This window comes from Camelus ferus, chromosome 9 (assembly GCF_009834535.1).
Source record: "Camelus ferus isolate YT-003-E chromosome 9, BCGSAC_Cfer_1.0, whole genome shotgun sequence".
In the NCBI taxonomy this organism is placed as follows: Eukaryota; Metazoa; Chordata; class Mammalia; order Artiodactyla; family Camelidae; genus Camelus; species Camelus ferus.
This window is the reverse complement of record NC_045704.1, coordinates 34963292-35104079: the sequence shown is the minus strand read 5'-3', so window position 1 is coordinate 35104079 and position 140788 is coordinate 34963292. Positions and strand designations below refer to the sequence as shown.

The window sequence follows — 140788 nt, the reverse complement described above, 5'->3', positions numbered from 1 at the left end:
GTCTGGCCCCAGAAATTTAGAGTCAGTGGATCTGCAGTGGGGACCAAGAATCTGAATGTATATGGCATGTTTAATGCCTTTTAAAATATGTATATAAATAATTCCAGTATTATATGACTCATAACCATGGTCCCAGGTTGAGAATGGCTGAAGTGATTTCCACTGTCATTGCCCCACCTGAGAGCCTTCTTTCCCTATCACTTGGGGCTTCTTCCTTTTGCTCTGGATACACTTAGCAAAAAACACACAGCCACTTCCTGGCTGAGCTGTCTTCTCCCTGGGAGGGGTGAACGGGTGCCCTCTAGGGCACAGAAGGGAGAAAAGCCGCTTCCTGCTCATTGTCTAAGGGACCGTTGCAGAGTTACCAGGAGCAGCAGTAAGGTAACTTAGCAGAGCAGATATGTGGGATGGGCAAGGGGACGGAGGTGGGGACTGCATCCTCATCAAGCTGATCTCCATGAGGCCACAACATGGGGTTGTCCACAATGAAGCCAAGGGCTGTGGGATCTGCCCCCAGTCTGGGCTGGTCCTGCTCTGCCCTTGTGCCCAGGAACCTGCATTTAATAAGCCACTTAGTGATGGCAGCGCAGGCGAGACCACACACAGAGAACACCTGCCCAAAGCACATCCTTACAAAGCCTGCCTCTTCCTAGGACTGTACCCTTGACCCCCAAGATGAAAGCTGAGTAGTTCTAGGGCAGAGTCAGGGGAACTATGGAGCAAGGCTCAGGGTAGTGATTTTCTGTCCTTCTTTATGGTAAACACTGTTACCAAGTCCAAACTCTGCTCACTGCAGGACAGGCCAATAAGAGGTGTTGGAGCAAGGAATGCCAGCTGTCCACGTAGGTCAGGTCATGGTGTTCCTGTAAACGTCCAACAAGGCAAATGTTATTCTCTGTTCTGTAACTTTTTTGTCTCTATACCAATGGGAAAGTGTTATACTCTTAAAGGTCAGAACCTTCAGAATGGGCTATCCTGTATATTTCAGGCTATCTACAACATTCTTTTATAAAAGGTGCAGAACCAGTATGACTGCTCATAGGAAACAGAGCACAGGGTTAGAGCTAAAGGAACAGATCTAATATGGAGTCAGACTTGTTCTTCCCTAGAACAACACCATCACCCTCCCCTCTTAGTTTCTCAGGAGATCCCTGCCCCTTGGCCTCCTTTCCTTTCACAGGCGGGCATAGTGGCACTCAACTTTCATACCAACTACTTGGAGCATCATATCCTGGCTCTGTGGTTTATTAGCTGTGTCCACCTGGGCTGCTCTGTGCCTCGGTTTTCTCTTCTGTACAATGGGGCTCATCATAGCACTTCTCTCATAGGGTAGCTGTAAAGCTTAAATGCATCATGGTTGTGAAACTCTTCATGTTGGGCACGTACTAAATAGACAATAGGTATTTACTGTACTTTGGCAGTCTTCCTAGTCATTAAGCATCTATTGGTTCTAGGTACTATGCTAAGTATTATTTCATATAATACTCACAATTATTATTCCTATTTTACAGATTAAAGAATTAATGGTGAACATGGTTAAATGCCTTGCCTAGGGTCACATGGGTAGGATGGGACAGAAGGTGGGATTTGAACAGATCTAGGCTGGTTCTAGGGTACATGCTCTTAACCACTGTTCCATCCTGGTAGCTCAGGACCAAAGCCCAGAAACACACCCTGCTGGAAGTCAGACCCCAGCTCACCAGGGCACAGGAGGGGGCTTAAAGGGCTGTGTTGGGGATGGAAGAGGCCGCCCTCCCAAGCGTGAGTGCCCAGCTCCCAGAGGCTTCTAGACTGAGCCCCCGAAACATGAGAACAAATCACACAGTGGGGATTGCTTGCCTGACAGTCTCCCAGGCACTCGTGAGGCTGGGGGAGGGAGGGGGTCATGGGAGTAAGCGGGCTCTAATCATTTCACTAATAACCCCTCCTTTTTTTCCTCCCTGTTCCCCAACCCACTTAGAAGCCAGGATGTCTAGAGCTTAGAGGGACCTCGCTGCCTCTTTCTGAAATAGGGCGACACAGTGGGTTATGAGATGCTGACAGTTTAGGGTCACACAGGCATTGCTTTATGTGACTTTGAGTCATAGAAAAAGAAAGTCCAACCCCCAGCCATGTCCTTTTAACCCTGACTATTGAAGGAGTGCCTCACTCACTCACTGATCCCCATTTCAACAGAGGGAAGCCAGGCTCGGGGTCAGAGCCTTCTAGCCCAGGGTCAAAAAGTACAATTGAATAACAGTGTTTTCTTCTCCTTGCATATGTATTGTTAAGCTTACCATCTATTTATAGCATGTGGTAGTGGTTTTTGATTTCTGATAGTGATATAAAGTTTCTATCATTATTTACTAGTCTAACTTAATGATTTTAAACTTATCTCAGGCTTACATAATAATATAGACAATTTTATAAGAAACAACTAGCTAGCTTAAGAAACAAAAACGTTAGAAATATGGTTGAAATCCCTGTGTATCTCTCCCCAGTTATATTCCTCTCCCTCCCACCTCCCCTGACTGGACAGCATCTTTATATAATGTTGATTATTGCCAAGCACTTATCTATGCTTTCACTAGATGGATGACAGGTAGAGGGAGAGACGGATAGATGGAAGGATAAAGACAGAGACAGACATAGGGATAAATAACTAGAATTACATGTGTGTGTTCCTAAAATCATCTTATATATAAGCATGTGTGTCTATGAGGCTTAACACACAAGGAAAAAGTACAGAAACGTGTAATAATTGTAAGTGCACTTTTTACGTAGTAAATACACCCATATTTACACAACTCAGGCTATCAAAAAAGTGATCAGAACCCCAGCATTTCCCCTTGTACCCGTCTCCCAGCCAACATCTCCTCCCTGCTCCTGAGGTAACACTATCTTGCCCTCTAAGGGCATAGATTAGTTTTGTCTGTCTAAACAATAGAAAGCATTGTCTTGCACATGTTTAAAGTTTATACAAATGGCATCACTCTGCATGAATCTTTCTGCAAATGTTCTTGAGATTTTTCCATGTTGATACTTGAGCTTCCTTTTGAAAACAAATGTATTTAGTTTAGAAGAGTGAGTTGATTTAAAGGAAACCATCAAGTGCACACTAGGACAAGTTGGACACGGACTGCCAGAGAAACTCCACTGCCATCCCCCTTTAGAGTTGTGAAAACTGAGGCCCCAGAGAGTAAAAGCCATACCTCTGGGTCACTTTGCAAATTCCTGGCACAGCTGGGATGAGGGCCCCAGCCCGAAATGGCCAAGGCCAGAGATCTTTTCTACTATGTCATGTTGGCAAGAAATGTTTCTCTCCACCCCACCCACAGCAACAGATGTCAACGCTATTTCCTAGCCAGGGTTAGTTCTTAACCTTGAACCACACAAAGTAAACTGTTTTTTCGAGTTGATTGTTTCAGAATTAAGCCCGGGAGTGGGGCGGTGTGGTGCTGAGGGGAACAAGACAGCGGTCCAGCCTTCAAAGTTATGACAAGCCTTCCACTTGGCAGCCCACCTTGGTGACCTATATTTTAATACGGGCTATTAGATTATTGCTAATGAGACATCTTAGGGATAAAAGAATTATGCTCGCTGCCGGGCTGTGGTAAAAGTACAATTGAATTAAGGGCTGAAATCGTTTAGGACTCTGCTAGACAACCTGTCCCCCAGGCTGGGCCTGAATGGAGATATTAAGCTTTGGAAATTACACAGGGAAAATAAGTATAATTGATCTAAGGGAACTTCACTCGTCTAAATTAAATAATGTGATTGTTACAGGCAGAAAGGATCGGGAGGAGGAGCCGGACAGAAAAGGCTGGCTATCTGCAAACAAAGTTAAAAGTCAAAGCCTTGGGGAATTGACTTTCCCCTAATGAGCCGAGCACCCTCCTGTTGGCTCTGAGAGTCGTCGGGCACCAGTGGGAAATGGACCCAGTCTGAGCATCACAGAATCTGTGATGTGGCAGGGACCCCCGACCTTCCTCTTCATCATCCCTGATCTGGTACCTGAGCACTTCTGGCTCCCAGTGTGGGCACTCATGCCCACTGCAGCTCCCCCAGGCAGGCTGTCCAGCATCCGTACTCTTGGTTAGAAGAGATTTCCCTGCTGGTGGCCAGTTAGAAGCTTTAGCGTAGCACGGGTCCACCCACATAAGTCCTGCCCGTTGGAACGCCAAAGGTCCGTGCAATGCCACTTCCCCAGAACAAGATCCCACCGCCTCCTGAGCCACCCTCCATCGCTGCTCAGTTGTGTGCGCAGGGCCCACCTGAGGCCAGGTCTTGAGTAGACAGACTGCATTTGCACAACTGTGAAGCCCAGGCCCTGTCTCTAAGGAACTCACGGGCTGAAGGAGGGAAGTTATGTTCCTCGCTCTGACCTAAATGTTTGCATTCCACCAGCTCTGTCATTGATTCTAGGTTATTTGGGGGCAAGGCTAGTCCTAATGCTGTTTATACAATGGCAGATGCCTCCAGCCCAAGCCAGCCAGGCAGGGCAGGTCCTGTGCATCTGTGAGGGCGGAGACGCCTCACATCCTCCATCTACCCCATCCATCCCGCGCGCCCCACCGGCAGCCCCCTTCACCTCCCAGCTCCTGTCTATCATACCCCTAGGCCACATAGCTGGTTATTTGGAAGGTGAGACTGGAGTCTCCCCATCCCTAAATATTGCTGCTTCTAATGCCTTAAAGCCCAGAGTTAATCCTGTTGTTTTAACTATTACCCTCTTCAGGCTAAAAACCAACTAGACTGTGTAGGTACAAGTGACTTCCTCCCTTTATCCTTTCTCTTTTTCTTCTCTGTCTCCCTCTCTCCCTCCCCTACCCCCGTTTCCTTCTTTCCCACAAGAGTTTTCTGAGCAACTATTACGTATCAGGAACAGTTCTATGAGCCAGACTGTAATAGTAAAGACAGATGAGGTCTCTGCGTAAACTCAAGCAGGGAGAAGTCTAGAAACAAATAAACAGGCAAATAAATCAGCTGTCACAAGATACTGACAAAGTCTTGCAGACAATACCAGAGCAGTGGGTTAACTTAGAAAGCCTGGGAAGGGCCGGGAGTTGGGTGCTCAGGGAAGCCCTCTCCAAGGCCTCCCCAGCTGAGAGACCAAAAGATGAGAAGGACCCAGGTCGGCAGAGGACAGGGAGGGGTGACTCGGGCAGATAAAGCACTGGTGTGGGTTGGAGGCAGCGGAACAGCAAGACAAGATGGGCATGACCCCCAGCTGTGAGTAAGGACAGAGGGCGGGGGAGGAAGTGAGAGGTGGGCGGTGACCTGATTTTAAGCTGCCTCTTGGCTGCTCTGAACAGGACGGTGTTACCCCAATGCGATGAGAAAGCCATCGAGGGCTTTATACAGTGAGCAGCACTTTCCAGCTTGTATTTAAAGGGTCTGTCCAGCCCTATGTTCAGAGAGGCAGGCAGGGGTGGAGCAGAGACCTGGCAGGAGTCCTGGAGTCACCGGGAGAGAAGAGGGGGCGGTGAGGAAGGAGGGTTGAGGCAGAAGGAGGAGGATGGGCAGGAGCTAACGGTGGTTGTAGTGATGAGTTTAAATTGCACCCCAAAAACCAGTCTGGGGACACTTTCTGTTCCTGAAAAAAGCGAAAGAAATACTGAGAGAGCAAATGGACGTGCTGTGTCTAGATCCTTACACATGGGACTGCCCTGCCCAGTCCTGCTGGCAACTCATCTTCAGACCTTTCTCTCTCTTTCAAAGTGGGACAACCGGGCTGCCTCTCCCTGGACCCCACCCAGGGATGGGCCTGCTCCCTGGACGGGTCTGTGAACGGGGCAGAGCACGGAGTCTGACGGTTCTAAAGTACATCCCCAAACCTCACCCTGTCAACAAAGAGGTGACTGTTAGTGTGTGGTTGGGAGATGTCTCTATTCCGCAAAAGCCAGCTACTGAGTTGGAGAGACGCCCATGTTAATCTCCAGAGATGATGTTTCTGAAAGCAGAAGCAGGAGCTCTAACGTTTGTGGTAGGAGCTCCTTTTTCTATTAATTGAGGGGAGAAAATGAATTGGCTCTTGCTGACCTCCATCTTCCCTGTCACGCTTGGCACAGGCTCCACCCTTTGGGCCTCAGCTTTCCATTCTGAATAATGGGTGGAGCGATTCCCAACGTTCGCTTCTCTTCTGACCTTCTATGTCCTTACGAAGAGAGAGTGATGAAATAGTGGGTTGATGGGCACTATAACTGGGGGTGAAGGAGATTGCTTTGAGCAAATGGTGAGCCCCCTGGCTGTCTAATTGTGTCCTGCGTGGGGTGGGGCAATGCTATTGGCTAGGAAGGAATCCAATGGGAGGGGAGGGCCAGGGGCAGGATGGTCTGGCTGCTGCAAAGGACTCAACTATATAGTGTGTAATTAAATTTTCCTGACTTCCCTATTTGTTTTGGTCACCTGGGGTCTTTGCAGAGCCTTCATTTCTTTCCAACTGCCTGATTTTCTTATTCCCTTTTCTTTTTTTCCTGTTACCTTCAGACTTTGAAATTATCTCAGTGACTCAGCCAGTTGACTTCTTATTAATTCCAGGCTCCCATGTCCTATCTGCCCATTTTCCTTCCTATTTCTCAGAAGCCTGGCTTGTACTTGAACTCTTCCTGGCAGCCACCAATTAAGGCACTATCAGCGACTCCCTGTTCCCTTCGCCTCCAAAGTCCTGTGGTCCTGGGTCACCTTCTACTCATCATAGTTCCTCGCTGGGAGTTCTAAGCCCCATTTCTAGAGTGGAAAGAGAATTAGAAGTTTCTGCATATTTTCTAAAACAAAACAAAACCCCAAACAAATAAAACAAGACCCCAAATTAAAGAGGTCAGTTGAACATCACAACTGTGACAAATAAGATAAATCACAAAACTTCTAGGAGGGAAGAGACTCCAGAGTTTGTCCAAAGCGGTGCTTCTCTCCACCATGTCGTCCCCAGACAGTGGCCACTGAACATGTGCTTGGATGCCTCCCACGACAGAAGGCTTACTTCTTCCAAAGGGAGCGAACTCCACTTTTAGACCTCTCAGATTGTTAGGGAGCTGTCTCCCTAGAGCTTCCTCCCGCCGGCCGTGGGTTTAGCCCCTGGTTCCACGTGGAAGAAGCGAATTCCTTCCGTCTGTAACAACCCCCCAGATATTTGAGGACAGGGATAACTGCTCCCTCTCCCACCTCGTCACCACTCCTACCCACCTTGGGTTTTCTCACCTCTGGGCCAGGCATCCAGCCCCCATGCCTTTAAGTGTGTCTTAAGAGACAGATTCCAAATCATAGCTCCTGGAATTGCCTTTGGAATTCAGCAGCCGCCAGGGACATCAATGCTAATTGCTTAAGAAGCCACAGGGACACATTTCGTCCTCTCCCCAGCCCTTGACTTTCTCATGTTTACTTGATCTTTCCAGCATGGACCCCGCCTGCATCTGGGGCCTCCACACTTAAGGGGCCCAGCATGACCTGGGGTGTAACATGGAGTATAAGCCTCCTGAAGGCCAAGACCAGATCTTGTTTATCTTACACCCCGGCTGCTAATACAGTGCCGGCACCAACCACTTTGTTGAGAGACTGGCTTGGCGTTTGGGCCCGACTGGGCGTTCTGAACAGGCAGGAGGGATGGGGAGGGAGCCATGTGCTGCCAGGCTCGTCTGAGTGTGAATTAGCCAGGCGCCCTGAGACAATCCGGTCGCTTGTTTCTCAGGGGGAGGCCTGGCAATGCAGAGGGCCGCCGCTGCAGCTTGTTCAGCACCATCTTTGGAAATAGTACATTTACCAAAAGGGACTATGAATTTCCTAGGGCTGCTGGCACAAAGTGCCACAAACTGGTGGCTTTAAACAAGTTACTGTCTCGCAGTTCTGCAGGCTGGAAGTCTCAAATCGAGGTGTCAGCAGGGTCTTGCTCCCTCTGAAGGCTCTAGCAAAGAATCTCCTTGTCTTTTTCAGTATCTAATATTTGAAGGCGATCCCTGAGGTTCCTTGGCTTGGAGCTGCATAGCTCCAGTCTCTGCCTTCCACATCACATGGTTGTCTTCTCCCTGTGTGTGTCTGCGTCCATGTTTTTCTCTTTCTATAAGGACACAAGTCATATCGGATGGGCCCTCACCCTAATGACTTCATCTTAAATTAACTAATTACATCCCAAAGACCTTTTTTTCCAAATAACTTCACATTCTGAGCACTTGGGGTTAGGACTTCAACATCTCTTCTTTAGGGGGACACAATTCAAGCCACATCAAGTACCAAGATCTCTTTTACTCTTAGCCATTGCTGTCTCCAAGCTGATGGCCAAAGGATGACCTCAATGGCAAAGTAATTGAAAGGTTGCCGTGAATGACCCAAGACTAACAGTGCCGTTCAGCCGACTCTGGTCCACCCCCAGAGGTCCAAGAAGGGGCAGATGTGGGTGGTGTCTGCAGTATTTCCTAATCTCATTTAATCTGTATGATGCTACTCTGGCCAGGATGTCCGCACATGCCCTGTGCTAGGCGACACACCAGCCTATCTGTCAGTACATGGTTGGGTTCTAAAGCTCAGGACCCTGAGGGTTGTCATTTACCTTTTCTTTCCTAAAGAAGAGTAAATATTATGAGTTGCTCCAGACAGAGGCTGAAAGCTTTCTGGTAGCTTCTTCTGATCAGGCTCAGATTGGGGACCTTGGACCTCTGGTGGTGTCTGAACTGGAGGATGATCTTATGTGACACAGCCTCAGAGCAAATGTATTCAGTTCAGATGATATAATGATATTTGGATTTTTTTCCCCTAGTACACTAGTTATAAAGAAAAATTAAAAATTGATTCCTACGGGAATGGATTTATTAGCAGATGTTGGGGATAAGCAGGAAGCCACAACTTAACTTTCCTTTATAATTCAAGGGGAAAAAAATGACTGATCTGATTCAAGCTTTAGAAAATAAGCTTGATTTTTTTTTTCCAGTTTAAAGTTCTGGTTCACATCATTGGACAAGACTGAAAAGCATGCTTGTTCTGAGGAAGGCAGTTTATAGTCATCAGAAGTTGTCAACAGGACGTTGGTACCCAGCACATAGTAAGCACTCCATACACCTCCACTTCTTCCACCCCCATCCCCCATCCCTAGCATGTGACTGCACCTGGGACAAATCGAAGAGCATCCCTTCCTTCTACTCCTCGGCTGCTGTGTGGAGGTGGTTGGGAGAATGAGCACCCATCTCTCCCATTCTCCCTGGTCCTACCTCTGCCTCTCTCTATACCTCTGCAAAATGGGTTGCCCAGGACAATCCAGGCAAGTTCACTGCTGAGCTCTGAGATCCTCTGGGGGAAGAAATATTAGATTATATCCACCTGAGTCTCCAGATTTCCCAAAGCTCAGACAGTAATGTTAGCTTTTAAGGAAACACTTTACATTTGCCAGGATGTTACAGTTTGCAGGGTTTTCTCTCACTCTCACTCTCTCGGTCTCTCTGTCTTTGTCTTTCTCTATTTCTGTTTCTCTCTCGCATGCCCATTCATGCTCTCTCTCTCACACACACTCACACACACTCACACTCGCACACACACACACACACACACACACATATTTGGTCTGAACTGGCCCAAAATCTCAGTGGCAGGATGTAAAGGAAGTAATATCTCCACTTTACAGATGAGGAAACTGAGTCCCAGGGAAGGTGAGGGATGTGACAATAAGTCAGAGGATGAACACAGGGATCGGAACCAAAGTTTCCTTACCCAGGCGCTCTTTCCCCTACATTACGGGGATGCTTAGAGCTGAGGCGAAAGTGGAAGTGAGGTGAGGTGCGCTGAGGCAAAAGTGGAGAGTGGGATGGGGAAGCCTTGAGCTCTAGGACGGGAACCTCCTGATTCTTTCCAGGCGGCTGCCGTCTGCAGTCTCTTTGGCAACGTGCAGAAGTCCCCACATCCCCCGTCCTGCTCAAATTTGCCCCAAGCCTGATCAAGGACAATAAACAGGGAATAAACAAGGCTTTTCCTCCCACCCCAGGTCCCTCAGTCTCCCCTCTCCGTGCTGACCCCACCCCAGGGTCGATGCCTCATTGCTGTCGGTGCACTGGGGCTGGGTGACCTCTGTAAGCACTCGTCTGTAAACTGCACAGACCATGGTTGAGGAAGTATGGGCCTCTGACGTGGCTCAAGGGCTGCCATGTGAGGGATCAGAACGAAGGGGGCCTCTGTTCAAGGTCATATGACCACTTCTACCCTCAGGTGTGACTTCACGAGGGTCCTAAGCCCTCTCCCACCATGTCTTATCAGCTTTCTCCAAAGGCCCTACATGGTAGACAAAGCCATGGTGATGATTTCCTTTTAGAGAGGCAGGAACGGTGGCTCGGAGAGATGGAAGAGGCTCTGTGGGGGGGGGGGGGGTCAGAGCTAACAGATGAGTTCGGGGATTCGGAAAATCAAGCCAGCTCTGCCCCCAGAACTGTGGGAACTGTCTGCCCCCAGAGCCGGACCCGCAGTGACTTGGCCTCACGGGCTCTCAGCTTCCTCATTTGTAAAAGAGGCCAATTGCTTCTTTGGAGACACTACAATGGTCCAAAGAGGTAACTACTTTTTTATTTACCTTGAGAATCATTAAAAAAAAAAGAAAACATTTTTGGCTCCATCTTACAAATGCCCTACTGAGTCAATGAATGAATGGAGATAAAACTGAGGTATACATGTGACTATTATGAGTAAGCTCAAGGCAGAAAACAAAGTCATTTCCCAAAGACATCCTCTGAAGGCCAGAGAGCTGCGGAACGTACCACGGGACCAATGATCTGGTTCCTTCACTTCTGAGCCATTTATGGTTCACGTCTGAATGTTCCCTCAACCATCCAGCATTTGCCAAACTAGTTAGTCATGCCCATGACGCAGGCAGTGCAGGGTGATGATGGGGAAAGAGGTGGTTTTGGCAGATTTAAAGGCAGCTTACCCGCAGGTTGGGTTTCTGTTGACACACAATTTAAACAAAGAGCCAAACTGTCATTGGAGGAAGTAACAGTGCTTCTCTTTCAGGATTTATCTCTTTTGTTTCTTTGCCAAGAAACTCTGAAGTAGAGAGTACTCACTTACCAATTTGTCCAGAAATATCATGGCAGAGTTGAGGGGGTAACGCAAGGTCTACACACGTGGCAGGATTTGGATGGAGAGACCGGATACATTGTGATCAGGCTGGGGGACTACTGAACCAATGCTGGGTTTTACTGCACATTGAATCTATTTTCTGAGAAAACACCTGTGTTCAAAATAAATCTGCTGGATCAGAAATCCCTGTTTGCTCCCTAAACTTTCCCGTTCATTTTATTTGACAAATCCTTTGTTCTCCAGCCTATGAGTCTGAAAGGAAAGTCACTCTGAACGGAGTGAAGGTGATTTCAGTAGCCCATTAACACAGTTCACAAAGCCTGTGTTTACCTTTCAAGAGAAATTGTTTTTTCTTAACAATTGGGCCAAGTGCTAAGATTTTGCTTCAATGATCTCAATTTGTGGCATCTTCTACTTTAATATACTGACAAGCAGGTGATTGAATCCAAGAAATCTGGAACAATCTGCACGTTTATCTTGTGAATGTTTTTCACTGAAGAAAACTTGGTGTATGTGTGTGCAAAATAAGCTTAGGGGAAACTTCTGGCATTTCTGCTATAGAGATGTGAATTACAATTCAGTAATGCTAACACAAACCACCATTCTGGAAGGGATTCTATCCTTCCTCCAATTCCAGCTCCCCAAGTTATCACTCACCTGAACAGAGGAATTTAATAGTGAATACAAATTTCACTGGAAATGCATCTTTTAATAAAATGGAAAGATTTCGAATGAGTTCGTGTATCTGCTCACACTTATTGCTTAAAGAATTAATCCTTTGTCATCAATACTACACCCATTTTTATTTTTATAGATGTTAGCCCTGAAAAAAATTATTTACATATAAGAGGTAATAATAAACATTTTTGTACAGGCCTTTGTGGGAACATAAGCTTGATTTCTCTGGGATAAATGCCCAGAAGTGCAGTTGCTGGGTCATAGAATGTGGCATCTTTCTTCTTTCAAGAAACAATCAAACTATTCTCCCCAGCAGTGGTACCATTTTACATCTCACATGGGCAATGTATGACCAATCAAGTTTCCCCATGTCCTTGCCAGTAGGTGCTGCTGTCAGTTTCTTTTTTTTTTTTTTTTTTATTCTGACAGGTGTGCAATGAGTAGTTCATTGTGATTTTAATTTGCATTTCCCTAATGACTAACAATGTTGAACATCTTTCCATGTGCTTGTTTACCAACTGTATATCCTCTGTCGTGAAATGTTCGGTCATGTCTTTTGCCCATATTCTAACTGGATCATTTTATTTTGCTTTTACTGTTGGGTGTTGAGAGTTCTTTATAAATTCTAAATATGTCTTTGTTAGATATGTGATTTGCACATATTTGCTCCCAACGTGTAGCTTGTGTTTTCACTTTCTTAATAGGGTCTTTCACAGAGAAAAAGAGTTTAATTTTGATGACCTCCAATTGATCAGTTTTTGCTTTATGAAATTATGCTTTTGGTGTCAACCCTAAAAACTCTTTACCTACCTACAGGGCCTAAAGATTTTCTCATACATTTTTCTCTGAAAGTTTTATAGTTATGCACATTACATTTAAATCTGTGATCATTTTGAGTTATTTTTTTGTATACGCTGTGAAGTTCATGTGATGGTCAGCAAGTAAATTAGCTGCCCAGCAGAACAAAACTCAACACTCTATTAAGGATAATAAAGTGGCATCCCTAACATACAGGAAATATTACAAAGTTATTTGTATAAATAATTTATACACATTTGCGTACAAAATAATTTGGATAAAGACATGTGAGAAGAAAAATATGATCCATTATAAACAGACCCAGCGATGACAGAGATGATGAGACAGGAAACATGGACATTAAAAACTACTAGTATAAATATATTCCAGAATGTTCAGGAATCTGTGAACATAATGAGGGAATAAGGATTTCTCATTAGTCAAACAGGAACTAAGAAATGAACCAAACAAAAATTCTCGGGTGGAGAGAAGGTATATAGCTCAAGTGGCAGAGCCCATGCTTAGCATGCATGAGGTCCTAGGTTCAATCCCCAGTACCTCCTCCAAATATAAATGAATAAACCCAATTACCTCCCCCTCATAAAAAGAAGAAAAAAAATTTTTTTAAAAATTTAAAAATTTTCAAAGCAGAAGTTGCAGTATCTGAAACAAAACACTTCCATTGTGTGGTTTAGACACTGCAAGAGACAATCAGGAACTTGAAGAGCAACAGGAACGATCAAAACTGAAGGACACCAAGAAAGAAAGAGCGGAAAAAACAGAAAAAGTCCCACTGCTTGAGGTCCCGCTCAGTGGCCAGTGGGGTAACCCAAGCAGTTTAACTAACACAGGTGTAATTAGAGGAGAGAAAAGAGAAATGTGAGGGGCAGAAACAGTAGTTGAAAAAATAATATACAAAAAATTTCCAAATTTGATGAAAACTCTAGACCTACAAATCCAAGAAGTTCAATAAACTCCAAGAGGATAAACACCAAGGCAAGTCATAACAAAATTTCTCAAAATTAGTAGTAAAGAAAAAATGTTAAAAGTAGCCCAATGATAAAAAAGTACATTATATCCAAGAGAGCTATGAAAAGAAATATTTCTAACTTCTTATCAGAGACAAGAAAAGGAAGAAGACAATGGAATCTTTGAAGTACTGGAAGATAAAAAAAAAAATAGTTAACCTAGAATTCTGTATCCAACAAAATTATTCTTTAAAAATAAAGGCACAAAAACAAACAAACAAACAAAAACAAAGCGTAAATACAGGCAGAAATAGACTCACAGACAGAGAATACAGACTTGTGGTTACCAGGAGGGTGGAGGGTGGAGGGTGGGAAGGGATAGACTGGGATTTCAAAATTGTAGAATAGATAAACAAGATTACACTGTATAGCACAGGGAAATATACACAAAACGTTATGATAACTCACAGAGAAAAAAATGTGCCATATGTCCATGAATGACTGAAAAATTGTGCTGAACACTGGAATTTGACACAACATTGTAAAATGATTATAAATCAATAAAAAATGTTAAAAAATAAAAATAAAGGCAAAATAAAGACATATTTAAATTAAAAAAAAAGCTGAGAGAATTTACTGTCATGAGATGTGCACTATAGGAATTGTGTAAGGACATTCTTCAGGCTAAGGAAAAACGATGGAAAGATGGAATTACACAGAGAAATTAAGGGTGCAGGAGACAGTAAATATGTAGATAAACAGACCTTTTTTCCCCTCAAATTTTTACCTGACTATTTAGAACAAAAATGATGAAAGTGTCTTGTGAGGTTTAAAACACATAGAAAATATATTATAATAGCATAAACAATGGGATGGGGTAAATTAAAAGTATATCATTGTGTTAGTCCCAAACTCCCAATCCATCCCTCCACCCCCTCCCTCTCCCCGCTTTCCTCTCTGATGACAACAGTTTGGGATTAACAGATACACACTACTATATATAATATAGATAAACAACAAGGACCTACTATAGAGCACAGGGAACTACAGTCAATTTCTTGTAATGAGCTGCAATGGAAAAGAAACTGGAAATAAAATATGTATGTAAGTATATGTATAACTGAATTGCCTTGCTGTACACCTGAAACTAACATTGTAAGTCAACTACACTTCCATAAAAAATAAGAATTAAAAAAAGAAAAACCCAAAACCTACAAAAAAACAGTATATCATTAAAAGGTTCCTATAAGTGAAAAAAGTATACTACTATTTGAAAGTAAACTATATTAAGTTAAAGATAAATATTGTATGCTCTGGAGCATCCATTAAAAATAAATATGTATAGCTAACAAGCCAAAAGAAACTATACAATGATAAAATACGAAAAAAAATTTGATTAATCCAAAAAAAAAAAAAAAAGTCAGGAAAGGAGGAGAAAAGCTCAAAGATCAAAGGTCAGACAGGATAAAAAAGACCCAAATGGACCACAAAACACTCATTTAAGAGATGCACAGTAAATGTAAAGACACAGACAGGTCAAAAGTAAAAGGATGAAAAAGAGGATGGAAAATACTAATCGTAAGAAGCTTGTTGTGGTTGGAGTGGCTACGTTAATAAACCAACAAAGCATATTTTACTGGAATTAAAGCAGAGTATCTATTATGTTAAAAGGGTCAGATTGTCAAGATGACGTAGTGATCAAAAATGACTATGAGCCCAACGGCAAAACTTCAAGCAAACTGACAGTTGATAAAACCACAATTATAGTTGGAGATTTCAACAGCCCTCTTTCAATAATTAATAGAACAAGTAGACAAAAAAAATTAGTAAGAATATAGAGGACTTACACAGCACTGCCAGCTCGCTGGATCTAACTTACATTTATAGAACATTACACCCAACAGCTGCAGAATACACATGTATACATTGGACATTCACCAGAACATACCACAGGCTGAGCCTTGAGTCTCAAAACACTTAGAATAGAAATTTTCAAAGTTATCAGAGGAGGATTTTTTTCCCCCAACCTAGAACCCAGGCCAGGGCAGAAAAATTTCCTCCTAGTCTTCCTCTACCAGATGAATTTGCCCAGTTCTTTCTTTTACTGAGAGTGTAGCCCTTCAAAATGTTTTCTTTATTTCCTGAGATCTGTTCCAATCCCCCACATCATATAAAAACCTTGTCTTCTGTCTCCCACAGCCACAAAATACCAGTCTCTCTGTTACTGAGACTGACAAATGTTCGCAGGTCAACTAGAACATTTATGCCTTAATGCAGTGCTGGGTGCCAGCTCCCTTTTCATTCTTGGCCTTGGAGGATTTCCCTCAGTATCATGTAAGCTCAGCTACGCATTTCAAATAAGTTTGTGACATTTTGTTCAACATTCCAGGGGTTTTGTGGCCAGAGCATTCTCAGATGATCTAGTTTCCGTATTTCTGGAACCTGAGGCCTGTCATATCATTTTTTTACTTATTTAATGGGTTCAAGTTTCTTGGCCTAATCAAAAATCCCCTCATTTCGAGCCAGGCAGCCTTGGGTTTGAATTCCAGGCCTTGTACCCACCAGTTATGTAACTCTAAGCCTTATTTTCTTTATGAGTTTTAGGGGTCATGATCCTAGGTTTTCAAGTTTGCTGTAAAAATGACCTCTCTTCTAATACCATGACAAGGTACAAGTCAAAAATAATGTTATCATTATTCATTCTTCAAATGTTGAGTGTTTACTACGTGTCACGTATCCCTTCCTAAGTAGGAGGAATAACAGGCAATAAACAGGTGAACATTATATACATAAATTTTTATATATAATTATAAAATAAATACATACTTCTTATGTATATAACAACTACAGAAATCCCAGAAGTTTAAGTGCAATAATAAAAGGGGTAATGGGGTTGAGAATGTCTGTAGAGACAGTTTTTTTTTAGGTGTTGTGGGTTTCCTATTTGATGATGTGACATTTGATTTAAAATCTGAATGAAGAATAAAAAATTTAGATGGATGTAATGGTTGTACAATTCTGTGAATATGCTTAAAAAAACGCTGAAGTGTACACCTTACGTGGGGGAACTGTATGGTGTGTCAGTCATACCTTGATGAAACTGTTTTTAAGACTGAAGGAAGAAGAGAAAGCGAGGTGAAAGTCTTTGGGAAAGAGCATTCCAGCCAGAGGGAACAGCAGTACGGAGACCCTGAGGCTGGAAGGGGCTTTCATCCATTGGAGGAAAAGAAGGATTGGGTGGTGGGAGTTTAGTGAGGGAGGAGATTGGAGACAGTGAACTACATTGTGGTAGGGGCCAGACCATGCAGGGCCTTGCAGGCCATGTTGAATATTTTGGATTTTCTCCAAATTACAATGGGTGGTAGCCTTTGAAAACATTTCACTGGAGAAGTGACATCTAGTTTATGCTTTGAAACAGTCCCTGTGCTTTCTGTATGGCAAGAGGATTTATAGGAGGGCAAGAATCTAAGCAAGGAGACCAGCTAAGGGATGCTTCACGACAGTTAGAATGAAGGTCCCAGATATTCCAATTCTGGCTTTGTCCTCAGTCCCTCAAACTCTGCTTTACTGATCAGATACTTTAGTCTGAGAGCAGAGGTGTGACTGAAAAGACCACCACAGCAGAGGGGCCCATGAAAAGTAGAGACTTCACGCTCCACCACTCCCCACAAAGGAGAAGGGTTACTGTGGCGTCAACATTCACCTCGTCTTTGGTTTACAGTATCTTGGGCTAGTCCTGCAGGAAGGTTTCAGGGCTTCCAGCTGACCTATCCTGGGCCACAAGGGAGAGAGGCAGGAGGGTTCACCAATCTTCTCCCCCATGTCATCCACTGCTTGGAATCATTTTGAACCATCTCTTTCTTCCATTTAAGAACTAAGTCAAAATTTGATACGAGACCCCACAAGTAGGAAAATACATGGCAGATGTGAAATCTATAAATTTTATGCATCAGGCAACTGTGCTGCTTTTTATAAATGATTACAAGCCTGTCCTTTGGAATCAGACCAAATTAGGTTTAATTCCAAGCTCTGCCACTTAATGAGTGACTTTGGGAATTGTTCTAAATTTTGTTTAGTAAAACTAGGGGCAACAATACCTGTGCTTCATTGAGTGTTGAAACATGTTCATGCCTATAAAGCACTTAGCACAGTGCCTGATGGATAATAAGGAAATTGGTAGTTATTATTATTACTTATTGTAAAAACTAGTAAGTCTGTTACTTTTACAAAGGGAAAAATACTATTAAAAAGATGAAGTCTACTTACCTTTAAAAGACACGAACCTGTCACCTACTACATGAAGTTAAAATTACTTTACTCTATGGAATCAAATTTTTTGGTCCTGTAATAAAATTAGCTTAAAATAAAGTTTAATAATTATAAAATCTTTAGTAAAGTTTTTCATTTTGGAATTCAGAAAGTATTAATAAGCCCCTTAGCAATCTATTCATAATTATGAACTATTAATGGAGCATGGAAGTTGATTATTTTTAATAGTTCCAAAATGAAAATCAAACTCACAGTTTCAATATTTGAAGAATGATCACACATTATATTACAGCTACATGAAGGAATAGCAGGTATACTTTGAAAAAAATTGTATTTCCACATAATTGTAATGATACTGGAAAATGTTATATTGCAAGTAGGATTTAAATACCATATACACTGTTATCTTGAGAACCTAAGAATATCTAGGAAAAAGGGTAAAATAAAATATGTTAAAAATTAGTAATAGTTGACTTGGGTGGTGAAAGTAAACATGATTTTTTTGTTTATTCTTTTCCAATGTGCATAGATTCTTTTATAAGAATGATAAGGAAAGGATACAGTTGACATGTTAGAGAAAACAGCAAGCTGGGTCAACACATAATGGAGACAATTTGGTAGAACATGCTGGGCCTTACAAAGACACTTGAGAAATTTGTTGCAAGAGAATGATTACCTAGAAACAAGAGTTACATTAAACGGCATTAATAAAAGGGCAAAAGCTCTTCAGGTTATTGTTCTAAGTAGAAACCAGTTTGTGATACATATATAGGATGTTTGTCAAGAACTTTGTGAGGAACTTCCTCTCCATCAACTCATAGCATTGACAGAATAATCTGGTATAATAATTTAACCAAAAAACGGAAAAGTTCATCCAAATGCACAGAAAAGAAAAGAAAAGAATTATAAATATGTCTGCTTTTCTAGAGAATGGCTTCTTCCTAGTATCTTTTTATTCTCTTGAGTGACTCCTTTATAGTCAGTGGCCCTCTCAAGAGTATAAATTAACTACCATCAATTCGCCACCGTGCATTTGTAACAGCCCGGAGAGGAGAGTTCCTGAGTCTGGGAACTGGATATCTGCACTGCTGTGCCTCATGCAGACAGCAGACCCCGCATCTTCTAAAAGGGGCTCTTTTAAATATGCATTAGAGGTAGCACTACCAGCGGTCACACTCAGCCTTCCAAAACTCTAAAAGCAGCAGCAGAGGAGAATTAAATATGCATAATACAAGCACTTTGTTCTGTAAGTATTCAGTCCATCATTATCCTTCAACAGAACTGTTCTGATTGAAGATTTTTATGGTTTACCGGTCTTAGGATCTAATATTTCTCATTTTAAAGAGGAACCTCATTTTTTTCAAACTGTTATGTAAAACTACAATGCATTTAACTGACTTAATGAAATTTAATTCCTTACTTTAAATTCTAAGAGGAGAAAAGCCCCTTTGAAGGAAATCCCTGTTTAGATGGCATAAAGGTAGAGGCCTAACTGGTAGTAATAGTGATGGTCATGACTTACTACATACACCCCACTAGCCAAAAGTCAACTTCTTTAGGAATACTAACTATTGCTGCTTTGGCTAAAATTGGGTCTTTCATTAGAGTAAAATTATGTCTGACATTTCATAAGGCTTAAATGTAAACAAAAATGATTAATCACATTCATAAATATGCAAACTTATATCCAAACCACAATATTAAAAAGGTATATTACATTTGAGACACGATGGCAAAACCAGAATTTTTAATTGCCAAGAATTTTATGTAGCAAGTTTTTTATTCAGTTACATGATAAAATAGGAATATTACATTGGCAGAGGTGAAATTAAAGAGCATAAAATACTATTTTAAAACAGGAAAACAACAGGATCACTTTCCAGAGCCTCATAGAAAGCTTTTCATTTAAAATGCTACTTTTTCATGATTCATGGAGTTAATATGTGGCTTTTCTATGATTAAAAAATCATGGTACCTGAGTATTGCATACATTCAGTTGCATGTGACAGACAGTAGTATAAAGATGTACTTTCGTAATTACTTAAGCAGTTGTTCTCAGCTCATTCCATGCTTTGTCTAAACAGCTTTAAGACATGTAAAAAGCAAACAATTATACGCCTGCACTTAAGGATGAAACTTTTTAAGCAAGCATCCGTGACATCAATAAAATGGCACTTGAGGGCAATTCTTGCTTAACCTAAAGGCAAAAATATCAGCGTTAAATTCCTGCCTGGGGGTTAAATTGTGGTCCTGCGTTAATAATGTAGCTTTTTGGATTCCTTAGCTTTTGTTGATAATTTGGACCCTTTTATATTTTCCCTCTAGGTCTTTCAGGCAAGCTCTAAAATTTGAGAGAACACTTAATAAAATTAAAACTCCCACTGAGATCGTAAAATATATTAATTATAATATTATATAAATAAAGTAAATCTGGTTCATTGACTGGGTAAGCGCTACATTCTAAACCACCCAACTCAAATTCAACTAAACTCTGTGGCAAACAATTCATTTTCTCATTAGGCAATTAATGTTACCTTCAATAAGGCAATTCCCGCATAGCCTTTGGCCATAGTGTCGTCTTTAAAACAAAATTCTAAATCTGCAGACCATGCAAATGGTATGATTTCCTTAGCAGGTGGTTAAAGAAATGTACAATAGGGATGCATGCTCGAGAGAATATGAGTTTTTAAGAAGTCTTATCACCCTTCCAATTCCCCCCAGAGTCAGTGATCCAAGAAACTGAAATGCAAATGAAAAATAAAATGAATCTGTGAAGTTCAAGGTATAAAATTCTGCAATGTTCCTCAGACTCTTCATTCTTATTTCCAGAACGGGAAGGGATTAGTGATAACAGAATATAATTTTCTCTAGAGGAAGGTAGATTAAAAAGGGTTTAAACTTTAAAAATTTTTTACAGTGCTGATTAATGCCCATCAGTAAGTAAAGGAGACCATTTCATTCATTTGGATATGCAAATTTAACTAGAAAATCCATAAAAACGTATTTATCACCAGTAAAGCAAAATAGAATGCAAAAGAGAAGGAATATTACTTGATCTATACATGTGAATAAAAGCATTTCAGTAAGAAAAACCTATCATTTTTAATAAAACAGCTTTCCATTTTAAACACCATTACGCAACAATCACAAATAAAATACCATCAATAAGTGCCTTTACAATTTCAGGTAAAAACCACTGCATTTTGCTTGTTAGGAACATTTGCTTTCAGTCGTCTTTTTTGTCTGAGGTACTCTCTTCGTGACTTTCAGGACTGACTTTATTACTTGCAACCGAGGGAGATGCTTGGATGTCTTTTGGTGAAAACACATGGCTCGTCTGGAGGTCTAAGTAGGTTGTAAATATCTTAGCATATTCTGGATGCTTTAGGGCAAAACTTTTAAATTCCTCTAAAAGAGGAGAAAAAAAAATCCAATAAATTGAGGTGAATCTTCCTTTGGTGTGATGCAGATTAACATATGATCTTAATAATACTATTATTGCAAAATTCTTTTACTCAACCCTCATAAATTGTACAGCTGCTTTGGAAGATAGTTTTTTCCATTACTTCATCAAGCTGAAGGCATGCATACTCTATTCCAAGGTAGAGAAATTTGTGCATATGTGTATGAGCATGTTCAGAGCAACATCATTCATAATAGGTAAGAAATGAGAGCAATTCAAATGACAGTCAACAGTTGAAATGGATAAATAAATCATGGCATATTCACGGAACATAACGCTATACAGCAATGAAAATGAATGAACAGCTGTGTTGTAACCATGTGGATGAATCTTAAAACCATAATGTTGAATGAAAAAAGCCAGACACAAAAGAACATGTTGTTTGAGTCCAGTATGTAAAGTTCGAAAACTTAGGCAAAACTAAAATACATTTAAAGATGTGTGCTTCTGACGTGACATCTTTAAAGCAAGGTAGAGATTCCTTTTTAAGTCAGCATTTCCCTCCTTTAAGACAGAGGAAGGGGTTGTAGATGAGAAGGGGCACATGGAAGTTTCTCAAGTTCTTGAAAAGCTCTATTTCTTGACCTGGGTAGTAGGTGTACAAGTGTTCACTTTGTAAAACTTTATTATGCTATATGTTTATGTTTTGTTCATTTTTAGTGTATTTTTGTTATTTTTTATAAGAAAAAAATGTTTAAAAAATTTTATGACCCAGGACATTCTATTACTGGCTTTTAAAACTATTTTAACCTTTAACTCTGGTATAGAAATATACCGTCTTGAAAGCTGAGGTCTGACTTATGATCAATAAGGACAAGGAGAGTGTACAATATGCAACAGTCACGTCACAAGACCCCTGAGTAGTGGTCTCTTTTTACCTTAGATGATTTAGATTTGGGAACTGAGGCAGAGTTTAGAAGGCTTATTAAATTAACCATCAGAATCTGACCCTCAAGCCTCCAATAACCTGGAGTTTCTAAAATATGACGCTACCCTCAACTTTGAAATTTCTCTCTCCTGTTTGGATGGAGAAGCCTTTATTGAGCTTATATAGCAAAGGGAGCCTGGTCTTTGAATTAGCTCACCATTTGACTCTATAATAAAAGGCTTTTCACCAAATATCCTATTTCTATCTATTCATTAATCTCTGATAACCAAGTGTCTACTTCAAGGCACACTAGACTACCTAACAACTCCTGAAGATAAAAACAGGTCTCAGTGATGAGGAAGTCACTGGATTGTACACAGATCATTCTTTGCAATTACATTATTTTGCATTAATAGAGCACTTTATATTCCCAAATCAGGTAATCTAGTAATTGTTCTTTCTTAACATCCAAGATAAAGGTTTATCTGCACGAGTCTGTATCAATGATGGAGACACAGAGAATGTAAATAAGTCCTTTAAAGTGGGCCTGAGAACTGATTTACTGGAACCATGAGTTTCAGGTTTAAGATTTGTGCTCTGCTCAAAAGATCAAGGTTTCTGTTCTCTTTGGGGATGCCAGTGACATTAAAGAGTAACTCATTTCTAAAAGTGCTGTGAGATGGCAAAAAGCAGAATTTGCGCATCAGTTTGCCTAATGGAAAAACAAGAAGGAAAACAATTTAAATAATCATATTTAAATAACGTTAATGGTCACATTCATGATACATTTCTTTACCTATTATTTTATAAAATCACACTTAAATACCTCATTCTTGTAAAAAAAAAAAGGGCTTGTGTAATATTGGAAAAAGAGAGATAGTCTGTGTATTCCAAAAAGAAAAAGGTTGAACTCCAAAAAACAAAGCAGATTTCCCTAAAAATATATTAAAATTCACAGGTAAAAATATGACAGGACTATCTACAAATAATTTTTAGTATTAGCTGCCATTGAAATAGTTACTCCAGTTTTTCAAAATTTGGTAGTTTGCCGTAAGAGAGAATCTTAATTACGCAAGGAAAATGTTCAGAGAGTTAGTACACATGGGGTTTATGACTCTTAAGTTTTATATCAGTATATACTTCTCATTTTATCCTTTCTATCTTTTTTTTAATGAACAAAATAGCGTAAGTGCCCTAGGCACTTCATTATCTAAAATAGAATAAAGGGCAGCCAAAATGAGAGTAATCAAAAACAGAGAGTAAGAGAAGTACGTGCTCTAACTCCCCCATCCTATGAAAGCTATCAGGCTGCAAACTCTTTGAGCCCCAGAAAGAAAAAGGCATTCAAGAGGAATCGCCCACCAGCCCGCAGGAGAAGACTAGGGAAGACAAGCCACGCTGACATTTACGACCACATCAAAGCCAAGGCAGGGACACCCTCACCCAGGCCTCGCCACTGGGGTGCGTTTCCCAACCACTGCACTGTGCAATCAGTGGAAACTGACGAACCATGCCTTCAGCCCTCAGGGGACTTGTTTTGATGTGCCGTCAGGAGAAGGTTGGTCACTGCTGGATGGACCTGTCGCTTGGCCACCAGGTCTTCCTCTGTGACAGGCCATACCTCACAGGGGTGCCATCAACATGACGCGAGATAATGAACATGAAAGCTCTCCTGAGCCACGAACAGGAAACACCAATAGATGGTTTAGCTAATGTTAGGGCTGTTGGTCCCTCAGCCCGTGTCCCTCTGCTGTGATTCTAACCCGGCTGGGCTATCTTGCTCAGTTTTGCCTGGCCACACTGACAGCAGAAAAGAAAAGCTCCGTAAGGCGGGGCAGCCAATACGAGAGGCACTACGGTGTGGAGGTCAGTGGTGCAGGCTCGAAAGCCACACTGCCTTGCTTTTGGAAACTTGGCTCTGACATTCTCTAGTGGTGATCTCAGGTAAGTCAGTTAAATTCTCTGCATCTCTTTTTTCTTCCCCAGTAACATAAGAATAATGAAGAGTACTGATTTAATAGGCTTGCTGTAAAGAATCAATAAACTAATATATATAAAAAGTTTAAAGAGTGCTTGGCATTTGGTAAGTCTGAAGGAGAAGTAACAAGATGGCAGCGCTTAGGCTAACTAATTCCTGACCTTATACCTGTCGTTTGCTTTTAAAACAGTCAGCAAATCTGACTGACCGGACACCGCCCCCAGCCCCAGGCCCATTGTTACAATTAGAGTTAGAGTTCTTAATTTTCCTGTTTGTTTTACCTCACTCTGGCAATTGAAATTTACAATCATGTTTGGATTCTGAGTCATTCCCCTAGAAAGGGAGTCACCGGAGAGTAACCAGACCCTCTGAAGTCCCTCCTGGCGCCTAATGAGTCTGATCAGATAAAGAAGGTCACAGGCTGATAACCCTCCAGATCCCGGGACGGTCCCCTGCTGCCGGACAGACTCGCCAGGATTTAGGAGGAAGCTTCACCATTCATTGACTCTTGCTGATTGACAGCCTCTTTTACTCTCCAATTTGTTCACTATATAATCACTAAGCCCCAACCCTAAGACAGGTTCCCAGTTTTGAAGGCACTAGCCTGCTGTGAGTCCCCTTTGCCTGGCAAAGTAATAAAGCTGCCTCTCTTCTTCTAAGCTCCAAGACCCGGTCTCTGAATTCTTTGGCTAGTCAGGGATGAGCAGCCGATCTTTCAGCAACAAGTCCTCAATAATTAGCCTCTACCATTACACCACTACTACTATTGTTACCATCACCATCATTCTGACTATTATTTCTAGTGCTGATATATTAGGGGAAGGAAACACACTCTTGTAGAGGGTCGGTCACCGTCTGGATGCCCTCCTCGTACGCTGAATCAGGAGCCAAACTGCCTACTCACCATAGGAGACAGAATCCCCATGGGCTATTTCCTTGAAGAGACCAGAAACATCGAGGTCAGGCACCCCAAGGGAAGCCTGCAGAATGGTGGAGAACTCTTCCTCCGTTATGAAGCCATCCTCATCAACGTCAAAGAGCTGAAGGGAAAAGAAAAGAAGAATTAGCTCTCCCAGAGCAGTGGTGGTCTGCAATAACCCTGGAAAGTAAACTCTTTAGTAGTTTAAGCATTCATTGCGCCAGGGGCTAGGGATAGAGGCCCAAAAGAAGGGATGGTCTCTGCTTTCTTCACTATACTTGTGGTTTAGTGGTAGAAAGAGACAGAACTAAAATAGGGGCGATGACAATATTAAGTACAAAAGCACAGGGGAGTTCCATGGAGGACAAGATGAGTCCCACCCAGAGAGGTCAGGGAAGGCTTTATGACATTTGAGTTGGGTCTTAGAACAGGAAGAGAGAGTCCCAGAATATACAAGGCGTGGGAGATGAATGCCTGGGGCTCAAGTCAGGAGACAGACAAACAGGAGTCAAATCGTGAGGGATATTTGAGGCCTCACCTAACCTTGCAGGATTACAATGGGGAGGCCTGTGGTGTGATCGTATGTGAATTGAGGGAACTCTCTGAGGCAGACTGTGGAGGACAGGGATGAGGGCAGAAGGTTGAAAAGACTAAAGGCAGGAAAAACAATTAAGAGTCTGAGGTGGAGAAGCAGGAAGGGCGGGGAGGGACAGAATTTATCAGGAAGCAAAGCCAGGCCTTGCCTACCAATTAGAGGTCTGCAGTGATGGAAAAGACGGCACCAACGATGGCTGAGGTGTTCCAGCTTTGGCAAGTGGGTGAACGTGGGTTATGTTACCAAGAGTGGGAGAACAGGTAACCAGTGAGGTCAAGGGATAGACCAGAAGAGGTTAAATTTGAGTAAGAGGCACCAGAAGGAAGTAAGATTCAACACATCAGCTGAGGAGAGTGATAAGGCTCTAGATAGGAAATCAGGTAAGAAACTCCAAGCATGTTTGAGCTTATCTGTGGAAAATGCAGAGTCAGGCAGAGCCCTGGGAACAGCAAGAGCTGAGGTGTGTGCAGGGAAGAGGAACTTCTTTCTTGCAAACAAACAAATAAAACTTGGAAGCAGTCAAGGAGATGGAGAACCGGAGGCACGTGCATCTTGGAAGCTAGAGAAGGCTTTTAGGAAAGAGGAAGAAACTCCAACCATAGTAATGGCCAGCACAGTAAAATGCCATAGGGAGGCCAAGCAAAAAGCAGGAAGTTTTGCTGGATTTGGCGATTAGGAGATCCTGATGACGGATGGAGGTGAGACTCAAGGAATGAATGGAGGAGAGGATTGGAGGTCACAGGCATGGACTCTTCTCAAGAAATTATGAGAATACCACTATGCTGTACACCAGAAACTGACACAACATTGAAAACTGACTATATTTCAATTATAAAAAAAGTAAGAAGTTATGGAATAAAGGGCAGGAAATAAATGGGGTAGCAGCCATGCATAAATGTAGACTGCTTTCAGGAAGGGAGAGACTGAATATGTTGATGGGTAGAGGGGAAAAGGCAGAAGGGTGGGATCAACTGAAAGCTGAGCAGAACACCAAGGTAACTGACAGATAATTAATATCCATAATTAAAATCCTCTCCAGGGTATTAATATTTTTTAATGATATTAGCACTGACTCTTTGTAGGCACTGATCAAATGTGTTCGAATCACTCTGTAAGTATTAACTAATTTAACCCCAAAAAGTCTTACGTAAGGGAGTGTCGTTATTAACCCTATCTCACAGATGAGAAAGCTGAGGGACAAGGAAGTCGGGTAACTTCCCCAAGGTCACCCAACTTGGAAGTGGTTGAGCTGGCATCCAAATGCAGGCAGGCAATATCTAGAGTTCCTGCTGTTAGGTATTCACTTCCGACCAAATACGTGATCAAAAACAGGCATTGGATAAGGTGTGATAACCATGAAAAGACAAAGCAAATATTGAAGAGTGTTGTGACTGCCCATTAGGGTGGGAGGAGGAGACTCTAATTTGAAGTTGTGACCTGCTGCCTCCAGATGAGAAAGCACAGACTTCCAGTCCGCTGGCTGCCACCCAGCCCCTGGAGAGGGCACAAGACAGCTGGAAAGTGAAAAGTGAATTAGCATTTGTTTCCACAAACGGTAGCCCCAGGGCTCTTTATGGGCCCTGGACTTTAGACAGTAACTGCCAGGCTTCAATCCCAGCCCCTCTTCTCACAAACTCTAGGTTTTCTTTAAAACTCCTCCATTCCTAAACAATTCTCATCAACTCATCTAATGGTCTACATTCCTGTCACACTTGGTGCCTTGGTGGCTCTCACTCACTTCTGTGTAAGTTCCCTTCACACATGCATCCTGGGGACTTTTACTTCCTCTCCACCTGTCCTTCGTCACAACTACCCCAGGTTGTTCCCCTCACCAAAACCCCTCAATTGCTCTCAATTATTCATCACTCTTGGGGGCCTCCCTGCCACAAAGTTCCCAGATCTAAGGTAAATCCCATGCTCCGGGCTCTGGTTGAAGGTTTAACACCCCGGTTTCCTTTGAGAATGGGGAAGTGATAGCTCCCCAATGCAGAGTGCTGGGGGACTCTGAATCAAAAGATCCTGTCTTTCTCAGCAAGCACGTGGTCCACGATCATATGGACCTTCCCTGGAATATGAACGATGAACAGGGCTGGAGTTTGCTCTCTCTAAACGCAGTGCCCAAGGAAAGTGGAGAGCAGCCTGGAGAGCAGCTCCTGTGGCTGGGGCCTCTGGAGCTGCCTGCTTTTGAGTCTCCCCTGGAGCCTACTCGCTGTCCTCACAGCTGATTCCCCAGCCAGAGTCTACGCCTACCGCTTACAACTGAAGAACGCTAATATTCTGCCTCTAAAGGTCACTGAGATGATGAAATAAGATCAAAGATGGGAAGTTAACTTCCCATGTGAAGTGATGATGTGACGTGCTACCCAAATAAAAGGATGTGAATGGACTGTATATGTATATATATATATACGTACATATATATGTGTGTGCATGTATGCGTATATATACACATATACATGGATACTACTAAATAAAAAACAGAAGCATGCCAAAATATTTTCAAAAACATCAAACACACGTGAGAAGGTTAAAAAAAAATGTAAAGCATGACTGTTGCCTTACTGAAAAAAGAGCTAATTATAGTTTTAGGTCCTCCTTTCTTCCTTTCTCCCCTCCTAAAAAACCCCCAAGGTCTAGACTGCAGAAAAATCTCAGGACTTCTCTAAAAACAATAATTACTATGATTAAGGGCCAAATTTTCCATCAGGCCTTTCATTGGTAAATTCAAACTGACCACTTGTCCAGCTGAACGTCTAATTACACAGACAATCCCAAAACAGAAACAGGAATATCTGGATCGGAATAAGTTAGCTCTGTGTATAATTTTAGGTTTTATGATGAATAAGTCTGCAAAAGCCAAAAGTTTTCAGCTTGGAAAAAGTTCTGGCCCTTGTCTTGTGACCATCTGCTAAGCATCAACCTCTTAGGTTCTTTATAGGTCTGGCAGTTAACTCCGTTTAGACCAATCTGAAATAACCAGTCAGCTGGGGGACTCCTCTTGAAGTGGGAGGAAAGGCGTCAGGGCACAACCACTGAAGGGGTGACACAGCCATGGAGGACAGGACAAACTGGGCAGAACCAAGATGGCAGAAGACTCGACTTCCGGTAGACCTTGAGCCTCACGGCACACCCACTGGCACCATGACAGCTCCCCGGCTGACCATAAAAGGTCAAAAAGTGGGCAGGGGGAACGCTTCCTGGAAATCCTCGCCCCTTTCACAAAGTAGTTGGAATAACCCTCCCACTTATTAGCATATGAAATTACCGAGCCCATAAAACCTAACAACGCCACACCTCGTGGTTGCTCTCGCTCTGTCCCTCTCACCTTCTGAGACGGCCCGCACTCTGTCTTTGAAGCGTGTATCTACTTTTACTCTAAACGGCCCCACCTCTTGGTCTCTCTCCCTCTCCCCTTTCTGAGATGGCCCACATTCTGCCCATGGAGTGTGTATCTCCTAAACCGTTTTCCCTTCAGAGTGAGACAGACCGCACTCTGTCCTCAGAGTGTATATCTCTCTAAATACGCTTCCTTTCACTTTACCATGCCTTGCTCTTGAATTCTTCCCTGCGCAAGGCAAGAACCTAGTCCCCCCCAACACTCTGTCAGTGAGAGAACACGTGGAAATTCTGAGGCCATTCCTGGTGGCCTCTAAGATGTGAGAAAGGGCTCTGAGAGAAAAGAGAGTCTTTCTAGGTGACAGAGGGGTAAAAACTTGTGGAGGACACAGGGGGATCTTCTCAGAGAAAATTAGAAGAAACAAGAGTAGAAACAGGCCTGGAGAGGGTCCTCAGCTGTCACAGTGGATGAAGCAGAGACGCAAGTGGCCAGGTGATAAGAGGCAACACACCCCGCTTGGGGAGACAAGCAGGGAGCTCGAGTTTTTGTTTCATTTGAGAGCAGACCACGTGAGATTAGAATTCTGGAGGGAACGTCCCATTTAAACACCAGTTAGACGAAGCACCTTTCATCTCAGAAGAACCAAAAATGCACTCTGGGGATGTACTCTTCTCTTTGCACAGATAAGTAATACATGGAATCTGAGTTTTTCATCATTTGAACCTCCATGAAGTCCTATTGGGGTCTGGGGCCAGGGATTTTAGTCGTCTGCCCTCCCACCCCCAACACTGCTGCGACCATATATGTGATACTACAGGAAAACACACAGGGTGGAAACGTGAGACGTTTCTGATGGTGTTCCCCTGACACCACCAGCACAAAATAAACTCCATCAGGAAAAGACCACCTCCAATATCTTCGACATACAGAATGAGAAAATCAGGATGGATGAGAACTTTCTGCATGCTGAATTTGGATGACCAGTGACAGACAGGTGGTGTCTATTTACAACCTTACCTTGGGGCTTCAAAGGAGGGAGGCTGAAAAGAAACCATTTTTAAGCTAATTAATTAAATCATCTGCTCTTCGATCTTGATGCTGTTAACTAGGCTGCTTCCAAAGACTTTTTTTTTTTTTTTTTTTTGCTTAAATGATGCTTGTGTTTTCTTCATTCTCAGTAGCAACTGTCTTAATCACATTACCCTCCTGTACATGTCATCACGGATCTATAAACACTTGTAATAGATGCACTGATTTTCAAATAATACACTTAGCGTCAACACTTGTTTACGAGACAGACTACGATGCTTTCAGTGGGGCTGACAGTACCTTAAATGCCACCTGGATGATTTCCTCTGTGTTGGCAGGGTTGCACAGGACAGCCAGGCCAATTACATACTCTCGGAAGTCAATACTGCCATCATGGTTCTGTGAAAGGATGGGAGAAATCAATTAGCAGGGCCACTGGTCGAATTACCATTAATCACAGCCCGCAGGGTAAAATTCAGGCATGCCATGCAGCTCAACATCATTGTGCACTGAGATGGAACAGCTAGAAGCGGCCCCGCCCATTCCCAATTCAGAAGGAGGAGAAATATATTTCTGTTCAGCCACAAATATAGACATTTTATCACTGAGGCTCTTTGGGAGCAGCTCTATGGTTCTCAGCGTGTGTCCCGGAGCTCCGCCTTGATGGGAGCCTCTCTGGGAAGCAGGATGGAGGATTTCATCCCAGTTGGGACTGAAGCCTTCCTTCCTCTGTGGTTGGTACCCTGCCATGATGGCCAATACCAGTGGGTCACTAAGAGACCCTCTACATGTAGGAGATAGAAGGAAAAGAAGGCCAAACTAAGGCAATGATCACAGCTGCAGCTTTTCTTCTTTCCAGGCTGAATTTGCCATAAAGCAGGAGAACAGAGTAAACCTGAGCAACCTCAATGGCCCCTTGGTGACATGAGGCCCCAGAAGATCCTGCACTTGTAAACCTCTGGAAACTGAACCTCATGAGTATGATGCTAATGTCTACACCCTCAGGAGGTGTTTCATGATGACAACAGAAAGAAGGGGTTGGTCATTCTGATCCATGCTAAGTGCAGCGTTTTCCCCACACATGAACTACTCACCTAGACAGGACACCGCGAGGATGAAATGGGGAGAAAGGAGAGAGAGCCTAAGGAAGGGAGGGGGCAGGAAATGGGAGGATGGGAACGAACAAGAAGGGAAGGGGAAGAGGAGAAAGGAAAAGTGAGATGGAGAGTGGAAGAGAAAGTTGGAGGAGAGAGAAGGAGGGAGAAAGAGAAGAGTCAATGAGCACGAGGATTACGATCCAGGTGTGGAACCACTGTGGCAGCAAGATCTTCCAGTGGTGGATTCCCAGATAAACTCTGAACTAGTAACAACAAAGCTAGTGCGGTACTTGGTAGGTGAGCAAATAATGCTTGGCACCGAAAAGAATGTAATCTTTAACGGTGACTAAGTGTCTACATTTCAAACATCAAGGGTTCCCCCAGGGCGGGGACTGCCTTCCCTGTGTGCAGTCCGTATCTACAACATTGTCACCACCCCAGAAGTTTCAGAGAAGGCAGAGTTTTAAGGGACATAATTTTCCCTGTTGTGTCACTACCATTTACTTTTCCCATGCACTATGTTCATTAGGCCTCGGAGACTGAACAGCTTATTGAACTGTGGCTATGTGCTCAATAAAGGTTCTTCTGCCATCAGTTTTCTCCACTAAGCAACACAGACAGCTTGAACAGATGTTCTGAAGAATGGATAGAAGAATGATCTATGGACACTGAAGACACAGTCACAGATAGTATGATTGGAAATCCTCCTTTGAATTTCTGTTGTATCTGTATTGTGAAGCATCTGACTTTTATCTATACCACAGAACCCTATGTATAACATAGGTCAGGCCTCATGACTTACTTTTCAGATGGAGAAACAGAAATATAAAGGAACTTTAATATTACTGCTAGTCACACAACAAGGTAAAACCCTGGACCCCTGATTTTCAGTAATAGTCTCATGTGAGAGGCTTTGGCAAAAGAATGTTAAAGTTGACTCTTCATAACCAATCACATGGGAAATGCTATGTAAGTTTTCATCCTCATAATGTGAAGGAGAAAAGGCAGCTTGGAAATTATTCTGAGAGGTTTTATTATTGGACTAATAAAATGATGCACTGTTAAGTTTCCAAATTCAGAATAATAAAATTTAGAACCAGAAGGAATCTTAGAAATCATCCATTCAACTTCTATATTTTCCCTAAAGAAAAAAAATCAAAACATAAGTTTTACTTGAAGTCACAAAACTCACTGGTTATTGCCATAACTACAATTAAAATTTAGGTAATCTGACTCCCAATCTTTCAAATTAAAGCAAGTAACTTGATAAAATATATTCAAAAACAGATCATAAAGTATACAAGCAAAGGATAATAAAGGATACTCTTTCAATTTCAAATCAGTTTCATGCTAAAAAGTTATTCCTCAAATTTGCGGTTCTTTCCTTTAAAAACCAATTGAACTCCTCATGAGGAGGAGGAGTATTCAAATTCTGTAAATTCCAGTTACCCAGGAGATTCAGGGAAGAGGTATTCTGTTTACCTCAAAATTCTTATTAAGAGGATATTTCTACCCACCTACATAATTGTATGACCAATTTTCTAGGAATTAAATGGTTTTAATCCACTTAGCAGTAAAAATAAGACATTAAAAAAAAGTAATTCTGAAAGCACTTCAAGATCCATAGGTACATTAGGGGTTTGGAATTAATAGGTACACACTATATATAAAATAGATACACAATGGGGACCTACTGTATAGCACAGGGAACTGTATTCAATTTCTTGTAATGAGCTGTAATGGAAAAGAATCTGAAAATATACACACACATATGTATGTGCATAACTGAACTGCTTTGCTGTACACCTGAAACTAATGTTGCAAATTGACTACACTTCAATAAAAAATAAGAATTAAAAAAACCTATAGGTACATTAGATAATCAGTGCCCTGCGGGTGCCTCCTTAAATATTTTTTTAAGGCCCTGCTGTGGGTTAGTTGTGAAACATTACTGATGAAATTTCTGATCGAGGTTAATCTATGAATCAACTTTTAAAAACACATGCCCTACTACTCAAAAAATATTTTCAAAGTGTCCTTTAAGATGACATACAAATTCTGAATATTTTTTGGCATTTGCTGTTTTTTAGGTACAGAACACAAATTTTCTCGTTGCTATCGGTTATAGAATTCAGTGGACTGCGTCAAGATTAAGGTGTTTTTCAAAATTATATGGGTTATTTTGAAATTTTAAAATGTAGACGTATAATGTCACATTTAAGCAAAATCATTATTTTCAACTTACTATACAGATTGTATTGCTTTTATAAATTTAAGAATAATGAGGTGGAGGTCTATGAATCAAAGTCCTTCATCTTAGGCTATAAGTAGTCTTCCACGTAGAAAAGGCAAAATTTTAAAGCAATTATCAGGTAAAAACTCCCTCTTACATTGAAAATGTGCCTTTAAAAACATCAAGTTAAAAAAAAAACCCATTGGATGGAAACTAAGAAATTCAATCACTTGTTAAGCTATTGGTGGCATATAATGCCAAAGGTCTGGTTATTGGAAAAATCCAGGCTTTGGACTAAATTTTATGGGATGTGCTCTAGTGCCTGAGGTTACCTGTACAACTTTTACACAAATTCAGAAGAGAACAAAAGAGAAACTTATGTAACTTCGGGATGTCTTGCCCTGTGTATGCAGGAAAAGCATCCTAAAAACAGGTAATCCCTTAACTAATACCACCCCTAGTGTGAGATAATTGTCTGAACTTTCATAAAACATTTAAAATGAAGTGAAGGGAGCAAAGTCAGCTACATTTTCTTTTCCCCAACCATTATATGGAAAGGTTACATTATAAACTTAATACTCTGAGACCTTAAAAGGCATCTTGGCAGCCTTCCCCTTTTCTGGCTATATTACTACTACGCCCATGCCTAACATGTTAGCGGGCTTACTCCAAAATAGGGATCCTGGTATTAATGTGTGGTTGCTGGCAGCTGCCTCACTGTTATATAACCACACCTGGTTTAAGCAGCTCATCAGACCAAGCTTAAATTACAATTCCCCTGAGGAAGGTGGACGTGATCTCTGTGCGTGGCTCAACTCAGAATTATATGCACATGGTGTTTCATAAATATTATATGACGGTGATGATGGTGAACGCAGAGGCCAAATACCAACCTCTCCTAGTTTCGCTGGGGATTTCTAACAGGCAGCTGAGGGCTCTTAACAGGTCAGTTATATCATTTTCATCGTTATAATTTTCTTCTAAATGAGTCAAAAGAGGAAGGATTTCAGCAATCTTACTCCTGGACAAATATTTAGAGAAAACTCTAATTCAAAAAGCTACATGCACCCCAGTGTTCATAGCAGCACCACTGACAATAGCCAAGACATGGAAGCAACCTAAATGTCCACTGATAGAGGACTGGGTAAAGAAGATGTGATATACATATGCAATGGAATACTATTCAGCCATAAAAAAGAATGAAATAATACCATTCGCAGAATCATGGATGGACCCAGAAATTATTGTACAAAGTGATGTAAGTCAGAAAAAGAAATATGATATGATATCACTTATATGTGGAATCTAAAACATGACACAAAGGAACTTATTTATGAAACAGACTCACAGACATAAAAAACAAATTTATGGTTACCAAAAGGGAAAGGGGGTAGGGGGAGGGATAAATTAGGAGTTCGAGATTAGCAGATACAAAGTATTATATATAAAATAGATAAACAACAAGGTCTTACTGTATAGCACAGGGAACTATACTCAATATCCTGTAATAAACCATAACGGAAAAGAAAAAAAAAAAGAGTAAGGCTTTATCTTCAACCTCAGGATGATCCTCAAAAGTAGACTGGGAGAGAGGGAATGCATTAAAAATCAGAAAAGCAGGAGGGATGGAAACCAATTAGTGGGCAGGTGAACAGAGCCCTGGCGAATGCAACCGCTTTAGCTGGGGCTACTGGCGGGGGACTCTGAATTGTGTGCCCCGCTGTCACCACCTGAATCAGAATGAAAAAGCCAAACCAGGGGCCATTCACAAGAAAGGCACAACTACCCTGGCTTCTGGGCGGCAGTTTCTTCATACTCCTACTTCCTTCTTTTGGGTGCTGTCAACACTGACTCCTGCCAGGTCTCACTTTTCTGTTGAGATTGAATCGAAAAACGGTCTTACCTTGAAGTACAGGCTGTCAACCTCGGTTACGCATCAGAATCACCGATGGACCTTTAAAAATACTCATCTCTGGGCCCCACCTCTAAGGAGTCTTATTAACTCACTTAGAGTGGGACTCAGCTCTCAGGATTCCCAAAGAGCTTTCCCAGTGATTCTAAGTTGCAGCCAGGGCTGCGAACCACTGCATCAAGAGTCAGCAAGATTTATATACATTCATGTATCTATTGCTTTTAATACCAAATAACTGGTTATGACTTATGTACGTTTTCTTTTTGTCTGTCTGCTTTTTTCCTGACTGCAGTTTTCAAAGAGGAATGAAAGAATATTCCTTGCTCCGAGGCAGGGCAAGACATGACAAGAGCTGGCTAACATAGCTGATGTGCCTGGGTTTGTCTGAAGTGCATGTTAAGCGTGATCATTTTGATTCATTAAGGCAGCCAGAGATATTTTGACTACAAGTACACTCTTTTATTTCCCAATGCCCTGACCCTCGCTACAAATATATCAAAACAAAATTGGGAGGCGGGGAGTTATAGCTCAACTGGTAGAGTACATGCTTAGCATGCATGAGGTCCTGGATTCAATCCCCAGTACCTCCCTTAAAAATAAATAAACCTAATTATCTCCCCTCCCTGCCAAAATAAAACGATGAAATAATACAATAATAAGTAAATAAAATATTTTTTTAAATTGTTACATGTTTATTTTACTAGAGAAACAGGACTTCTAGAATTTTAGATAGTAGCTCCATCATTAAAAAAAAAATTCTGCCCTTATATGAAATTGCTTAATTTCACATTTGTGAACCTGTTTCTATACAGTTAAATGGGTTTCCAGGAAAAGACTTTACTTTTTTTTTTAATGCAAGGGAAAGACCAGATATGAAATTAAGACAAAAACAGATTTTGAACTTCCCTCCTCATCTTTTTAAAGAGAAACTAAATCTCCTGAGTGCTTTCTTAATTTACTCCAGGATTTTTTTTCAAAAGCTCATTCTTAACAATAACACATTTCCTGCTCTTTGGAAGTCAAACAGGCAATGACCTATTGAAATCTATTCCATTAGAGCCCACCCTGCACCACCCCCCATCACATATATAAGTCCCTAAAAATCCTATATCTCAAATAGCTGATATACAAACCACTCAGAACATTTTTCATGAAAAATCTGTTTTAATTAAGCAGGAGAGGCAGCACAAGTTCAGAAACAGGGAGGGCTCAGCAGGGAGTGACAGCTTTGGATGGCGTCTCCGCAACTGTGCACAGAGCACGGCGGGGACCCCAGTGGTCCTGTCCTGCAGGGGCGACCTGACTTCTCAGTGCCCACTTCAGGAATACATGGTCAGCTGCAGCCATTCTTGAATAGACACCTGAACCAGGCCATCCGCATCTCCATCCAGGGATCTGAAGGCTCGAAACATGGCATCCAGGCGGACCAGGCAGCTGATGAAGTTGTTAAAATCCATACTTCCATCCTCATCGGCATATCGGCGGACAATCATTTGGTAAAGCTGCTCATTTAGCTGGAAGCCTGCTGCCTGCAGCGCTCCCCGCAGCTGAGAACTTCCCAGAGACCCAGACTGGTCCCTGTCATATTGCTTAAAAACACACTGCCATTTCTTGATGTTGTTCCAGAGATACTTAAATTCTTCAAAGCCCAGCTTCCCAGTCGTATCACTGTCCATGACGGACACGATGCTCCGGCAGGTGTCAAGACTAAAGCCGTCGGACTTCAGGTCCTTGTGCTTAGAAAGGACTTTGTTGAGAATATTCATTAGGTCAGTGGCACCCACCTCCATGTCCGGTCCAGCCAGCTGTGCAAATTGTTGCCGAAACCGCCTAACTTCCTCACTCTCGTTGGCCTCCACATAGGTGAAATGCTGCTGGGTGGGAGGCGGTTCCGGGGTATACTGAGCTGCTGCAGCCTTGCTGATGAAATTCACAATCCCACCAACTATCCCTCCAATATTTCCTCCTCCTCCTCTTCTCTGGCCGCCTCCTCCAAGAAGGCCTCCAAGAGCATGGCCAAGACCTTGATCTGCTCCTTCCAAAAGAGCCTTTGCCAGAAACATACTTTCGGTTTACCAAGCAAGTGTAAAAGCTGCTGAATTCTTGGAGGTGGTATCAGATGAAATGGAGTCTAAGTGGCTTACAAGTGGGAGAACTGGCTTTTCTGAACCTGTTTACATTGTACCACACCCTGGGGTGTGACAGTTCACCTTCTAATGAAGTTGCCCGAATTCCACTAGGTCCTAGCACCTGCCATTTATCAGAGGACCTCAATAAAATATCCCTAACTTATACTGTGTCTGACACATTAGAAGAAATCATATTTTTAAATATAATATATTAAACAATACATTTCTATATGCTGCTAATTTTAGTTCTTTCTTAGCACCTGAAAGGTGATATGGATTTTCCTAACAAGAGAAAGTAAATGACTCCAGGATATCAAGAATTTCTTTTCTAAGGAATATTTATTGTTAGAGTATGATTGAAGAATTCTTGGGCATTGCTAAAATATTTACCTAGTTCCCTTCCTTTAGCAAAGATTCCCAGCATTCGATGTTCTTAAAAAAAAATTGGAAGGGGGATTTTTAAAACACAGGGTCTCCTGGTTCCATCCCTCAGAGATTCTGACTCTGTAGCCTGTTGTGGTGTTTGTTAGCTACATTTCTGGAGTCCTTCTGAAGTGCAATATTTTATAGAAAACTGTACACATCACAAATGTATAGCTCAAAGAATTTCACAACCTGTATATCCCAATGTCATAACAGCCAGATCAAGAAAAATCACCAGGACCCCCCAGAAGCCTCTTCATGCCTGTTTCCAGTTACCTTCCTCTCCCAAGGGTAGCCACTATCCTGACATCTAACATCACTGATTCATTTTTGAGCCTTAAATAAATGGAATCATACAGCATATACTTTTTTGTATCTTGTTTTTGAATTTTTAATTAAAAATGTTTAAAATTCTGGTAAAATACATGTAACATAAAATTTACCATCTAAACCATTTTTAAGTGTACAGTTCAGGGGCACTAGGCACATTCACGTTGTTGTGCAACCATCATCACCATCCATCTGCAGAAATTTTTTCATCTTGTAAAACTGAAATTCTGTGCCTATTAAACATTCCCTCTTCCCACTAGGCTCTGGCCACCACCATTCTACTTGTCTGTATGAATCTGACTGTTGTAGGTAATTCATATAAGTGGAATCATACGGTATTTGTCCTTTTGTGAATGGCTAATTTTATTTAGCACAGTGTCTTTAAGCTCCTCCATGCTGTAGCATGTGTCAGAACTTATTGCCTTCTCAAATCTAAATAATATTCCATTGTATGTACAAAAATTTTATGTATCCATTCTTCCATTGTGGATGCTTGGATTGCTTCTACTTTTTGGCTTTTGTGAACAATGCTGCTACGAACGTGGGTGTACCAATATTTCTTCAAGTCCCTGCTTTCAGATCTTTTGGCTATAGTCCCAGAAGTAGAATTCCTGGATCAAACAGTAATTCTGTTTTTAATTTTTTGAAGAGCCACCATATTATTTTCTTCAGTGGCTGTATTATTTTATATTCCCACCAACACTGCACAAGGGTTCCAGTTTCTCCACAGTCTGGCTGATAATTGTTATTTTCTGGGTTGTTTGTTTTTTTTTTTTTTTCCTTTTTCTCTCTCTCTCTCTCTCTTTTTTTTTTTTTTTTGGTAATAGCCATCCTAATGGGTGTGACATATCTCACTGTGGTTTTAATTTGCATTCCCCTAATGATTAGTGATGTTGAGCATCTTTCCATATACCTGTTGATCACTTGTATATCTTCTTTGGAGAAATGTCTGTTCAAGTCCTTTGCCCACTTTTTGATTGGGTTGTTTGCTTTTGATGTTGTGCTGCAGTTCTTTCTATATTCTGGATATTAACTCCATATCAGTTATATAATTAGCAAATATTTTCTTCCATTCCATGAGCTGCCTTTCTGCTCTGTTGACAAGTGTCCTTCAGTGTGCAAAAGTTTTAAATTTCAATGTAGTTCAATTTATCTAATTTTTCTTTTATTGTTTGTGCTTTTGGTGTCATATCCAAAAAAATCAACAAAAAAATCCAGTATCACAAAGCTTTTCCCCTATGTTTTTGTCTAAGATAAAACATGATAGTTATAAGCTCTTATGTTTAGGTCTCTGATCCATTTTGAGTTAATTTTTTATATGGCATCAGGTAAGAGTCCACTTCATCTTTTTTGCATGTGGGTATCCACTTTTCTCAGCACAATTTTGTTGAAAAGATTGTTCATTCCCCATTGAATGGTCTTGGCACCCTTGTTGAAAATCATCTGTATCCACACCCACAGGTTTATTTCTGGGCCCTCTATTCTATTCCATTGCTTTATACTTCTTCCTTTATGCCAGCACCACACTATTTGGATTACTGTAGCTTTGTAGTTAAGTTTGAAGTCAGGAAGTATAGGACTTTCAACTTGGCTCTTTTGCAAGATGACTTTGGCTATTCAGGGTCCTTTGAGATTCTGTATGAATTTTAGGATGGATTTTCCTACTTTTGTAAAAAAAAAAAAAAAAAGGAGTTGGGATTTTGATAGGAATTGAATCGACTCTGTAAGACCACTTTGGGTTAGTATTGACATCATAACAATACTAAGTCTTCCAATCCATGAGTACAGAATGTCTTTCCACTTATTTATGTCTTCCTTAACGTCTTTCAACACTTTGTAGTTTCTGATGTACAAATCTTCCACCTCCTTGGTTAAGTTTATTCCTAAGTATTTTATTCTTTTTAATGCTGTTATAAATAGAGTGGCTTTTTAAAATTTCCTTTTTAGTTTACTGTTGGTGTATAGAAACACAACTAAGTTTTGTGTGTTGATTTGTATCCTCCAACTCTTCTGAATTAGTTTATTAGTTCTAACTGTGTATGTGTGTGTGTGTGTGTGTGTGTGTGTATGTGTGTGTGTGTTTAATCTGCTGGATTTTTTTTTACATACAAGATCGTGTATTCTGTGAGCAGAGGTAATGTTACTTCTTTCTTTCCAACTGACGTTCTTTTTATTTCTTTTCTTGCCTAACTGCTTTGGCTCAGACTTCCAGTACTACGCTGAATAGAAGTACAGAAAGCAGGCATCCTTTCGTGCTCCTAATCTTACAGCAAAGGCTTTCAGGCTCTTATCACTGAGTATTTTGTTGGCTCTGGGCATTCCGTATATGGTTTTTATTATGCTGAGGCACGTTCTTTCTATTCCTAGTTTTTTATCTGAAAGGGTGTTGAATTTCATCCATGTTTTTTCTTTTACATGAATTGAGATAACCAGGTTTTTTTTTTTCCCCTTCATTCTGTTAATGGGGTTTATTACATTGACTGATTTTGAACCATTGTTGCACTTAGGGAATGAATTCCACTTAGTCATGATGTAAAATCCTCTTAATGTGCTGTTGAACTCTGTTGGCTAGTATTTTGTTCAGGATTTTTGCATCGATATTCATAGGGGAAATTGGTCTGTAGTTTTCATGTACAGTTGATCCTTGAACAACATGAACTATGTGGGTTCATTTCTACTAGGACTTTTTTTCCCCAATAAGTACATACTACAGCATGATATCATCTGAGGTTGGTTGAACCTGTGGATGTAGAACCATGGAAACAAAGGGACAACTGTAAAGTTATACACAAGTTTTCGACTGCACAGGAGGTCGCTTCCCCTAACCTCTGTGTTGTTTAAGGGTCAACTATAGTATCTCTTTCTGACTTTGGTATCAGGATAATGTTGGTCTCACAGAATGAGTTAGGAAGTATTCCTTCCTCCTTGATTTTTGGGAAGCGATTGAGAAGGATTGGTGTTAAATCTTCTTCAAATTCATTAATGAAGCCATCTGGTCCTGGGAATTTCTTTGTCGGGAGGTTTTTAAAAATTACTGATTCAATCTTCTTACTAGTTATAGGGCTGTTCAGACTTTCTAGTTCTTCATAATTCAGTCCTGGTAGATTGTACATTTCTAGGAATGTGTCCATTTCATCTAGGTTATCCAATTTGTTGGCATACAGTTGCTCATAGTACTCTTTTGTAATACTTTTTATTTCTGTAAAATTGGTAGTACTGCCTCTCTTTTCTGATTTTGTGTGTCTGGCTTATTTTGCTCAAAATTATATTAGTGAGATTTGATTTTATATTTTTAATAAGTATTTTCAGAAATCAGTCTATGACAGGTGGTCCCAGACAATACTTTGAGAAACCTTACCTTTGATACAAAGTAGAGTCAGGGTACAAGTCCTTCAGAAGTCTCTGGAGGTTCTATTGGTAAACTCAGGGAAAGGTGGCCAGGACATAATAACTAAATCATGATATCACCCAGCATTTTGGGCCTTTATTTCAATCTGCAAAATTATAATTGTATCTCCCCTGCCTAATTCATGATTCAATTTCATTTATTATGTTTCAGGTCTTGGATTCAGTGTTTAGCAGATAAAGATGAATATATCAGGATCGCAGTGCTCAAGGATCAGAGACCCACAGAAAAGTAGTTGTAAGTATAATCTGAAGTCTATTTTCACATTTCTACTATTAATGCTAAACGATTACATCTGTATAGAATACTTGTATAACATATTCTTTGTTATGTAGGTTTCATCGAATTCCCCTGAATGAAAGAAAAGCATTCAAGATAAAGAAAAGAAAAACTCAGAGAAGTTAAGCTACTTATAAAAGGTTGTACACGTAATAAACGGTACTGGATTATCAAACCACTAAGGATGCCCAAAAGGGAAGCAATGAGGTCCTCGAGGCAAAGGAACGGAGAACACTTACCTACAGAAGAGACAATGTGTAGGCCTGACTATAGGCTGCGTTAGGGTTCTCCAAACAGACAAGAGACATATTTAAAGAGACAGTACAGTAAAAAGAGAGGAACAAAAGGATGTGTGCTATTCAGGGGGTGGTGAACATTCTGATGTGATGAGAGTTTACTGCTGGGAATGATGCGATTCAAAGGCAGCACAGCAGGATAGAATAAAACTGGAAAGGACCTGGAACTCCTCACAGGTTCCTGTGGACACTACCAAGGCTCTGATAGAAGTCAAAAGGAGATTAAATGTAAAGTTACTTTGTAAGCCGCACAGTTCTAGAACTGAATAATGATTATTCTAGCTATTACTAGGGAGGGGACAATAGCCAGGGACACGGCTCTGTGTAGGACATGGGAGACATGTCTCCTTCTGCCACACGCAGGGGCTTGGGAAACACTCTCCGACGACTGGTTATGGCACAAGAACTCCAATACCTGGTCTCACGGGCACAATGACATGGTCCCTGTGAACACCAAAGGCCAAATGCCTTCCTTAACCACACAGAAGAAGCACCACAAAAGGACTGTCTTCCCTTTAGGGGATCCCAAGGGGCCATCTGGCCTCAGACAGATTTAAATCCATTCACATAAGCTTCTCTCTGAGGAAATGACATGGGCTTTGTTTTTATAATGCTGCAAATTAATTTGATAGCATCCACTGCCAGATAAAATGGGCCTCCTTATGTCTATCTGTAGTGCTTTTTTTTTTAAATTGAAGTTTAAATCCAATTCCTCTCATTTATTTTCTTTGAAGATGGAGAGCATTTGGCTAACAGTTTCTCATAAGCCATCATAGAATAAAAGACTGTTATTAGATTAACAAGACTTTTCTTCTCTGGACTAGTTAATCCCCCAAGGCTATTTATTAGAACATTAATAGCAACTTTGGCTGCCTTCTGGGGGAACTCTACTGTCCATATCTGGAGAAAAACCACAGGAGAAGAGGCCACAGTCAATGGAAAATTTAACCTCAATTTGAGGGGGAAGAGTTATTGAACTTAAAAAGCTAACAGTGATACATGAATGTTATTTAGCAACATTATTCATAATAGCCCCAAAGTGGAAACAACCTAAACATTCACTAATAGGTGAATGAATAAACAAAATGTGATATATCTGTATAATGGAGTACTATTTGGCAATAAAAAGCGATGAATTACTGATACATGTTATGACACAGATGGAGCTCAAAATCTTACACTAAGTGAGAGAAACCAGACGTGAGACCATACATTGTGTGATCCCATTACATGAAATGTCAACCAACGGCAAATCTATTCAGACAGAAAGTCTCTATTCTAGTCTTTATTCTAGACCGGGTCTAGAATAACACAGAAGGACTTACAACTCTACAGTGGTTGCCCAGGGCTAGGAGATAGGTAAGTGAGAGGAATTAACAGTTAATGACAGTCCTACTGGGGTGATGGAAAAGCTCTAAAATTGATTTATGAGGGGAGAAGGTATAGCTCAGTGATAGAGTGTGTGCTCAGCATGCACAGGGTCCTGGGTTCAATCCCCAGTACCGCCATTAAAAAATAATAATAATAATAAATAAATAAATGTAATTACCTCCCCTCCCCCCAAAAAGAGCTGATTGAAAATTGACTTATAACCAGAAATTGACACATTGTAACTGACTGTACTTCAATTTAACAAACAAACAAACAAACAAATAAATAAATAAAATTGATTTTCAGGGGTGGCTGCACAACTTGGTAAATTTACCAAAAAAAAAAAAGTCACTGAGTTGTATCCTTAAAACAGGGGAATGCCATGATATTTAAAATATGTCTCAAGAAAGTTGTTGTTTTTTTTTTAAAGTCAACAGTGACAGTTTGTAGTAAAAAGAATACTGAACTCAGAGTTCTGGTCCCAGTCCTGCAAGTAACCAGCTGTGTAGCCTTGAGCACATAACTTCCTCTCTTGGGCTGGCAGCTTTCTGTGATATGAGGAAGATGGGGAATTTGACACTAAACGTCCTTTCAGCTCTAGATCTGTGAGTCGAGGTCTTCGTGTGCCATGAAGTGGTGACGGCAGCTTCATTCATATCTTACATTCAGTTTCCTTCTTGTGCCCCAGTGTTTTTATGCTATATATGAATTTAATTTAATCTTTTCTTGGGTCTGGTTCCTCAACTTTTAGAGACATACTTATTTACCCTTATACTCACTTTGACATATTGTCTGGTTTCAAAAGTATTCTGGTAACCTACCAAGTATGTTGCTCCTCCAAACAGAGTTCCAAGGTGGGGTGACTGAACCAGGCCTAGAATAACACAGAAGGACGCACAGCTCCCACTTACAGTGACGCTTTCCTGCCAGGTGGGGCTCTCACCCAACTGCACCATGATCTGGGCCAGACCTTCCTGATTTATTGATGAGGATGTCGTGTTGGATGAAATCAAAAGTCTTTCTAGAGTCCGTATAGATAACATCTATTTCTTTTTCTTTATCATCTCTGTCACTGTGTCACAGGAGGAAATTAAATTGGTCTGACACAATTTGCTCTTTACAAAGCCCTGTTCCTTACTTCCTTATGCTCTTGGAGGAGGTCAGTAATTGCTCACTTGTTCCAATTTAAAAAAAAAAACTTCAACTTCAACTGATGCAGTCTCCTTTCTGCTTCCTCTAAGCATCTCCTAGGTGGACTTGCATTGGGAAACCAAAAAGCAAGCAGGTAGTTCTCATGCTTAAACGGGTATTTCTAGTGTAACAGTACTCAGGCAGGGAAAATACCATGATGGACTACATTGGGGAGTTAAGTCAACCTGAGAACTGAAAAGGGAAATGGTCAGACATACAGGACCACCAAACTTGCAGGACGACTTGTATAGCTGAATAGAAACGTTCCTCTGGCCCACTCAGACAGTTATAGCCTTCTTCTCTGATTCTATCATAAGAGCTTTAGAGCAGATTTCATATACCAAGTCCTGATTAATTGAGACTGGAATCCACATGAGTTCTTTCACATGAGCTATGAAATACTACAGTCCATATCAAACCTGAACTGCAAATTTAAAAGACAGAAGACTTCAATGTTTGTTGCAACCATTCACCTCTGGCACTGCATTGTGAAAGCAGCCGTAGACAGCCACAGACGTAGACAAGTGGGCATGACGGTGTCCCAATAAAACTTTATTTACAAAACAGGCATCAGACTGGATCTGGTCCATCGGCTGTAGTTTGCTGACCCTGCTATAATTTCCTAAGCCAATGAAAACAAAGCATGCTGGTAAAGTTTAAGGACTGGATTGAAGGGCTGCAGTCAGCACTTACAGTGACCGTTGTTCCTCACCTGATTTAAAGAGGATCACTTTGAATCTTTATTCTCACTGAATCTGTCTACTTCGTGTTGACATCCTCCCCAGTTCTAACCAGTGGTATATTATTCACCTTCACAGATGAAAGAGGCTGGTTTCTAATTACTCAGCTATAGTCTGGCATGAGCTCACGCTCTCTTTTTACCAATACCGTTGTGCACACAACAGACTACAGGCTAATAAAATTTAGAGAGATGGTTAACCACTTCTGTTCTGTAAAAAAAGTGAAAACTATTATGATTTTTCCCATTTCGGCCTTCTAACTGGTACTTAGTCCTTCCGGCATTACTATGTACTTTGTTTAAATATATACAGGAAAAGTGTGTGTGTACCTTAGCACTTTGACAATCCAGCATTTTTGTCTACTGCAAACGTCTGTAGATCTTTTATTACTGTTTCGCAGTGTGTGGAATGAATGCGTTTCTTTATCCCGAGTTCTTCCTGTCCGCCCTGTTCCTGGCATGAGTTCAAGTGTTAAATCACGAGTGCCAACAATAACAAGCACCCTGGCTTGCTCCTTCCTGTTAGAGAAGGTAGGGTGTTATATCATGCAGATTTTCTGCTCGTGCTGAGAGTTAAGACACTCACATGGCTTAAGTGATTGGAAATAAACAGAGCAATCTTTCTGAGTGGAATGGATTAACTTTTTTATGTAGTTGTATAAGCTGTACTGAAAGTTTAAGACCAAATGTCTTACAAAGTCAAAAATATTTACTATCTGGCTCTTTACTGCAAAAGTCTGCTGATCCCTGAGATACACAGCTTTGCCACCAGTGAATATACATCCCGTCAGGGTGATGTGTATCAGATGGAACATTATGCTGATTGTATCATAAGATGTGGATGAGACGTGACTTGCCGCTAGTAAGAGGCAGATAACATGGTGTACTGTCAAGCAAGCAACAAAGATGATATGTGGGCTGGAATATTTGAGGACTCTGTCTCATGGTATATACTATATAAGATACTTCTGGCAGGGCAGCACATGGTTCTGCTCAATAACACAGTGCTGACGAATGGCATGAAGTGATGCTGTATGGACAATCTGAGACATTACAACTGTGAAAATGACTGTGTCATAATTATCTCTGACTTAGCCAGTGTTACTTCTCAGTCTCATTAAGTGTATTTAAATCCCTTCGAGCGTGCTGGCTAAAAAATCTAGTATTGAAAACTGAATTATGAATACATAAAAATGTTGAGAAGCCACTGTTTTAAAAGCTATTGTCTTAGCTCTCAGCTCTAACTCATCTGGACTTCTGACTAATCCCAATTAGCCTCTAATCCAGCGAGACCAGTGCACATTCAGGAAAATAAGGGAGCTGAATGGAACCTGGAGATAGAAAGCATCTTCTTTCTTTCCCCCTCCCCCCAAACAGGTGAGACCTCTCCAAGGGGAATTATCCCAAATGAGTGAGCCATGCCATGCTCTGGAGCATGAATGCTCCATTTCTGTTGGACCTTTACATTATCTGCCATCAAATAACTGACCATCTAAAAGAACATATCAGACTGTCAGAAGGAACTGAATGGACAACATGGTTTTTTGTTTTTGTTTTTGTTTTTTTAGGACAAACTGAGACTAAAACCATTATGAAGTTTTTGTAGACTAGCCAAGAATGGATGTGGGGAGAAAAAGTAAGAGAATGTGGAGAGAGGAGATACTCCTCTCCCCTTCCTCAACATACCAACCACAACTGCACCAGATTTGGGGAGAGACTGAGAGAAGAAAAGAGGGAAGGGGAAAAGGAGGGCAAAGTGGGAAAGGCACCTGGGAGTGGCTTGTGGGAGCCCTTTGCACTGCGAAAACTTACAGCTATTGAAAGAGCGAGAGGAACACCCTGCCCTCCCTCTGTCCCACCCTCTTCCTCCTCCACCCCTCATTAAGCATTGAGTTTAGCAAGATAAGCTACTAGGAGAGAAACAAACTATGACGTTAGGGAACTTCTGTGTCTTTCCCATGGAACATTCTCCAGCTAAATCCCTTAAAGAGACAGGGGAACGGAGCCTAGCATGGAAGTGGGGATGTGCACAGGGTGCAGCAAAAATTGCATAATTCAGCTTCTCAAAACAAAGCAGATCTTCACAGGCACAGACATGCAGTTTATGTTAAAAACAAAAAAGGAAAGACAGAAAGATAGAGATAGAGAGAAGAAAAAAGAAAGAAGGAAGGGAAGATGGAAAGAAAGAAAGGTCAAATGCATTGGTCTTTAATACTCCAGGTTATTTTCTCTGCCTTCCAGTATGTTGGAGATGAAAAGAAAAGTGTTTTAAAGAGCAACTCATGGTCTGTAGCTAAAGCCAAGTCTGCACACTATACAAAGGAGTGAGGAAAACTCACAATTGGAATTGATATGTGAGCTGACTGAAGTAGTCCGTGTAGAAATGTGATCGACCACATAGGCCACAAAGGCTCATGGGTCTCCTAACTGCTTGGGGCCAACTGCGTGCTCTAGTTCAGAGTGAATCAGTCTAGCTAACTGGGGGTTATTTTAATCCCTGATTCACACTCCCTTTCCACTTTCAAATCTTCCCATACTTCCCAGTGCTACAGAAACAATGGGGCCATGGGCAGGTATCATCAGTCATCAAAAGACGCAACTGGTGTCATAACAATCCTGTTACTGCTGTTATGACAGGTTGATGCCTGAAAGACAGGGCAACCTCTGGAGAGATTATTTTTAATCCTGATTAAAAATCCTGATGAGCATAAAGTCTATGATGTGCACTGAACTTCTTGGTCCCTGTTTCACATCATTTCCCAATTCCCCATCTCCTGTCCTTATTGGTATGTCCCTGCCACATTCCTTCCTGTCACTAAGTCCATATTTATAGAAACCTTAATTTAAAATTGCTTGCAATGCATGGTTTCCAGAGCCAAACTGGAAGATACTGTATGAATCTCACAGAAGTACGAAAAGTGCCTCTATTTTCCCCACATGCACTGTGACATCCAATAATTTACCTCTCCTTTCCCCTAAATCTTCATTACACTTTATAGCAGCACCACTGCGGTGACACATTACCATTTCATGGATGAGGAAGGGTTATTTGTAGGCTGCAGCAAGCCCAGAAGAGAGGCCTGGGCACTCTGTATGGAAGAAGGTTGCTTGACTGCATCATGTTACAGGGTAGTTCATCTAAGAGACCTCACAGTAAGTCATTAGGAGCATGAGTGTGCTCTGGGTAAGAAGGAAAAGCTCTGCCCTGATTTCGGTCATCAAGCTATAATTTCTTTGCAAAATGTCTTTTCCCAGTGGTTAACAGAGAACTGGGACTTCTGGTGGCAGCCAGGATGGAATGAGCCCAGTTCAGCCTATCTCTTCTTCTCTCATTACAATGAGAAATTCTGATCAAAACACCAAAAGCACGACATCTGGACAAAATACCATAGTGGGAAGGACTTGAAGAAGAACTAGACAGGCAGTGAAGGCAGCAGGACACCATTACTAAATTGTTGACAGGGAAGAACTATCAACTCCAAATTCTCTCTATATGTCTGACCAAAATATCCCCCAGGGATGAATGCAAAATAAAAACATCACAACTCCAAATATTCATCCAAGGGAAATGAAAACTTGCATTTACACAAAAACCTATACACGAATGCTTAGACCAGTTTATTCATGATTGCTGCAAATTGGAAACAAACCAAATCTTCCTCAGCTGGGGAGTGGATACACCAAATATGGCACATCCACACAATGGAATACCACTCAGTAATGAAAGAAAACAAATTACTGATACCTGCAACAACATGGCTGAATCTCAGATGCATTATGCTAAGTGATAGGTGCCAGACTCAAAAGGATATGCTGCTATGATTCCATTTATATGGCACTTGGAAAAGGTAAACCCATAGGGATGGAGTAATCTCCAGGGGTTAAGGGCGAGGGAAGGGCTTGGCCACAAAAGAGTAACTACAGGGAAATCTGTGTGTGTGTGTGTGTGTGTGGCAACTGTTGTGTACCTTGAACGTGGTGATAGTTACATGCCTTTGCACATTGGTTAGAACTCATAAAACTGTAACCAAAAAGTGAACTTTATTGTCAGTTTTATATATTAAAAAACAAATGAAAAAAGAGAGAAGTTGGAAATCTTGATACATTTTTCCAAAGGAAACTTTCTGACAATTCAATGATCTAGCTCCATGTACTTACATATTTGTAAGCAGAAAAGTGAACCCCAATATAAGGACAAACAGGTCAAGTTTTAATTGAAAACTCTGTTATAAATAAAATAAAATCTACCTGGTCTTCAGATGTTTGGGGGGAAGTCCAGCAACCTTCAGAAAAGAATATACCACCCATGTCATCAATGTAGGAGTTTTGCCATACATTTTAAAATTCTTGCTAGCTGTATAAGCCTTTTTGATTCCATGTAACAGACATGGTTATGTAGTCACAATATTTATTTCCGATCTGTTGCCATATACAGACACACAATTATTATATTAGTTACTACTACTACCACTAAGGGGAAAAGAAAGCACAAAAGTCATGCAATTAAACCAGAGGCTCAGCTTGCTTCTTCTCACAGGGACCTCACAAGTTTTTCTAACACCTGCCATACTGATTTGTACTCTGTGGGGACTTGCAAAATAAAAATGTTTGCATGTTTAAAATTAAGCTTCAACTTACCCTGTCAAAGAGTGCAAAAAGTTGTCTCAAGACATCTGAAACAGGCAACTTTAAATACTCCGCAAATTCTTCAATCCCGATTCTTCCTCCTTTTGAGGAACTTGCAATAGTGGCATATTCATCCAAATGCTTACGAATGCCGTCCCAATCCAGTCTGTGCAGACAAAGAATCATAAAGACATGTTACTAGCCCCTTAGAGTCCCCATGGACATTTTATGAGTACAGTTTTATTCATTTGTCTGAGGGAAAAATACTTTCAGTGTCACATTTGAAAAGGAGAATAAAATGGATATTTTAAAGCACATATTGAACATGTATATAGGCTTCTAATTTTTTAAAGGGTATTAGCATTAACTGTAATGGTCCCAAATATGTGAGGGAAAGAAAAGTAACTGGGAAGAAGAGCGATGAGGTAAAATAATAAACGACACATGAGAAGAAAGTGTGAAATCGCATTTTAATCCCAGTATTACTTAGTAAGTCAACAGTATATACTAAGTTGTTAAAAAAAACATGATTCTTGCTTTCAAGGAGCTTTCTGGCTGACAACGAACTCACATTTCACAAAATGTGGTGATGGGAAATGCATTAGACTATGTGCACTTCCTCTAATATTAGTTACAAAACACTTTTAAAACACTGGAAAATATACTGTAGTGTACATCACAGCCTGCCTGTCTTTGTCTTGTAGAATTAAATAGGTGACTTAACAAATACTTCTATATCCAGCTTCAGAGACTAAATTTTTCAAATCTATAGGAATAGTGTAAAAATACAACATCAAAACACTGTCATCTTGGAGGAAGGTATAGCTCAGTAATAGAGTGTGTGGTTAGCATGCACGAGGTCCTCGGTTCAATCCCCGGTACCTCCATTAAAAAAAAAATTTAAAAAAAATCTAATTACCTTCCCACCCCAAAAACAATTACTGTAAAAAATATACAAAATTTAAAACGTATTAAAAATATATATACTTTTTAAAAAACACTATTGTCTAGAAGATATAAATAATATTTGCTGTATCAGTTACCAAAATTATTTTGTAATATTGAACTTCAGTACAGTAACTGGTTCTGCAGCTCCCTCCTACAGAGGACGCCAAGGTCTATTGAATGAATAAATTCTGCAGCTCCCTGATGGAGCTGCAAACAGAATGACTTGTAATAAGAGAGGGATGTGGGAGTTACACCTTCATACCAGATAGCTCAAAAGGAATGTTCTAAACAGTTTAAACTAGATCCTAGAATCACAAAGGAGTGTTTCTGCCTTAAAAAATAAATTATATACTCAGAAGGAAAAGGTTATCTGGGGAAGGATTTAAAATTCAGTGATGTTCAGAATTGCTACTTTACAAGTCAATTCAGATTTCACATGAGAAGTTCTGACCACCTCATGCCAGGACCATCTAATTACGCCATCCTTCTTGTAAGAAGGTAGCAGGACTGACTGACTACTCTGAGTCATTTCTAAGTCAGGAAGCAGATCTGCTGTGACTCATATTTACTATCTCTTGGTCTCTTCCTGTGATCAACACACTTATTTTTGAGTTAACTGTTCTTGAAAAAACAAAACTAGATGAACTAAATGGGAGACAAATTCACATCCCTGTCTTCCTTAACAAACCCCATGTAGGTTCTAGAGTTGAGCATTCATGAAACCAGAGAAAATAAACACACAGCATTTCAGATCTCTTTTGGACATCTTTATGAAAGTATAGTGGTTTTAAAATGCGCTTACCTCAATTTCCGGCTGATTTTGGTAAATTCCACCAAGCCAGCTTCCATAGGCAATGTTAGCTGTCCTGCTGAAATCATCAACCTGCAGTCTTCATAGGTGTGATCTGTCACTGGGATTTCCAATGCTCTAAAAGTATTAAAAAGCCCACAAATTCAACTTTTTAAAAAAGGTAATGATTTTTCATTAGGCTGGAATTGGTCAACAAGGGACAGTAAATGGAAAAGTACTACTTTTTGAACCAGTAGCTTTGGCTCTTTTGCCAAAGTGACATATTTCTCTACTTCACAAATTACTGTGGCCCGAGTTAATCTCCTCATGTCTGTGTGCTTCTGCCAATGGTCATTTTTATTTTGTGTTTTAACTATAACGATAAGAACAGTTGACTTCAGTCCGTGGAGAGTAAGGAGAAGACAGGTTCAAGTCCTAGTGGAGTCTTTTACCAGCGGTGGACCTGTTGGCACTTAACTTAAGCCTCACTCGTCCCATCTGCACACAGGAATACTTACTCCACAGGGTTATTGTAAGGACCAACTAAGAATGCCTGTGAAAGTGCCAGTTAAAAGGATCAATGGCAACTGGACATATTATAAGTGAACAGTCTATCCAAATCGCTAGGCATCTGCATTTTTTCATCTTTTGAGACTGAAGATTGCCTTCTTGCTACACTGCAGTCTTCAAAAAATACTGATGAGAACTGATAATAAGCTCTTATTTCTTCCAAACCTAAACATCCTCCATCCTCAGAGGAGAGCATAACCCCTACTACCTCCCTCCTGCTCAGAGACCTAATAATAGTGAACTAGACTTGGAAAAAATGTATTAATAAGAACTTGAAAAAAAAACAGTGAGTGACAAGAAGAAAACCTATGTGGTTGATAAAATAATTTCCTGTAGATCCCTCTTCGTTAAACTTTTATTCACAAATATTCAGTGAAAAATCATAAAATTATGTCATCAACTGTTACTTGATTTTTGTTGAATCATCGCTAAGAACATTAAATTTTTAATGAATGCAATATGAACAAAGCATTTTTTTCCTACCTGCAACTAGGCTGTTTTTGATTAATGGCTTTTTTGGTATAAGAACATACCAAATATAAGGAAAATAAAAATTAAAAACACTTCAGGAATTATAATGATAAACAGCAGAACATAATGGTTAAGAGTTCGGGTGTTGGTAACAGGGAATGTGGACTTGAGTCCCAGCCCCGACCCCCACTATCTGCCATCATCTTGGGCAAACCACTTAGCCCTCAGAGCCCCAGTTTCCGCACCTGCCTTGGAGCTGCTATGAAGATTCTGCTACTAGATAGCACAAGCGAATAGCCTAGCACAGCACTTGGTGAATGCTTACTGGTGGTAAACACCACTGCCTTAGACCGACTTTGCTCTTCACCATTTTCAGATGCTGTTGTCATGTCCTTTCCTACTTGACTCTCATAATAACCAAAACTATGAGAAAGGCCAGGCAAGGATTAGAATTCCCCCTTTACACATGTGGAAAGCAGTCTTGGAGGAGACTTGTCCAAGACTGGACAGCCAATTGAGGTCTTTCTTACTCTTTATCCAAAGCCCTTCTACTTCCAGGCCTCCAAGCCCAGGGAAAAGCCATCTAAACTAATCCATCCTGTTTTTAGACACACTTGAGGAAGTCAGAGTGTCTGACATAATTTCTCTCAGTTCCTAATACTCATCTTCGTTCCTAACTGTTGGACACAAGCTGGTCTGAAAACATAAGGGAAAAAAGAGGAAGACATCAAAGCAAACTTTGTAGCTGGTCTGGAAACTAGATAAATCAAGTACATGTAGGGACACATAGCAACAGAGCTCTTTTGGCTAAATACTGAAACATGTATTCTTTCTTGAAAATAAAGTTATTCTCCTGGGAAATATCAATATATAGTATGCATATCAAACATATGAATATTTGCTTATAATGCCAAATTCAGATATGAAGCTAAATTCAGAGTTCTCATAGAATTTTTACTAAGAGAATAAATACTGTTGGCTTATTAGATCCGTACCTACTGCAGGAAATGATTGAGGGAGGTGGTGCCTAGGGAGCAGATGCACACCTGGAGGGCTCTGAGGCTGCTTGGGTGGTGGGGATAACCCATCCTTTCATTATAGGAGGAGAGGTGATACATCTGATAGGAACAGTGGCCAGTTAAAACTCCTTCCATGCAGGAAAATACCTGCCTTATGTTATGCAGTTTCTAAATGCTAAGTTTATAGCCATCCCTTAAGGGGGTGACTTTCCCCTTTTCTATGCACCTACTGCATTCCCTTACAAACTTTCTCCTCTTTGGTGCTGTAATCACTAATGCCTTTGAAACACCGGGTCTTGGCAGCCATATGGAGGCTGAGGAGATAGAAAATGGGCCACGGCAGGAACCACTCAGACAGCATTAGCTTTGTTGGACATCGACAGGCCAGCTTGGGAGAATCCACCCTTGGGAAGTCACTGGCTGGTTTCTTCTGGTTAACGTACACCCCCCCCCCCCGTTCCCTTTCCGGCAATGGCACATCTCCATTAGTTTGGGGGTTCATCTGGGAGAATATTTATAGATTGCCTTACTGACCACATTTCTGGGCACATTATTTTATTTACCAAAATGAGTTGGGAAACGAGGCCCTTGGAAAGAAAAAACAAACCTGCATGGGGGGATAGGTACAGCTCAGTGGTAGAGCATGTGCTTAGCATGCTTGAGGTCCTGGGCTCCATCCCCAGTACCTCCATTTCTAAAAAAATATTAAAAAAAGAAAAAACAAACCTTCAACCTATATTAAATGCCCCTTGCCAATAATTTAAAAACAATTTACCGATTATAACCACATACAGATACTTACTCTGCCATTAAATTCCGGATTCTACTAGCAAAAAGGACAGGATCGTTCTTTTCTTCATCACTGGGTACTTGAACGGGCATAAACTGAAAGACAAACACATCTTCCCATTACACCTGTGAGGCCCAAGACATTAAATGCTAAATAAATCCATTTATAAGCTACCTGTCGTTGTATGTAGCCCCTTGCCTTTCTAGCACATGGGTTACATGATATAATGCGAAGAGCACTGTGCGTGGACTCAAGAGATTAGAATCCAAGCCCTGGGTCTTTCTGTGTGTTACTGGCATGACCTTTAACTTCTCTGAACTGTCTTCTCGACTCTAAGAAGAGGGCCATGATCACTCCCTTCCCTGGTTGTCATAAGGATGAAATGAGCCGACGGATGCCTGGAATTCTGGAAGTTGTAAAACTGTAGCTACTGAGATCTTATTCTCAAAGCTGCCTTTTCTACCACCCACTCTTTGTGTGAAAATGTTATTAGTTGTAATACTTTGTTTTTTATAGTTTATCTTCTCTATCCATTCCTATATTGGTCATATTTTTATCACTTGATCAAACTTTATGTTTAGTCATTTCTCTTGCTTGTTTTTCAGCCCTTATATGGGCTTTCTACCTTTTGCTTAACACCGTATTTGGCTTATCATAAACTTCACTTTTTTTTTCTTCACTTGATAGTCTGTGATACCTCATTTGTACTGCCTTTGTTTTTATTCATGGTTTTCTAACATTAACAAGGTTTTGGTGCTATGTTTATGCCATTGCAAATTTTTTGAGCACCTCCTACATACCAGGCAAGATGAATAGGACCCTAATTCCTGCTCTCAAGAAGATCCATATTTTAGTAGAATAGACCGACACAACACATGCTAACTATCATTACCCTTAGTGGGAGGGCTTAAAAGCTTAATTAACTTACTTAACTTTATACACGTTACGTGACCAGGACTCAGCCCAAGGCTGTCAGATTCTAAAACCCTTGTTTTCCCCACGTAACCATCCTTCCTGGAATATGAGAGTGAAGGATAAGAAATAATTAATTTGGCCAGGAGGCTGGGAAAAGCAGCCAAAGAGGCTTTACAGAAGAGCTAATACTTGATCTTGACTCTTTGAGGATGAACGTGATCTTGCCAGTAGGCACTGGTCATTGAATTGTAACTATGAACCAGGTACCATGCTAGGTGCTTCATATGTGTTATTTCATTTCCCTAATCCTCCTAGTTCTAGTCATAAGGAATTGGGGTTCACAAAGATTAAATGACTTGTTCAAGGTTTCATGGCCCATTTCCACTCAACAGATACTGCTTAAGCACCTGTCATATGCCAGGCATTGCACTAGGCCCCGAGGACACGACAATGAAGGCCTGCCCTCCAGGAGCTCTCCCTGCAGTGGGGTAGAAATTTATGACACAGTAAGCTAAGTCTACCAACAAGAGCGGCCATCCATCAGGCACCTACTGTGTGCTGGGCACTTCACATAAAGGGCTTTATATGATTAACTCTTTCAACCATTCCTTGAGGCAAATTCTAACATTTCTCTTCAACAGGTAAAGAATGTGGCTCCACGAGGTTAAACAATATAACTAAGACCACAGAAAAAGGCAGGGCCACGATGTGAAAGGAAAGAAAAGATCTGTATAAATAACATCACTTTTGGACTCACATGGAGCTGTTTTCAAATCTCGTTCATCATGTTTGAGAAGCCTACGGGCAATGGTGACTCAGAGATGAAGTTTAAGCAAGGGAGTGAAATGACTAGGTCCAAGTTTTTGAGCAGTAGCTTGGGTAGCAAGGAATAGATGAACGAAAGAGGAAAAAGACGTAAGAGCAGGGAGAACCCCCTGGAGGCTCCTTCAATCACCCTGTGAGCGATGGTAAGACCAGGAATCCAAGGGAGGATGAAGAGGCCAGTATGGACCCAAGCGGCCTTTTTAGGAGAAAATGGACATGAATCATAGGCTAGTGTGCTAGATGTCATTTTACTTCTCACATTTATTTTATTAACATCCTCTCCAAGAGGACAGCGGAATGCTGCAGAAAGCCCTGGGCCTGGGTTGTTGCCATGGCTCTGCTGTGTGACTCCAGAAAAGTCATTTAGCCTTTATGGGCCTCAGTTCCTTCTCTCGTCAAATGAAAAATTTTGACTAGATGATCTCTAAAGTCCTTTCCCCCTGGAGTTCTAAGTCTAGCTTTTCACTTAGTCTCCAGTCACTCTTTAAAATGGAAAAATAAACTAAGCCACCAGAGGTCTCCACATCACTTATATATCCAGAGCAACGGGCAATCTGTGCAAATATTTCTAAAAATTCCCTCCATCCTGTTCTAGTAAAATCTCTTCTATTCGCCAAGGAAGAAACCCAAGGAAGAAAACAGTATGTTAAAATCAACGCTCACAGAACATCTAACAAAATAGTGCAATCAAAGTTTTAAATTGCCATATAATCCTTCATTTAAAAAAAAGCTAAAAGATCATTTATGATACACTTGATTGGTAGGTCATAAAAGCACATATTGAAAACTCTAAATATAAAGTGTTGTTACACTGTTAACCAAATATAATACAATGAACTATGGGCTTGGTTCTTCTTAGTGCAGGGAATATTTTCCATAAAATGATTTTTAATAATTCTCATATTGGCATGGCATTTATTCTTGAGAAAAAATTCTGAGAGTTCAAAATAATTAAAAGTTTGGATTTGACAGTCACTGGTCTTGGAGGCCCCACGCCTCCTGAGGAGCAATTGAATGGCAATTCTCATAAGAAGTCACCTCTCCTTGGATGAGACCTTGCCCTCTGTATCACATTTCCAATTTGTACAAAGGCATTCAACGCTCACAGCAGGAACACAGCCTTCATTTGGAAAGGAATGTCAGCCAGAGAGAGGGGACTACCATTATCTGTTACTGAACCCCAACACACATCTAAATACCCCAGTGACCCCAGGGACCACAGATTTCCTTTCCACATTTATCTTCTCTCATTGTCCCCAGTATCTCCATTGATGACCCCTCTGACATCTTGATTTCACAGCCCCTTCACTTGGCCACAGATATCCTTCTCAACTCCACCTGGGCCATGACAAAAAACACACAGTTCTAATCTCCTCCTCTGACAAGTTCTTCATTCAGTTTCCCCTCGTTTACTTCTCCCCAACCTGGTCCTGCAGAGACTGTAAGTACCTGACGGTCACTCTCAGGACCTATTCATCCCTTTCTACCCACTTCCTCCTGGCAACATCCGTCTACGCTGGACATCAGGTGTCAGACACTCCCATGTGGCCTGTCACCTAGAATCTGTCACTTCTGCCACATCCATGGTGCTAACCACAAACTCGGTCACCTCTTCTGATCCTGCCTTCCCACTCCTGTTAGAGTGATGCTAACCGAGGGATACTAAGCAAAAGTTCCAAACTTTATTGGCTGAGGCTACTACAAATTCATGCTCGGGTCCTCAGAGCTGCTTGAAAAATTATTTCCCAAGGTGACCATGCTGTCTGTCCCCCAATATAAAAATACTTTTTTGTTTGTTTTGCCAAAGACCTTCCTTTATCTTTCTAATCTGTGCAGATATGCCAAAAGATGTGATCCTAACACTGAGTCTATTTCTTTAATGTCAAGGTGATGGGCGAGGATCAAGTGCCTTGAACAGAACCTCACAGTTGCTTGGCAGCCCTCTTACACCCCCTTCTGACCTGGTGCCATCATATCTTCCTGTTTCACACATGGTCCATGCTTCTCAAGTTGCAATTCCACTAATGCTAGCAGTCATAGGAAGCTCACTATAAGCTTTGCAAAGGAATTTTCCTAAAGCCAAAAAAAGTCCCTATGTCTATAGATAAGTCATTTTTATGTATCTTTACTTTAACAAGTTGCTTTAAAGTCAATACACTTTGAATGTAAACTAAGATATAGCCCATGAAGGAAACTGATGGTACAATCTCTGCGAACGCTGTGTTTCCGTTCAGAAACTAGCTGCTGTCTGCATAGTGCTATATAGTCTGACTTTGCTTATGGTCTCTCTCAGGAGATAAACTGGCAGGGTCTTAATTTATGCCGTATCTGGGGATGTTCCCTACTAGCTATCTTATTCCCTATGCCCCTAATCCATCTGCTTGTTAAGTCATACTTGTGAAGTAGCTGGCCGATAAAAGCGACCATTAAAAGATGCTTTAAGTACCCCCACTATGCCACATTATGATTCAAAGAATAACTTTTAGTGGAACCATTCTGTAGACACACACGGCATCACCATTCAAGGAGGCCAGAAGATCAATTATATGGGATGTGAGGTCTGGAACTTACTATATTTTTAAGATCCAAGAGTCAAGGAAATAATAACCTTTTCAAAACTAAGTCTGTGTTGGGGAAGCGGGGAGGGCGTGGGTACAGGAGGCAAGGAAACAGTCCTAAATATTATATTCTCTAGACTTTGAATAATGAATGATTTTGGTAATTAAAGAGTCTGATAATCATCATTAATGAAAGGCCACTTGTGAAACTGACGGATACAGCCTCCAACATACTGAGATGTCCCATGACTCACAAGAGCAAGGGTGTCTGAAAGGACATTTTCATAACAATCCAGTCACAGCTCATCTTAAAAACCATAAAGCTAAGACCCTATGCTTGAATAACACCTCTTGAATTAGGTTTCCTTAATTAATATTCAAGGAGGTCTAAAAATATGTTAAAAATAATACCTAGGATTTCTATCAGTGTTGAAGAAAAAGGAAGGAGAGGATTGGTGTTTCTGAACAACCAAGCCAACTGAAATTGTAGCAACTAAGTGCACTGAGACTTCTAACTAAGCTGCGTGCGGGGCAGCTCAAGGTGGGCTGGGCTTCCTTCGACATGGTGAAGAGCGGGCCTCAGAGTCAGCGCCCAGCTCTCCAGTGCCCTGAGTGTCCAGCAGGCTGCTGGGAGACATTTCCCAGTTACATCCAAACAGTGGGGAATTAAACTATTCAAAAATCATGAAGTAGTTAGAGGAGTCCCCTCATAAATCTAAAATAAAATTCTAATTAAAATAAGAACATCCAATTGGAAGTCCACACATTTGCATCTTCCTGCCCTGCACTGCAATTCTTATTCATCAAATCCATACCTATTCAACTGTTTTAAACTGGTTGAAAGCCATTTTGTGTGTGGAGTTATCCACCAAAGGATATATTCTTTCCTTGGCAGAAAATGTTATCCAAACCGGTCTAAGAACTGGTCGGAGAATGCAAATACTGTAATTGAAAAGAAAGAAATCCATGACACGGAAAGGAAATGTGGTAACAGTGGTCAGGGCAAAAATATGAAGAATTTGCATACCTCTGTTGTAACCCAGTTTGACCACTGACACGTGTGCTAGACAAAAAAATGCACAGTGCTATGTGCATTTCCACATCTATTGCTAGATCTTAGCTAAAGAGGGGTAAATTTAGAGGAAGGAACATATAATAAATATATATATTTACTCTGAATTTGTGGAGAAGACAGTATGGCTGTTTTAAGTGTGGGTTTTCTGGGGATTTTTTAGAGAAACAAAACAGGGCTAACTAGCTAAGCAGCTATTTAAGAAGGAAGAGCAGTGCTCAGTCAGAGTACTTAAACATAATAAGATATTTCTTTCAAACAGGGTTTCCCCAAATGTATTCTGTGGAACACTGGGCGTAGGAGGTATCCAGAGGAAAAAAAAAGAGTTTGGTGGTCAAACATTTCAAAGGTATTGAGAAGTCCTGAGAAAAGAAATCTGATTTATTTTGTTTACCCTGGTACTTCCTAAACTTACTAGGATATAGATTCTTTTTTTTTTTTTTCCCCTTTAGAAGTATCTAAGTATATTCCAAGATTGAGAGTTTTCTGGTCACACTGAGAGATACTGACTGGTTTGAAAAGTGGGGAGGTGTCGCATGTAGTGAATAAACAGGTATTTTCAAGGCAGGTGGACAAGCTGCAAGTCTTGAAAAATTTCACTGAAGTTAAACTACTTTAAATATAACCTGTCCTCCTGCGTCACTTGGTATCGATGACAACGTCTAAATGGCTGAACAGCTAAGTTACCTAACAAAGTGAAGAAGGATTATTGTGATGTTAATTAGAGAGTCCTGTCACTTGGAGCCCTGGCCCCCACTCAGGACTCTGAGTTACATATGTGAACTTGAGGTTTTCATTATGAAACCCATAGATGGAATTGGAAAATCCAGGCAAGAGTCTGGAGAATTCATATTCTGACCCCCTCTCTTCAGAGGCTATCTGAGGGTATTGCTAAAACCAACAACATTCTGAATTCAGGGGTCCGTTCCACGTCATCCCTAGAAACTCAGCACAGTTCTTGGAATCAACCTTCAGAGTCTCAGGAATCTGGTTAGAATTTTCAGAACACTCTAATTCCTCCTCCACTCCCCACCTGCCACTGTAACTCAAACTGAAAAACTGTCCTATGAATGATGATACAAGCCACCTTCACGGCTCTTATCATACGATTTCCTCAGGCTTTCAAACAGGGTGCGCAGATTGATTCTGAAAGTGATGGTTTCTGACTCTGTGTCTCTCCCACAACCCCAAGCAGCACCTCTCCGCTTTCATAGCACATCCTTCTCCAAGAAGTTATGTGGCTCCACCAGCTACTGAAGCCCCTCTGGTCAGGGTGTGAAGATGTATCATGCAACCAGGCAGAGATCAGCACTCAGCGGAACAAAAACATAGGAACAGGTGATGCACACCTGGCCAGCCAGCGTGGCGACATGCTGCAAGTCCCCAGAAGTTAGGAAATTGTATTTCTTAATGCAATTCTAAGGGCTAACTCTAACAGCGTGGGTTTAGATACATAATTTGCCAAAGACCAGGGCTTACTTTCAAGTTGGAGGACTTAACTTCCAATCTTTCCACATATGGTCTCTCTAGATTGAAAACTCACAAGGAAAGGAAAGGCCAGATCTCAGGTTCTCAGGCTACATTTTGAACAACTTACCTCAACTTCCACCTTTGTGAAGGGCTGGCAGAAAGTGAGTACACAAAGCTGAATGCTGGAAAGAGAGAAGGACATCTTTACCGGGTAATGCAAGGACCACCTAACATGACTCAGTAATCCTTGCTTTACACACAAGCACCCCCACATCACGCTTCGTATGTGTTTTGTATTTGTAAATACCACACTACAGCTCTAACGCTTCTTGGGCTTAGAGACCTATTCTTGACACTCGAAAACTGAATTGCTGAATGCAATACCAAATATGTATTTTGAGCCACAGCCACAGCTCAACAGACCACACCTCAAATTTGAAGTCTCCTTGACAACTCAGATTCATCTCCCTAGAGGAACTACCCAAGGCCACGTTTTAAGGTGCATTAATGTGTTCATAGAAAAACTCCGGAGAAGAACATCACACTATTAAATTCTTTTCTAATATTACCAAAAAAAAAAGTGGGTCTTTCCTTAAAAGCTGAAACTTTATCATCATTATCTCAGTTACTAACATGTTTCCCATAGCTAATTTTCTGAAAATTTTCAGAAAAGTTTCAAATTTCATTTTTAAGCTAGACAAAGGCTTTCCTTCAAAGTGGTTATAACCACACCTGTGAAAGATAAGTTTTGAAACTGTTCCTACTTGCAGCGTTCCAGGGTTAAAATTTCTACAGAATTTTTATTTAGCCTCATGTAGATGTATCTGATGAGCGAGAAATCAGGCAGAGGGGATTGGACTATATGTTTAAGAAAACGACCAACCAAACTTTTTTTTGCTATTAAGAAACTAAAATATGATTTATCTGTAAAACTTGCTTGAAGGAACTTAAGGAATTTAGGAGTTTGAACAAGGAGTTTACTTAAAAGAAGGAATTTAGGAAAACAGGTTTACCAATTCCATAATTAATTATAAAGTGTTCTTGTAAGTGTTGGTTCTCAAACCTTCTGTCTGAAAGGGAAAAAATCTTGTACTAACAACTCCAAGCCACAAAGTCAATCCACAGTGCCTGTCATTAAGTAAACTGTTCTTTAATTATTTAACTTGAGTGTTGGCATTCAATGATTTGAATAGATATTCAGTTCTCAAAATTCTGAATGCTATAAAAAAAAAATGAAACCACACATAAGATCTCCTTAAACATGACTTCCTCACACTCCAGACAAATCAAACACCACTTAATAGACTGACACAAAACAGCTCTTCCGTAGAGTCCCCTTCTGGACATTTATTCCGAGCCCTCTCTTCCCTAGGATCTCTGCTTTGTGTAAAATCCCTTTCTTAGACTCTGAGTTCAGAGTAGTACTTGGAAACAAGGACAACTGAGAAAGCTGACTGAGTAACAGATGCAGTGCCAAGTAGAATGTGAAGTAGGTCACAAGATAAAAGTGGAACTCCTAAGAGTTTGAGATTTGCAGATTACTAACTACTACATATAAAATAGATCAACAAGTTCATATTCAGGGAATTATATTCAATATCTTGTAGTAACCTATAATGAAAAAGAATATGGAAATAAATATATGTATGTATATGTATGACTGAAGCACTCTGCTAGACAGCAGAAATTGACACAACATTATAAACTGACTATACTTCAATAAAAAAATAAATGAAAAAGAAGATAAAGGTGGAAATGGGAGGTCACCACAGGTAAGTGAGAAGTGGCACTAGGACAAAACAAGGTTGTATCTTTAGATTTTCTCTTTGTTTATAAGAAATCTTTTACTCTGAATATGTTTTTTTTTCCCTCTCTTTCTCTGCTGAATTCAGTCTATTTTTCCCCCTCTATCATACACGTCTCAGGGTAGAAGGCCAGATGAACTAAACCACTCTAATTTACCCTTGGTCTCCCTTCCAGAAAAGGCTCCCATTTGACCTTTACATCCAGCTGGACTGCTGCAAATCCCCAAAAGAGTCACAGTGAACCCCAAATCACTATCTCTATAAGGACTTAACTTGTAAAGGTCCCAAAGATGACACACCTCAGGAAATAAAAATATGTTATCCACTCAATTGTTGGGCACTTCTTTTTCTAAGATACTCTCATACTATTTGTTTCTCCTCATTTTCCCTTGTACAAACACTGAAAACCAGGAATTCGAAATGAGCAGCAGCAGGAAACATGTATTCTAGCCAACAGAATACACTGATTTCCTGGAGAGCTGAAGGTAACGTCATGTCTAGATATCCTTTACAATTTATGCCCTTTATTCTTGGTTTTATTTACTTAACTTCGCCTACCAAGGACTGAAGCATACCAGGAATGTAAATGTCTCACATGTGTCAATGTTTATTATACATGTTACATATGTGAACTTAATGTTTTCATTATGAAACCCACAGATGCAATCAGAAAATCCAGGCCCAACTATTCTGATTTAAATGTATTATTTTAAAGCAATTTACACACACCAAAAAAAAAAAAAAAAAAAAAAATGGAGAAACTAAGTATGTGGTAGTAAAAAGAAAAATCTAATTTTCAGAAGTAGGGGAGGGAATAGCTCAAATGGTGGAGTTCATGCTTAGCACGCATGCAGTCTTGGGTTCAATCCCCAGTATCTCCATTAAAAAAAAAAAAACAACCAAAAACTAATAAATAAATAAATAAATAAATAAATAAATAAATAAATAAATAAATAAAATGACCTCCCCCCACCAAAAAAAAAAAAAAAAGTTGTTTGCATTGTCTACAATGTACTTGAAGGCAAACAATGATTTCTTTTCAATGTTTCCAAGTGGTTGTCATGTATCCATCAACAATGCTATTTGAGCTCTGTGTGTAACAGTATCAGAAGGCATTACTGCCTAAGCCCTGGGAAAGCTCTCAAATCCGAAATGTAAAAAGGCTATATATATTTTTTTGAAACTTTGGGGAAGGTTTATTATTATTTTTTGTCTCTTCTGTAGCCCGAGGCCAGCCAGGTTCCTCGAGGTCAGCACAGAGGGATGTCAGCGCTCTCTGCTCAGGTAATGGACTAAAGGAGGCAGCTAAACAGGCTCAGTCTCATCCAGGGGAACTAAACCAGAGAACTTCTTGAGAGAATGCCAGATTCTACATGTTCTGTTCTTTTTAAAGGTCTATTTCACTTCAGCTTGCTTAATATTGAAATTCCTCTCCTCGCTTAAATACTTATAGAAACTGCTGATCCCTAGGCTTTCAAAATCCAAGAATAGAACTGAAAGCATGGTGAGCTATTTCCTCAACTCAAATCAGACACATCACAGCTATTTCAGGCACTATGACTAAATTGTTCTAGACTGCTTAAACCAATATAGTAAAATAATGATGGAGACACTAGATGATGCTAAATCTGCAATGGAAAAGAAACTAAAATTTACACTAAGTGGAATGCAAATGAGGTCACTGGAATGTTCCTTAAGAATTGGTAGATAAACACTTGAGACCCACTAGTACGTGACAGACGACTAGAATCCTGCACACGGGAGACACTGGGGGTTAATGGGCATGACAGTTATGCTCTACAGAGAGTTATCCATTACAAAATTTAAGGATCTGATTAGAAATCTTTACTTCTGCAAAAACAAGGCTTAAAAAAAAAAAGGAATAAATTTTTTCTTTTTCTTCATTCGAATAAAATTTATATAAACTAACAATATAAGCGACTTACAATGTATATCCTTGCCAAGTCCAAGTCACAGTATCCTATAATAACAATAGAATTCAAACTGTTAGTTCAGAAAAAATATCATATAAAATAAAAATCTTATTTTGATACTGGTATTCGTATTTCTTTCTAAATTAAAAGCAATATGTTGAAAAGTAAAACAAGCATATTATTATTGTTAAACAACAGTGAACTGATCTATAAATTCTTAGATTATAAGTCTACATGGAAAAGATTTGTCTTCCATAGGTAACCACCTATCTTTTTATAGAATTAAGTTGCTCTGAATTTTTAAAAAATGATTGTACATGCCTAACTATTTTTCTCCTAACATGAACAAATCTGGATAATTAATTGGCTTACAAAAACCAGACTACACCAGTTCTCAAAAAAAAAAAAAAAAAAAGGTTATTTGGGAGAAAAGACTATAGTAGTGAAGTAGTGCATAGTGAGAACTTGAATACATTTGAATACACCCATAGGCAGAAGTACAATGAGTACAAATTTGATAAATTTTAATTTTTTAACTATAGGTGTCTAAGGTTGAGAAATCAGCCACTGATAGAAAGTTGAACTGATCAAGAACTCTTAATCTTACACAACATATATTGTTACTAATTACACCCTGCCTTTTAATGTAAACTCTCTAGTAAAGAAATCCCTCAGAAACAACACGTCCCTCCCCCTACCAGAAAAACACTTTCTTTAGGAAAATGGTGACACGATCAATATCCAGAAGATGACAATGTACTTTGCTGGAGCGAAAGAGACTCCATGGACTGTCTGCAGGATATCAGGTCCTTTTCAGATATTTTCTTATTTCTGCTACTTGCCAAGCATCACACAGCTACTAAGTACTGAGCCAGTAATTAAACACCAAGCCTCTTCCAAATTTACCCTGCTCCTTCACTCCTTCCCCACTGTGACCACTCCATCAGGAGGCGTTTCCTTCTAGGCTGAACGAAAATCACAAATCTATGAGAGTTTTCTCACGTCCACTCTAAGAGACCCTGAATCTGAGACTCAGTTGTACCATCACAGTGACAACAGAGAAGCTAGGGAAATATATTCCTGCAGCTTAGTAACAGCAAAAGCAATGTGTGAAGCTGGTATCAACCAACATATGCCCATCTTGCAAACTTTTAAAAAACTAAATGTCGCAAGGAGAATGAGTCTTCCCATCTGCTTCCACCATTTATCTATTCATCTATTTTATTTAGTAAAACAAAAAGGGTCCTAGAGAATGTGTGCTGTTTGGACTGTTTATTATGGGATTCTTCCCATAGGAAAAAATGATGCTCACCAGCTTGTTTGGGTATCTGAGCAGAATTGGCTGCACTGGAACTCCTGGAATGAAGGCTCCTAGAATCACACATTGAAATTTTATAACATGCCCTTTATATGAATATAAGTTATACAATAAATAAAAAAAGGAATAATAAATGATACACTAAATGTTTTAAGAGTACACATAAACTATTTGATAAATGTTGGTAAATCCTTAGTGTTGACCAAAATGAGACACTTTTTAAATTCAGAATTATATAAGCAGAAGGTTAAATATTATGCTTAAGCCACTTAAAATATTATTTATATCTCCATTTGTTCTCATTTTCCATATACCTATTATTCAACATGGTTAGAAAAAAAAAAAAGGAATGACAAATCAATACAAAGAGAAAGTAAAGAGAAGAAAATCTAGGTGAAACCAAATGCTTGAACCATTAACTATCACACTTGCTAGAAGCGAGTCCTAACTGGTTCAGAGCATTCTAGCAGCCAATACAAAAACATTTTAAAGTATTATGAATTACCATGAAATGACATACAAAATTACAAATTACTATAAAATTCACAATTTCATAATATTTTAAAAAGAAGTGAAACTTAGGAGCATTGAAGGCGTTATAACGATAATTGAAATAGATTTTCTAACTTGATGACACAGGACCCCAGGTGTCTGTGAGGGTATGCTCGTATGAAAATAAAAATCTTCCAGTGGTTTTTGCTCAAACACACACACACACACACACACACACACACACACACACACACACACAAGACACTTTAAGGAAGAAGGGATTATGATATCAAAAGAGAAAGTGACACAGTAAGTTCTGTGCATTCACAACATTGAAAACATTTAAGAAGAAATGCTCGGAGCAAACTAATGAGTTATTTTGTGTATTTATTATCAAGTCATTTGAGAAATCTTCCATACTACTTTGTCACAACACATAATTTAATTGATCTCACCTGGTTTAAAAGTAATCAAACAGGACCGATTAGTACAAGTACCTTCTGGGAAAATTAGCATCTTGGGAGAAAAGGAATAGATTTAATATTTCAGTCTAATTAATAGATTACCTCTTTACTTGCTTTCTTATATCTTCACAAATAGTTGCCAATTTTTATAAAGCAAAAATAAAATAAAAGGCCAACACTTGATTCTAGTCAAAGCCAGAATCACATTATTTGGTTTTCCTCTAAAAGGAGCGTAGTCTGACCATTAAGGTAACTAGAAAATGAAATAAAGCTTTGAAGAGAGAATACATATAGCAAATGTTTCTAATCATGATGCCAGTGATCTGAATAGGCTTAAAAGAAGATGCAGACCCTCAGTCATGGTCAGATTGTGCATTTTAGGCAATATTAAATTCTTCTACTGCTACACATGCTTAACCAAAGCATTTCCTGTTTCTTTGTTTCCGTTTTCCCACTAAATGATATTCTTTCTTACAACATATAGTTTCAGGACATACGGAGGAAATGCCTGCCATATGTTTTATGCTTACTTGACTTCATTAACACATGGAATACAATTTAATAATTTTTTTTTTGAGGACACATTTTTAGCTTTTAACATACTTCTTTATGTTTTCCATGCAAAAGATATGCCGTATAGTTCCCAACTGAATAAAACAGCAGCTTGGTTTTCTGAAGCTTTTAGAATTTAGCAATGAGTAAATTGCTAAGTACATAGAACAAAACAGAACAAAATCCCTCCCACTCATTGCAGTTAGTAATGGGCATTTTATAATAATTAGAGAGGGAAAACATTATTAGGCTATGTTGCCACCATAAATTATTTGCAAAATAAAAATTAGGAATAGGTGCAATTCCATCCTTCAATTAAAAAAAAAAGGTTCCCTATCACAATTGGATACAATATTAAATAAGATTCATTCAGTGGATACTCTACAGCTATACTATGAACAGTAAATTAATATAGAGTAAGTCGTAATCTCAAGAGCTGGAAAGGGCATGAAAAGTCATGTAGTTGCTCTATCGCTTGAATTCTTTCTACAATATCCCCCCAGTTGGTTGCTTAGCCAATGCCTGAAAATTTCATAAAGAGATTCCAAGTCAGACCGCTCTTCTTCTGGAGAGAAAGTTCCTTGAGATGAGCAAAATGAACTTAAATCTACTTGTTTACTTTCATCTACCAGTCCTAGATCTATTTCTTGGGTCCAAAGAACAAAATCAAACCCTTATTCCAAATGCCATTTCTTCCCAGTCACTTTTTAAATCATTCCGCACATGCCCTGGTTTCTAAAACCTCCTGGGTGATCATACTCATCTCTGTACTTTAACATCTACCCATCATCATGGGTGGCGAGGTCCCTGCAGGACCATGAGCAAAGTCCTGGGCAAAGTAGAGGGACACTTATCAGCATCACTCATGAGTCTCTCTTTATGCAATCAGTGCTGCCCCTCTTCCACACCTTCAAACAGCATTCCAGGGGAAGGAGGTGGTAGGACAGGAAAATTTGAAAAAGTTCTACAGGTGATTCTGATACGCTCTCTGAACCTACAAAGCACAATCTAGATATGCACAATCTAGATATACTTCCGATAAAGATTAAAGATCTTCACCACTTTCAATAAACCCACCATACTGTGGAGGATAACTCAGCTCCAGTATCTCCTCTGTAAAACAGTAAATACATTCAGAGGTAGAGAAGCACTTTTTATGACAAAGTAAAAACCAGTTCAAAGAGTCTGGAGTATAAAAAAGAATGATACATTCAATTCCACAGAATATTTTATGGGGAAGAGGATTTCTTAATACTCATTTATTCTGCTTCTATTATGTTAAAGACATCTAGCAAAGACTGCTCCCTGTCCCATTGTTATCTGTGGATACAAATTAGTGTGTATACAAACGTACAATAAATAAAACTCTCAATATACTTAAATAAATATCTACTGCGTTTTACCTGGGGCCATTCTCCTCCTGATGTGGCCCTCCTTATTATTTCATTTATTGTGTTTTTTCGAGAATCTGGATCTACACGGGACACCAAAACTGGTTGCAAAGCCCGCAACAGACCTTTAAAACAAATGAAAAGTCACAACCAAGTCATTTTTTTGGCTAAAGCCTACTACAGCAATGATACCAGATAAATTATAAAACAAATTTTATGGAAAGTTAAAATGACAGCAAATCAAAGAGAATAACTTTAAAAAAAAACCTCTAATTCAAAGTTTATTAGAATTTAGCTTCCAGTTTCAAAATGACTGGTAGATATCTATACCTAAATATATTTCATCGATTTAACAGAAATTAGCAGCAGGAATCTGAAAAGCAACAAATGCAATTTTCTCCTTAAAAGACTTCTTCCTCAACTGACTTTAAATGTTTGGAATATACTAAAAGATTATCTTGCTTTATTTTGGGAATATCCTGCAAACTGATTACGTGAAGTCACAGGACATACGGGTAGGGGGCAATTATTAGTTATCTCACTAAAATTTTCAGTGCAATAATCTTCTAAGTAGTTAGCTTCCCAGCACATGCAACATAAACCTCAATTTACCAAAAATCTATTGCTAAACCACTTTTCAGGAAAGTGTCATATTACACAAAGTAAGGTGGTTACCCTAAAAAAAAAGAGAGAGAGTGAGTGAGTCTTTCTCAACTGAATGACAAAGCTCTAAGAACTACTATTACTCCACCAAGGCAACATGAGGCAATTTTCACACCCACTTTCTCATCACTTGGTGCTTGGCAATAACCTTGGAACAACTAGGAGCTGTTACTTGGAGACTAATCCTCTGGAGAGACAGCAAAGCATCTGGTGGAAAAAAATTTCACTTGTTTCATTATCTTTTACAGCAGGAAGCATTTATTGTTCCGCATGATAATTTTCAAAGTTACACACTGGTCCCCCGTGGAGGTTTGGGGGCAATAAGGAAGAAAACAGAATTAGGAGAAAAGACTTAGTGCATTTATCAGCCTAATACCCCGAAGAGAAATTCACTGAAATAGCATGTAACCAGAGCTTTCACAAGGTCTTCAATTAAATTCTCTCTCCCCCAAAAATCTACCATGTTTGGTATTTAAAACCTGTTCTTTCTGGTTTTATTTAAGAGCAGACAGAAGTGATGGTACAGTGACAGGATAAGATTTTAAAAGGATGATAAGGGTACAGATAGGGAAGCCTTTAATCTTTTTTCATAAGTTCATTCTTTTGATAATAGTCCCTCATTAAAAGCAAGGAAGTATGTTTGAAGTGTTTTATTATTTTAAAGATCTTAAGAAGTCTACACCAATAAACTATACATGATATTCTAAATATAAGGCATGAACATATTTCATCTTTGTTATCTTGCAAAGTACTTACGGCCAATCAGCGGCACCTCCATGTTCTCTTGTCGCGATACCATGGAAGGTAACCCAGCGACGACACAGGCAATTCCATCGAAGAAAGTTGAATGCGGGGCGACGACAAAAACCGGTGCTTCCTCAGGACTTGCGATCTTGCCTTTCACGGTAACTCTAAATCCCATTGAAAAGAACAGGGCACGACCTAGAAACGTCAAAGCTGGCTGAGTAATTTTCCTTTGGAAATAAATAACAAAAAAAGACATAATTAGCTTTGCCAACTGTGGCTAACAGCAGGGTTTTTCTCTAGAGCACGATGCAAAAACCAAAACAGGTCAGAATACTTCATTTTAAAATATGAGCTAAGAAGAACAGCTAACAGGTTAGTGGAGCTCTTTCCACCAAGCACTATTCTAAGTAATTTAAATATATTAATTTCTTTAATTCTTAGCCTGACTTTATGAAACAGCTAGCATTTATTACTCTCCCCATTTTACAGACAAGAAAACTGAGGCCCAGAGAAGCAATTTTCCCAAGGACACATGGCTAGTAAGTGGCTCAATTATTCTTGACTATAAAGAAATAAAAATGAATTTTCAACACACATCCTCCACTGAGAAATCCAAATCAGTATTGCCCTTAAAGGAGTGACCTTGGAAATCTATATTGGTGTAACAAAGATGCCACGATCTCCCAAAACACTTTCTGAGCCCTGAAATTGTCCTCAGAGTTACTTCAGGAACAAAATTTTAAAAGTAAGCCTTGTTACCTATATCATTACAGCCCACAGACATCAAGAATCTTAAAAAGCAAATTCACCATCCCCCTTCCCTGGAACAGAGATGCACTTAATTCCAGACATCTAACTGTTTACGCTTTAAAAAGAATCTGTCATTACAGAAGAGTTAATTCATCGAACTGTCCCAAGAACTGTGCTGGACACACAAGACACAGAAGATCCGGTCTCTGTCCATGATAAACTCAACTGAGCAGAGAAGCAAAAACATAATCCTAGAAATGGAAACACATGGTGGACATCTCCGCACGTGAATAAGCATATAGCTTTTCATGAAAAATACGTGTGTTTTCTGTAAGACTTCTCATGAGAGCTTTAAAAAATGGGCCTCCTACCTAACTCTCTCAACATGCTTATAATAATATAGGGAAGAGCTATTAAGTAACTAGCTCCTGAGGAAGTTTCTCTAAATTTATTTCACAGTAAGGAGAAGTGAGACACAGAAAGCCAAAGTACTTTTCCAGAGGGCACAGGGAAATGACTGGTCTCTCCTTGCCCTGTAGTTTAGAGCTGAGATCTCTATCTCTGTAAAGGTAAAAAGCTCATCCCTTCACAGAATTCCCATATCTCCTATTTTTGATCTATAGTGATGTAGTCTCTAACAGTGACATTCCAAAATAGTTATTTCTTACCTCCTCCAACCAGCTATTGGGTGGGTCAGCTTTTCAGGACAGCATGCTGTTGAAATGGCCGCAAAGGGCCATGCCAGTAACAAAGTGAATGCAATCAATAGGACACGAATTGGAAGCAGGATAATTCCAAGGAAGAAAATCTAAAAGTAAAAGTTGATTAAAAAAAAAACAGATGACATTATTTGAATGCTGTAGTTACCAAACAGAAACTTGTAAGAGGAAAGTTTTAAGCTGCTCATGCCTGCACTCCAAGATGAACTGCACGTTACCCTGCACCAGACAAGGATCCAAGTACAAAGAAAACTACGAAGTTATATCTGACCTCATAAAGCCTACTATGTGGCAAAAGAAACAGGGAAGAAAACCAAATACTTTAAGACTATTTGAAAAATGAAAAGAAAATGATCAAACACTGGACAAAGGTGAATTTATAAAGATGTTCTAAGTGTTGTTTATGATGCTGAAAAGCTGGAAACAATCTAATTAGACAGCTAGAGGTAAATAAGATACATCCCTGCAATGGAACACTAAGTAGCTATTAAACGTGGAGAGATAGGTCTAAAAAAAAAAAAAAGAAAAGAAAAAGACTACTTGATCTGTATATTAATGAATGTGAACAGAGGCTGCTGAGGGAACAAGTAAAAGGTGTGTCTGACTCAGCAGTCAGGGAGGCTTCCTAGAGGAGTCGAAGCTGAAACGTCCTGCTTTCAGAAGCAAGCAGAAGCTAGCAAGGTAAGAAGGGGAGACAGCTTTTTGAGAGTCCTAAGTAGGATGAATATTAATAAAGGCATTAGGGCGTGAAAAAGTAAATGTATTATTTTATATAGCTGCCAGCCCTTTATAATTAATAATAATGAGATGGGGGAGGAAATATAAAATAAATAATAAAAAATAAATGAGAACTAAATCAGGAAGAATAGCAAATAATACATGCTTACTGTGTACCAGGCACTATAAGCTCTTGGCACGTAGGAACTTATCTGAGTCTTACAACCTTAAGCTGTTTTACATACAAGAAAGGCACCGAGGGAATTAAGTTAGACTGCTTAAGATCACACAGTTAGTACGTGGCAGAACCAGAATTTGCACCACATTTGGTTACAAAGCTCTTGTTCTTAATGCTAACCTATAATACTTTTTAAGTGAAATAAACTACCCATGTCTTTTTTTTTTTTTTTTGCCAATTACACTACTCAAACAGTGCTTCCCTTCTTCTCTCTACTGGCCTTTAATGTGAATCTGAGCATCATTAAATAACTTGCGAGAAATGCCAAAAACGTTCTAGTTATCAGATCTCAGTCAAATTACTTGCGTGCGTGTGTGTTTGAAGTAAAAATTATATACAAGGAAATGTACAGATCTTAAGTGTATAATTCAATGAGCTTTGATAAATGTATACTGTTGTAACCATCATTCCAATCAAGATGCAGAACACATCCGCCACCCAGAAAGTCACCCCGTACCTCTTCCAGTCAGTTCCTACCCTCTTAGGCAACCAATGCTGGATGTCTATCACCATAGATTAGTTCTGCATGCTCCTGAGTGTCATATAAATGGGATCGCACATCATGCATTCTTGTGTGTAGCACTTCTCCCACTTACCACAATATTTTTGAAATTCGACTATGTTGCTTTCAGTATCAGTTAAGTCATTCTTTCTGACTACAGAGTATTATCCCACTATATGACCATATGATAATTTGTTTATTCTCCTGTTGATGAACATTTGGGTTGTTTCCACTTGTGGGCTATTACGAATAAAGCCACTACAGACATTCCTATATAAGCCTTTTTGGGGATAGTTCTTTCATTTCTCATAGGTAAATACCCAGGAGTGAAATTGCTGGGTCAAAGATGTGGTTTAACTTTTTAAGAAACTGCCAAATAGTTTTCCAAAGTGGTTGTATCAGTTTAAAGTGTGACTGGCAGTGCATGAGAATTTTAGTCACTGTACATCCTTGTTGACATTTGGTGTTTGTAATCTTTTTTTAAAAATCAACTTTATTAAGGTATAATTTACATAAAATAAAATATACCTATTTTAAGTAGAGATAAGTTTTTTTCAAATGTACAACCCTATTCAGACACCACCATAATCAAGATGTAGATCATTTCCATCACCCAAAAAAGTTCCCTTGTGCCTCTTTGCAATTAATACATCCTCAGTGTAAAGCAACCACTGACGGTCTTTCTTTCACTATAGTTTTTGCCTGTTTTATATTTACATATAAATGAAATTACATAGTATGTACTCTTTTATGTCTGGCTTCTTTCACTTCATATTTTTGAGACTCAACCAGGTTGTCATATATATCAGCAGTGTGGTTCTTTTCACCTGCAGAGTAATACTCCATTGTATGAATATATCACAATTAATCTACCCATTTATCTGTTCAGGGACATTTAGCCTATTATGTGTTTAGCTATCATGAGTAAACACTACTGTTCAAGTCTCTGTGTGGACATACATGTTCATTTCATGAAGAGTGATCCTGTTGGAACAGGATATGCTTAAAGAATCTGCCAAACTGTTTTCAAAAGTGGTTGTGTCATTTCATATCTCCACCAACAAAGTACGATAGTTCTTGTTGCTTCGCATCTTCATCAATATTCAGCGTTGTCCGTCTTTGTAGCCATTGTAGTGGGTGTAAAATGATACCTCATTGTGGTTTTAATTCATGCTTCCTTGATGAACAATGATGTTGAGCACCATTTTTCATGTGCTTATTGACCATCCCTTGAACCTAACTGTCTATTCATGTCTTTGGCCCATTTTTACTGGATTGTTAGTCCTTTTCTTATCAATTTGTAGGTGTTCTTTATATGTTATGTATATAGGTCCTTTGTCAATATATGTAATGAAAATATTTTCTCCCATCCCACAGCTTGCCTTTTCATTTTTTTTTAACATTTTTTATTGATTTATAATCATTTTACAATGTTGTGTCAAATTTCAGTGTAGAGCACAATTTTTCAGTTATACATGAATGTATATATAATTCATTGTCACTTTTTTTCTCTGTGAGCTACCATAAGATCTTGTATATATTTCCCTGTGCTATACAGTATAATCTTGTTTATCTAGTCTACATTTTGAAATCCCAGTCTGTCCCTTCCCACCCCCTGCTGCCTTTTCATTTTCTTAATGGTATCTTTTGATAAGGAGTCCAATTCTGATGAAGATGAATTTATCAATTTTTATTTTCTGTTTAGTTCTTTTCTGTGTCCTTTCTAAGAAATTTTCACCTATCTCAAGATCATGAAGATATTTTATATTTTCTTGTTCTTCTAGAAGATGTATGGGTTTTGCTTTTACATTTCAGTCTATGATCCATCTTAAATGATTTTCTTTGTGTGGTGTGCAGCAGGGATCAAGGCTCATTTTTATCCATAAATATATCTAGTTGTTCCAGCATCATTTGTTGAAAAAACTTGACATTCCCCAATAAATTTTCTTGGCAACTTTGTCAAAAATCAATTGAATATATATGTGTGGGCTCTCTATTCTGTTCTGTTGATCTATTCATCTGTCATTCTGTCAATACTCCACTGACTCAATTTGATCTATTCATCTGTCCTTCTGTCTATACTCCACTGACTCAATTGCTGTAGCTTTGTAGTAACTCTTGAAATCAAGTATATATCCTCAAACTTTTTGGGGGCTAATTTAGATCCTTTGCATTTCCACATAAATTCCAAAAATAATCTGTCAGTTTCTACACAAACAAAAAAGCCTTGTTGGGATTTTTAATGAGATTTCAATGAATCTATAGATCAATTTGGGAAGAACTATCATCTTAATAATATTGATTCTTCCAACTTATAAACATGGTATATCTCTTCATTTTATGTAAATCTGTGTTAATTTCTCACAACACTGTTTGTTGAACAACAGTGTTTGTGCATAGCCTGGGGCAAGTATGCAGACCTATACTTGTGGATAGCCTGCTAGATTCTCAGGAATATGAAAAAGCTTTACAAAGTCCACTACGGACATCTCATTTCCTAGCTTTGTCCTATAAGCTTTTTGGTTATTGTTTGCCCCAATCATTATTCATTGCCAAGGCAGCTGTGATGTTAAGCAGTCACCTCTGATTGTTTTTGACAAACACCCCTGGAGAAAAGACTATTTGCAGTGGGTGATCTCTAAGGTAGGGCAAATAAAGACAACTTTGCAAATGACCAAGAAATATTGACTGCAAGAAAGGATCATGGGCATAGACCCTGGAGATAGAGCTGGAATGAGGTGAGAGCATATTTATATACGACTTACATTCACCAAACAAAACAAAACAAAACAAAAAAAGACTAACATGATGTGGGGGTAGGGTATAGCTCAGTGGTAGAGTGCATGCTTAGCATACATGAAGTCCCGCATTCAATCCCCAGTACCTCTGTTTAAAAATAACTAACTGACTAACTAACTAAGACATTCACAATGAGAAGCTAATATGGGTTTTAATTAAGCTGTCAAATATTGGGCAACTTTTTTTTCCTGTGTCATTTCTAGGTTTGTGACAAATAATAGCACTTAACTATAAATCAATTTTGAGTAATTATTTGACAAATTAAGAGGCTTAGCCATCCTATTTCCATTTGGTAATATGTCATCTCTGTAGGATGGCCTTCTTCCAACACTCTTATTGGAATTATTTTCCTCTCTGGATTTTCTTCATAGCGCTTACTAAAACACAGATTTATATATTTCTGTACTTGCCTGTTTAACTTTTTCAGTGAAATATAAGCTTTAGATAGGCGGGGTCCTTCTTCTTGTTCACTGCTATATCTCCAGAGATCAGCATTGTGCCTGGCACACAAATAATTCTGGTATGGTAAATGACTCTACAATTACAACCAAACGCTCATTTCAATTGAGGAAATAAAATCCAAGCTAATTTTTCCCATGCAGACCCTTAAATAGTCAAAAAAAGAGAAGGGGAAGAGTAAAGCTAAGCGCTGTGATGAGATGCAAAATGTGATAATACTCCTCAAGCAAGATGCTGATCACCATTTAAGATTAAATTTAATCTGAATTAATTATAATGAGTCATACTTAAAAGAAAGTATATCAATCTTTTAAACTAGACAAAACAGACAATACTTAAACAGAGGTGGGAAGCCCCATAAAAAGACAGGCAGGACCCCTAGGCAGGGCCACTACACTCCTGCCAGCACCATCTGATTCCCTGGCCCAGAGGCTCTAGCTTACTCTTTGCCTCTGAAACGGCTTACTTACCCCTAAAATTCTATTGGTTCCCAGAGCTCACTTCTGATTGGTTATTTCCTTCACTCCTGATTGGTTATTTCTCTCACTCCTGATTGGTCCATTTCCCTAACTTCTGATTGGCCCATTTGTAGTACTTCATTTGCATGGAGCTCACTCCTGATTGGTCCACTTCCCTCACTCCTGATTGGTCCATTCCTACAAAGCTTGTTCCTAATTAGTCAACTTTCCTTATACCTCATTTGCATATGATGTTGCAAAGTGTAAACTGGCAGCCTATAAAAGCCTGTGTAAACCTACAGACAGGATCCAGAGCTTAGCGTGTTAACTCCTCTGGGCCTGCTGGCATAATAAACCTGAATTCTCCAACTCTCCGAGTGCTGCTTGGTCTCTCGCCTGGATCCAGGTTGCTGTCACAACTGAGCTGTAATACCGGGCTATAACACTGAGCTGTAACATATTTTTCTGCAACATTTCTGGAGGCCCCAGAGAGATTCCAACCACGCCAGCCCCTTGAGCTGCCGGGGCAGTGGAGTAACCGCCTGGAAGTTGGGAGCTCCGAAAGCAAATGAGGAGGCGCACCACCCGACAGTATTCTGGGTCATCATTTGCGGAGGTGATTCAGTCCTGTGGTCGGCTGTGCCCCAACCAGACTCAGTGTAGGGACGGACCAACTCACCAAGCAACACAGCCGAACAAGGTAGGAGCCCCGGGAAGTGTCCATATTTAGGTTAGGGTAATCAGATTGTGTCCAAGTGGACAGAAGAGGAGACTGATCACCTCCTCCAGGCTCCCCGCCTGACGGTAGTCTGGACGGGGAGATCAGGTTAGATTAGGGACGCACAGGTGATAGGGAGGGGAATGTGCAAATAATTTCTGTGTGTTTGTGTGCAGCCTGAAAAGTATGTGATCAGGTTCGAGTTTGTAGCCCCACGGCATTCTGCTACGGAGTTTGAGTGAGTCCCAACCTGCGGTTCCGTGGTGACCTCAAGTGGCTCGTGGCGGTATCGGCCCCTTGGGGTATCAGTCGGAGTCAGTGGTTTATATTGACCAGCCAAAGCTAAGAGGCACCTTTCTCTCTGCGAGGGGAGTAGCCAGGTGGATGCAGCAAAAACCCTCCCTTTGTCTTGTTTGCGACACCGGCACAGGGTGGCTATATGGGAGGGAAAGGGACATAGAACAGCTTATGAATAAATGACCCCTGTGCCCTTAGGGACTAAGATGAGACTACGTTAAAGAGTTTCAGACACAACCTTGTCACCAGTCCCCTGGAATATCCTGTCACAATTAATTTATTATCAGCCTCAATATACTCCTCAGTCTAAAATTAAGACCACAAGACCTGAGCCAGAGGGAGCCAACACAGCACTGGCTGGAACTCTCTTTTGAGGTCCCCCTTATTTTGGTTCATTTAGTCTGCCACTGGCCAGCCATCCTGGCCTCATATTTTGTCAATTCAGGCTATAAAAACTTTATACAGGGAACCCTAGAGCTCATCCAGGCCTGAGGGAGCCTCAGGGTTACCTGCCTAATGTGGAAACCCGAACTCATCGGCAGCACTTGCAGCCAAGCAGATAGATGTTAGGCCCAGTGAGACAGCCAGCTTTTTGAGAACTCCACTGTTTTGAGGAGTGGGAATAAGATACTAGGGTCACAGTCCTCAGTGCCAGAAGCAGACCCATACCTGTAGGCCATAAAATCTGTCAACTAACAGTAATGGGATCCTGAGAATCAAAGCTGGCAGTTCTGGACGGCATGATTAAAAATTTCAAAAAGGGTTTCTCAGGAAACTATCGAATTAAGTTGACACCAAAAAAATTGCGCATGTTGTGCGAGTCATTGTGGCCCACCTTTGGAGTGGGATGGCCCCCGGAAGGTACACTCGACCTGTCAGCTGCAGGGGGCATATACTGTATAATCACCATGCTCGCAGGGCACCGTGACCAATTCCCGTATATTGATTCTAAGCTAATGATCGCCCAAACCTTGCCCCGTGGGTCCAGGTCTACACAAATGGTCAAGGACCATATAAGATCCTCATGGTTCTGGCATTAAAGATGGAAAAAGACACAATGAGGCCAGTTCTTCAGGGCAACCCTGAAGAACTGCCAATGCTACCCCTGTCAAATGTTCCTCCTGCTTCTGCGGCTCCACCACAGCTGCCTCTACTGGACGGTCCACCACCGCCTGTACTGCCACGGTGGCCCCGGGCTCTGAGCTGGGTGCCAAGGGGTGGGAACTCTGTTTGGCCCTGCAGGCTGCCCAGCCAGTGGCCACCCTCCAGATGCCTCTCTGGGAAACCCAAGGGCCCCAACATGTTAACAGCCAAGAGCCCAAGGGTAGGAAACTCTGTTCGGCCCTGCAGGCCGCCCAGCCAGCGGCCACCCTCCGGATGCCTCTCCGGGAGACTCAAGAGCCCCAACAAGTTAACCATGATGACCCCGTACAGCCCGGCCACTCCATCCTGTACTACCAGCCTTTCAATACAACGGATCTCCTAAACTGGTGACACCACACTTGGCCATATTTGGAAAAATCCCAGGCCATGATTGACCTCCTAGAGTCCATCTTCCAGACCACCAGCCGACTTGGGATGACATTCAGTAGCTGCTCCTGACACTCTTCAATACTAAAGAAAGAAAGCAGATCATAACAGAAACTAGAAAATGGCTATAAGAGCAGGCCCCAGAGGGAACCACGGATGTGGAGGAATGGGCCCGGAATGCAGCCCCAGACACAAGACCAGAATGGAACACTAACTCCCAAGCCGAACGGGAGGCTCTGAGGAGTTAACGGAGAGCCCCCCTACATGGGTTGCGAGCCGGGGCAAAGAAACCAACCAACATGTCTACGACCACTGTGCTGCAAAAGCCAGACAAGTCCCCCATGTACTACAGTGAGAGGCAATTTGGGAGCCCACAAACATGTCAAATATCCACTATAAAGGACGTCGTAAAAGGAAATGACCCCATAAACAGAAGAAACCAACTAGCAGATCAGGCTATGCACAAAGTGGCAAGTGAATCGGGCCCTCCCAAAGGTTCGACCAGCACCCAAACTGCTGCCAACATCTCCAGCATACAGCCACAAGGAAAATTCATGGGCCAAAACTAAAGGAGGAACCAGCGGAAAGGAAGGATGGTGGGTAACGCCTGACAAACGGATATATATACCTGAACGATTAGCCCATCAGGTGGTCCTTCAGCAACATGAGCTCACCCACCTGGGAAAGACTGCCTTAGAGGCCCTGCTGGAGCAGTACTGTCTGATCCCTCAACTTCCATCCCTCTGTGCCTCAGTCTCAGAGCGCTGCCTCAGATGTGCTCAGAATAACGCACAATGGGGGTCAACTGGACCAAGAGAAATCCAGTGCTGTGGCCAGGCTCCTTTTAAAGATATGGAAATGGGCTTTGCAGAAATGGGGCCCAGCAGAAGATACAACTATTTGCTGGTTTTTATCTGCACCTTTTCAGGATGGGTAAAAGCATACCCAACACGGACTGAGGAAACAAGAGAAGTCTCTGAGTGAGGCCTTTATTACATTATTCCCAGATTCGGGATGCCATTAACCATAGGGTCAGACAATGGACCTGCATTCGTGGTGGAAATAGTACAAGAAGTGGCAAAAACACTAAACATCTGCTGGAATCTACATGAGGCCTACGGGCCTCGGCGATCAGGGAGGATAGAGAGCATGGGCGGACCCTAAAAAAGGATATGATAAAGCTCGGTCGAGAAACTCAACTACCTTGGACTGACACTGCCCCTGGCTCTCCGGTGGGTACTCTATGCCCCTTGGTTCAAGACGGGATTCTCCCCTTTTGAAATCTTATAGGGGAAGCCCCCTCCCCTGATGTTACTAGGAGAAAAAGTTAGAGAGGTGGGAAGCTTAGAACTTCATAAGCAAATGCAGGGTCTCGAAAAAACTATGCAAAAAGTCCATAGGTGGGTAACTGACAGGATCCCAGTCTCACTGGGAACAATGTTACACCCATATGAGCCGGGAGATTAAGTCAGGGTAAAAGATTGGAAAAAGGAGCCCCTTGAACCTACTTGGAGGGGCCCCTACCCAGTTATACTAACCATCCCAACAGCTCTTAAAGTTGCAGGTATCGCCCCGTGGATTCATCATACCAGAGTAAAGAGATAAGCACCACCGCGAGACGAGAACGTCTGGTAAATCAACCAGGACCTCGAGGAACCACCTGAAATCGGGACCAGAGACTCCCGCCTCACCTGCCAGAGAGCACCAAGCCTTGCTCTAGCCACACCTGGAAGCTGGCTAGTCAATGCACAGCGGAAGCCTGAGGAACCACCAATCAAGACATAAAATGAACTGCTGCCCTTACTTTATTAATGAGTATTGTTACTATATTGCTAGCTGTAGGACTGATAGCCACTGCACCCCAGGATTGGAACATAGGCCAGAAACTAATACTAGCTGTACTCTCTCTACAATAGAAAGCCTAATGGTCAGTCAGTGTCTGCTATAGGAACCATACCTCCCTGTTAGAAAAAATGAAACCCCAAACCCTTCTTCTGCTTGTAAAAGTAGTTGTTGACATATCTCTTTCAATGGCGGGGGTTCCAATGGGACCCATTCGCCAAATTGCATTTGGCAAGGACTTTCCCAGAAAAAATCCCCGGCCCACACGCTCAGGGCCCTTCTATAGATCTAGTAAGGATTGGGAAAAGAAAAATAGACCTAGGTCCACGCCTTATAACCAGGACCCCCAGTTAAGTCCCTTATTAAGCAAGGTCCATCACCTTCTTGATGCTGCTAACCCAAAACTAGCAAGTGATTGCTGGCTCTGCCTGTGTCCCGGCCCCCTCCAGCATGTAGCCAGCCCGATAGGTCTCTCAGATCTAACCAAGTTTAATGGCTGCCCTGGTTGGTCCCCAGACTCCGCAGATGTAAGTCCCAAGTCAGTTAACATACAGTTGGCCCATACAGCTCCCGACTGCATCTATAACTCGGGGACAGAACATTCTGTAGGAAATCTGGCCACTGCCCAGTGTGCCCAAACCCATAACTGCACAACTGTTTATGGTTGTATGCCTGCCAAACTCTGGTGCACACCGAGCCCAGGATGCGGGGCACATGCCTACCAGTGCCTGCCAGCCAGTTGGACAGGTACTTGCACATTGACCTTCCTTGCCCCACAGATGGACATAATACCTAGTAACCAGAGCCTTCCTGTACCCCTGATGACCCACACTCAATCAAAAAGGGCCATCCAGTTAACACCACTACTCATTAGGCTAGGAATAGCAACTGGAGTGGGCTATTCCTAGGAGGAATAGGAGGAATAGCCTCATCATCCTACTATTACCAGCAGTTATCTGCTGAGGTCATTGAAGATTTAAAGCAAGTGGCTGAGTCCTTAAGGACTCTACAAAACTAGTTGGACTCCCTAGCAGCAGTAGTCCTACAGAACAGGAGGGGTTTAGACTCGCTTACCAGTGAAAAGGGGGGACTCTGTCTCTTCCTAAATGAGGAATGCTGTTTCTATGTAAATCAATCAGGAATTGTCAGAAATGTGGCCCAACAACTACGAGTTCGAGCTGAACGCAGAAACCAGGAATTAGAAAAATTCCTGGGCACAATGGAATAACCTCTGGAGTTGGGCCTCCTGGCCCCTCCCTCTAGCAGGCCCCCTCCTTATGATCCTTCTAGCACTGCTGTTTGGTCCCTGCATCCTTAATCTCATTACCCGTTTCATTAGCTCACGAATAGAGTCACTAAGGCTACAGCTACTAGTTACTCAGTACAGGCCCCTGGACCAGGAAGAGCCCAATGATGAATAAGGAGCACCACTCTAAAGGTTGATGCTAACTACAGATGTTAATGAGAGCATCAGAAAGGGGGAATGAGGTGGGGAGCCCCATAAAAAGACAGGCAGGACCCCCCAGGCAGGGCCACTACTCTCCTGCCAGCACCATCCGGTTCCCTGGCCCAGAGGCTCTATCTCACTTTTTGCCTCTGAAATGGCTTACTTACCCCTAAAATTCTATTGGTTCCCTGAGCTCACTTCTGATTGGTTATTTCCTTCACTCCTGATTGGTTATTTCTCTCACTCCTGATTGGTCCATTTCTACAAAGCTTTTTCCTAATTAGTCAACTTTCATTATACCTCATTTGTATATGATGCTGCAAAGTGTAAACTGGCAGTCTATAAAAGCCTGTGTAAACCTACAGACGGGGTCCAGAGTGTTAACTCCTCTGGGCCTGCTGGCATAACAAACCTGAGTTCTCCAACTCTCCGAGCGCTGTTTGGTCTCTCGTCCAGATCCAGGTTGCTGTCACAACTGAGCTGTAACACTGAGCTATAACACTGAGCTGTAACACATTTTTCTGCAACAAAACTTTCAAATCTCTGGTCTATAAGGATTTTTAATTTTTTAAAAAATATTGTGACTATATTCTATTCCATCCAATCCAAGTGGTAAATGTTAAGTTCTATATACAATGTGCAGACAAGAAACAGTATAACTATCAATATTAAGATCGGCAAACAATACCAGGTTCTTTCATACATTATCTCACTTAATTTTAACCCTCCTTTAATGTATCATTATTCTAAGTTAATATAGCGCTTATAGGGTATACCATAGCTCTTACAGAATAATTTGGAAGTGCTCTCTAAACAATAACAGAAATGCTATTTAAAAAAGGGAAACAATAATTTACCCTAGGTGCAATGTAAATACTTATAAATAATGCCACTTTGATCCTTTCTCCAAAATACGAAGCCAAACAGATGGACATGCTTTTAAGTATATGACTGATTTAACTAAACCAGACTAAAATGAATCTTGAATGATAGTCAATGTATTTATTAAAGTGTTTCAGAAGCTTTAAGATACAAAGGGAACATCTATCCATTAAAAGACATGAAGGTCAAATTGTGAACATAAACAGGTAAAGACTGAAGAATTGTCACAGATTGGGAGAAACTAAGCAGAAATAACCTGTAAATGTAATGTCAGATCCTGGATTGGATCCTGGGACAGAGAAAGGGCATCAGTGGAAAAACGGATGAACTCCAAATAAACCTGTCATTTAGTTAACAGTACTACACCAAAGTGAATGTCTTGGTTTTGATAACTGGACTTTGATTCTATAAGATGAAAACATTAGGGGACGCTAGATGAGGGGTGTGCGAATCCTCTGTACTATTGTCACTTTTCTGTAAGACTAAAATTATTGCAAAATTTATTTTCAAAGTTAAAAAAGACGTGAAGGTCAAATTGTTAAACATTTAGCTTCTTTACAAAGCGGTATTACTACATTCAACATCTCCCTCTTCCTCTCTCTCATCCTTCTTCAACCAGCCACCCATTTACCATTATTCTAACCACCACCCCATGCTGCTCAGCCCTGCATTAACCTGTCTGCATCACAGAGAACAATGGTCTCAGTGCAAACAAGTAGGCTGTGCAAAAATTATACTATTTCAAATCCAAAGTTAAAAAAAAAAGTGAGATAAACAGGAAAACATTAAAACCATTTTTTTAAAAATGCAGAACACAAAGGACAAATGTAGCCTGCATAGCCTATCTTGTTTTCTGATCACTAACTTCACCAAAGAGGAAGTCCAAAGAGTGAATGTAATTGCTAATGGTAAAAGCAGCATTTTACAAGAAAAAGAAAAGGAAAGGAAACTTCCTTTTCGTATACAGCCATTTTTAACAGTGGAAGAAAGTCTGAGCTGCCTCTCATCCTAGAATCTAGGAAAACTGTTCGGATGAACACTGACTTGGGACCAAAAACTCCTGAACACCTCAAGCTGACCCACATCATCCCTTTTCTTAGATTCTGATTTCCCACCCTTGTTGCCCTTGCTCCACTGGATCATCCCAGCCTTTCTTCTTGTTCTAATTCCAGACCTGGATTCTCTGCCTTCTCCCTCTCTTCCCATCCCAATCAAACTGACTCCTCTCCTTCCCTAAGGCAGAAACAAAAACTTCTCACCACTCTTCTGTAGGAGGTTGGCCTCCCACTACACTCACACACACTCAAGTTGAAGTTCTCCAAGAGCCATTTCCCCTTCTCAGTAAGGAAAGCTTCCCCTGCAGCTGGCCTGCTCAGTCTCCTCATGTTTAGGACCCTCCTGGCAGACTCTTCTCTTCTCACGCCTAGATCATCCTCCAAGCGCCCTCAATTCTCAGCCCCACATCTCTGCCCCCTGCAGACTCGTGACCCCTTCAAAAGTCCCTCCTTTTCAGATATCCAATTCTTTCTTTCTCAGAGCCTTGCCTCCAAGACTCACGCCCCCCTCAACCACTTCCCCATCACACCCACCATCCCCTCAAACAACCTCCCCTGACGGGCCCATGGCCCCTTCAAACCGCCTCGCCTGTCAGATCCACACCCCTCCCCTGGATCTGCCTCCTCCCTTCTCAGACCCACACCCCTTCCCTGGACCTGCCTTTTCCATCAGACTCACGTCTCGCACCTGAATCTGCCTCCCGGGACAGACCCTCGCCCCTCACCTGGATGCGCCTCGCCGCGCCCAGCCGCGTCTGCTGCACGAAAGGGTTGCGCACTGGCGGCGGGAAGAAGGACGCCTGGCGGGGCACCATGGGCGGCCGCAGCCCCGCGTTCCAGACGCCCGCGCCCGGCACAGAGGCCGCCACCGCCGCGGCCTCCGTGCACCGGTTCATGGCCGAGCCGGGAGCGGGACCACACAGAAGCGAACCCCACCCCGGAGCGCACAAGCCAGCGCCACCGCCACAGCTGAGCCGCACAGGACTCCGGGGCCTCTACGCAAGCGCCAATGTTACCCAGCCGCCGCCTGGTCTTGTCCCGCCCCCTCCGACTCTGACCACGCCCAGACCCTGGCCCCACCCTCTGAGCGCAGCCCCACCCTTTTAGGTGTCTGGCTCTTCCCCTTGGGATTAATAGTTCGGCCCTCTTGGAGGTGACAGTTTTTCCTATCGAGCGATGCTTTCCCACCAAGAGACAGTTAAAGTTCCCTGCTTTAGAGTCAGGCCGACCTGAATTTCCTTTCGCTTTCACTGGCTTTTTGACGTTGACTAAATTACTGTCTCCAAGAGCCTTCGTTACCCTCTTCTGTAAAATGGGGATACACCTTAGATAAACAGAACCTGAATTCAGCAATGTGAGGAGCAACCCCTGGGCTGTATTCCATTAATTATCCAGGGCGAGTTTGACTTCTGGTGTGTTTTGTTTTTGCTTAAATCCGTTTCAGTGGGATGTTTTATCAGTTAGTTACAGCAGAAAGAGTCCTGACTAACATAGAAATTGGTGCCAGGCATGCAATCTGTTCCACTCAAAATATGGACTGACAGTGGGGGGATGGTTTTTCAAAGGCAAAGTGAGCTGCTATTACTAAAAAAAAGACAAAACACCATTCATTGCCCTCTGTGCTGGATGAGGAACCTGGCTTTAAAAAGGGAAGTGAACTTCCACTTCATCCTGAGGAAGTTCAGGGGTCTATATGGACCTATATGGGTTGCGGTGGGAAAGGGATGTTCCCACGACCTGAGACCTGCTGGTCAGGCCCTGAGTGCCTGAGAGTCAGATGGAGATGGTGAATGACCTATCTTTACTGATCAGCTGCTCACAGCAGGCTGGAGGCACCCTGAGATCTGACTCTGGGTCCTGGGACAGCTGCTCCTTCCAACATATCCACCGCAGAATCACAGACTCTTCCAACCCTACCAGATAGCTGTGCAGCCTTCAGCTACTCACTTAACCTCTCTGAGCTTGCATACTCATCTCAGAATGAAAGATCAGTTCCTACCCCCCAGGGTTGTAGTAACAAGTAAAATAATGCATGAATAGTGTTCATAGAAAAGCATCAAGAAATGGCACCTTCTGGGCATTATGTTGTGGAGCAGAATATTCTCAGTATAACAGAGAACCTTAATAACAATGTATTAAGGTCATGGTACAAGCTTCCCCAGCCATAAGGTCTTCAGGTAGAGGCTGTCAGACCCTTGTGGCTCTTTAGTACATGAGGCAGTCTCTCCAGAGCCCTCAGGGACCTAAGCCATTGGACAGGCCATAGAAGAGAACTCTGGGCCCAAGGTTACCTCCAGACAGACCTGTCCTCTCCTCGTCCCCTTCCCCAAGAGCCTTATCACGAGAGGTCTGAAGCAATAGTCTACCAGAGCCAGAAGGGGCCTCTGAAATAATCCCAGACCTTTAATTTGTTTTGCAGCAGCTCCAGAATTTTTATCTATATAGGAGGGGATTAAGGATGGGCAATCAGCTGGGAAGGAGGGGTAAGGAGCTTACCCACTAATAGAAAGTATACACTTTCCTCCCCTAGCTGTGTTTACTTAGGGGACTATGGGGAAGGTGGAGGGTAATACGGCTGATGGAGATACTCCCCTTTGGCTAAAGCTCCTTCTCTAGGTCGTCTTTGGCCTTGACTCAGGATGTTACCCGATATCTACGGTACCGTGGGCAAATTACTTGTCTCCAGGCCTCAGTTTTCTCATCAATAAAATTTGAGTAATAATGGCCTCTCCCCTTCAGGTTGCTGTAAAGATTAAATAAAGTGATGCATGTGAATTGCCCGGCACACAGCAAGCGTTCTGTTAATGGAGCCGGTATTACTGGTGTTCATTGTTATTAGTATTAGAATGTGTATTGCTGTCAATTATTAAGAATCTGAGACTCAAGAAGTATGGAAACCTTGAACAAGGCCTTGCGATTAAACAGAAAAGCTGCTGTTCGAGGGCTCCTTCCACAGGACAGAGGGACTCCAGATCACCCACCCCGAGAGTATCTTGCTGCTTATTTTGGCAACTCTGACCTTTCCAGATGTCACCTGTCCCCTGCAGGGAGCAGAGACTTAAGACTTTAAAAGTTTCTTCTTCTGGCTGGGGCGGGAGCCCCACTAGGCTCTAGGCTCTGCTAAAACAGCCAGCAAACACACGGCCACTCAATTGGTGTCTTTATTCATACTGTTGATGTTTCCCACGGGGAACTGTTGATGGGAGAGGAGGGGAGGGCTGAGCGGGGGCCATGGCTTGGTTTTCCTCCATCCAGTGAAGGAAGTAACAGAGGAGGGACATACTAAATAGAGCGCACAAGGGAACCATCACTATGTGGACTGAGATGCATCGTGCAGTGACTTCAGACAACCTGAGCCCTTCTGTCAGGAAATGCAGTTTCAAAGTGGAAAAAGAAAAAAGATCAAAAGAAAAGAACAAAGTGCATCCAAAGCAAACTGCTAATGTAGGGACAGTCCTAAGGCAGCCAGCAGTGAGAAGGCCAGGTGTCTGGGGTGGGGGGCCACCCGGCCATGCCCCTCTCCCTCAGCCCCATGCCAGGCCAGGCTGTCGGGCCACCAGTGCCCTCTCGAGACAGTCTCTGTTGGATCCTAGGGTGCTGTAAGCCACAGATGGTTGTGGAGGGAGAGGAGCCTGAATGAAGCGTGGCAGCACCAGGGCAGCCCAAGGCAGGGCTGCATTGAGAATATCAAAGCATCTCTTTGGGGGTGGCTCTGGAGGGCTGGTGAAATATGGGAGTGGGGAGGGACATGGGGAGGGGTACAATCAGCACCTTTCCTTGAACATAGGGCAGAGCCACTCTGCAGATTCTTAAATTACCAGGTTGGGGTGAGAATGCTGATTAACTACAGAGCTAGCTGAGGGCTGCCAGGCCCAGCCGGGTCCTTCCCTGGTGCCCAGGGCCCGGTGTGCAGAAAGTGATGGAGAGGCAGGCCCCTGGGGGAGCGGGGCCAGCTCAGCAGCCTAGCCAGTCGGATTTGACGCTTCCGAACTTCACGCTCTTCAGACTTTGGTTCTCCAGCTTCAGGTAATATGCGCCCTTGAAGAAGTAGCTGTGACCTGGGATGAGAAAGAGAAGAGGGATGAGAAAAGAGAAGAGAAGATATCATGGCACCTGGAAGGTTCCTGAAAGCTTTACGAGTCTGCCTGCCATAGGGAAGAAGCTTTTACATCACAGAAGACCCTTCTGAGGCCAAACGAAGGGAGATAGCTTGGAACTGAGCTGAGTCTCTGCTTCTTCATCTTTAAGATGTGGATAAAGATACCCCCTCTTAGGCCTTGTGGTGAGGATTAAATGAGATGATAGATGCTATTATTAATATAAATTACAGTACTCCACTGAGCCCAAGCACCAAACTAGGCACTTTCTATTTCCAGGAGGCTGCTAGTCCCATCAGGCCCACAGACGGGTTTTATTTAGCTCACACAAGTTTGTTAACAGTTTTGTCTTGTGTTGAATTCTGAGTAAGTTGCCAACATGTAAACATCTGGAAATATCATACGAAAATACAGGCTTCTCGCTTTCTTTTGAAAGAGCTAGAATATCAAATAACACTGCTCCCCTGTTCTTGTGGGGCAGCGATCATCAGAAGCAAAGCAACGGTCCCCTGAAAACGAGCCATGCGCTCTCTGGTTCTCCGCAGACCCCACCACTCCCTACTGTCTGCTCTGCCTGCTTCACTCATTTATGCTCCCAGCCTGGACCCTATGGACTTCGGAATTTCTTACTTCTGACATAGATGATCTCATTTACTTCCTTTAAAATCCATGCACGTTGTACATGTTCAACAGACATTTATTTCTGAAGATAATCCTTAACCTAACACCTCACCGTATCCTGCTTTTTCTTGGACATGTAAGACCTTTAGCCTCTGGAGGTCAGGGCCATGTGCTTAGCAGAGGATAGGAGCTCAAAAAGCATCTGTGTGGAATTTAATTGAAATATCCTCTAAAAAACCAAACTGGACTCATTTCTAGGACCTCCTAGAAGCCTCCTCAGGAATATGGTTTCCAAGCTCCAAATTCTATCCCTCACTGGTACTGGCCATTTTATTCAGCAAGGGACCAGGGACAACTTGAGCTGATGGGAGATCTTTGCCACATCAGCAGCAGGGTGTAACAAAGTTTGTCCTGTCTCAAACGGAGCCATCCTTCTGCTAATGAGAGGCGGTCACAAGGCCTCCTACAGAACCCAAAAGGGCCTGGATCAAACCCCAGAATGAATCCAGGGCACAGAGCCCGTGTTTCTCACCCCCAGCAGGCCTCCCGCCCTCCCTGCTCCCTGGCTCCAGGCCCTGCAGCTGTGAGGGGCCTTTCTGGGTCTTATTGCCTGGAGCCAGCTGAATGAGCAGAGGTCAGGGGTCTGGATGTCTTCCCAGCACTGGGCTGAAGGGGCTGGTTTGTTTTCCCGGGGATCTGCATGCCACCCCACACAATGAGGGAGTGTGTGCTTGCAAGGAGCGGGGCCCCAGCCGGGGGTGGGGAGTCCTAGAAAGCGGACAGAGGCCCGGGCAGCTCACCACCACCCTGCAGGTCCACCACGGCATCGAGGTTATCAGGGATGGCGTTCCAGGCGTCTGCAATGAGCTTGGGGAAGCCAGGATCCATTTTCTTCTTCACCTCATTGTATCTGCAAGGAAACAGCCATGGTGAACCAGCCGGCCTCCCTAAAGGCCAGCACCCCCCGATCCCCTGGATGGGAGGGCCCAGCTGAGGGCTCCTGGGTGAGCACAGGAAACCAGACCTAGCCCTTCGGGGAGGCCAACAACTGGAGCCGAGGGGCGGGGAGTGAGACCTGGGTAAATCCAACCCGACTCCTCACTAATCAGGCGATTGGACAGTCCCATAAAAACAATCTTGTGATTACTGCACTTTTTTCTTTTTAACTTTTTGATTCTAAATTGTCTAACTGCCTGTGGGATCTTTTTCTGAATCTATTCTTCATACTGAATGAGTCCTTTGTAAATATTATGGTATCCGTGACAGTTATAAGTTTTTATGTTCTCATTTTGATGATAATCACACTCCTGGAATTTGATAACCTTGGATTCAGTAATAAGAAGCTGTCCTCAAAAGGCTTGTTTCTACCGCTAATGTTTAAGCAGTGCGTTAATCACTTTCCATCTACTTTCTCAATCAATTCGGACGTCAATCTTATGACACAATTAATACCCATTTTATAGACCAGAGGCTTAAAAAGGGCACCCAGTTTCTAAGCGGGAATCCAGTCCAGGACTGTCTGGCTCCAGGGTGGCAAGTTGCTCTCTGACACTCAGTTTTACCAGCTGTAAGATGGGCTGTGTTTAACGTATTTAATTAACATATATATGAAATGAAATAACACATACGTAGTGCCCGTCCCAGGACCTGGTACTGGGTAGGTATTTGGCAAGTGTTAGTTTCCTACAATCTATAGTACCAAGAGCACTAGGCTAGGAGCCCAGGGACAGGGTCCTGCCCCATCACCGCCCTTCACTGGGTGGCTCAGACACATGCCGCTTCTGCATCTGTCAAGTGGAGCTGACAGTCCACGTCCTGGGCGACGATCTTAGCCGGGACAGTGAGGTCACAATACACTGCACGAGCCCAAGCCCTGTTAGCCACAAGGTGGACCTCCCGTCACTTCAGTCCCAGCTGCCGGTCTCAGGGCAAGTTGTTATCCTGGCCCTGCCATCAGTTTGTGTAAATGCCTTGAGTATTGGTTGGCGCAGTCTTCTTCCTGGCTAGCAACATCTCTGTCTTCTTAATTTTTTTGGAGAAATTTTAAAAGGCTGGGGTCATTTTCATTCCTTGGCTCCTCCACTTACACTCAATCTATTTATTATTCTGTAAATATTTAATGAGCTCACACTTGTTGCTGGGCGTATCAGTCAACAAGATCAAGTCTTGCCCTCATGGTGCTAATTTTCTAGACAGACCTATGTCTGAATGCCATCCTGGTGACAGCCAAGCGCTCCTCTGGAGGGCCTCACACTGACTCTCTTCCTCCCTGCAGCCAGCCCGACCACCTCCACCCTGGATGCCAACAACAGCTTCCCCCATGAATTTCCTTCTACAGGGGTCTTCCCCATCTGCCCATCACCCTGAGAACTTCCAAGAAAGCCTTCCTTCATCTCAACTCCATCACGAGACTTCTTACAAAACCTAACATGCTTTCTTGTGACCTGAGGTACCAAAACCAAGTTTCCCAGCTTAAAATTCCAGCAACCCATCCACACCACCCACTGCTGTTTTATTTGTGTGTGCCTATGCCTCTTTCCCTCACGATATTGTTAAGCTCCACAAGCAGAGTGACTATGCCTTGACCCCCGTTTTCCAGCATCTAAGTAAATGCCTGGCACGTAGGAGATATTGAATATCTTTTTGTGGGCTTAGTGGAAGCTTTCAGAAGCAAGGGCCGAGCACTCCCTGGCATGAACCAGGGGATGCCCAAGCTGGAAGTAGCTGCTTATCTTCTATCACTGGGGCGCTCCCTCCTTCTCCAGCAAGGAGGCCTGGGCATCTACAGACTTTGGACCAGTGTTTCGAGCTCATTAACTGCTTCTCCTGGGAAAAAGAGCTGTCTCCTTTCGAAACCCAGCCCAGGACCTGCAATGGCTGGTTCAGTTCTGCTGCTTTTAAGGATTCACAGAGCTTCCTCTGTAGAGCAGGCTGTCCATCCCAGATCTAGGGTTTGGGAGGTGGGCTTGTTGCAGAAAAAGGACTGGGAAGCAGATAACTCTGCCCAAAGCCTGGCAAGGTACCACGGGAGCCTGAGCATCCCTCTGTCTGCATGCACGTGTGTGTGCATGCATACACACACTCACGATTACATGTGGACATGTCTGTCCCCATATGTTTACATTCACAGGGTGTGCCTGGAGGATGATTATAAATATCCTCCCAACACCATGATTCAAAGACACTAGGGTACTGTGACTCTAAGATTCACGTCTCTGTGAGGCTGGCTCTTACTGTGCACGATTCTAAGGTCTGGAGATTTGGGGCGCCGACCATGCCAAGATGCTGTTTTCAGTACGTGTGCGTGCCTAGGAGCATTTCAGAGCCTGTGGGCAGAGTGCCTGCTCTGCAGTTTCCTGGCTGACTGTTTTCTTTTTTGAGGCTTAAGATATCAATCAGCTTAAGTTGCTAAGTATCTTAGTGATATGTCTGGAATTCCACTCTGACACGGCAGACTGGGACATAAACAGCTTCTGAATGCAGGGCAGCTAGGCACAGGGGTGGGGAGGAGATGGGGGAGGAGAGAGAGGTCTTGGGAAGGAAGCAGGATTGTTCCAGGGATGGCAGACACAGGTCCAGATGCAGCCACAGGAGGAGCGTGGGGACAATGCGGGGGAAGGAGGAATACCATTCCTTCCCCACTGACCAAATGACCCTGAAGGTGCAGCGCAGGGGGCCCAGAGCTAGAAGACAGAAGAAGCTGTGACAATCCTAACTCTGTGGCCAACACACTTGCCTATACGTAACTTAGACAAGTTATTCAATTTCTTTGGAGCTTAGTTTGCTTATCAAAGGAGTGTGAAGGTTTACAACCAAATTCCTAAGGTCTGGGCTCCCTGACCCTTAGCCCTGACCATGGCCTCTCAAAACCAAACCCTTCCCTTTAGTTGGATGAGCTGGAGCAGAGAGCTACCTGCTTCCAAACTGGCACCCTACCAGCCTGCACCCACTGCCACTGGGCCTGTGGCAGACTGGCCAGAGGGTGCCTGCTGCTTCCAGTGGGGCCAGATTTGGATGCTGGCTCCCCAGTCAACACACCCATCAGTCTTCATCATATTTTTCCCTCTGCCATCCCTGCCTCCACCAACCCCATCTCTTGGGACCCCACTATCTCAGGTACAGAGTAGAACAGTGAAGAGCAGCAGGTCATCTGGGAGCAGAACCCCAGGGTTCAAATCCCAGTCTGTCACGACTTGGCTGTGACTTTAAGCTAGATACTTAACCTCTCTGAACCCGTTTCCTCACTTACAAAACGGGAATAATAATACCCACCTCGTGAGCCTTTGGAATAGTGTCTGGCACACAGCGTCAGCAGTAGCAGCTGTTCTCTTTATTTTTATTACCCGCTTTTTTAGTGCTTCACCCTAAAATAAGAGGCTCCAGACCAGACAGGCAAGGGTCCAATCAAAAGACTTCTGAGAAGGGATAGGAGTTTAACCAGAATTGTACCAATAACGTGCCTAAGGATGGTTCACCCTTGGTGATATCTTAGAGGGCCCGTAGCTCTGAAAGATTAGAGACCAGAGAGGGGGGTATCCATGGCCCACCAACCTCCGAACGTGACCCAGGAAGCTCGAAGCCACAGTGTCTTCTCCACGTCCATGCAGCTGGCCTCCTCCGCACTGCCCTCCCTTACCTCCAGAACTTGTCTCCAGCGAAGATGTACGTCTTCTTGTTCTTGCTCCAGTTAAAGGCAGCATCCACTTTTTGGACATCAGGGGGAAGCCCCAGGCTGGTCAGCGGCTTGGGGTACCCTCGCTCCAGGGTGCTGGCTGAATAGACCCAGTATTCATTCCCTGGGGTGGAAGCAAAGGGTGTGTTGGTGGCAGGTGCTGGAGCCTCTTCCTCCCACCATCCACCTGCCGGGGGAGCCCAATGGGGCCATTCACAACAGGAACACAAGTTCTGCTCACTTCCACATTCAATGCCCAGAATCAGGGCTCACATATAAAGTTCTACAAATTGGTTACGGAAGGTACAGGGCCAAGAAAGGCAGTGGGAGTGAGTCCCACCCTGGCTTCACTCACCAAGCCACAGATTCTCAGTGCCATGCCTGCCCTAAGGGGTAGCTGTTTCTAATTTGCACAAAGGTGTCCTGTGGGCCAGCAGTTGCCCTGATCACTCTGGGATGGAGGAGCTGGAGAGCTGGCTGGTGGAACGTGTACCCACGGTGCTGTCTGAGCCTTCAGCTCCTCCAGGAAGCCATCCTGTGCCTCCACTTCAGCCTCCCTCCCCCATCACAGCCCTTACTGTGCTCCCTCGTTAACAGCCTGGTTTTCTGTCTCTCCCACTAGTTTATGAGCTCCCTGAGAGCAGGGGCTGAATCCCTGGCACACAGCAGGTGCTTGAAAAAAGATTAATGAGCAGGGTTTCCCAACCGCTAGCCAGATGACCCTACCTTGGTGATTCTTCCCACTTAGAGATTCCTCATCCTATTACTTAACTCTTAACTTAATATTGTGTTTTCCAGGAATTAATTCTTAAGTCTACAGAAATAAATTAAACATTAAAAATGAAAACAAATTGGTATTTTAAAAAAAATTCTAACTAAAATGGGCATCTGCTAAAAGCTCCAGCATTAGACAGGAGTGAGAGACACCAGCACTAAACTGTCATTTTACTTCTAGAGAAGGAATCAGAAGGACTAAAAATAATTAAAAGGTAATTGAAACGTTCGCTCTGTGGGCCAATGCTAGTTGATGCTGGGTGTCTGAACCAGTCTCTCAGATGAATCCCAGGGTTTCGGAGATGATGGTCGAAAGAGTGGGTCGGGAGAGGAGGGAGGACACCCACAGGTGCCCAGGAACCTCAGTGCAGCGCCCCCTGGAGCCGAGGGCCAGGCAGCTCTCCTCCCACACACCTGCAAAGAACACAGCCTTCTCCTCCTGTGGGGCCTCGTACACAGCATCGATCTTTTCCGGGAGCTCAGGCCAGAATGTGGCCACCAGCAGGGGTCCCATGGGCTTGTCACGTGGCGTCACTGTCCGCCAAATGAACCTGGGCGGGGGAAGGGAACACAGGAAACCACACCTTCACTCTGCAGCTGTAACCACATATGCCTCCCTGAGCCCATTCAGAAACATCCCAGGATGTTTCCCTCGATGGGGGAGCCAAGATCAAAGAACAGCTGGAGAAGGGCTGGAGAATGGGCAGAGCCCTCTGCAAGATGCCAGGGCTGAGAAGGAATCTCTTTGCTTCCTCTCTTGCTCCCTCCTCCAGAAGCCTTCCTTAACTACCTCTGTCCATACTGTGTTCTCCCTCCTCTGAGCTTCTCAAAATCATCAACATTGAGTGCCCGAACAGTAGTTTGATTTTTGCTTTTTGCAGTGTCTTATCTTTCCTGCCAGATTAGAAGCCAGTTGAGGTAGGGTCTGATGGCACTCAAAAGCATTTCCTAGAGTTGAAATAATGGATTCATGCATTTAGCAAGAGTAGTAAGAGCCGTCGTTCATTGAGGGCCTACTAAGTGCCAGGCACTTTACGTGGCTTGTAAAACGTAAATGTCACAATACTATAAACACAATGTGCGTTCTCGGTGGTCTACCCTCCCTATCATCCTTCCTCATAAAACCCCACGTTGATGATCGTCCTTCCCCAAAAGTGGACCCAATCCCCATTCTGATGAGTTTAAGCTACCGGTTCTCAAAGTGGGATCGCCAGACCAACATCTGAAACTCATTAGAAATGCAAATTATTGGGCCCCAACTCAGGACCTATGAATCAGACCCTCTGGGCTTGAGGCCTAGTAATCTGTGTTTTAACAAGCCTTCCAGATGGTTCTAATGCATGCCAAAGTTTAAGAACCACTGATCCAAGCCTATCAGAGCTTAACATTCCCTGGCAACTGTAATTGATTCAGCGGTGGCCATGTGACCTCGTATTTCACATCTGGAGATCTCTCTCCCTCTCTTCTGCTGGATGTGGGCAAGGAAGTTTATAGCCCCGATTGCCACTGGCAGTCATCGTGTGGCCCTGCCTTAGGACAAAGTCAATACGGAGGACAGAAGTGGACAAAGATTTCATTGAGTCAATGACCCCCTTTCTGCCCCTGGAGGCAGCCCAACCCCTGGACTCTGTACCACGTGGGAGTAATTTCTCTCCATTGTTTAAGCTGGTTTGAGTTGGGGTTCTCTGTTACTTGCAGCCAAAACATCCTGCTACAGGAAAGCATCACAATCCTTATTTGGCAAATGATGATCAGAGAGGTAATGGAATTACCGGGATTCAAATCCAGATCTGTCTCTGAAGTCTGAGTTTTATTATCCAACAGCATTGCTTTTCTTGTCTCCTCACAATATCTAGCACCAATTTTTGCACGTGGTCAGGGCTGAAATATTTACTGATTAATTCAGCGAACCCATTAAACACTCATCAACATCTTTTTCAAAGAAAAGTGTGACGTGTCAGGCCAGGGATGGCTCCGACTTGGGCCCGGGCTCTGTGCCCTTTCCTAGCTCTGTACTCAGATCTGCACGTGTGGTCAGGACTTCCTTAGGGGGAAGTGATCCAGACTAAGGATTGTGCTGGGGAGTGGGGCCCCCAGACTCACCTCTTCCCCAGCCCTGTTGGGGGGGGTGCTGTAGGACAGCACGGACATCTGCTGTTACACATCCTGGTTGGGGCGTTCGTGGCCTGATGGACCTGACTTCTCATTGCATTTTTGAGTCTCAACTCTCTCTGCACTCTTGTGCTCTCCCTACTGGCATCGGCCCCCAGGCACTTAGCCCAGTGCCTGGAGCAGAGGAGGCCTTTTGCAAGAATTTCTGGAACATCTTCCAGCTCCCCCAGGCTCGCTGGTCCACCCTATATAAGCCTGGAACTTTCACATCTCTGCAGCTTTGCTCTTGCAGTTCTCTTGTCTCAAACGTTCCCCACTTGCCAGCCCCACCACTGTCCATCTGAATTAACGTCCTCGCTCCAGTGAGGCTTCCTCTCTGGAACTTTGCTCAGAAAAGGTAAGTCGGAAGCGTCCACAAAGCATTTGGTCAATGCCTCTGTGGTCACATTTCTTTCATTCTGCCATGCACGCTGTCAGTCCTGCTTGCTTCTGTTCCCCAAACCAGACTGGGGGTGCTCAAACACTCATGTGCATCAGAATCACTGAGTGAATTTTCTAAAATGCAGATGCCTGGGACCCATTCCCTGAGACTCGAGTCAGAGGGCCTGGGATGGGGGCGGAACCCACACTTTTAACACTCACACTCCAGGTGGTTCTGGTGTGGGAGATCCACTGAGCTCTTTTTGAGAACACTGATCCAGGCAGTAAGTAGCCCCTCCGCCCCCAGCACAACACCCCCCACCTCCAGCTCCCAGAGCCTAGCAAAGGATTTGGCACAGTCGATGCCAAGTAGTCATTTGTTGATAATAACAGCTAGTATGACTGAACACACTTAACTCTGTGTCAGGTGTTGTTCTAAGCTCATCTAATCCTTACAACAGCCCTACGAGACAGGTTGGACTATTAATCCCATTTTAGAGAAGAGGAAATTGAGGTAAAAAGAAGATATACAATTGCCTTGCCTATAATCATGCAACCGGTTAGTAGCAGGTCCAAGATTCTAACCCAGGCAATCCGGCTCCAGAGCCATTCTCTCAACTACTATGCTCTATGAATGAAGGTGCAGATGGACATGTGGATGGATGATGGATGAACTGACGGATATGGGATGATGGATGGATAGATAATGGATGGATGGATGGATGATGGATGATAGATGGATAATAGGTAGGTAGATAGATGGATGGATGGATGGATGATGGAGGGATCCTTTAATGCAGTCCTAGATTCTGCCTGCCTCTAGGACAGTTGGGTGGACAGAGTGGGGCCCTTTATTTATAGCATGAAGGACACGACCTGTCTCTACCCTGTGGTTACATTTTCCCCATACATAGAACATTTGAAGTCAAGGCCATTCCAGGAGAAGGCCTGTGGTAGACAAGATATTGTTCCCAATTCTTTCCTCCATCCCTATTTTAGAAATACACCTCCACGTGTGTTGTCATGTGACTTTGCAGTACCACCCCCTTGAGTGGGCGCTGGGCTTGGCCATATGATTGGCTTCAGCCAGTGGAATATTCTCAAACATGTTGAGAGTGGAGGCTTTATATGTGCTTATGTGGTTTGATCTGGCCTCTTGTGCTTCTGCCATCTGCCACAAGTAGCTGCTAATCCCAGGAGAACGAGGGACATGCAGAGCACCCCTGAGCCCAAACTGTAGCCCAAAGTCAAGATACCTAGTAGACCCACAGACTAGGAGAGAGCCCAGGAAATGCCTGCTGTGGTAGCCACCGAGATCCGGAGACTGTCTGACATGCAGCAAAAATGGTCTAATACAGGTCATCCTGGGAAGTCCCCAGTGGGGTCCTTGAGCAAAGGATGGGGGCAGGATAATGGGGAAGAGGCAGAGGGCAAGGAGGACAGGAAGGCAACACTCGCACTCACCGGTCCTTGAAGAAGAAGATCTCCCCACGGATCTGAGAGATGCCATCAAAGACAATGTCCTGTTTGCAGATCTCTGGAGTGATGGGGCCCAGTGTGGGGGTGGGGCCAGTGCCAACATCAATGTCGGGGGAAGCCCCTGGGGGAGAACACGTGACCTCAGACTCTCTCCAGCTCCAGGGGTTCTCCCCACAAGGCTGAGTCCCCAGGCTGGACCACCCAACCCGCTGAGGGTCAGAAGGAAGAGTGTTCTGGCCTCAGTGTCAGCCCAAGGAAGGCAAGGGGACAAGGAGTCAAGGAGACGGAACAGAAACCAGAGTCCTGAAGCCCTTTGCCTTTAATAAATGCTTTCCCAGTATTCCCCAAATCAGTCCTCTCAACATCCCTGGGAGGAAGGCATCATTATAACCCCCATTTCACAGATAAGGAAACCGACGCCCAGAAAGGTAGTATGAACTGCCCAAGGATTCAAACCCAAAGCTTAGATTCATGAGCCCACGAGAGTCCAGGCAGTCAGAGGGAACACGTGGGTCCAGCACTGGGGGTGGCACTTTCTCAAGGGTTTACTCCTTCATTCCCTGGGAAAACCAGCCACGGTTTAGAGATGAGGAAACTGAGTCTGGAGAGGGAACAACCAGCTCCGTCTCTTGCAGCTAGTGAGTGACAGAGGCCACACTTGACCCCAGAGCCTCTCATTCCCACTGCAGTTCTTTCCCAAGTCTAATGTTCCCGACACTTTGTCACTCCAGGACCATTTTCACCGTTTTGGCTTTATGCAGGTACCATCAGTACTGTAATATATTTACTTAAAAAAAAACAAAAGGAATCACTTTGTAAACTCTGGCCTCATCGTAAGCATTAATAAAAATAAATGGTTTTGGGTACTTGCTGTGTTGATCCTATTCCATGTTAAAATAAAAGAATTGTTAGGAAAACCAGAAACTTGCACTCCTGTATCATCAAGATCATTCCACACGCTGGGAAATTCTACCCTGTATTGAGCTAACTCTCCTGGATTCCAAACCTCACCTGGAGGTTTATACCTGGTTGACCTTGGGCCAGAAGGGTTACCTTTCTCAGGCCTCAGCTGACCCACCTAGAAAATGGAGCACTGATTTCTGCTCTGCCTGCCTCGCAGTGTGGCTCTGGGGAGCCCAGAGGGGCTCGGATACTATTGTTATCTGGAAAGGAAGGGGCTGTCCGAGGGCCCCTTGGGGTGTTGCTCTGATACCCCCGACCAGGTCAACACTCCTGCCTCCTGCCCTGGGCTCCCGCAGTCCTGGATGGATGGGGTCTGGATGGTTTCACTCCCTGGGCTTCCATTGCCAGCTGTACGACCTCCTCAGACTCCTCCCCAAGACCCCCAGGCTGCAGCTTACCATAGAGATCTTGAATGCCCTTGATGTCATCGTGGGACAGGCGGAAGTTCTTGGTGTAGGTATAAATGGGTGCCATCAGGGCTCCGGGATCCTGTGAGTGTTCCAGCCCCATCGCGTGGCCAAATTCATGGGCTGCCACCAGGAACAGGCTGTACCCTGGGCCACAGGGAGGGGAGAGAGGGGGGCAAGATGAGAGGGAGAGAGATGAGAGAGGAGTCAAGCCTGGCCCCAGCAATGGAGACATTTGAGGACATCCCCATGGTGGTGCTGAGACTGTGGAAGTGGCATGTCATGATTCTTCCTTCTCCCAAAATTCTGGGGTTAACAGACCACGCCTATTGCTTACAACTAGAGCCAGCCAAAGTCCCCTTGCCCTTTCCAGGTGGGCTGCATGTGTGCTATAAAGGAGAGAACACAGCACTTAAACAAATCTCTACTTAGAGTTCCATTTGTTAAAATTCCTGTTTCCTGGCTTTCTGTGTTTCTCTATAAAGACTAGGGGCAAAACCTGCTCTGAGGGGTATCCAAAGAGGTAAGACAGTGGTGAGAGACTGGCCCCGTGGGTCCACTGTTTCTGCCCCAGGTAAAGCAATAAAAAATTCTCACTTGGAGTAGCTGCCCAGGCTCAGCCACAGACAGCAGGTAAACCCTACATCACACGCTGTTGTGGGTTGAATCGTGTCCCCCCAAAAGATAGATTCAAGTCCTAACTTGACCGTGACCTTCTTTGGAAATAGCATCTCTGCAGGTAAGTTAAGATGTAAGTGAAAATGAAGCCATCCTGGAGTAGGGTGGACCCTTAAGGACCCATGTCCTTATCAGGAGAGATGCATAGGGATGAACACATATGGCCAGGTAACAATGGACGGATGTGGCCTTACTGACACCTTGATTTTAGACTTCAAGGTGACTCCCTAAGGACAAGAGATACATTTCCACTGTTTTAAGCCACGTGGTTTGTGGTACTCTGTTCTGGCGGCCCCAGGAAACTAATATGCACCCCGGGTGGACCCAGCTGGCTTTGGAGCCTTAAACCATTCCAGCAGGTGGAACATCCCACCTTTAGGGAGAGGCTGGAGCAGAGCAGGTAAAATCAGGACATTTCCTAGCATGGATTTGGAGGAGGGTAAGAAAAACTCCTTTGACACGGCATTCAATATATGTAAAATAAATAAATAAATAAAATTAAAAAATAAATAAGTAAAATCTCCTTTGGTCAGCCTCTATCAGTTGGCATTCTTTAAGCTCCATCTCATTGGGAGCAAAAAAGAAAAAAAGGAACATAAGGACAGGCCGACCTAATTCTGGCTGGCCAGGGACCAGCGCACTCACCTGGCCATCTGGAGCTCTGAGCCCAATGACACTGGGTCCTGCAGACTAGAGTGGGCACAGTCCCCCACAAGGACCCTGCTCACTGCACTGACCACACAGTACGGTCATGGCCTGTCTCCTGGACACTCTCTCACTCCAGCCTATGAGTCCTGGAGGGCAGGGAGCCGCCCCAGGCAGCTGTGTTTTCAGCACCTGACACTGACAAGGACTCCTCCATTCACAATTTGGCAAAGGATGGTGTAAATGGGGCAGGGAGGGTGGGCTCTGGGGGCTCGCCTGCGCTACGTGGCGGGTGGGGGTGGGGCAAGGATGAGGCTCCTCCCATTTTCTTCTCTTTTCCTGCCCAGGGTTCCTGCGCCCAGCATTGAGATATTTTGGGCAGTGACAGCCCCACCTGGAGGGGTGGAGAGGTGGAAAGAAAGCAGCATCTCCTCGGGAAAGCTCCTTCCCATGCAGGAAGTGGGTACTGGGATGGATGGGGTTTTATTTTGGAGGCCATGTCTCCATCTCACGTCTAAGCAGGGGACGGGTCTCCCCTGGAATGGGCAGCATGTCTACCAGGGTGGGTGGGCATCTGGGAGGCAGTGTCTATGCCCGTGGTGGGTGGGGACTCTGGAAGATTTGGGGTGTGTGGTGCCTCTGCCCATGGCCAGGGCCTGTACCTTGGTCAGGGCAGAAGCCCCACTTGCGGTCATCGTCGTAGTTGGCCGTGGTTGCGCACCACAGCTTCCCGTCGCTGCGGCCAGCGCTGGTGCAGCTCTCATGCTTGTTGCCCAGGAAAGTGAAGGGGAAGACACAGGGGGCACCTTCCGAGTTTCCGCCGACAGTGGACATGGCTGTGGGGTTAGGGACATGTGTCAGAGGGCAGCGAGGGGTCTGAGGCCACCACCGGGGAACGACACGACATGGATAATAAAACAAGCTTAGCAAGTACTCGCTCAGCTCAGGGCACTGGATCAAATGCTTTGTACACCCTTCACCCTGCTGGCCCTCCACAACAACCCTGTGCATATTCTGTCCCCAATTTCACGGATGGGGAGCCTGGAGCTCAGAGAGATGAAGTAACTTGCCCAAGAGGATACTACTGGGAAGGGGCAGGGCTGGGATTCAAACCCAGGCAGCCAGATTCCTGAGCTTTAATTAGCCACCCATGGATAGGGCCACAGGGGCCAGAGGCAAAGGGAGCTGGGCAGAGCTGATGATGGCAACACACTTGCCTAGGGCAGGAGACCCATCACAGACAGTCCTGCGGAAGGCCTACCTGTGTCTCCTGCAGAGAGCAGGTGCTCAGTAAATACCTGTTGGAGGGAGGGAGGGAGGAGGAAGGGAGTCCTTACTGAAAAAGAGACTAAAAAACTGAGATACAGAGTAAGACAAAGAAAGGCTGGGAAGAGAGACTTTGAGATTGGAGAGAGGAAGAGACCACTGTCAGGGGGCCTGAAAGAAGATGGGTCACTCAGAGAGGGTCCTGGGCGGGACTGACATCAGGCATCACCAATTCGGCCGAAATGGCCTTTGGTGCCCAACGTCTGTGCTGTAGCAGCTGCTAAGTGTCCTGCCTAGCACCTCTGTCCTGGGGAAAGGGGGTGAGGAGGGGGCTCTCAGCGGTTTTCTACCAGAGGGCAGGGAGAAGCATGACACCCACCAGTCTCAGGGCAGAAGCCGTACTTCTTGTCGCGGTCGTAGTCCTCAGTGGTACCGCACCAGCGGTAGCCGTCGGTACGGCCCTCCGTGGTACAGCTGTCATAGGATGTGCCCTGGAAGCGGAATGGGAACTTGCAGGGCTGACCGTCGGCGTTGCCACCCATAGTGAACAAGGCTGGGGGGAGGAAAGAGCGAATGTGAGAGATACCACCCACCTGCCCATCCCTGGACACCTGTGTGGGCACAGAGCTGGCTGGCTCCCCACCTGCAGGCTCACACCAGGGAAGTTGTAACATTGGTAAAATATTAAAAAACATCTACACGGGTTGGCGACTTGCTGCTTCTCTGAGCTGCCATGGATAACTACCCCTACCTCCCTGGCCAACCCCATTCTTCCTGTGGGAATTGATGGACCCCACCCCACCCCAGCAATACAACAGTTAACACCTGGCACCCAGCAGGGGGCCTCCAGAGCTCTGCCTCGGCCCCAGTCCACTCTTGTGCCCCTACATCCACAGTGGGCAGGAGAGCAAGAGCCTCTCCATTTGACAGACAGGGAAACTGGGGTTCAGAGAAAGCTGATTCTGGAATTGCTCATGGTCACAGAAACAGGAAAACTGGATGAGAGCTGTAACTGAAAACTACAGAACACCCTCATCTCACCCTCTCCCTGGCTCACTCTCTGTCACACACGCACGTGCGCGCACACACAGAGAAAGCTTCACTTCCTTTCAACCTCCCCCACCACCACCTTCCTGGATGCTGCGGTCCCTGCAGGAGGGAGAGGAGGGGGAGGGAGGGAGGAGGAGAAGGTGGTATCTTTGGGAACCTTTTAGCACACACCCAGGCTCCCACTCTGACATGCGCCATGACTGGAGAGTTCAGGGGAGAGAGTAGGATTAAGAGTCTGGGCTTGTCTGTCTTGGGTTCTCCCCCTGCTCCCCCGTACCCTCATCCACCCCTAAGCTACAAAATGGTGCGTCTCTTGATTTGCCAACTCGCAAAACCACAAGTGCGTAACAAGGACCATCTGTGCACAACGGCGCCAGAGGTGACCTCACCAGCCCCCGTTAACTCCACCATGGCCAGAAGAGAGCCTGCTCCCTGGCCCCCCACCACAGGTCTCGGGGACCCACATCCTCACTGCTCCTCTCTCCCTACCCCAGAGACCTTCTCCTGCTACACCAAGAACAATGGGACTAAAGGAGGAGGCAACACTGAGGTCAGCTGCCTTGGTAGCCTCAAAGTGGGAAAGGCAAAGAGTTAACCTCGATGGAGACCAGTCTCCGCCTCTGGCCTCCCAACAGCTGCACTTCTACCACCCAGGAAGCCCCTATCTCTCCTCAGATCCTGCCCCCAAAGGGATGGAGAGAGGCAGACACTGACTCAGCAGTCAGGAGGGGCTGAGTAACCAGCACCTCTGCCGCAAGACCCAAACACGTGCATGTCGTGCGAACTTGCATCTGGCTAAAGACCAAGTAAATGGCTAATGTCCAGAGCAGGGAAAAACCCTTCCCAAACTTACAAATTACATCTGCTCCCACTTCTATTATCAAAACATTCAGTTCTGATCACAGGGGTTGATACGTGGGAGGGTTAACGCCACCTGAATCCCTACTGGGAAATGCAAGACACATGAAATATATTTGTTTTTAAATACTGCTGACTTTCTGGTCAGTGCTTTGAACTCTTACTTAATACAAAGCATTGCGTGAGCTTTGGTACTAAAAGTGTAAACAGGAACACAGTTAATTCACTCTTTGTTTCTTTCCCTCTGTCAGCATGGCTGGTGCTCAGGGTTCAGTAAAGTCAGATAGATTCACGAACACGTAAAACTACAGCCAAGAAGACAGAGGAATCTATTTATCTGCAGATCAAATGGTCTTTATGAGATGGGGAAGAAAAAAGTATTTTAAAAAATTTCGGATTTTCTCCCATTTTCCTCACATTTTCTGGGCTTTCAATCTGGAGAATCATTAAACACAATGACTTGATCGAGTATGAAGTTGTATGTGCTGTCTTTTTATGATTTTTGAAGTGTCAAGGGTGTACTAAAAAAGGATTGAGTGTGTACTTCATACCCTTACGCCTTTGAAAAACAACTTCCTCTACATGGCTTCAAAATATATGAAAATCTTGTCTCAGGCATTGACAAAAAAACACACACACAAATACTGTCAAACCTAATGCCTTTGTCAAGACACAGAGATGCAGAAACAAGCAAAGATAGATGGAGACCAAGAGAGGGAGAGGCAGATGGAACAGCCCTCGTGCCCAGACACACACACACACACACACACACACACACACAGAGTCAGCATGACAATCAGGAGTAATGGCTGAAACTCCTGGGGTCAGTGTCCCCAAGCCAGGTTGGGTACCAACCTCTGCGTCTGAGTCTTGCCTCCCCATCCCACTGCTAGGCTTCTGATCCACCCCTAAGCTTCTACTCATGCCCTTGAACCCCTAATCCTACTAGAGTGTAGAGAGTGATTCTGGAGAGAATCATTGGGCATTTTAATCATTCTAAGTTCATTCTTTTTTTTTTTAACTCATTTTTAAAAATTTTTATTTTATTTTTACATCGGGGGGGAGGGGTAATTTATTTATTTTTTTGCTTGTTTATTTTTAGAGGAGGTACTGGGGATTGAACCCAGGACCTCGTGCATGCTAACCATTCACTCTACCACTTGAGCTATACCCTCCCCTCATTCTAAGTTAATTCTAATGCATGTCAGAAAAAAATAATTAGCACGTCAAACCTGCGATTTGAAAAATATTATGGCTAATGGCGAAACTTAAAAAAGGGAATTGGTTTAATCAAAGTATTAAGTGAATCATCGCACAGATGAGGGGGACACAGTGATGGCTCAAACTGGGACGGGGGGCCTGGAGGACGTTGTGGGGATGCTGGCTGAGTGGCAGTGCCAAGCATGGGGAGTGTGGAGGCCGGGAAGGGGGAGCTTGGGATGGAAAGCCTGGGGGCACGTGGACGCTCACCTTCATGGGGGCAGAAGCCGTACTTGCCATCCTTGTCAAAGTTGTAGGTGGTGGAGCACCAGAGGAAGCCGTCGCTGCGGCCCGTGTCCGTGCAGCTGGTGTACTCCTTGCCATTGAACAGGAAGGGGAACTTGCAGTACTCCCCGTCGGCATTCCCATACTTCACGCGGACCACTGAGGGGCCACACAGGGTGGAGGGTCAGCCTCTCCAGGCCTTTCTTTGGAGACTACGAGTCTCACTCACCCGGGTGTGTGACCTCCCTCCTCCTCCCATCTCTCTGGTCCCATCAGAGTAGACGGAGGGGCCCAAGGTAGCCAGGGAAGCCACAGTCCTTGTTGCTAGGTGACAGGGAGGCATGCCGAGGACTGGGGAGGAGGTTTGGGATGCGGACGGTCACTTTCTTACCTTGCCCTTCCCCCAGGGTCCACAGCTCATCGTCATCAAAGTGGGAGTCTCCCCCAACGCCAGGGCCGGGGGCGAAGGCGTGAGCCAGGAGCCCATCTTTGCCATCAAAGGGGTATCCATCTCCATGCTCTGAAACACACTGGCTCTCAGCTTCTAGCTGCCCAGGCTGGGCACTGAAACCCAGCGATATCGCACCCCTGGTTGGGGCACGTTAGCCCACCCCCTAGCATCTGTCCCCATCCCCAGTCCCAGCTGGGTTATCCAGGACTGGGGACAGAATGAGTCAACAGAGTTGCTGACTTGATTGTTGCCATCCTATGGTCTACACCACTCCAACTCTACACTACTTCATTGTCTACACTACTGCCAACGACACTATACCTACTCACATAACTACACTGCCACACCAGTGTCCTCAGCACCCATCCTCCTATCCTCATTGTCCCCAGTGTCTAAACCATCTACACTCACGCCCACGCTGCTCTCTTAGCCGTATCACCTACCTTCATGTCATCACGAATACTATCACCAACACCCACAGCACTAACCCTCGAAACCACTTTGCCCCCCAGGGCCACCCCACCTACCCACATCTACATTGTCTCCTGTGCCCATGACACTTACCCTTGTCACATACTACTCAGTATGTCTACACTGCCTTCCTACATGTCTACACTACTGCCAGTGTTCCCACCACCAGCCAGCATGGCACCCCTGACCCTGGGTTCTATTCCACTTACTTTCAAGTCTACCCTGCTCCATAGTATCTGACCCACTCTCGTATCAGGGTTCCTCAGCGTCTACCAGTGTTATCCAACAGAACGTCCCACGTGATGGGAACATGCTTTGTCCAGTTTAACAGGCACTAGCCTCACGTGGCTCCTGAGCACTAGGACTGTGGCTAGTGTGACCACAAAACTGAATTTTAAATTTTATTTAATTTTAGCTAATTTAGAAGTCAGTAGCCCTATGAACCCAAGGGCTATCAAATTGGACAGTGCGGGCAGACCACTGCTTTCTGGTTCACACTGCCTCTGGGGAATACCCAGGGTCACGTCCTCGCCTTCACATTCACGCGGCAGACACTACTCTGCTCCCATCCACACCACTCCAGTGTCTACATCTCTGCCCTCCTAGCTAAGCTGGAAAGGAGCCTCCTGTGCCTCTTTAATGCCCAGATCGCCCCCGTCTCTACACTAGTCCTCCTGCTGGCCCCTCTTCTGCCTACCCCAGCGGCCAAAGTTGATCATGATGTCAGCCTCTCCATCATGGATCCGAGAAAACCGCAGTGGGGTCACATCACTCCAAACTTGGAAGGCACGAGCGAAGGCATCATCCACTGTCTCAGGGTCCAGATCAGGGGTGTAGCCAATGATCCTGGAGGTGGCAGAAACGCGTATGAGCATGTACGGCTGCACCTATGCACGCGATTGTGTGCGTGTGTGCAAGGGTGTGTATATGCAATTGTGTGTGAGCCTGCATGACTGTGCACAAGGGTGGGTGCATGTGCACAGGTGTGCAAGCGTGTGCGTACGTGTGAGGGTACATGGGTTTGTGTGCACGAGTGTGTGCATGTGAGTGTGTCTGCACACGCAGATGTATGTGCGTGCATGTAGAGCAGAGCGCGCTGGGAGAAGAGCCCACCCAGAATTCCTTGAGAGCCCATGAATTCTTAGATCAGCCCGGATCCGTCTCAGCAGTCTCCGCATTCTGGGGGGCTGGTGGGGAGGGAAGGGGTATAAATAGTGAATTACGGGACACAGCAGAGATCTCATGCTTGGAATCCAGCACTAGTCATTCAGAATGGAGCTCTTAGCCCAGTTAACAGCCAATTATAACAACTCTATAATATAAAACCTAATTAGCAACTGATCATCAAGTTCACTTTACCTGCCCCAATGACCCCACCTACCAGTAACAGTAGCGTTTATTACGCTCTTACTAAACGCTGGACACTGTGAAAGCCCTTTACGTATGTGATCCAGTTCCCAACCGACCTACGAGGAAGGTTTTTGCTTTAACCCCATTTTGTAGATTGGAAAACCAAGGCTCAGCAGACTGAAAAGGAAGTAGCCCAATGCCCCAAAGCCGGTAAGTGTGAGATTCAAGTCCTGGTCTGTCCGACGCCTGTTCCTAAAGCACTTTGTATGCAGACTCCTTAAGATGCCTCGCCCTCCCAAGATACCTCCTGGGTTCCTGGAGTGGGGAGAGGGCAACGCCCAACGAGTCGCAGTGTCCCTTGGCCCAGGGCCCCGCCTCCCGCAGCCCTGCCCTGGCACCTGTAAGTGACTTGGTTCTTGTCCCACTTGGGCTTGCGGGGGAAGAAGTTGTAGTTGGCCACATCGGGGTTGCCACAGCGCGGCTTCCGCATGGTCTCGATGGTGTTCTGGTCGAGCTCGCCTGTCTGGGGCAGCCCGAAGAACTTCTGCATCTTCTTCAGTGTGTCCTTCAGCACAAACAGGTTACAACTCTCTTTGGGGCAGCCGTAGAAGGTGTTCAGGTATTGCTGGAAGAAACAAGCACCCCGAGGCAAGCAGCCACGTTAGGATGGTACAGTATCGACCAAAGGAGTCACGAACGCAAGGGCACTGGGTGGAGCCCTGGGTTACCCCACTAGCTGAGGGACATAAAAGGTGAAGGGGGCATGGTTTGGGAGCACAAGTTGGGTGCTTACTATATGCCCAGGCACTGATGTCAGCACATATTAACTTATTTAATTTAATGCTCACAGCAACTCTACAGTGTCAACATTATTACTATCTCCATCATACAGAGGAAACTAAAGCAGAGAGGTTAAGAAACTTGCCTAAGATCACACAGCTCACAGAGGGCAGAACTGAACTCGAACCCAAGCAGTGGATCTGCCATTTCCCAAAAGAAAACAGTCCTGTCCTTTCGGGTACTGCGCAGCCAGTTCAGCGCAAACTGAGGCCACAATCAAACAGGCCCCTGCAGGGGGGCAGGGACCAGTCAGCTAGCTCATTTATTTGTTCAGCAAATACTTTCTGACACTTCCAAGGTGCCACGCCCTGTGCTAGTGCTGGTGGGGGTCAAGTGGTGTGCACAACAGACGTTTCTAGTCTCTAGGGTTTGAATCCCAGTGTGGGAAGGCTGAAGGACCAAATAAATGCAAAATTAATTATGTGATAGAAACGGCAGGAGCCAGGAAACCTTATCACTGGCATCATAACCTTGCTTCAGAGGGTAGTTAGGAAAAAGGAAATAGAGGTGCAATAATAATAATAGTAGTTGTTGTTGTTATAATGACCAATGATTATTGAGTGTTTACCATGTCTCAGTTACCCTTCAAAGTGTCTAAGACTACCTCTCCTTTAACCCTGAAACAGGCACCATTTTTACCCTGTTTGCAGAAGAAGCCAAAACTGAGAAGTCAAGTCACTTGCTCCAGATTTACCAGGCCAGTTAATCAGTGCACCCACTGATCTGAAGCCAGGCAGTCTAAGTCTAGAGCCTGGCTTCTCAACCCCCCCCCCCCCCCACTGCACTGCCCCTGGGCTCCATGGACTTCCGTATGCTGTAGAGGGTATGGGAACCCAGTGCTCCAAAGCTTCTCCCTCACCCTCACCCCCAGTCCCATCATTAGGCAGACCAGCTCCAGACCCGTGAGAAAAGTAGCCCCCTAAACGTGTACGGTCTCCTAACCTATTTATCCAGAATGGGCAGAGACCTAGACGCTGGAAAAGGGGCAAGGGTGCTGTCACAGCCTGACAAGTGGTTCCCTGGGTGGGTCCGGCTGAAGGAGGGTAAGGGCTTTGAAGGAGAACCGGGCTGGAAGAAACATCTTGAGGGGACCCCAGCCCCAGGCCTTTCGGCTGCCCCCATCCCTGCTAGTGCAACGCCTTGGCCAGAATGCCCCTCGGGCCAGGCGCGCCCGCGCGCGCGCTCTCGCAAAACAACATACGAGCCGCAGCTCGGAGCCCCGCCAGGAGGGAGGGCTCCCTGGCGGCTCTCCGACCCAAGCCCAGCTCGGTCCGCCCCCGCCCCACGCGCCGGAGCCCTCGTGCTGGCCCTCCCTCCGCCCTGCCCGCCAGTTCTCTCTGTCCTCCGACCCCTTTGGAGAAGTTCGAGGAAACTTTCCAAGATCTAACCCTTGACCCTCTCTGACCAATTTGTTCAGTGAACCATTCGAAAAAGATGCGCCGTCCGCTTCCCTCCAGCTCCAAATATTTGCCAAAAATGGCCAGTAGAGAGGTTTGTCCAAGGCCCCTCTCCAGATGTGTGCCAAAGGTCCCAGATGTTTGCCAAGTCCCGTTTTGCCCAGAGCACTCACGCTCGTGTGTGCGAAAATTTATCCAACTCATGTGCCAAAAGACCCTCTCCCCTAAATCCTACTGGGGTTTAAAGGATCCGCTACCATTTGCAAGACACCCCTTTGGGCTTTTTGCCAAAGGCCTACCAGCACTCTGTCCAAGGGCCTGGTTAGTCAACCCTCCAGATGTGTCCAAAAGTTGTTTACAAAGCCGCCCCCTTTGCAAAATCTCAGATACTAGACAATGTCCTTGTTATTTGCAAAAGGGGCCCTTTCCAGGGGTTTGCCAAAGCACTCCCTTCCCCGCCCCCGCTGGCGGCTCGCCCCCCTGCTGGGTCCTGAAAGTTGCCAAGTTTTTTATCAAAGGCCTTCCCCTCTCACTAAAGTTCTCCTGAGGTTTGCCAGAGATCCCTCCTTCTCCTGGCCAAGGACCACCCCAGGCTGTTTACTGAAGCCCTTCCCCCACGCTGTCTGCCCACCCTGGGGACGGGTGGCGGGAAGACCCTCCCCTCCCCCGCCAGCCTCCGGAGGTGGGGTGGTGGGAAGTCCCTCATCCTCCACCTCCTAAGTTGGTCTAAACTTGGCTCGATGAGGCCAGCACAGCAACTCACCACAGCCAACTCTTTGTCCGTTTTGGGGGCGACATCTCCAGGGAACTTGATGATGGGCGACGGCGCGGCGGCGGCGCGGCCCAACAGGCAGCCCAGGACGCAGAGCGCCCGCAGAGGACTGGCGAGCGCGCCCCGGGCCACTCGCGCCTTGGTCATTGCGCTCCCGGGCCCCGCGCGTCGCCCGGGGGTGGCTGGCTCGGTGCGTGCGGCCGCGTCGCCGCCTGGCTGGCGCCTGCTCCGCCGCGCAGCGCTGCGCTCCAAGAGGCTACTTGACTCGGTGGTTTAGGCTTCGTCCGCCTCAGCGGCGCATGGTCCGGCCCCCGCGCCCCAGCCCGCGCCGCGCAGCCTGCTCTCGCCGGTCCTGGCAAAGCCTTTGTATGTTTAAAGCCCCAGATGCGCAGCCTCCAGCCACCGCCTGAGGAAGTCTGGATGCAGCGGAAACTAGGGAGGGCAGCAGCCAGATGTGGCCGGCTGGGCTGGGAGGGCGCTGGCAGTGTGGCGGCTGGGAGAGAGGGGCCGCTCAGGCCCGCCCCTCTCCGCCCCCTTCCCCCTCTCGCCCTCCTCCTCTTTTCTCCTCTCTTCCTTTCTCCGCCTTTTCCCCCTCGGCTGCAAGCACCAGCAGGGCTCGACCGCCCAACCTCTATTCCGTAATCCAGGCGCGAAACCTAAGGACTCTCTGTGGGGAAACATCTGGCGCGTGCACTCTAGGCTCTTGACCTCCTGAGCCTGGAGAGCAGCGGATCTTGGAGTGACTTGCAGGGGCAGGACTGCGGGCACTCCGGCCACTCCCAGGGGCATGGGTCAGAGATGGCGGGGAAGGGTCAGAAACAGATGATCAGCTGCACTGATGGATGGATTGTCAGAGAAAGAGATTTTAGATGATTAGAGATGGAGACAGAGAGAGATGGACAGAAATGGAAGGAGAGATGGAAACAATGTGGAGGGTCTCTCCCTCCCCTCCCTCCCTTCTTTCTATCTTTCTTTCTCACTCCCCTCTCCTTTTCTTTCTTCCTTCTGTAAATGTTTAAGCATTTACTTGGCAAGCGTAATGCTAGGTGCTACACTTGGAAACACAGCAGTCTTGGTCCCTGTCCTTGAGGAATATCCCCTTCCTCTCCCAGGAAGGAGAATTAATTAGGTGCTAGGCTGTGATGGGGAACTCCAGCAGGCTGTGGGAACACCTGACCTCAGCCCCTAAAGTAGCATAGGTGGTCAGGGACGGCTTCCTGGAAGAAGTGAGTTCTGAGTTGAGGAGACCTGAAGAGCGACAAGATAGGGGAATCCTAGGTGGAGGTTGGGATAGGAGGGATGTTGAGGGCACAGTCTAAGGAACAGCCTTTACAAAATGTCCATAGGCGAACAACAGCTTGATGCACTGGAGAAGGAAGTTCCTTTATCTGAAGATCTGGCAGGGGGCGGGGTGAGGAGATAGGACTGGGGGTCAGCAGGGACCCATTAAAGGAGCAAAGTCACGAGCTGAAAGGATCAGCAACAATCTGCCTGTGAGGACTTTAGACGTCATAGCGATGAGTCTGGTCATTCTCCTAAGAACCAGAAAAGCCTCTGCAGCTTGGGTCTCAGTGGGTTTCAGACAAGTACAGGCTTGCCTGGCAGGCATGCGCTGTTGGTCAGCCAGGAGTCAGTCTGAAAGGCGCCCCTTGGGAGGGATTTAACCCCAAAGGAAGGACACCCGCCCATCAGCCTGACCCAGGGAGAAGCCTGACTGCTTGGGGGAGGGTGAGTCTGAGGTCAGTGGGGTGCGGGTGGGGGGTTGCCTCCTAGCTCAGCCCCATTTGGCTCCAGTCCAGTCCTCTGGATAACTGGAGAGCCAAGTTGGAGAGCAGTGAGCTGGGAGTGAAAATGGAAAAAGTTGTCTCACTAAAGCAGGGCTTACAAACTCGTGGCCTGTGGGCTGAATCCCGCCTGAACAGCATTTTGAAACTTGGGAAACTTCATGTAAAAATCTGACTGTCTGGTTTTCTTTCAAAAATTTCCCCCAAATCTGGCAAGACTGGGTGCCAGTTTCCACATGGCAACAATTAGCTGAAGTTAAGGAGTGGCTGCCTCCGCTAGATGAGGCGTGGACTTTGGTTTGCCACAGTCCCCACCATTCTCTATTGCCCCTCATGTGACTCACTCAGCTCAGTTTTGCTCATTTACATCACTCACCCCATTTGAAGTTTAACCTTTTCCCAAAAATCTTTGTAAGACATGTGGGAATAAACAACACTGCTTTGGGGGTCCTCTGGCACAGGGCAGCTTTGACTGCACCTCTTCACAACCTGTGTAGTTTTGGCAATCCAGAGGCATTGGGGTCCAGTGTAGGTAACTGGTACCCATTTAGAAATGGGGACAGCTGCAAAAGCAGGTGTCCTTGGTGCCCAGCAGAGCAGTGGCAGTGCCCAGCAGCGACTGATACCCAGGGGACTAGCAGAACATAGTCAGTATCTGGTGATAATGGACTTGTTTGTGAGTGCATGTGACACACTCCAAGACCCCTGTGGACCCCTTTAGCTCTCTTTTTAGTGGCAACCTGCCATGGTCACCCTGGGAGCTGTGGTAACCCTGGGAGCCCCATGTTGATATGACAGAACCACAGAATGAAAACAACCAGTCTCCCTGTAGAAAAACAAACTTTCGTAGACCACTGAGCTCTGGGCATGCAGTTGTTACTGCAACATCTTTTAGCCGATCGTAATGCAGGTGTAAATTGTGTTCCTCCAAAAGATATGTTTAAGGCCTAACCTCCAGTACCTGTAAATGTGCCCTCATTTGGAAACAGTCTTTGCAGGTACCACCAAGTTAAGATGAGGTCATACTGGACCTAATCCAGTGACTTACATCCTAAAAAGAGAAGAAATCTGCACACAGAGACACACAGTGAGAACTCCACGTGACCATGGAGGCAGAGTTTGGAATGACACAGCATCAAGACAGGAATTCCAAGGACCGTCAGGAGCCCCTGGAAGTTGGGAGAAGTGAGGACGCATTTTTCTCTGGAGCCTTTGGAGAGAGCATGGCTCTGACGGCACCTTGATTTTGGACTTCTAGCCTCTATAACTATGATAAAATAAATTTCTGATGCTTTAAACCACCCAGTTTGTGCTATTTTGTTACAGTAGCTCTAAGAAATTAATACAAGTTACAATTAGGTGACACCAGGACATGGCATCAATTTCTGCCACTCGTTCATTCATTCATTCATTCATTCAGGAACATTTTACTGAACACTGTTCCAGATGCGGGGGTACATCAGCATCAAGATAAAGTTTGTACAAACTTATTTACAAAACAGAAAGAGACCCACAGCCATAGAAAACAATGGTTACCAATTTACCAGGGGTGGAGGTGGGAGGGAGGGATAAACTGGGAGTTTGGGATTGGCAGATACAAACTACTATGTACAGGATAGATAAACAGCAAGGTCCTACTGTACAGCGCGAAGAACTATATTCAATGGCTTGTAGTAACCTGTAATGAAACAGAAGATGAAAAAAAGATGTATATATACACATAACTGGATCACTATGCTATGCACCAGAAACTAATAAATTGTAAATCAACTATACTTCAAATTTTTAAAAATGAGGGGAAAAAATAAAATTTGTATTGATGAAGAAGTAAAACAACGATGTGAGCTACCAAACAAGAAAACAAGGCCTCCGGGGAGGTAGCAGCCATCTGTTGTTAATACTTTTCCAAGGCCCTGTCCTCCTGGTTTTGGTAGTTGCCTCTTAATTTTCCTTTAAGGAACCTCCTCTCCCCAATTCTTGGTCTGTGAGGTTCAGTGAATGTGACCTACCTCCCGGCTCCATGTGACCCAGGCTTGGCTAAAAAGCAGATCCAAAACCACTGGCTGGGTGATGGTTCAGACGTAGGCTTTTGAATCTATTGTGTTAGAGCAGGCAGATAGCTAGATATGAGGAGAGAAAGGGGGACGCAGACCAAATGGCAGGAATTGGGCAGAAAGGAGGGGCACAAGCCCAATGCAGGAAACCACACATCATGTAAACACCAGGGGTCCCTGGGCAGAGAAAGAAAAGCGGGAACATTTGGGCTGATAAGGGGTCACACTTTTGGGGGGTGATGAGTTGCCTGGAGATCAACAAAGAAAGGTGAGAAAAGGCAGGAAATGCCAGTGTTCGAATGTAACCTTTTGCTCATTATGCCCTCATTTCAATAAAACCAGCCTTGCAGATCAGAAGTACCCATCATGCACCGATGGAATGACACTTCCGATCCAGACTAAATAAGGACAAAAATCCCTCCTCCCTTTGGGAAGGTGGAGTTGGGATGATAATCAGGGAATATGACCCCAAACCCTTCCCTCCCCAATGAATTTTCCATCCATTCATTTTTACACCCTATGTAACTAACTTGCCAAAGAAACTCAGGGCAGCTTCTCACCTGAGCCTGCCCACTCTCCCCCTGAGAGTGTACTATCCATCCTTTAGTAAATCCTCACTTTACTTTTTTTAACCACTACGTCTTGTCTCTGAATTCTTTCTGGGGTGGGACAAGAACCTGGAACACCAGTTGCATACACCGGCAACAATTGGAGCCCATGAAAATTAATTCTGGGACTTTCGCTGGAGGTTTTTGGGATGCAGTCTACACTTTCAGCTATAAATGAAGGTGTGAGGCAAGAATGGAGGTATCCTTAAGGACAGAGTCTTCCTGAGGTTGAAGATACACCAAACAGAGCAGAAATGCTGAGCCTGAGCTCCTGGATCCAGCCCTGCCTGCAGCCAGAGTATGCTGTGCTTTTTAGTTTAGTGTGTGATATATTGATATCCCTTCTTCCCAACTTTGTGTGTGTGTGTTTTGTTTTGTTTTGTTTTTTTGCTTAAGTCTGTTTGGGTTGAGTTTCTGTCACTTGCAACCTGAAATTCCTGACTGATAGAGTGAAAGACACAGGTGAGAAACCAGAACCAGTCAGACCCTCTGCCTGAGGTCACAGCCCTCCCTCATTTTGTCTCTGCCTCTAGGTCCCAGGGACATCTGAGAAGCAGTCCTGGGGGGCACAGGAGTGTGTCAGCACACTCAATCCTAGAGGAGCATAGCAGGCAGGACCTTCTCTGGGATCAGGGAACCTCGGGTACCACTGGGTTTCCCACTAGGACTCCAACCCCCAGGCTGAGGCCTGTGGATTCCAGGCCATGTCCCCTCCACACAGTCAGGAGTCCGGGAGGAAGCAGATGGCACTATCAGAAGGAGGATAATTCAAGGAGAGCTTAGTGACAAAGGGATTAAATCCAAAGTGTGTGGGTGGAGTGTAGGGGGACCAATTGGCCAGAAGCAGGTCCGTGACCATCACAGGCCCAAAAAGTTGGCAAGAGGGGCAGTTCTGGGAGCCCCCAAAGGACAGAGAATTGTACAGAGCAGGGGCCTTGAACTAAGCGGCAGCCGGAAGGACCTCCTGCGGACGGATCCAGGAATAAACATCCTCCTTTGTTCTCATTGCTCCCTCTGACCCTTTGTTGGGCTCCCCTAGCACAAAGTCTGGGCCCAGCGGTCCCAGGAGGGAGGGAGGTGGAGCGCCACCTGGAGGAGCAAACGGAAGTTGACCGGCACGCCCACCACCTCCTCCCTCCCGTACTTACTCTTTATACTCCAGCCACACTGGCTTTCTCTCTGTTCCTGAGAGATGGCAACTCTCTTGTGGCAGCCACAGATCTTCTTTCCAGAAAGAACATGTCGTTCAGTGGCCAAGAGTGCAGTGAGCTGACGCCCACCGCAGCAGGAATCGGCCTCAGCTTTTGAGCCTCCGCCGCGCTCATTCGGCCAAGCCCCGATGCTGACTGAGCACACAGGGTACCGGGGCTCCCCTCTGGGGCCGCTTGATGTTTTCTTCGAAACGCTGTCTTGGAGGCTATGCCCCATCCTGCTTCCCCCCTCTTTTTCTTTCTCTGGCCTTATCCTCCAAAACTTCGTGAACTCCTGACCGCATCCCAGAATGCACTTCCCAGAGGATGCAACTGACACGCCCGTCCTCTCGGCCTGCAGATCTTCTCATCTATTAGGAATCAGCTCAAATGCCACCTCCCCAGGGAAGCCTTCCTTGACTGACCATCCCCAGAAAGGATCCACCTCCTGTGTTGTTTCCTTCCTGGCAGCTACAACTGTCTTGAAATGATCTCGTTAACTTTAATATTTGTTTATTGACTCCTGAACTAGAATGTCACCTGTGGCCCCAGTATCCTGAACAGGGTTTGCATACAGAAGGTGCTTAATTAATACTTGTCAAATAAATGGTTGAATAAATTAATGAATCTCGCCTAGATGTTGGGAGATGGAAGGGCAGGCACAGTAACCGGAGGTGGGAATGGTGGGATGTTATCCTGAGTAAAAGGAAAGGCCAGAATGAGCACCCAGGGGCTCTGACCTGGATTGGATGACTCAAAATGTAGGGGGTTCTCTTGTGCCATCCTAGGTTTTTCCTTTCTGCCATGAGTAGGTCAAGGGAGAATAGACTGCTTTAGACTTTGGGGAGTCTCAGGACAGAGTTGTTAATTTGTAACCAACAGCAGGAGAAACTCAGGGTAGACTTCAAGTGGGACTTCCCAACAGTGAAGAGAAAGATTGAGGTCTTAAAGTGTCTGAGTTAGGCTGAGACATGAGTTAGGCTGAGACATAAGTTAGGCTGATACAACTGCTCACCCAAAGGACCTCAGAAAGACAGAGGACAGGCGAAACCTTCTTTGGTCACCCTGGACTAGGTGGGTGGATGCAAGGACCTTCAGACAGCTTAACAATTATGACTAGGTTGGGAAGGACAAGTGGGCCCTCAGCTTCTGTCTTTGCTGCCCCCACCTTGCCATTGGCCCTCCATTCTCTCTCCATCACTCCCACGCAGGGTCTCTGAGTCCTTGGGTCACTGCCTCTCCTGGGGCTCTGCCCCTGCCCACCTCCCCTCTCTCTCTTTGCCTTTGTTTTTATCCAGGTTTGTGGCTTCTAGCCAGGATAATCTGTGCCTGCTCAGCCCCCACTCTCCATTTCAGCACACTGTACAGCACACTGGGTTCTCCTGGGAAACCACACCTCCCTCCCTCGTATATGGCCCAGGCCTGACCAGTCAGAGCACCCGGCCCTCTGGGTACAGAAGGCACTTGCCAGCTTCTATCTAGCGGATAATGCTGGCCCAAAAGTGGAGGTGGAAACAGAGTATACAGACTTGGGAACACTATTTGAGACCCTAGATCTATCTTTACCTGAAACCGTCCCACATTGGATTTCTCAGTTTGACGAGCCATTGAAAACTTAATCTGATTTGGGTAGCATTTCTGTTATTTGTACCTAAAAGCGTGCAGGGTAATCCACATGATACCTGGGAAAGGCTCACCACTGAGGTGCTTCTGCTGGCAAGATGTCTGCCTGTCTGTCTGCACGTCTCTAAGCCTGACAGAGAACCCCCCTTTCTAGGCTCCTGGGGGTCAGTTCTGCCTGTGCAGGCAGCGCGTGGTGGAAGAGATGTTGGAGTGCAGATCTGGCCCATGGGCTCCAGGGCATCCGTGAGGAAGGGCCCACATTCCCACCGCAGCTTGAATGGCCCTGAGAAGCGAGGGTTACTGGGAGGTAGATGGAAACCAGGCAGTGATCTCCCTGTACTTAGATGTGTTCAAATAGGCTGAGGCCCCCCATGACATGGAGGCTGCAGAGAGGACTTGGGGCAAAGTCCAAGGTTCTGGGGCTTTCCTGAGCACTTGGGGCACTAATGGTGGACCCCAGATGACAGGCAGGTGTAGTCAGGAAGAAAGAAGAAAGGAAGAGGCTGTTAACTAAAGACTAACTGCATGTCAGATCTAGATGGATCCTAGGGTCTGGTTACACCTCTCAGTTTGATGGAAGTCACCACTGGAAGGAGAGCCTCAGGCCCTGGGCCAGGTCGGTTATGGATGCTGAATTCCCATGGTGCTCCTTTGAAGCAAGTCATATGATCAGCATCTGCATTTTAATACTTGAGGAAACTGAGGCAGAGAGAGGAGGACCTGCTAAGATCATCACACGCAGCATCAGCACCAGGATGCCCCTTGGGGCTATCTGGCACCAGAGCCCCTGCACCCAACCACCATGTTACACAGCTGTCCTGGAAAGATGGGGAAACTGAGGCACACAGGAAGCTTTGCCCAAGTCACACAGGGAGAGAAAACCAGGCACTCCCAAGAGCTCACTCTGATCTAAGGACTGAGGCAGGCACCTTCACAAAGGTCACTGTGCTCAGTCCTCCCAATGAACTGGTGACTAGGCTACGAATATGAGGGGAAAAGTGAGCCCAGAGAAGGTAAATGACTTGACCAAGGACACACAGCATGTAAGTGTAACTAGAACCTGAGTCTATTGATTCTTTCCCCTGAAGCAGCCGTTAGTTCCAGAGCTGCTAGGTCCTCTGTTAGCCCAGCACCCCAACCCCACTGTCTTCCACCCCTCCCAGCACCCCTGCAGCCAAACCACTGGCAGAGGGGATTCTGATGGAACTAGGAGCTGGATTCCCATCACCCTGAAAATAGAACTAGGTCTCCTCAGAGCGCCTTCTCCAGGCTAGAACCAACCTCAGCAGGGAAAGATGTCTGTGTACCCCTCAGACCACTGATTCTGCAAGGCCTGGCTATCCTCCCAACCCCACACCTCGGAAGAACAGTGCCTTCTGCAGATAGACTGCGCCATCTGGTGGCCACTCTTGGTGAAGCAGCCTCAGAGCTAGGAGCCCACTGGGTCAGACCATTCTCCGGGCTCGTGGCTCCATCTAGTGGCATTAATGCGCAATCACACACTATCAGCTTCAACCTGAGAATCCCTGGAGGAGATTGTTTAAATATCCTATGACTCCATTTTAGAGTTAATGAGCCTGATTTTGCGGGGTGGGAGGGGTGCATTCTAAAAACCTGGATTTTAGGTAAGATTTCTAGGTGATTCTGAACTCAAGGAAAGTTGAAGTTTGAGAAGCAGGACTTAAAGGAACTTAGAGATGTATTTGTACTGGCTGCCCACCTATTCCATAATAAAATCATCAACCCACTTCACATCTGAGATTCTCATTTTCAATCTAAACAGGAGGAAACCGAGGTTCCGAAGGTGGCAGTCACTCACCCGTGAGAACATAGTGAGTGAGGGAGCAGACATCTTCCTTCCCAGCTCTAGGGCATGTGGAAAAGCAGGAGGGAAGCACCTTCGCCAATAGGAAACCTGGGATCTGTTACCTGCACCTTGCAAACGAAGGGCTCTACAAAGGTGAGCTGGCGTCACTGTGGCAGGATCTCCTGGCCCTGGTCATATGAGGCTGCAGTTTATCTCTCTGATTATTACTGTAACTGTCTTGCTTGCCACTTCTTCATCCTTGTTGGGGTGATGGTGGGGCTGGGCACTGATCTGTCAATCAGGGATGAGGACTCAGAAGGTCTAGAATAATAACAACTTACATCATGACATCGTCAGGCTCTGCTTGAAACATTTCACATGTATTGGTTCCTCTGATCCTATAAACGAGTTCCTGAGAATATATTATTATGGTTATCCCTTTACACATAGGGGTACCCCTTTATGCAGTGGACACTGAGGCACAGTTAGTGGGCACTGACCCAGGCAGTCTGCTTCAGGCCCGCGATTTTAACCAGGGACCACCCAGTGCCCCAGAGCAGGCAAGGTTTGGCTTCTGCATCTTTGGGGACATCATTATCTTCTCTCTGGTCACCTTTGGCCAAGCCACCTTCTCTGTCTGGGTCTCCTTGTTCCTATTTGTTTATTGCCTTGGCAACTATGTATTAAAGCCCTGTGTTGGGTACTAGAGTTACAGTAGCAATTAACTACAGTCATTGCTCTCATGGTGCTTATATTCCTAGTGGGGAGATAGGCAATACAGAGTAGACAAATTAATAAACTAATGAACAAGATAATGTTGGGTGGTTGGGAGACCTGTGAAGGATGGGGGCAAGATGATCTGATGGGGAAACCTATGAATGATCAGGGAGGGCCTTTCAGAGAAGCTGATGTGAGATCTGACTCCTGCAGGAGGAAAAGGAACCAGACATGTGCAGAACCAGGGGAAGAGTGTTTCAGGTAGAGAGGATGGCAGGTGCAAAGGCCCTGTGGTGGGAGCAAGCTTACTGTATTTGAAGAACAAAAGGGCCATTGTGGCTGGAGCAGAGTGAGTGAAGGTCATACGGGACATTTGTGGGTTTGGTTCCCAAGCATCTGCCCCACTTCCTTTGAGGGACTTCCCTTCTCCCACTGAGAACAGCATTGCTGGGAAGGCACATCAGGGTACCTGCCTTTCCTCTTCAGAAGGCACGTGGGTCCTTGGAGCCTTCTTGGGGCAGTTCCTTCCTCTGGCCACCCTGCAGGGGTGGGCTTAGGATCTGGGCTCAGCCAACGGAACACTCAATGGAATCTTGAATGACACCAATATAAACAGCACACTGGGAGCCCACGCATGCCCCATGGGCCTGGTGGTTCCGTCTTGGTACCTTTTACCTCCACCCCTGTTATCATTCCAATAAACGCCAATTTGTTTTATGTTAACCAGAATTTCTTTCTGTTGCTTGCACCCAAATAATCCTACTGAGGCAGGGTAGAAATAAAAGAAGATGAAGTTGGGGGTAACTGTGGGGCCAGATTGTGCTGTTTGGCAAAGCTAAGGCAGTGGATTGTGTTCTAATGACAATGGGGACCCTGTGCTTTCTTCTGGCCCTGCCCTCCTGAGATCTCTTAGTTGTGTGTACGTGGTTTCTTACCTACAGGGATGAACTTTTTTCTACCAGCCCCAGTTCAGAATGTCTCCCTTTCCCACCCAAGCCAGGCCCCTACCCCACTAGCAAGCCACTGTCCTCAGCAGGCACCCAGGCCAGGAACAGCAAGTCAACAGCCTTGAGCTTGAGATGATGTGTCAGTTTCCTGCACAGCCACCGTGAGGTACATACATGGCTCAGATAAACATCTCTAAGACTTCACCCCCTGCCACACTCCAGTGAAAGAGAAGCCAAGTGAGAAGGAAGGAGAAGTGGACAATCAGAACATCCCACACCTTGTAGGTCCCAGAGAGGGCATTCGGGAGTGGGTAGGTAGCCCGAGGCTTAGCCAGAGCCCCCTGCTGCCTCCTGCCCCTGAATTCCGAAGCATCAGGAACCAATCACGGTATCAAACAGCCAGCTGGTGACCCCAATCCTTCTGCCGCAGCAATAAGCTCTGGCTATTGTTTTTCTAAGAATCCAGTCAATCCCCTTTCCTGTAGGCACCTCCCATCCTCCCCCATCAGGCCAGGGCAGCCCTTCAAATAGGAAAATCCACAGCTTGACTTTAGTCCGCTGCCCTCCCAGCCGTCGCCCAGAGACCCACAAACTCCCACCACAGGCTGGAGTTCCCACTGTGATGCCCAGGTCAGTTTCCAGCTCTGGAACTTTCTCCACATCCTGTTGCCACTCTAGTCCAACTCAGCTGGTCCTTGTCCAGTGCCAACACTCAGAGGTTGACCGGGAGGCACCTGCCCGTCCCTTCACCTGGTGGAGGCTGACTGTCACAGAATCCAAGGGGGAGACAGTGACAGGTGCAAGGTCACCAGGGCTGAGGCGGAGAACGCACATGCACTCATGTTGGTCATGTTCAGTGGGTCCGTGAAGAACCATGGGCAGGAAAGAGGCTCTGAGGCATGAGGGGAGGAACTAGGGGCTCACGCTTTAAGGGGCATGGATAAGGACAGAGATGGGGCTGGCTTGCAAGCAGCCTGCCAAGCTGCTAATTCTTCCAGGTTCTCTTAACAAGCTGGGCACCTGCTTCTCACTGTCCACCCCAGGCTGGAGCTGAGAAGTGGCCAGCCCTCCAGACAGAGTGTGCCTCCTCTGGCTTATATAACCTCTCCGGCCCCGCATCACTCGTATCCGTTACCCACCTGGACCCTGTTGGCAACCTCTTCCCCTGTGACCAGCAAGTCATGCTCCTTAATCATTGATGGTTCCCCATTGTCTACAGAGGAAAGTCTAAGCTCCTTAGCTGGGCATTAGAGACACGTCACTGTGACTAGTCCAGGCTGCCCCCCTCACCATGTCCCTTTCTCCTGCTCCTGTTCACATTCTTATCACACAGGTTTGAAAACACAGGATGCTTGCTGTGTACACCTCAGCGTTTGTCTCCTCCACGGGCTGTTCCTTCTGCTGGGAACGTTTTTCCTCTGCCTGGAGCAACCTGCTTGTCTCCCAGGGCCTGGCTCCATGTCCCGTCTACAAAGTCTTGCCTGATCCTTTAGGACCTCCCCCAATGCCACGCTCCCATCCTGACCCGGCACGATTGATTCCTCCTTTTTCCTTCCTGTGTCTTTGAGAGTGCTAGAAACACAGCCCTCCAGCCCTACTTAATGCCCTGCAACACGCCCACTGCCTACCTCTCTCCCTCTCTCCAGGGAGCCCATGAGTCCCACATGGGGGAGAAATGGGGAGGCTGTGGTCATAGTGTAGGTGTGGGGGCCAGACACACCTGGCCTCAAGTCCTGTCTCCACCACTCTAGACCTCAGTCACCCGGGCAAGTTGTTTGCTGGTCTCTCCAAGCCTCAGTTTCCCCATCTGTAAGACAAGTTCACAATACAGCTACCTCCAGGAAGTGTTGAGAGTCTTTATTGAGATAATATGCTGAATGTGCTTAGCACGGTGGCTGGCATAAACAAAGTTAGCCCCGTCCCAAGTTCTTTGAAGTCTCTGTACCTCCCACCCCACCCTCCCCACGCTCCCCACCAACATCCCAGAGACCATCTCTATTTCTTTCCTGACAGCGATATTTCTGTTTTTTGAGCCCCATCAACTTCTGAACCATTTTGCAAGGACGGGAATGAGAGACACCAAACATGCCCACAAAGCACTTGAAATTATTGCCATTTAGGGATCAGAAGACGAAGATTAGTTCCCTGTCTCTGTCTCACAAACAAATTAACGGAGTGGCAGCTTCCGGTGCCAAATACGATTCTTGTCGAAAGGATTAGACACAGTAAATCCAGCTAGAATATACTGTGATCGTGTGTGTGTGGCTTTTTTTTTTTTTTAAAGCAAAGCTGCAATAATCATACATTTACAACTAATAAATTGGGTCCTTTAATTCCTCTGCAGTAAGCCTTTGAAATATAATCTGTCATTTCAGCCATACAGAACACGACTTTTCATAATTATAATTCTCCAGCACACGTTACTCCTTATAATTAAATTCACTTTTAAGAAATCCCAAGCTTTTTGTGTGTGTGTGTGGATTATCTGTTGGTACGATGTCATAATGGTAAAATGAATGTATAATCTGTTGCGTACATTTGGTTCCTTCTTATACAGAAAACACCCTCTGCTATCTATCAAAAGCTGAAGGATGAGATGGTGAACAAAATATACACCGTTTCTCAGCAACAGGTTCAAACAAAGGCAGATCAAACCCAAGCATGTCTCCCCATGCCGGGTCCCCCCTGACCGCCCCGCCCAGGGCTGCTAACCCCATAAAAGAAGAATGTCTGCAAGAGTTGGGAAAAAACCCACAAATGTTAAATTATGGCCAAATTATCTGCTGGAGAAATGCATACCCATAAATTCTGAAAGGCAGTTGAATACAAGCCCCGGGCTGGATGATCACAAAATAGACCCGAAATGGCCCCAAATCAGTGAATTTGTGCAGGAAACGTAAAAAGACCCACAAGGCACAAAGACACAAAGGAAAGGATAAGCTAATAAAGAAAATGGGGACCTTGAACTCAGAGAATCAGGCCCAGGGAGAGCAGGCAAGCATGGTCTAACAGTACCGTCTTGAGTTTTTTGACAAAGAACAGCAGAGAAGCCCTGTTGCGATTTTGCAACTCCAGACATAAATGAGTTAATATTGAATTCCTCCAGCTGAGGTCGAGTCTAGATGCAATCGTGAAACTGAGGTGTGTTCCCTCCTCCCTCCTCGGGACAAGTAAATGCCACTTAAAAGATGGGATTTCGAGAATGACGTGACATTTTCTCCCTGTCAGCAGAAATGTCCTACTGGGTTCGTCCTTTTACCTCCTGAGGCCCAGGAGATCCCTGCTAAGGTGACAGTTTTGCCTGAGAGAGGCTACTCAAGTGAGAGTCAGACATTCAGCAGGAACCTGGGTACCTTTTGAGAGGAAGGGCATCTCTGCATGTGGGACATGAGTTCCCACGGGAAGCTGCAGAAATTGCGGCAGCAGTGGCCTCCGGGGGCCAAAGGTGGGGGAAACGGGTGTGTGCATCAGTGCAAATGCGTGCCTGTGTGACTGCACGTGCCTGTGCATGAGTGTGTGTCTCCATGTGCATCTGTGTCTGAGCGTTTGCATGCGTGTGTCTAAGCGTACAAGTGCCCATGTGTGAGTGTGTAAGCTCTGTCTGTGTAAGTGTGTCCGTCCCTGTGTTTATCTGTGTGCCTGTGTGTATATGCCTGGAGTCTGTGTGTGAGTGTGTCTGGATATGGATGTGAGTATGCATATGTATGGCTGGTATCGGAGTATGTATCTCTCTGTGTGTGTGTGTGTGTGTGTGTGTGTGTGTGTGTGTGTGTGAAGACAGTGGGAAGAACAGTCCTCAGGCAAGTCCTTGCTCTTCTCTGAGCCTTAATTCCCCATCAGCAAAATGATTTTTCCTCGAGTGGGTCAGTGGATCCGCAAAGGCTGCACCTCTTCTAGGCAGTGTCTCTGCTGGGCACTGGGGATGCAGAAGTGAGAGGTCAAACTGTCCTGTTCTCATGAGGTATCAGTGGCTTCAGATGGGGACAATTAGGGCTGGCATCTTCCCAGGGTCCCCGCACCAGCAACAAGGAAGATCACTACCTATAAAGCAGGGCCTGCCTTGCATGTGCTATTAAGAGACTCCACACCCCCGACCACCTCCCCGGCACAGAGACAGGCGAGAACGGTGGAGATACAGAAGGTGAGTCCCCCTCTGAGCAAGAGACTGCAGCCCGGGCCGTCACTTCTCTCGGGGGAGCTGATGGGTGTCACTTCCGTTTGCTCTCCCTGGGCTAACCTAAAATGCAGCTATTCCAGCAATTGTGGGGGGATTTCTTGTGGTTATGGTCCAGGTAGGGCACAGGAAGGAAGTGATGGCAGATTCAGGCAGGTGAGCCCGAACCGAGATGACATCGGTACAAACGTGAGCACTGGCCTGGGGCCTGAAATGGGGTTAAGATCCAGACCAGAAATGGTCACAGGTGAAAACCTCAAGCCTCAAAGAAGATTCTCCAGCTTGTGCTATGGGAAAGGAGAAGCTTGGAGAAGGGAAGGCATTAGCCCAAAGTCAAGTGCAACTTAGAAGCCAAGACTGGTCTAAAGACCTTGACTTTGATCCCTGGTCTTTGCTTAAAACACACACACAGAGCATTATTTAAAAACTGTTATCTAGCTGCCTCCCTCTCTCAAGTCAAGATAATACTGGAATGGGGCTGGAAATAAGACTGAACTTGTGGTTTCTGTTTCTGTCACATTCCCTTCCATCCCACACCCCCATTCTGTAGGTCCGGGCTGTGCACCCAGGTGATGCCAGCCCATGCCTCTAACTTGGGCAGCTGGAGATACAGAGAAGCAACCAGCGGGCATCTGCAGCCTACTTCCCTCCAGTCTCCCACAGGGATGGTAAAGGGTCTGGACGAGGGGTCCCCAGTGACAAAGAAGAAAGGAGCACCGAGTGTCTGCACTGAGTGGACCAGGAGGCAGGCAAGAGGGAAAGAACAGCCAGCCGTCCAGAAGTGAAAAGGGAACGATTTCTCAAAATGTCCCCGATGCACTTTTGTGTTTCACTGACATTTTAATTAAGACTGGAGCACTCTTTGGGGAGATCTGCTCTGAAGTTGAAATCACTTTAACATGCCGCCTTCGTGCAAAGCTGGAGATGAATGGAAGCCCAGGGTTCTCTATGTTTCATGGTGCTTAGCAATTCTTTTTCACAATGCATTATGATGTTAAGACGGTGTATGAGTTTCTACTGGCCAAGTGAAGCCATATCAAATTATAATTTTGCTCAGTGGATTTTGCTCTAAGAAGATTAAAGGGCACCCAGGCCTTCCCTGGTGGAAAGGAGGTCCCAGGTTCACCTCAAGCTCAAGGCAGGACCCAGGAATTCAGGTTGTCACTGTAAAGCATGAGGTGGGCTCCAGTGGCAGAGATGGTGGTGTGACCAGGACTGTGGAATCACAACCTTGACTTAACAGCTCGCTCCTGAAGCTGTCCACATGAGGACCTTCTCAGCCCTCATGCTACAGATTTTTGCCTACAAAACGACACACTTTTATGTCTCATTTTGGTATTCAAATTTTTTCTCTTGGTGGCTGGAGCCTGAACACAATCAGAGGTTCCTGACGGGAAGTCTTTCCATCACAGCCTCGGCGTCAACTGATGCTGCTCTCTGATTGGAGTCTGCTTACAGCCCTTGTTTTTCATCGACACCGATTTATCTCTAGCACCTAAAATCTGTGCAAAAATGACTCCCACAAGCATTGGGAGTGATATGATCAGCCTGAAATAATTGTCTAGCCTCGAAGCAATGAAATAAAGGAAGAAGGCTGAAATAGGAGTTGCTACCAAGCTTCAGGGGTTTCCGATAAGTGGGGAAAAGATTTCTTTAATATGTGTCTTTGGAATAATGGGGTACTCATCAGGAAAAAAGGGAAAGTGGATCCCATCTCACAACTTACAGAAGAAATCACAGATGAGTCACTTCAAATTGGGAAACTTTAAAATAAACTCAGCTTGTGTAGGAGTTTCCAAAATGTGAATGAAACACCAGAATCCATACAAGAAAACATTGATCACTTTGCCTACAAATAAATATTTTTTTAAAGGCTGCATAGCAACAACAACAACAAAAACACTAAAAGCAATCCAAACGCGGGAAACGATTTGCAGTTTATGTCCTACAAAGTCGGATTTACTGAATATACAAAGAGTTCCCATAAACTGATAAAAGTCAAATAACTGAACAGATACATGTTCTAAGACTATAAACAGGCAATTTAAGAAAAAATACTCTTTTTCACTGATTGGATTGGCAACGTGACAAAGTTTGGTAATACACTGTTTTTTGGGGGAGTTTCTGGAGAAGTCCGTAGCCTCACTGATACAAACTTTACCTCCTCTGAGTGGACTCATGAGAAACTAAAGTCTTTGTTTCTAAGGGGAAAAACTGCAGGGCTGGGTGATGAATGTGAGAGAGACTTTTCATATTTAAATTTTTTTTTAGTGTGCGCATGTGCTACCTACGATTGTGGATCTTAACCTTGATCTGCATTTACATCTGCACTTACATACTGCTGGCTCATTTTCCAGGAATTGTTGCCAATATCGGTTCTTGCCTAAGAGCAAACATTTTGGAACCAGTTATACCTTAACAAGTACTGTTCTTCCGTCTCCTTCCTCCTCCGCCCTCCAAACCCCTTCACAGCCCCAAACCTAAGAGAACTGACGGGTCAGGAGCTCAGTAAATGCGGACAGGATGAATGACCAGGACTCCACTGGAGGAACCACTTCCTTCCCACTTTTTTCAAGGGTAGGACCCATTCCTCCCCAGTTTCAAAAAGAGGAGAATTGGGTAGAAGCGAATGGCAAGCCACATGGGCCAAAGGGCGGCGGGAGGAAAGGTCAGGTCTAGCTTCTGTCCCTTTGGGCAAGTTGCTTAAACTCTTTGAGTCTCTGTTTCCTCCTGGTCAGTCAAATGGAGATAAAAATAACAACCTCAGGAGACCGGTAAATGTGAATTGAATAGAGTTTTTATTAGCAAAGGGAAGAGCAACTCTTGGCCGCAATTGAGTATTTACAAGTAATCAGTGGTAGTGGCATTATATGATCTTTTTTTTCTTATTTGTCTTCTGAAGGGGAGGTAATTAGGTCTATTTGTTTCTGTTTGGTGGAGGTACTGGGGATCGAACACAGGACCCCGTGTGTGCTAAGCATGCGCTCTACTGCTTGAGCTATACCCTCCCCACCGTATAGTCTTTTTAAATTGGAAAACTTCTGAATACTGAAATACATCTGACCCCAACAGTTTGTGACCTTAGAGTGATCTCTGCTCAAAACCAGGAAGCTTTCACATAAAATTTCATATTTCTGGCTTCCTTGAAGAGATGGAAGGGCAGGCATGGCCCCCCAGTGCCACTGGCCTGCACCCCTCGGGTGACAGTGGTCGGAGTCTGAGCGGCGCCCGCCCCCCTGGAGGGGGCCTGCCTTCTGCGTCTGGCCTGGTCCTCACTGCTGCACACTCAGCCAAGGGGAGAGAAGATGTGGACAATCTTCTCTCACTGGGCTTGGTGGCAGCCTGCAGAGCTTCCTCAAGTCATCCGTGGATCCCCTCGTCTCCCTCCAGTCCACTGCCCTCCCCCGAGGGGCTGTGAAATGCCAACCGTAGCTGCTATGATACCTCCTTCCTCTCCAGCATCTGCTCATATCATTGTCCCAACAGCCCTGGGCCGGGGTTATTCCGTCCGCTCTCAGATGAGGAGACGGAGAGTCCAACATACTCTGTGTCTTGCCCGTAGTAAGTGCCACACCCCCAGTAAGTGCCAGGGCTGGACCTGAGCGTTTTCCTCGACTGGCGCCTACAGGTCAGTCATCAGAGGTGGCTGGAGCAGGGGACCTCTGACTTTGTCCAGGTTTGAAAGGAGAGAGGTGGGGAGGTGAAGTAAGACAGTGAGTGTCTGGAAAGCCAAAACTGAGAGTAAACAGAGGAGGTGAACTGGAGGAGCTTTCTGATTGCTTGGCCCAATGTTCTTGCTTTCTCCACGGCAGAAGTCAGGCGATGGCAAGTTCAAGGACACACAGTAGGTCATAAAGAGAGGAAAGGGTCATCATAGTTGTAGAGGGACCTGATTTGGGAACCGACTACCTTAACTCTGGGCTTTTGCCATTTAGTGTCCCCTCCCCCTCCCCCTGCCACCACATTAATTTGTTTAGTCAGAGGGAGGGGATCTCCCATCCATCCCTCTGTCAGTCCATCCATCCATCCATCCATCCTTGGGGCTCTTGGTTCTCTCACTTCCTCCTCCAGAACATGGCCATGGGTAATCTTTCCTTAACATTTTCCCTCTTTGGATTTTGAGAAGTCAAAACTCAGCTCCTACTGGGTGCAACCACACTTGAGCCTGGAGGAGTCTTAAAATTCAGCTGGAGAGGTGCCTAGTGATACAGAAGCCTAGATTTAAAAAAAGAAAGAAAGAGAAAGAAAGAAAGAAAGGGAAGAAAGGAAGGAAGAAAGGAAGGAAGGAAGAAAGGAAAGAGATTTCAGGTGAGAGGGAAGAATAAAATAAAGAGGCAAGACTTAAAATGTCCTGTGAAATGGAGAGCTTGCCCCTCACCTCCCCCAGCACAGACATCTGCCGGAGAGAACTCCTTTATAAAGTGGTGAGTTTGTGTGAGCACAGCTGCATTTTGTTTTCCTAGGAGGAATCGATGATTAAATTATCAGAAACCAAGCTCAAAACCAGGCTGCTTGCATATCCCCCCCTCCACCTCCCCAGTGTCTCCCGCTTATGAGGTGCCAGCTTTATCTCAGAAGCTTTAGTTTAAATGTCCAACACATCTTATTAATGAAAGTAATAAGCTGTTGTTTATATATGTCATAATGGGGAATATGACTATTTAATATAAATCTGACATTTAAATTCCACTTAGTTCTGAGATGTGGACGATATCAAGGCGTAACTCTTTACCCTGGAGTAAAAACTCCCTGGGTTTGCATTTTCAAGCATTGAAGTTTTCAAAGTAATCAGGTTCCTTTTTTTTTCTCTTTTTTTTCCAGAGGAACCAAATTGTGAAGACATCTGTTCTGTTATTAATTTCACATAAATCTTAAGCTCCTCAAGGCCAGAAATGAGGCTTCATTCACGTCGAATTAATGAAACATGATTGTAAGTCCCTTGCATGGAAATGCTGTCACACAATTCTGAGCTGCTTAAAGCACTGAGTAATCTCAGAAACTGCCAGGGGACAGCCACGTGAAATCCGCCCTCCCCTTCTCCCCAACCCCCCGCCATCCAAAAACAATATCTGAAAATATCACAACACTAACTATCTCCTGAAAGATTAATAGCAGATGAAAATTTCTGGGAAATGAATCAGACCTTCTCGGTAAAGGAGACAAATACCCCAGTCAAAAGCAGATTGCATAATGTAACAGCCCTTCAGATACAGTTTAATAACTGTACCCCAGGAGGCCCCCTGTACCCCCAAAAGGAGGGAGGGGGTCCAGGAATGCCCTCCAGAGATGTCTTTGGGGAGGATGCTGGAGACACGGTTCAAACCTATGTGGCATAAATTTGAAATGGGAAACCTGGACTGGGAAAAGCATGATACATGTGTTGGATGTGAGAATGTGTGTGTGTGTGTGTGTGTGTGTGTGTGAGTTTGTGTGCATGTGTGTGAAAATGTATGTGCTGTTTGTTTTTGTGAGTGTGCCTGAGAGTATGGATGTGGGTGTCTGGGTGTATGAATACGGGTGAGTTGGTGTGTGAGAGTGTGTATGATCGTGTGTGTGCATGTGTGCCTGCGTTGGTGGGTGTGGGTGTACGTGAGGGCATGTGTATACACAATGTGTCTAGGAGTTGGTGTGTGTGTCGTATGTGTGAGCGTAGGGGACACATGTGAAGGTCTGGAGAGAGTGCGTGTGTGTGTGTGTGTGTGAGTTTGTACGCGTGCATGAGTGTGTACACAGGCAACCTCTCAAGAGAGACATGAATCGATCAGTGGGAGACGATCTTAAAGGGCTCAACTCAATCTTGTGCCTATCTGAGCTGTTCTTGAAAGAAACTTGCTTCTGGGGTTTTGAGGGTGTGGGGGTTGAGGGGGCATGATTTTTGGTCAAATAACTGGGATTGCCAGCAGAAAGATTGTCTGGAGGGAGCCTGAGATTTCTTAATCAAACTTCCAAGTGTTATTTTTGGTCTTCCGCTGAGCTGGGACCCCAAAAAAGAATCTGCATATGATATTTACATCTCAAATCTTCAGAGCCTCATTAGCTTTGATATTTATTTATTTATTTATTTGCAAAAAGGAATTTAAATCAAACAGAGAGGCACACACGCAAAACCTTTGAATGCAGGGCAAAATTAATTAAAACAGGCAGCCGATGGGCAGAGTGGACTACAATAGAATTCAGAGAAAAGACAAGGAAACTCATCAGACTCTGATGGGAAAATCCTTCCTTGTTTTAGTGATCGTCTATTGGTAATGAATAGACCACAAATATTGATATTGGAAGAAAATGCCCAATCTGAAACCCTGTTTTTCTAGAGGTTGCTTTCTTCATTTCCCGAAGGCTCTGATCTTCCAAACTAAGCCAATCAAATGACTGGAGGTTTTGTTCATTATGTTTTGGAGAAAACAGTTTCGTCTATACCAGCAACCGTCCCCCAGATGGCATGGAGGTGGGCTGAGTGTAACTGACAGCAGATAAAGACACATCCAAATGGGAGTGGCGCTGAACACCAACAGGGAGCATTAACCCAAGTGGTGGAATCCATTTGCGTGTATGAACAGATACGGTCCCAGCTAGATTTTTGCTCCCGGATATTTTGAGGCTTTGTTTTACCATCAATGTTTTGCAGATCTGTGAAAAACATTTCCCTCCATCCAGTTGAAAAACCCTTGACCAGCCACAAGAAAGACTTTTAGCTTTGTCTAGCAGAAGACATCACCAAAGGGTCAGGCTTTCTTGTTGGAGTTCTTTTGAATGAAAGGATCAATTAGTATTTATGCATTTTGTCCTTCTGTATAATGCAACAGCACAAACGTACAACTGTCACAGTGGGACACTTCCGTGCATAGGCAGCCTGTCACCAAGTTTTAAAGTTGGCCACACGTGTCTTCGGCAAGACCTCGGTGCCCTTTCAGCTTCGTTTAGAATCTCCTATCTACCACCCGCTCCCCCCCCCCCGCCAGCTTAAGTCTCTCGGGATGACGTTGGGTCATTTCTAGCTTAAAGAGAGTGGGCTTTGAGAAGTACCAGGAGAAGCCTTAGTTCAATTTTAAAAGATGGCGAAAATGCTAATGCGGAAATTTCAGGCTTTGTAGCAGTCGGATAAAAGATATTTTTGTGCAACAACAGAAAAATCTTTGCAACGATTCTGCAAAACAATTCTCCTCTGATGCATAGAGGTGGCCTTGTTTAGATAAGGCAGTAAATTAAACTAGATTTCAGCTTTCCTCTGTGTAAAGCAGAAGGAATTGAATTGGAACTAGAATGATCTTTAATGTGTATACATATATATACACACATATATATGTATGTGTGTGTATATATACACATATGCATATAAATACATATGCATATGAATTACGTATACATATACATATATATATATACAAAGAGAGAGAATAATTTTGCTATGTACAAAGAAAATCAAGACTCTCTCTTGTAAGTAGTATATGGATTCATTCATTCATTTATTCATTGTATGTGTCTGTCACCTGTGGGCCAGGTCCTGTATCACACAGTTCTCCAACATCATTTCATTTAATTCTTACAACAACTTTTTGAGCTGGATTTCCTAACAGGAGTGATAGCCAATCTATTGAACTATCAATACAACACGATACCTGCCAATCAGAAAGGACATGGAGTGAAGCCCTCACTCTTTACAGCATGAGGAGAGGTGGAGGTCTGGGGGAGGCAGGGGAGGGGCCAGGGTGGCTGGCCAGACGGAAGGGGACCTGGAAGGCTACTTAACAACTGGCCTGGGAAGGGCTTTAATTTTTAAACAACCAGGACAGGCTGGACCCCTGGATATGGTTGAACATCAGTCCTGATTTTCAGTCTTCAAATTCTGCAAAGGACAAAGATGAGGCTCTGGGAGGCCAAGTAACCTTCTCAAGGACCAGATACTATGCAGAGACAGGCCTGAGGTGGAAGTCACTTTAAATCTTTAGGACTCCAAAGTTCACGTTCTTGCTGACTGTAGAGACATCTGGCAGCTGACCTCAGGATGTCCCAGGCTGGGCCAGTGTTTCTTTCCCAAGATCCTGAGGCCCCATCTGAGTAAGGATAGAACTGCCAGATTTAGCAAATAAAAATACAGGACACTCAGTTAAATCTGAATTTCAGATAAACAACCATAATGATTTTGCATATTTTAGCGTATCATACGGTACGTACTTATCCTCAGAAATTATTCATTATTTATCTGAAATTCAAATTTAACTGGACATCTTGTATGTTATCTGGCAAACCTAAGTGAGGGGTGAGGGAACAGTCCCAGGGAAGCCAAGACATTTCAATGCAGAAATATCTTCTTTTCTAGGAACTCCCTTCTCCAAACCCCCTCAGGCTCAACACAGTAGGAATACTTCTAACCTCACTCCGTGTACCTTCTTGATTCCGAAGTCAGAAGGCTAGGGCAGAGGTCATCCCAGCCAACACGCTGCCTCTTCTGGTCCTTCCTCCACACAAAAAGGCAGAGCTGACGGGAGGGTGGCTTGGCTTTGAAGCCGGAGAACATGGTCCACGAGGCGTGTGCTCCTCTCTGAGGCACATGGAAACTATCCCCTCCCAGAAGGTCTCCATGGTTAGCCTGCTGCAAGTCTCATGGTTTTCAGCTGCAGTTACAACTTCTGCAGCACCCCGCCCCAGCTCACATGGTATTTATTAGAACACATTGCTTTTGAAAAGAAAACTGCATCTTAATTAAAGGTTGGTGATCCAAAGCCTGTTTGCAGATGAGAAAAATTAAACAACTACTATGAATGAGGCAGTGCGTCTCCTCTGTGGGTTAGGAGCCCCCGTCCGCATGTCGGGGCTGTCCCGTCTCAGACCATCTCCTCCTCTTTGTCGAGTGCTGTGCGTACAACAAAGGGAAATCAGCCATAGGGCTAAAGGGAGCAGCTCTCAGAGCAAAAAGGGGCTTGTCTTCGATTTCAAGCATCCCCTTTCCCGGGCTGCAGCACAAACGCCATGCTTGGGGTAGGGGTTGGGATGGGGTTAGTGAAGGTTGTCTGCTGTCCAGTATACGCCAATGGATCAGAAAGGGACTCGCTGGTGTGGAGAGTGGGCCAGGTTCTGGGGCTCAGTGGAAGCTGGAAGGCTCTGGCCTTTGGCTCACTTCTGAGCCAAGAATGACGTAAGCTGGTAGAGAATAAAAACGCCCCTTCTCTGGGGTGGAGCTCCTTAACTAGGGTTCCATGGGGCAGAAGCCCCTTAAAAAATCCCTGGGGGAGAATTCAGGGTGTCTGTGAGCTTAGACAGGAAAAGTTTATACACACACACACACAAACAAACACACACACACACACACACACAGATACACACACTTTTTTTTCTAATTCCTAACTGAAAGTTAGCATTTCCTTCAATTCTGAATGTAGGTAACAAACTATAACCGTATTGGCACTGCGTGTGGCTTTTGTCATCCACAGAAATTACAGCTATTTAATATCACAGGATAGTTGCTCTAGGATATCTTCAAATAGACTCATCACTATCTTGAAATGATAACTATTAGATCCACCTCCGTATCTTGCTATTTAAAGGTTAAGCGAAGCTCATGAATTCCTGTAGCGTTCAAAATTATTTGAGTAACTATCATTTAATAGGATTTGTTTTCTTTGTAATCCTATTTTTCTGTTTTGTGCCTGTGAAAACATTATCTGTAACAAAGCTCGAAGACTTTCTGCCAAGTGAAATGAGCCAGCCACAAATGGACAAATACTGTGTGATTCCACTTATCTGAGGAACTGAGAGGAGTCAAACTCATAGAGACAGAAAGTAGAATGGTGGTTATCAGGGGCTGGAGAAGGGAGGGGTGGGGAGTGAGTGTTTGATGGGTACAGGGTTTCAGTTTGAGGAGATGAAAAAAAAAGGCCTGGAGGTGGCTGGTGATGGCTGCACAACAAGGTGTTTTAATGCCACTGAACGGTACACATCAAAATGGTTAGGATGGCAAATTTTATGTTATCTATATTTTATCACAATGTTTTAAAAAGCCATGGGAACAATACAGATATTTTCAAATCACATTTAAAAAAAAAAAAGACATTGTTGTTGTAAAGGGGTTCATGGACCTCACTGGAGGGGTCCATGGCCCAAACCAAGCTGAGAACCCCTGATTCTGGGGGAAGTGACCTTTCTCATTCCTGTATGTCCTTCCACCCTTGCTCTACCTAGAGGAATCGTCTTCCTCCTTCAGGGCCCAGCTCAAACGCCACTGGCCGTTTGGCTCCTGTCCCCAGGTCTCACTCCATATGCCTCTAAGCGTCCGTCTAGCATCCCAGTTGGACCCTGCTGCTTACCAAGAGCCGGATGCTTCGCTCTCTACTTAAGTTAAGGGTTATTTGGCAAGTGTCCAAGAAGCGTTCAAGCTATATGAGCACCAAACTGAGACTTCCTCTTTGGTGCAATAAGAAAACTTCCTTTCTGAGTCAACATTACCTAAGTCTTTTTCCACGCACCATCCACAGACATCTCAGGGTAACTTTCTACATTTTGTGAGACGTGACATAATCTTAGTGACTCTACAGATCCTAGGAGGTAGATATTAACAGGAACAGTATTTTACAGTGAGGAACTAAGACCCAGAAAGGTGAACTTGTCTGACCACAGAGAATTTTTTGCACCAAACATCTTTCCGCAGTGATGTTCCATAGGAGACTGGGTCCAGGGCTGCATTAGATGAGGATCACTTCTCATGGGAGCATCTGGCTTTGAACCCGACACAGATAAATGATGGACTAGACAAGCAAGGATTGTCAGGTCCTTAGAGTGGGAAGGGATGTCCAGCCTGTCCTACTTGTTTCAGAGGAGGTAACTGAGGCATGGGGAGGACACACGGGAAAACTGGGCCATGCTGCCTGAGCCCCAGTGCCCTGGCACCAGCTCTAGTGCTGGTCCAGGCTTCCAGCCTTGCCTGTATTATGCAAACTATGGTTTCTTCTTCAGTCTGTATCCTGGTGATGCAAGGAATGAGCAAGGGGGTCTAGATGTGGAACATGTCCTGCATCTCAGAATCCATGTCACCTCTTGTGCTGACACCAAAACCATGGTCATAATCACCATGCTAACCCTCTGCTGTGGGTTTTCTCAATGACCCCAAACTTCCATCGTTTGTGACTCCCTTTATAACTCTGGCCATATTTGACGGTCACTGAAACTTATCCACTTAGTGCTCCCCCCCCCCTTTAAATGGCCCTACTTTTATTAAAACTTAAATCCATTATTTGTAGTGAATTTTATATCACTACTGTAAATGGAAAACCAATAACCATACAAATTACTTCAATCAAAAAGCGTTTCTTCTACCTCGGTATTGCTGCCTAGAATAGACTTAGCACCTTAAGTCATCTCTCTGTTAGAACGCAAAGAAAACACGTGCTGGGTGCTAAAAACGCACTAGCATCAAATGGAGACTTCCTTGATGTAATTAAGGAGGGTCTAAAGGGAGTTTAAAAGGACACAATGTATTAACTGTGCAAATCAATGCTATTTAATATCTTGTCTGAGCATCGTCTAAAGTCATTTTGGGTATGATCTGTGGTCCCTGTATGTCTCCAAACACTTCATTATTTCAGTTCCTTCTCGAAAGCAGACAGGGGTGTGTCTCGTGCTTTCTTCAACAGAGACCCCGGGAAAGGGGGGACCGGGAGAAACGGAAGGAGAGGGCAAAGGACAGGACCCGTCCAAGGCGGGTGCCTCTCCCTCACCGGTGGGCTGAGGGGTCCTGGGGCTTCGCAAGTGCCTAGGAGGGGGTGGAGAGGCCGGCCAAAACCCGCTGATTGAAAGAAGGCAAAGGAAACCATCCCCGGGGTGCGTGGTGCGGGGTGCGCGCCTCCGTGTGGGTCAGTTTCCTCCGCGCCCGCCTCTTATCTCCCGCGGGCGGAAAGACGCGGCTGATGGGAAGGGCCGATTACACCCCAGACCCGGCCTGCTTCTCATCGCTGGCAAACCACTTCCTCGGGCTCCCTTGAGCTCGGCACATCTGGCGACCTGGTGGGCTTTCTCTCAGGACCGGGGAAAACACGAACACAGCCGCGCGGGTGTGAACGCTGTCTAAATACAGGCGAGGTGCGCCAAGATGGGGTGGAGGGGGAGCCTGGGATCCGATGTTCTAAGTGGCTCCGTGCGCCGGAGTAAGCGTGTCTCCTCCCCGGGGCCTCGGTTTCCTGACCTGCAAACCTGTGCAGGGGAGGCAAGGCTAGCTGAGGTCTAAGAGCACTTCTTGTCCTTTAAATTAAAACAAAAAAATGATACGGACACAGCTCTCAGATAAACATACGCGAGGAGTGGACCAAGAAATACCGGTGACTTTTATTGCCCACTGAAGCCCCATCTCTGCAGCGCCAAATTCCTAGAGAGTAAGAAAAATGCAACCCAGTGACAGAATCTCAGTTATCAGCCAGAGGGAGAGAGTCATGCAGACTTAAGGGCCGTATTTTTTTGATCCAAATTAATGAGCTTAATCTGAACCTAGACCTCAGAGTTCAGATCCGAGAGGCCTTCTTCCTTTTGTACCATGTGGTATTTTTTTTTTTAAACTGAGTAAACATTTTAACAAGGAGATTTCCCATGAAAATGCCAGTATCTAACATCTCTAGAAAAATCACTGGATCTGGCGACAACCAGCAGGAGTCGAGCCTGCTTGTTGCAGCTGTGGTCTGCTCATCCTGGTCCCACTACGTGAAGTTGTTCTCTCGTGTCGCCTGCTCAGCCTAGATGTTTGAGTTTGAGACTTTACAAGGAGAGTTTCTGGATGTTCAAGGCAGAAAGGAGATGCCCCTGTTGGAAGTGTTAGAATAACACTTCCCTGGTGACTGATAAGGGCACAGCCCTGAGTGTGCTCCGCCTTAACCGGGTAGGCCTGCCCGCTCCGCCCAGCCCCTCCCCCTGGATGGCTGTGAACAAGGCCCCGGACTCCAGGCTGAGTCCTTTGGAAGACTGGCTGCCCCGCGCCTCACAAGCAAGTATAGGCCTGCCCGGGGCTGGGACCCAGATGCTTCCCAGAAATGTCCCAGCCTCCCATTTGATCTGGGTTTCCTGCTCAACCTCGTAGCACCTACTTGCCAACTCATGGCTTTCATGTCTTCTGCCCTGGGCCTTTTTCCAACGTGTGAAATTGCTTTCTCTTTTTTTCTGCGAGTGGGTCTTCATGCTTGGTGAAAGGGTTTTGAGAATTGAGGCTTTGGCAAAAATGACTTTCTGGGTTGAGGGCTTTGAAAAAATGACTCTTTTCAAAGGCTTTCCCTTCCCTGACTTTCAAGGCCCCTCCTACCTCGCCTTTCTTAACTCGCCAGCCCTGTCCCTAGCTTCCTGTGCCCCACTGGGGGTCCGAGGTGGCCAGAGGGGGACAGCAAGGGGCAGTAGGCAGAGGAGGCTCCTGGATGAGGGAATACTTGGGCTAAACCGTCACGCAAGGGAAAGAGAAGAGCCTGGGGCAGACCACCTAGGTGAGAAAGTGCCAGTGTATTCTGGGGACCGTTTGGTGGCAGGAATGTAAGGCAGTGTGGGTGTCTGTGTTAGGGGTTCTGACTCAAGGATGGTGGGGAAGAAAGAACAGGTAGGGCCCAGGGTGCCAAGGGCCGTGGGTGCTGAGCTACATGCTGTCCAGGGGCCAGTGGCACCGTTGGAGGCTTAAAGCCCCAGAGCGATGTGGTCAGATCTGGGTTTTGGAAACAGCAATGGACTGACTGGAAGAGAGACAAGGAAAGCAGAGAGAAAACAGCAAATATCCATACGGGAGACAGTGGCTGAACTGAATGGTGGCCTGATGGCGGGTGGTGGGCAAGGACACTTGCTTGATTGGAGAGACACTTCTCTGGGTCATGCATGGAGGAGGAGAAAGAGGGAAGAAACGGAGGTGATGCCAACATGCCTGACCTGGGCTCCTGGACATCGTGGCTCCGGTA

General features: G+C 44.3%; 3 protein-coding genes across 4 annotated transcripts; all 3 read right to left on the bottom strand.

Annotated features, from left to right (window-relative positions):
* Window positions 1–19454: 19454 nt before the first annotated feature.
* On the bottom strand, window positions 19455–86200 carry LPCAT2 (lysophosphatidylcholine acyltransferase 2). Its single transcript, XM_032486338.1, has 14 exons — window positions 85895–86200; window positions 72175–72314; window positions 70766–70983; window positions 69359–69471; window positions 67395–67455; window positions 66442–66500; window positions 65142–65176; window positions 61518–61572; window positions 54563–54645; window positions 51713–51838; window positions 49975–50128; window positions 30231–30329; window positions 24955–25090; window positions 19455–21149 (listed from the first exon to the last, which is right to left on the bottom strand). The coding sequence occupies exons 1-14, from the start codon at window positions 86063–86065 to the stop codon at window positions 20968–20970; spliced, it is 1632 nt and encodes a 543-aa protein (XP_032342229.1). The 5' UTR covers window positions 86066–86200; the 3' UTR covers window positions 19455–20967.
* CAPNS2 (calpain small subunit 2) lies at window positions 36317–37426 on the bottom strand. The gene has a single exon (XM_006172447.3). It carries the CDS (start codon window positions 37233–37235, stop codon window positions 36492–36494), a length of 744 nt encoding a protein of 247 aa, XP_006172509.1. The 5' UTR covers window positions 37236–37426; the 3' UTR covers window positions 36317–36491.
* MMP2 (matrix metallopeptidase 2) lies at window positions 77382–112500 on the bottom strand. 2 transcript variants are annotated; one of them, XM_032486336.1, is made up of 15 exons: window positions 111969–112500; window positions 109367–109593; window positions 108316–108464; window positions 107088–107216; window positions 106682–106855; window positions 103683–103856; window positions 102700–102873; window positions 100706–100861; window positions 99330–99465; window positions 95748–95884; window positions 94524–94683; window positions 90688–90797; window positions 89166–89227; window positions 79279–79285; window positions 77382–77392 (listed from the first exon to the last, which is right to left on the bottom strand). In XM_032486336.1, coding segments are annotated over exons 1-15 (1953 nt in total). In that variant the 5' UTR covers window positions 112125–112500; the 3' UTR covers window positions 77382–77390. The 2 variants fall into 2 exon arrangements, with proteins under 2 accessions (XP_032342227.1, XP_032342226.1); XM_032486335.1 differs by lacking the exons at window positions 77382–77392; window positions 79279–79285 and having other exon boundaries at window positions 88313–89227; window positions 111969–112496.
* Between the last annotated feature and the right edge of the window lie 28288 nt (window positions 112501–140788).

What these genes read in the sequence shown, in the direction of transcription:
- CAPNS2 (XM_006172447.3), bottom strand. Translation starts at nt 37,235, where the DNA reads ATGTTTCTGGCAAAGGCTCTTTTGGAAGGAGCAGATCAAGGTCTTGGC.
- MMP2 (XM_032486335.1), bottom strand. Translation starts at nt 112,124, where the DNA reads ATGACCAAGGCGCGAGTGGCCCGGGGCGCGCTCGCCAGTCCTCTGCGG. An exon ending in GACCCTGGGGGAAGGGCAAG is followed by an intron (nt 106,856 to 107,087) that starts GTAAGAAAGTGA and finishes GTGGCCCCTCAG; the next exon opens with TGGTCCGCGTGAAGTATGGG. An exon ending in GGTGGACCTGCAGGGTGGTG is followed by an intron (nt 89,228 to 90,687) that starts GTGAGCTGCCCG and finishes TTCTCATCCCAG; the next exon opens with GTCACAGCTACTTCTTCAAG.
- LPCAT2 (XM_032486338.1), bottom strand. Translation starts at nt 86,065, where the DNA reads ATGAACCGGTGCACGGAGGCCGCGGCGGTGGCGGCCTCTGTGCCGGGC. An exon ending in GCGCGGCGAGGCGCATCCAG is followed by an intron (nt 72,315 to 85,894) that starts GTGAGGGGCGAG and finishes TTTTACTTTTAG; the next exon opens with ATTTTCTTCCTTGGAATTAT. An exon ending in AAAATCAGCCGGAAATTGAG is followed by an intron (nt 50,129 to 51,712) that starts GTAAGCGCATTT and finishes TTGTCTGCACAG; the next exon opens with ACTGGATTGGGACGGCATTC.